Source organism: Emydura macquarii, unplaced genomic scaffold (assembly GCF_026122565.2).
Source record: "Emydura macquarii macquarii isolate MOO-44397 ecotype Brisbane River unplaced genomic scaffold, CSIRO-AGI_Emac_v2 contig_3517, whole genome shotgun sequence".
In the NCBI taxonomy this organism is placed as follows: Eukaryota; Metazoa; Chordata; order Testudines; family Chelidae; genus Emydura; species Emydura macquarii.
The window spans coordinates 8056388-8200566 of NW_027133654.1; the positions used below are offsets into that span (position 1 = coordinate 8056388).

The following is a 144179-nucleotide window of genomic DNA, read 5'->3' on the forward strand; positions in this document are numbered from 1 at the left end:
TATACTGTGCTTTATTATGAAGTTATATTGAATAAGTGCAAAACATAAATAGCCACAATAGCAAAAAGGTTTAAATTTGGCTGCCTAAATTTAAGTACATACATCCATATCTAGGCACCTAAGTTGAAAAGGCCTGATTTTTTGCCAAGTTGTTGAGAGTCTGCAGGTCCCACTGAAGCCAAAAGGAGTTGTGGATGGTAAGTATCTATGAAAAAATAGGGCATTTATATATATGTGCCTAAATATGGACTTTAGACACAGACATTTGCACACTTGGCCTGTTACCTGGAAAAAAGTTACATGAAATGGAAATTGTTTAGGACATTGACAACATGTTAGCAAAATAAATAAGTGGTTGTCTTTCCAGTCAATCAATATCTGGATGAACAATAATTTGCATTTACGGGGTGAAATTCTGCCCCTGTTGAAGTCATTGTGAGTTTTTCTGCTGGTTTCCATGAAGCCAGGATTTCACCCATTGCATATAGTGCCTTTCATATGTGGCTGTCAAAGCGCTTTTAAAGCAGTAATGAACTCTCAGTGCCCTTTAGATGGTGGGCAGCTGCATTCTGCACCAGCTGGCATCTCCAAAGACTTGGCTGCATTACAATATTCGATTGTGTTTTAATATGACTGTGAAGCGTCGCGTTGGCTAACACAATGCTAGCAATCAGTGTAGACTCTGGCTGAGGTTTAGCAGCTGACACAAAGCTGAACATAATTAGCTTTGGTTTGTGCTGAACATTAAGGTGCTGTGAACAGTGTGCCTATGAACCCCATTCTTTACAACCACATTTGATCAGGATAACATCGTGTAATATAGACAAGCCCCAAGTGGCCCTCACAGCCAGATACAGTGTGGTAATGTAGATGCGCTGAGTGAAAGTCACCCTGTACAGTTCTCCAGCACAAGACCTTTACCACCACCTAAGTCCCATTTAAGCCCTTTGTGAATTATAAATTAGGTTACAGCTGGGTAGGTAACTGAGGAGTCAAATGGTGCAGCCTAGTGGTGTTGGTCCCCAAACCAGACCACAGCATTCATTTTTGCATCAATTTTCACAAATTAAATGCAGTGTCCCAGTTTGCTACCTACCTTATGCCCCTGATCAACAAGATATTAGAAGGCCTGGGGAAGGCTGCGTACATCACCACTCTTAGACCTTATGAAAAGCTATTAGCATATCCTCTTGGCACCTGACTCATTTACAGACCTGTCCGTCTGGACTCCATGGCTCCATGCTCCTGTGGCATGTCAGAGACTCCTGGACTAAGTAGTTCTGCCCCACCAAGCGTACATCACTGTGTGCCGCAATAAGGAAGTGGCCCACTCTACCATCTGGGTGGAGCACCTCCAACATGTCAGAGTGGTACTCCAGTCCCTTAGGGCAGTGGGTCCCACAGCCAACCCAGCCAAGTGCCAGATTGATTGCACAGAGATGAAGTACCTAGGCTTTATGCCGGGGAATGGGAGGATCAGATCCTTGATAGATAAGGTAAAAGACCTGGTAGAATGCCCCATCACCGCCACAGAGCAGCAAATAAATTCTTTCCTCGGGCTGGCCAGTTGCTATCAGTGCTACATACCCCACTTTTGCATGATTATGGCCCCACTAACAGACCTGTTGTGCAGCCGGGCACCCCAAAAGGTGGGACGGACCTCCACACATGTAAATGCATTAGGTGTAATAAAACAAATCATCAGCCCTTTGCAGCCCAGACTTTAATAAAGAGTTCATCTTACAGACGGGGATGCATCGGAACAGAACCTGGGAGCTGTCTTTTTTAAATAACTTGACGCTGGAGAGCACCCCATTTTGTACTGCAGTAAGAAGCTGCTGTCTTGAGAACAGGAAGATGCAGCAGCTGAGAAGGAATGCCTGGTGATGTAGGCCACGTCACAAGTAGGCCAGGGAGGTGCCTAGACACTATTTACTTGGGGCACCTATTACTCTCATCACAGACCATGCCCCTGTAAAATGTATGCATGTTATGAGAGAAACAAACCCCCGGGCTCTGCACCCTTATGCATTTATGGTCCACCATTGAGCCAGTGCCACACATACCAAGTGTGGATGTTTTTCCAGGAAGGGGAGGTGGGGGGGGACTGGGAAGACAAAGTGCATCTGTGACTCCACTGGTTGGAGGGATGGGAGATCACGTAGCAGGTTGATCTGCCCCTTTAAGTGTCTGCAGAGCCAGGGAAAAGCAAGCCCTGGCCTAAGGAGAAGCCCAGCAGGCAGGTGTTGGGAACCAGCTGATCCAGCTAAGCAGCAGCTAATGATTGGTTCTGACTCCCAGCTGGGAGAGAGAAGTGAGGACCTAGTTTGAGGGAGGAGGTTAGCAAGGTAAAGAAACAAATGGTTCCCTGAGGAGCAGTAGCAGCAGCAGCAGACTATAACAAGACAGGTAGGTCCAGTGGTCTCCCTGAGGCTAAGGGAGGGCTGTGACCCTTTAGTGAGTGGGTGTGGGGATCCTGCAGTCTCAGTCCAAGTCAAATCTATCCTTGATGTTACTGTTCCATATTTCCTGTGTTTGTTTAGCAGACAGATAAAAGAGCCTGGGCTGAAGCAAAAAGGAAGTTGCACCTTGCTGACCATTTGTCCCCCCAGCTGCTGGACAGGCTCATTAGATTATGCAGGTCAGCTGGTATCTAGGCACAGCACCATCAACCCAGCCTAGGGGTGAATCTGCTAGCGGCAAAGAACCACCATAGCAGTTCCTATGCCACCCCTCCATCGGGGCAGTGTCAGGGTCATGGCTGTGGCAAGGGGGCAGAGCTGGGTCCTGGTGATCTCCAGCTGTGGTAACAGCCTTTTGAGGTCAGCGGCAGCAGGTGTAAATCCAAGCAGCACTCTGGCTCTCTAACTTCTGCCAAGGAGCACCACCACCCACAACCCGTGCAGGTTCAAGGGAGTGGTAAAGTGACTTCATGTCATCTCTGCACAGATATGACCTCCAGAGTGCACTGTAAGCTCCTCTTAGCCCCAACAGTGGATTGTAGCTAATGTTTTTTGGTCAATCAAGATGAACCAAATGATCTCTAATTCCCCCTTCTATCCCTCATGGAGAGGCTTAACTAGAGTTACACTGTGTTTATGTAACCTAATTTACTCAGCTAAAGTCTTTGGCGATTCTGGCCTGAGGATCGCTACACTGCAAATGCCAACAAATCTCAAGTGTCTATTAAACCCCAGTCCCATCTCCTGTGGAATCAGGTTGCCGTTGCTGGAGTTGGCAGTGTGTTTTTAGTGGAGCAGAAAGGTTTGGTTTCATGGATGAAAACCCTTGCAAAATCTACCCCTCTTGAATTACTTTCTGTCATCTCCCTACTTGTTTTAAAGTTAATGACGCGGAAGTCTGAGTTTACGGGAGTGGGGCTTGGCTGTAGAATGAGACCGCTGCCTAGACAATGAGGGCTTTGTCTTGGCTATTTGAATCAACTGAGTAGATTGCACGAACTTGGCCTGTGTCTTGCTTGAAGGGACATTTGTGGAGGTCACATCCAGTTTTAGAGGGGAGAGTTTATCTAGCTAGTCATGCTCGGCAGTAGCATTGTGCTCTTGGTGGAGCTGGAAAAAAGTGAGGAAAGGGCTCCTGGTGCAGCATTAGCTAGAAGTTCCTGAAAGTAGGGGAAGCTTAGCCTACTAGGTACTCAAGAGACCAATTCCCAGATCTCCCACCAACTTCACTTCTCTGTCTCAGTTTACACCATACACACCCTTTGATTTAAACTGTAAACTCTTTGGGGCTGGGACTTTTTTTTAAAAAGTACCTAGCCCACGGAGGTCCTAATCTTCGTTGTGGTCTCTAGGTGTAAACATAATAGAAATAACAATATGTACTATCTCTGATAATACACTGTGCTACATATGCCCAACTGCCAACATGCATCCACTGAAGTTCCTTACATGGCTGGGATATGAAGTCCCGCAATTATAAAACCTTATATGCATTTATTGTGTCCTACACAAATATTTTTTTTAAATGATTAGCCATATTTTGAGTGTTCCTGCCAGCCAACTATAATCATCTAAAATTAGCTTCCCTAGACAAATACTTGTCATGCTTATTACATTCCTGTTGAAATCAAAACCCTGACTAATCACATTCCAGGTCAACTGTTTGGAGTGGGTGGAAAGGCACATATATTTATAACTAATGTTCTGGCATTGTTAGTGTTGGGATTAGTTAATAGTTTTCCTGTTCAGCTTACTGTACATATCTTTTTTTTTTTTTCCATATTAGGATGAGTGCTAGAGGAAGCATTCCGAGGGTCATATAATTAAAAAATGAAACACTTTGCCAGTGACCTTAATCATAAATGCTAATGGAACTTCTAGGGAAACACAACAGACATCAGGATGAATAGAAAACTAACTAAACATCCAGCTGCTACTTTCATGAATAGTCAATGAACCTCTATAGTTCAGGGAGGGTCAATGATGATTAAAAACACCTTTCTGCCTCCAGCCATTAACCGTTTGGTAAAAGGAAAACATGTGAAGCCAGAATGTGAGGTTGCTTTTCAGCCAGTTGTTGGCCATGAAGTAATTTCTTTAATAGGACTGTATCCAAAAGTGGCCTCCTTTTTATCTCACTTTACACTGGCTTTACAATGATGTATGTCCGCTGACTTCAGTGGACTGGCTCGTGATCAGGGGTGTGCACAGGAATTTAAATTTGATTGCTTTTGGGAACACACGTTCTGTGCCCCTACTGTGGCCGGAGGAGCTCTGTGCCCCTGCCGGCTCCCCTTTGTGCATGTCCCCACTCCTGATTTATGCTGATGCAAGTGAGCAAAGAATCAGGCCCAAAGGTTATGCAAAAGCGTTATGTGCCTGATCCTATCAGCTACCTCTGTGCAGAGCTTCCATGAAAGCCAACAGGAGTTATGTATGGAGAGAGACTGCTGAATTGGGCCCTAGGTGAAGTGAGATTTGAGCAGAATCTGCCCTGCAAAAAGCCACAGCCGACAGCTATAAAAATAATGTATATTTAAAATAACTAATGCAATTTATTTGTAAAGAACCATCTTTATCAAGAGCATTCTTAAGTGTTAATTTTCAAGCATGCCTGAGAGGTTTTATGAAAACAGTAATCCAACCAAACCTATTGGTGACAGATTTAGAGGTGTTCTATAATAATTTATTAATACTGTATGTTGACCTGATTATTGGGGCTGCTTACTGTATGAATAGGTTGTTTTAGTTTTATGGGGGCTGTCAGGGAAAAGCGAGCAGGAAAGGAAGAATGGCTCAAGAGAAACATTTTTTTCTGCAAACACTTGAGGCTTGTTAAGAAACAATGCCTGGACAGGAGAAAGGCCCGCATGCACCAGAGAGCAAAAAAAGTAAAGCAAGGTTTAAAAAGGGACACCTTCTCAAGAAAAAGAAGAGTTGCTTCGGGGAAGCCAGACAGAGACATCCGGACCCGTTGAGGGTGTCTGACGAAGGTAGGCCTGCCTAGGTTGGTGTCAAGGGATGATCCTTTTAAGTAAGATAGACATGTGCACAAGTAACCCAGGCCTGCTTGGTGTGGCGCTCGGTCCCCCTCTAGTGTCACTTTGCCCAGCTAGAGATTGATGAGTTGGCTACAGCCTTAGCTAAGGGCCACGTGGTTTTTAGCTCCTGCAGTAGAGGTTCGTACATTTCAGAGGTCCCAGGTTTGATCCCATCCACCAATGTCCAGGGTCTGTCAGGGTTACACATAGACTGTTTTAAAATCCTTTTGATTCCTCTAAATGCTTTGTTCCTACTGCTAAGATAAATAATGCTTTGGTTTAAGAAGGCTGGCTGATCACTGCACACCACTGGTCAGACTCCTGAAGGGAAGAAATGATGGTGTCTATACTCCGCCTGGTCTTCCAGGTAAGCAGGGTTGATGCACAGGGTCCCAGGGCCTGCTCTAAGGGCTTGGCTACAATGGCAGTGGCGTGTCAGACTCATGTGGCGACAAGCCGGAGTGAAAAGTGGGCTGCACCCACATGGCAGTGTGTAGCTACACACAGCAGAGAAAGGCTCTGGTAGTGGGGGAAGCAACAGGGAAAGACTGCAGCGGGGGGAGTTGCCGGAGCCTTTCCCCATTGCTTCTGCCCTGCCAGAGCCTTTCCCTGCTGTAGGGAAAGATTCAGTAACAGGGAGGCAGCGGGATGCTACGCTGCTAAAAATAGCAGTGTAGATGGGGGAGGCACAGGTTGGGTATGTGAGAGCCATGGCTGGTGTATGCCCTGAAGTTCTGGCATGTCTTTACTCTCCTAAGCCATCCCTCACCGTCTATGCTGCTAGTTACACTGCAGGCATATGTTCTTTGCATGCTGCTGTAAATCTAGACACAGCCTGAGAGTAGAAGAACCGGAATACCACCCTGGGATAAATAAAGGCACAAGGCCTGAAACCTGTTGGGGGGAGGGGAGGCTCTCAGACAGACCAGAGAGCTGCAGCTAGCGCTGTAACAGTCACACCTCTCCTCCCACAGAACCCTTAATGCTGCGCGCCCCGTCTGAAAATGAGCCTCCCTGTAAAAATCAGAGTACCCTAGCAGTGTCCCAGACAGGGCTGGGTTACGTGCTGACGGAAAGCAATATGTTCCCTTTTAAACCTCCGGTGATATCCTGTTCATGGGCGCCTCTATGCTACACCTTTTGGTAGTAATCATAGCGCTGGTGGAAGGAGCAGGCTTGACAGCTCTTGGTACCGAAGCCTTCCCTTTACAGCATGGTCAGCCACAGGCCAATCTTCCCCACAATGCCCTGCCAAATATGCCTCCTGTCCGTTCCAAAGGGAAGGCCTCTAAGGCCATGTCCCTGCTACAGAGTTCAGTCGACACAAGTGACATCGGCATACAGTTGGTGACGTTTGTATATTGCTTGGGCACATGCACACCTGTGTGTTTGCGTCGGTGCTGTGCAGACTCACCAGGAGTGCTTGCGGCAACGTGGTGCTCCCTACGTAGGTAACCCAGTGTGCCCTGCACCGCTCTGTGGCTCCATGCTTTGTGGGATATTTTCGCATTGTTTTGCCACATGCTAGTGATTCACTTGAGGTTCTGAGAGCTAGGGTTCAAGTTCCTGCTATGTCATGTTCTCCAGCCCATAATGCTTTCCACATCCCATAGCCTTCATGCCGTTTTTTTTAAAACTCCCACCGCCCCTTGTGGTGTGTTTTCAGTCTCCGCCAGCTCTCTGACAAAAGCAAGGACCCTGCAGAACTCAGCACTACTCTCGTGAGTGGTGTTAATACAGGACATGCAGTTCTCCTGTATCCTAGCTCTCAGAAATCCCTGCTACAATCAGAACTGCAATGAGGAAGAGATGGAGACGTTGGAGCGCTGATGGACATAGCAGGGGTGGAAAAAAAACGCCAGGCTTCTGCTGGCATTGATGAAGCAGCTCCATACAGTGGATCATTACTTCTGGTTCCCAGAAATGAGCACTGACTTGTGGGATTCCCATAGCAAAGCGGGCTTGGGACAATCGGATTGGCTACAAGCCTTGTCTTTGGTGTGAGATCCAAAGTGCAATTGATCTATGGTGAGTAACTGGATGTTAATGCTGCTCTTGCTGCTGGCTGCTCGGACAGTTGTTTGTAAGAGAGAGAGAACCCCTGCCTCACCTGCCAGGGTGAAATGGGTTCTGTGACCAGATATTACCACTGCATAGTGTCTTTGGGGGACCATATTGTATGAAGTTTATGCATCACTGTATTCATGATTGTGATCTACTACAGGGGGGAAGGTCACCACAGCTGCTTCAGGAACGAAAGCTTTGGGGGCTGATTTAAAGTGAATCTCTCAGGTTATAAACACCTCCAGAGAAGGAGCACACCCTGCAGAGGTTCCCATATCGTGGTTCAGACTGAGTTGGCAGAAACTAGGAAAACAAAGAAAGGGCTTTGATCTTAAAACTGACTCAGAGTCTTTTTTATTCCCACCCCCTTCTGATCCAGTGAACAGACAGGACCGTCTGTCCAAAGGGGGCCCCCTCTCTTGCAGAAGCAATGGAAAAACTTTGGCTTACTAGGCCCACATAAGGCAGATGGGTGACTGCTGGCATATTTAGTGCTTTTAAATTGGTTAGTTGTTCTTTATATGGTTTTATTTTAAGGATAACTGTGCTTGCTTAGAAAAAACTGTGTGGTAACTTGTAACTGCAGGCAGTATGCTGTTCACAACCCTTTGAGAGAAAGCAAATCACAGATGCTGGCCATTAAAGAGATTGGCTCGCTGCGGATATCACAGTGTAAGGCAGGGGAAGGGAGTGAGATGTGAGTCTCCATCCCAGAGAGGAGATCTTAGTAAGTGCTCTTGAGGGACCACAGAAGGGGAATACACGTGCAGTCGCCCTGAAATAGGCAGAACCTTGAGATTTTGTAAAATCTGAACAGCTATACTTGGCTAAGGCAAAGAAGTCTGTGCCCATACATGGTTCTCTTGTCAATCAGTATAACCACAAAAGATCAAGGGTAAAATCCTGGCCCACTGATGGCAAATAAGTTTTGCCACTGACTTCAGTGGAGCTATGATTTCACCCCTTGTAATTTGGAATGTTCACTTAAGAGAAAAAACTATAGTACTTCATTAACTTTCCCCTAAATGTTTTTATTTCCCCATCTTCTGTTTCTTCTCTCATCTCCTTAAATATATTTATTCCGAAAGGAAGAACCTCTTGCTATATTCATAACATTTTGTATTTTATGGTAACACAAATATAACTTTACATGCATCTATACTTTTGGCAACCTTTCAAAGCCCAGTCTCCATTTTCATATATACAATTCTTTGCAGGCACATTTAAAATAATTTTCCCATCTAAGTACCTGACTTTAGGGCTTAATCAAGTACTGGGACATCCAAGTGACTTGTTACACTCACAATCATTTGCGCACACATCATTTAGGGCAAAAGAAAGGTGAATGGGCTGAGATGAAAGTCAGGCCATTTTGTATCACTTTACTCGCTGTTGTTTATTCTGGTGAGATTGTTTTTCAAAGAGGCCTTCAAAATTTATTAAATCTCCTTAAATCTCTCTCTCTCTCCTTTTTGTGTTTCTTTCATTCCTTTTCATCCAGTCTTCTTGGAGTTCAACGTTGTAGGGAAATCACTGTGCTACTTTCATGGCAGCCCCAAATCAATTACTGACTTACTGGCATTGCAAATACGAATTCAGCATGCTGATTTTATGTATTCATTTACCTTTGGCTTGGGTTACAGCTACTAAATTGTGGCACTGTTAAGTTTTAAATGTGTTCTGTAAATCCTTTCATTTGCTTTACAATACTGTTAAGTTTTCCTTAGTACCTTTTGCTCTGCAGGCATCTCAAAGGACTTTATACAAATCATTGTGTCAGACTGAACAGAGATGATGTTGTGCATTCAACATACCTTATGCTCAGTCACATGCTTGTAATACCTGTTCAGATTGGGAAGAGAAAAAGTTGTTCACGACATTGCACAGGAATGGTCTTATTTTGTACAGGTCCCAGGTGCTTTGGCCCCTCCTTTATAATGGTTAGGAGAGGGAAGTAAGGAGAAATGTGGGTCTGAGCTATTTCCTCTAATAAAGGGGTGTGCTGTAGTGTGACTAGGGCCAGGAAATAAAGTTTGACATGAAATGGGCCAAGGTTACAAGCAGCTAATTCCCCTGTCACACAGCAGAGGTCAGTAACCATTAATTCCTGCTACATCTCCCTTTTCCTGCTCTGAGGAGTGAGTGGGGTTAGGGCATCAGTAGGTAATTCTGTGCAAGGCTTATCCTGTATTCTTTTGAACTTGCAATTCTGGCATCTCTTTAAAAAAGGGGACAGGAAATATCTCACTAGTGCAGCCATGAGAAGAGGGAGGTGCACCCTCAGTTTCACACCTCTAACACTAAATGGAGTAAGGGCTCATTGACCTCTCTCCTTCTGCCAGGGCCCCTTTGTGGCTTAAGATCTACGGCTAGACAGGTAATGAACCCACACATCCTTCTCCCCTCCCCCAACCACTCCCCACACTAATACACACCATTCCAGCACTCACTTTTGTATGGTATCTGCTCCATGCTCTGGAACATGAAGGTGGCCTTTTGAGACAGCCTTAAGAGGCCCTAGTAATGTGAATTTTGTGCAAACTGCCCTGCTCCTAGGTACACTTCCCCACCCCCACCTCTGAGAGTATTGAGGTCTGAATCCCATATGTTCTGAAATAGGGGCTTTGTTTATCCCTGACAGAACAATACAGTGTCTCCTTTGGATTGGTACAGCCATCATCCCATCTGTAAAAGCTAAGTAGGGCTTGGAAGGACTATGACAAGAGTTACCAGCAAATGTATTTCCCGGGTTTTTTTTATTTTTTTTAAAGTGAAGCAGCCCTCACGTACTGCTGCACCAACATCCATCCTATAGAATATAAGCGATCAGGGGCCATGTTGGGTCAGATCCTGAACAGGTGTAAATTGTCATAGCCCCATTGACTGCAATGGGCCTTTGACAATTTATGCCATCTGAGGCTCTGCCTCATGTAACTGGGAAGATAACTTGCCACTTCCCTAGGATTCCTCACAGCTTGCCTAATACAGATGCAGTTTGTACAGCTCCTCGTTGCAATTAGAACTACATTTGATAGCTTCTTGTTCAGATTGTCTCTCCCTCATAGGTTTTTTTTTTAAACCTGCTGCTCACTTAAAATTCTGTTCCTTAAAATTATTTCTAGAAAGCTCTTGCTGTTGGTAAAAATTCACACTAATTTATTTGTTTTGTCATTAAGTAAGGCAGCTCAAAATAGGAGTATTGCTGGTAATGGAGTTGTGGATATGTAAAAGTGTCCAAGATGCTTTATAGCATTTTATTGCTACTGCTTATGAAAACAATTAAAGGGCATAACTGACATCTCCATTTATGGGACGTGGTTTAGATCTGTATTTAGCCATTCATGGTAACTTACTTTATGTAGTGGTATCTTGTACAAAAGATTGTCTATCCCTCTTTACCAAATATTTTCTGCTTTCCACATTGCAGCTACAATATTTTCATTCAGAATGCCAATTTAAATGGATAGAATATCTTAAAAAAAAAAAAAACCAAAAAAAAACCACACACACAAAACTTGCTTTGGAAGGCTGTAAGTACCAAATTCTAATATTTTCATTATTATTTCAGCCCACATTATAACTAAACTAGATGGTAGCCTGTACTAACCTCTGCATTTAATTCTCTTCCTTTCTCATCCTTCTAGATAACAGGGATAACATCATAGCTGTTCCAAAATAAAGTAACATACTATAAGTTTAATACAAATATTTAGAAAAAGCTGTACAAATACTTTATTGTATGTATTTCATACTATGAAAATAATCACAGAGATGGTAGGATAAAATACCTACATCGTTTTGAAAGTTGAGATTCTCACATCTATACCAATTCTAAGTCATCTTCCGCCTACAATTCAATATATAGTTACCAAATCTATTCCACAACTCTGCTGGAGGTTGAGGTGAGGAGCTAGCAAGGTATCATAAAACAGAAGCAATAAAAACATTGTTTAAAGTGGCTTTATTAAAGGTTTGTTAATATAAAATGTGACCAAGTACAATTTTTCTGTAAGAATTTTTAATAAAAAAAACAAAGGGAGGAACACAAGCTCTCGTCATCAGAACACAGCAAGGAATAAACCTATTGGGATGAGCAAATGTTTTGCAGCATGTTCTACCAGCTGGTCCCAAGGTGCATAGTATGCAGTGCAACAAGGGAGGAGGGGAATAAAGAGCACAGATCAAAGGTGATAAATTTTTTTCATCTTTTCAGCAGAGATGTAAAAGAATGCTCCTCCCAACATTTAAGAAATTCTCCACAAAGAGCTACAACTACTGAAGTAAAGTTAAAGCTTATGTCTCTTGCTGGGATTTAAAGCATTCCCGTGTAGCCAAATATTTCAATGAATAGAAAACACTGTTAGACTTTAAAGTTCTAAGAGCTGGAAAATGCATGTTCACTGTCATTCAGCCATTTAAAAAAAATTCCAAGGACTCTTAGTCCTCCACAAAAAAAAGTGCAAATCAGCACTGTTTTATTCATCTGTGGAATATGAGCTCAAGTTACAGTTTTAATGCCAGGTGACAGTATACCGGCTCCAACAAGAGTCATTTAGAAATATTAAACTGAACAGCAAAAGTTGTAAATATAATCCAGGCCCATAGAAAGCTGGCAAAAAACACAGGAGAACATTTCTGAAGCTTCCTCCTGAACTGCACAGTACTATTATAAGACCCATTTTGTAGCTTTTTTGATACATAGCAGGAAAGAATGAAAATAAAGAAATTTTCTGAAATACTATATAAACCTATGCTATTAAATACACTTAACCAAAGTATATGTGGCAATTTACCACTTAAAGTGAATTTAAGATGAAACCCCATTCAATTTTGTTTATTACTAGCCCTCTGAAGCTTTATTTTTATTACTAGACGTGAGTACTTGTTTAGAACAAGGCTAGATTTTGAAATTAGCCTTCCATTAGGCTGAACTGAATAACTTTTTACTGCTGTTGATCCCAACATATGATGTCTCTCTACAAAGTAAGTAATAGAGCAGTGCATCATTTTGTAGACTGGATACTGGAAGTTTGTTTGATTTTTAAAAAGAAAGGCTTTGATCACATAGGATAGCATTCTGCAGAAAGAACCTGCACATTTCACAGTCTAACTGCCACTGTTAAAAAGCACAAACTGTCAAATGTCAGCCCAAGGGAGGCCTAGGGGAGTTTGGTCTAGCTGGTGAAGACTACCCATCAGTTGGCCTTGATGTAGCTTTGGCATGGATTCATTAAATAAAATGAGTCCTAGGTTGTGCCTTCTACCCCAAACAAATATTCTGGGAACCAATTACTGAGGTAAAAGTGAAAGGTCATAAGCCTTCGGCATCAAAGCAGACCATTCACTGGTTGTGCATAAGGGGAATTAAGGCTTCAAGGCAAGGTAAACACAGAGTCAATGTGTAAATCATTCTGCATTTCAGAGATGGCAGTTCAAATGACAGCTATAAGGTTGTTCTCTGTACTTAACACCAGATGAGGCTCTTTCAAATCTTGCCCCCCCTCACAATTCTGTTTCTATCTCAGGAGCAAACATCATCGGGATGTTGGACAGCACAGAGAAGGTGTCCACAAGAGGAAAGAGCACCAGAAACCAGAGCGTGTCCTCAAGACAAATAGCTGTTTTTAAAAAGTACAAAAAGCCTTATTGCTATGCTTTGCCACAAATTATAGCCATTTACTGTAACAAAAACTTAAGTGGTGCTCTATACTCCTGGAGATATTGGTGTTTCATTCCAACATTCCTGCTAGCAGGAGATATACTGGACCAAGGGAAGCAGTGACCTCTGTAGGTTTGCATTTCCTTGAAGATTGATTTTTCAGTCTGTAACCCAAATGAATAATACTCCATGTTTTACAAATACTTCCCCAAACATGTTTTGTTTTTGTTTTCAAAAGCAGACTTTATTCCACCTCTTGGGTACAGCTGCAGTGCTACTTTGGACCAATTCTTCTGGCAAAACCCTGGCCCCTTCTTAAAAAAAATAGGGGTGGAGAAATTACTGTCAAACTAAATATGAAATATACAAAGTGAATACAATTCTTTTAATATGCTTTCATTATACAGTTACCTGAAGCAGGCATGACTTGTGTTTTGGTAGCTTATATAGTGCACTACCACATGTGCTTAGTTTGATTGTGGTAGTGACCTATGGTATTGTTGTGAGCCATGCTGGCTAAGTTGTTACTGAAAATAGAAACTGGTTCTTTAGAGGTTTTGATTAACTTTTTTGTCCTTAATACACACATTGTTAGAAAATTATTCCCCCAATACAATAACTGTTCAACTTGTAACAGCCATTAAAAAAATCCAAAATGAGACTACACTTCTATCACTGGATCATTTTAAAATACAAAAATGCATCTGGTCTTACAAAAATGTTTATACAAAGCCAACATGAAAAGTTAAACTTTTTTTTTTTAAAATACACAGATGCTAGTAACTTAACATAAAAGGAGAAAGATGCCCCTTTTTCTTCCCAAAAATTGATTTGAACTGTGAGTATCTTTACCAGTTGTCTAGAAAATCAAAGCCAGTCTTCAAGATAACGTTGCTTGTATTACTCTGTAAGAGAAACACAAAATTAGATGAGTATTTAAAGAAAATATAGAGCACTACAATCAACAGGATTAAATGACTGACACTTAGATCTAAAAGAGTGTAAATAAAAATTTTAAAGCCTAAATTTCAATTAAGGCAGAGAGTTTACCAACATTTCACATTCTTCTCCTGGATGCTTGAAAACATCCACACTAGAAAACACTAGACATATGTAAAAAACCCACATATGAGCGAGGAGCAAAAAATGTATTTCCAATTATCAGAGTAATCAATACTTTGTGTTCTGCTGATCAAAGGACTTCTTTATTCCCTCTTGCTAGCTCACGTTATGATTATTTTTCAGGAAGGAAGGGGAGGGGGAGGAGAAAACATACATAATCCATGAACTGTACATTCTAATTCAAACAGATTACTTATTATGTAAGTGATGACGACAATGTTCTCTACCCGCTTGCTTCCAAGAAGTTAAAGCCATCTTAATCTCTTTCAGTTCAGAAGGCCACTACCAAGAAATTTAATTGAAATCTTGCACACTTTCATACTACTGCAGTATTGCATTTTTGTACCCCTCTGATTTGCTGCCATCATAAAATGGATTTAGTGTTTATGAAAGATGCTTAGTCAATAAGCCTGGAGATGGTCATCTTTTCACAGAACTGTGCAACATCAGATTCCCCACACTGACTTCCCTGAAAGGCACTGAAATTCTGACCAAGAATCACCACTTCTGGGGCAAGACAATCATATATCAACTAATTAGAAAAAACTACATTAAAATCAAATTACTATGACAGCAAGATATGACAAGATATATTATAATTGACTATTATTTCCATCAGTATTTATTAGCAGGGAGAAGCCAAGAAACTGCCCCCCTCTTTCAAAAAACGTTTTTTAAAATCCATCTATCCCATGGCTTTAATGAAATAGCTTCCTAAACATTTTTCATTGATAAGTTTTGGCAGTTTGCTAAATTTGAGCAGGTTGTGTAGCTTTGTGACCTCACACAATCCCCCTACAAATAAAATGGCTGATCTCTAATTCTAAGGAATGAGGCAGTAAAAAGTGCCTTCACTACCTGAGGTGTATCGTAATGCACCACACATGCATACTGGAATGCATTAGTGCATAAGCCCTTGAGGCAAGCTGTAGAAAGCAATGACTATTTGTGAGCTGGGAAGTGGGCAGGGAGGAGTCACTGAACCCAGGACACAACTGATTGCATGGGACAAAGAATGAAAAAAGGAGTGGGTGTGGGGATCACAGGGTACGCTCCAGTTCTCCTTCTCAACCTCATGTAGATCTCCTCTGCCAATCACAGCACACACATGGAGAGCCATATGGAAGAGCAGGGAATGGGGGTAAGGTGGTAGACTGAGGCCCTGTGAAAGGCCTAGGAATCCAGTGCCTCTGCACCAAGGTAACAGTGCTATGAAGACCCCTTGATAAACTCTTGGCTTTCCCAGCCCTGCTGCCTTAGTGCACTCAGGCACATAGGCAGTGTCAGAGGAGCTCTTCAATACCTTGATGCAGACACAATGGGCTCCTCCCTCAACCAGAGTCTCAGCACAGCCCTGGTTCCCATCACCCCAGCATTTGCCCACGAGCTTCTTCCCCCCCAGCCCCTCTGCATACCCCACCCCATGACCTCTCAAACCCCCATCTCTTCCCCAGAGTATACCCCCATAACTCCAGTTTGTCCAGCCTGCCTCTCCAGGGTCACGTGCAGAGCACAGCTAGGGAGTCATGCTTGGCAAATACACCAAAAAAAAAAAATTTTTAATGAATTTCCTCCTCTCATTTTCAGACCTGCTCTGAGTCAATGAGCCAGGCTGGTAGCTTTAAAAAAAACTAAAGTAGCTGATAGACCTAAGCAGTTACCTAATTTTGCCTCTCCCAAATACAGGGAGAGAACTAGGTGTTTAAATGTAAAGCTTCAAAAGTGGCCTACGTCTGAGTTATCAGAATGTAAGGTTATAAAGTTTGGAGTTTGTGGGAACTGTGGTTGTTTAGCTAAAGGAATCTAAAGAAATGAGAGAAAACAGGATGAAGTTTCAAGAAGCGAGGGTTTCACACAGAAAATTCAATGGTCTTCTAAAGAGTTATTGTGCCAAATTTAGAGTCTACATTCAATAATTACAAATGCAAAATGGGGGCTTTAATCCTCTTTACCTGGAATCTCAATGAACCTTAATTACTGAATTGTTACCAACACCACCTCAGTGTGGGTTTTTTTTTTTAAAAAGACACTTTACAGTGCCAAAACAATTTAGTTTGTTTTATAAAATTTTATATATGTAATATTTATCTTACAGGACCTTCTGCCTTGAAGGACCCAAAGTTCATTATAATGATGGTTGAAGTGATTCATGTACAGCAGAACTTGTATATCTGTTTGTAAAGCAGCTAACTTCAGGAGACATCACCACACTGTAACATTACCCAAGAAAGGTGGAAACAGTGAGGGGAAGCCTCGTCCCTATTCAGTTTTCAAACTTCATATTTCTTTCTTTCCCCTCCCCATTGCTTAGGTTAGTTACCCACCAAAATCATATCCTGTTGTGCCTTTCCTTTTCTCACATGAGCATCTGCTTTTCAAATAGTTCCTAACAGGCAGATGAGTTGCTTTCAAGATGGTTTTTGAGTTGAAAAGGTGAAGTCACAAACTAGAACTTGTTCTAGTCCTGCCTTAGTCTTTTTAACAGAACACATTTGAAAGCAGACCCCCTAAGGAAACGACTGCTGGGCTGTACTGGAAACTAGGGGGGATGTTTTAAAAAAACAAAAATCTAGTGGTTTCCCAGCTGCTGCAATTCATCTCTCTGCCATGCTGCTTTTAAAGAACTTCCCTTGTGCACCCAACTACCTCTGTCTACTTTCACTTGGAAAAGCTTTAAACCATAGGAGTATTAAATGACTGCGACTTTTGCCATTCCAAGTGAAACATAAGCCTAAATGTTCCTTTGTTTCAACTGGGTATGATATTCTCTCATTTCCTGTCCTCTCTGTGCTGTAGTTTGCTGTTAATCAGCTGCAGTGTTCTACTCTGAAAGGGTTGCCATTTCAGAGGTGAATTGATTTTGGGTGTTTTCTGGATAAGAGGCATTATGTAATATAGTAATACCTAACATCTTATATTAAAAATACAGATTACAGAAACAGACAAATTAGTACATTGGTTGAATGGATTCCTTCAATCTGCAGCATAAAAAAAAAAAGACAAGCTTAGCTAGGTTTAATGCTTCCTAGAATCCCTAATCTTTTTGAGTGACCTCGTTAGACTTGTGTGTTACATACTCTCAAAAATTAAAGATGATGGATTAAATAGTGGTCCTTACCTGTCCAAAGGTTGGTGGGTCTGAAAGCATAGTGCCATCGACATCTTCATTTTTTGACCTGGCCGATGCCAGTTGTTCTGGTTGTTCAGGAAGAAAGAGGTCATCGAGATTGCTGGCGGAGGGCTGAGTGGGTCGAGATTTCTCCCATTCTAGGGATGTGGCAGGAAGGCTGGGGGTGACAAACTTTTCTTGTTTAGCTATGCTGGGCTTCTCAGCTTTAGTTGCCTCTTTTGGAACAGACTCTTGCCTGTAATATGTTGGAAGGGACTTCTCTCCTTTCTCCATGGATTTGATCTGGCTGGGGGTCAGGGACTGAAATTCAGACTGTTGGCCTTCAACCTTTGAGCGCTCTGCATTGATCTTCCAGAAAGATGACTCTTCTTCCTTCCTGGCTGGTATTAACCCATCAGAGCTAGGTGTCTTATTACCCTGAGAAGCTTTGGGGGCCTGGACGCCGGGAGCTGCTTTGACTAGTTGCCTCTGTTCATTTTGTGAACCTTGCTCTTGTAGAGACAGAGATGCAACACTGAATTCCATCTGACTCTGTAGGGATTAAAGGAAAAAATGTATTTCAAATCTCTTCACAAAGGCAAAAATAATTATATTATGAGTGAGATCAGGGGCGTGTAAATGGCATACTACAAGCATGGTATGTTTGGCATTGGTGCAAATGTTAAGGGCTTTTAGAACAGGACCAAACACCACAAAGGCAGCTTTCTCCCAAGCTTCTACCCCTGAACTACTAAACAAAGAATCTTCATTAAGCCAACAGTAGAATTAAGTCTTAACCCCTTTGCAGACCAGTCACTAGGGGGATGCAATCACATATATTTAAGCAATCTGATTCTGTCCCAGAATAGACAGTGGCATATGCAGAAAGTATAGTGCAATGAGAAAGTGTTATAAATCCAAATAAAACTATTTAAAGGATAATGGATATGTTTAGAGGGGCATTAAAGTACCTTTAATAGGACTTCTAAGTTGAGAAACTTTATAATATAGCATATCAGGCAAACAAGTTTCCATTAACTTCTTTGAAGGTCAAATAATGGGTTAGACATTACAGCTTCACCTAATTCTGAAACAGTGGAACATATTTAACTATACATACCAATTAAATAGTAATAGGCATTCCACTAACAGTTCATTGTCTGTTTTTAAAATTAAGAGCAACAGCATAAAAAGCAACAAATGTACACGTATTTCAGGGTTACAACATTATGTAATTTTGTGGTTATATATTGATTTATACTACCCTCAGTGTAATCAGTTGCCAAGAGATCTCAATTTATCAATGGATAAAGGAAACACAGCTATAGTTATAGTGACCAGTGATCTTTCAAAAGTAGTGTGAAGAGTTTTATTAGCAATTTCATTACAAAAAGCACCAATTGCATTAGTTACTTTACTTATGAGCAGTTCGTTATTCCTGTAATATGTTGCTGGTACCCTGACAGTACTCCAGAGGGCGCAGTCAAACAGTTTGAGACATACAATTTAGATTTTGTAAAAAATACTGGTTTTACAAAATTTACACATTAAAATGCTTTCATGTCGTGTCAGTGAACAAGTTTTTACTTAAACATTTCTTTGCAGTGCTATGATCCAGAACACAACAGTATGGTAACAAATGCCAGAAAGGGAAACAAGTCTAGTTTCATTTTCCAATGCACACAGTAAACAAACAGCAAAAATGGTGAAAAGTAAATTTAGATTTATAAAATTATTACAAACCTAACACTACATGGTCTTACTGGCAAAGAGTTTTGTCAAACGAGTTTTTAGAAGATCATGGACAATATCCTTTCCAATACTAACCTTCTGTAACAGATCTACTAAGCATGAGACTAAAAATGTCTACCAACCCCCACCCTACTGCACATTGCCTGCCTTTTGGCCAGGTAGGAAGAGGGGACAGATTCATAAACTTCATGAAAAGACCATGAACCAGGAAGTAAGTGGCAAGTTTGGAAAGAAGTAGCAGCACAGTTAATCAGGAGCTGCGGGGAACAAACATGCAGGGAGAAACCCAGAGCGAACTGCATCCAAAGTAAGGCCTGGTCTACATGACAAAGATTATCTGACGTAGTCACTTTGCAGCGACCTAGTTGTGCATTATGTATACACTCAAATTTGTCTCCTACCACCACTGTCAGGAGTCAGTTATGACCACACAGTAAAACCCACTCCCTGAACAATGTTGAGCCACAGTCAACACAGAGCAAGCAGAGACACCGCATAACCTATATTGACCCTAACAGTCTCCAACAACAACCAACTCTTAATTTTACATATCTCTGAAAAATAGAAATGTGAATCTTAATTCAGGCGCTAATTGTACATAACCCACCATTTGCTTTGCACTGGTCAGCAGTCTGCTACAGACAACTGATTCATGGATTAGCATTTGAACTCCCAAGAGAATTAGATCAATTCAGTGGCTTTACACATCCTATATAATTTATGTGCAGGACAGCAACACTTGACTAGTAGCCTCAGTCTTATAGTTCCATGATTGATAATACAGAGCACTCCATGAATTAAACCATGCGGAACACAACCAAGATGGGATTAATTATATAACAGTCACCATGGGTGTGAGAGACTGTAGGGACATAAACTGCTCTGATTGTGCTACTTGAACAAATATCTCCAATAAAAAAGCAAAAAAAATGTACAATCCTGCAATTTTTTTAAAGGCACATCAGTGTGTTGTTAGTAAAATATTTACCCCTATTTCCAGTAAAGGTAAAAGCTGCAGGAGGAGATTGTTGCTGCCACAGCATATCATCCTGTGTGCTACTACAAAGTGTATATTTCACAAACTCACTTAGGAGCATTCTCCCAGAGAGATTCTAAAATCCTCAGATTTGGGAATCAATTTCAAAATCCTAGAATCCGAATGAAATCTCAGCATAAACAACTAAAAATAAGGGTCATGCCCGCATCCCTTTTTTGATAGCCCAGGCAAGAATCCTTTCAGTGGCTTGTGTCGCACAATCCCACTTTTATGGATCCTGAGACTGCTCTTGATATCATGTGCAATTCAGTTGTAGTGATAACTATTTATTTGTTTTATGGATCAAAATTACTTTCCAAAAGCCATTTCCTCTGTTGATTTGTTTGACCTTCACGCACATGGATGAGTGGAACCTCCAAATTAAAAGGATCTCATTGGAAGTAATTTCTTTGTTATTTTCAAAGGTACAGAAAGAACAACAACCCAGAGCCACACAGCTGTAAGTAAAGAATGATACTGTTTGTCAAAAATGCCAATTTGTCCATTTTAACTTTACCGATCTGCCTTCCTGCTTTTGCACAGCATGTAGAAGAACTAGTCCTGCACTAGCGGTATCAAGATTTCATTTCCTTGCATGTGTCTGATTTGGTAAATCTGTCGTGTTAGGATTCTGGATGAGGTACTTATTCAATACAACAATCAAAACAGATTGTTCAGAACTAATCTTTACAAACTTGGAAGATGCCAAAACCAGAATGCCATTTGAACTTCTTAATTGGTTCAGATTAGAGTCCATTTATACAAACTGGACCCTAGATTTTTTTTTTTTTTTATTTTTGGTTCCAAGTCAGGTCTCAAACTGGAGATGCCCATTTTCCAGTTTGGATATGGCAAAAGCCTTGAAAATATTAATTCTGGCTATTTTCCAATTCCTAGTAGTGAAAAAAAAATCTCACCACTTGTTTTGGGAAATTTCTACCATTTGGGGATGAAGACACCTAGCAATATTTCAGTGCTGCCAAATCTGAACCAAATTCTATCCCTTATTCAGCCTCAAACACAAACTCTAGTCTAAAAGTAAGTTGGATGCAACCAGTCCTTCCTCAGAGATATCCTTCTCTCTACTTAGTTATTTCATTATATAGCTATGTATGTTTACATTGATTAGTTTTGCAAGATAGACCTGCTATTCATTTATGTATTTGTACCTTTAAATGCTTTGTAGGATGAACAATTCTCAACAAGATGCTTCTACAACAGAAGAGTCTGCATGAAAACATTTTTAATCATCATCATCATCTTATGCATGCACAGATGTGACAATGGAAAGCTTAATGTCAACAAGTGTAGGAAAAAAATAAAAAGGACTGAAGCAAATATGTTGCAATTAATTCATATTAAAAGGAAAATGTACAATATGACCACATATGGGGAAGCACTGGATTTACAGCAGGAGACTGGAAGTCAAGATTCCTTCACTTTATTCCTGTTTCCACCACCAAACCACCATGTGACTTTAGACCAGTCAACGTATCCAGGCCTCATTTTCTTGGTATAACTGGAATACCACCTTTTATTTCCCAAGAGTTTGGCAAAGATTAATACTTGTAAAACATTTTTTGATCCTTGCATGAAAGGTGGTAAAAGTGCTCAATGGATTTTAAGTTAGAGGTCTCCAAAAAAGTTGAAAGTGAAATTAAAATCCCCCAGAAAATTTAATTAATTAATTAAAAAGCAAAGAGAACATGAAAGGGAGGGGAGAAATAACAAACAATGCATCCATAAGCACAAGGTGATCAACACCAAACTTGGTGATGAGATTATCAGGAACATAGTGTGTATGTTAAGGGTGCACCACTCCTCAGAGAGCCTAAAGATTTAATCTCACTGTATAAAACTAGGTCTGGGTTCAGAAGGTCTGTACTAAAAACAGAAAGACTGAAAAAAATTTAAGAGCTATTTTTACATCTTATTCACTTACCAGGAATGTGTAGTATTCTACTGAACAGATGAGCACGCACAGCCAAAATAAACTGTTTGACTTGGCAGTCTCAAGACATTTAAATTGTTGAGACAAAGGCTGCAGATACACTGTCACAGAAAGCACCTAATGTATTAAGAAGCAAAATAATAAAGAGCAGGTCACTCAAAAGACAGAAACAAAATAAATAACAATAAAGACCTCAACTTGCTGAACAGACAAACAGAACAAACATGGAACCCAAAATAGCACAGCAGTGGGTTATTACTCAACAGCAATGATATGACAAGGAATAAAACCTCTACGCCAACAAAGAACCCTCAACAAGGTTTTAAAAAAAAAAAAAAACTCCACAGGAGAAAAGCCAACCAACCAGTCTTTAAGGACTAAAAGTACTATGAGTCCATGTCCAAAATAAAATACTACATAAGATGCACATTATATAATGTCAGAGATAATTGATTTTGCAAAATATGAAATAGCATTACAGTCATGGGCACAAATGTGTTTTTGACTTACTGTCAATTACAAGTACGCCCTAAATCCAAATATGCCCTATATCTATATTGCTCATATCTAGTACACAAAGTGCTAGCAATAAAGAATAGCTGGCCAACATCTAACTTGGACAATTATATTCTGGCTCTCAAAGGACTTATCCACACTGAGACTAAAACTGCCATTTACAACCAATGTCTGAATACAGCTATTACTACCAAGGTACTAAAATGAATTCCATCACCAGTACAGACAGGAATTTTTTGGTCCAAGAACTGTTAGCCTATAACATGGTTTTATAGAACTGTCGTTAAGTGGTCTTAAGGTAAGGTTTTATAGGAATAAAATTGCTACCCATGTTGATTTTGCAAACAGTGCTATTCATGCCAACTTACTAGCAACAACAACATTTATAACATTGCTTGTAGCTGGCATTGTTCTAATACCATCATGAAAAAGGACAAAAGCCAACCCTGATCTTGGGAATATATTTTTAAAAATTATTTCAGCCAGCCTGGCCTTAGCCCCAGTGTACAAGACTACAGTTTGTAGACAAATGCATAATAATTGTTTAGTTAAAACTGTTTTTAGAATTAGGTCATTGCCTACTTGTGCATTAACACACTTTGAGATCCTTATAATAATAACGTAATAAATAATGACTATTTCTTATATAGTGCTTCTTGTCAGAAGATTTCAAAGTGCTTCACCATGTATTTAATGTATGTTTTGCATTTTACAGATGGAGAACTGAGGCAGAGCGAGACTAAGTGACTTGCCCAAGGTCACACAGGACGTCTGTGGCAGAGCAGGGAATGGAACTCAGATCTCCCACTTCCTGGGTCAGTGCTCTAGCCACACTGTCTCCCCAGGATGAAATTGCTTGTATTATTACTACACACCTAAAACACTTTATTTTTAAATAAAGAGGAGGCCTGGAATGTGTGTAGAGGAATGGGAAGGCTGATGGAGGAAAGAAACTAAGGCTTAAACCTGGGTACAAAAAGTGACTCAAAATACTTAATTCCCTTTATTCTCCATCAGCAATGTCCATTCTGCATGCAAGATTTTCAAATTTGCATATCAGATCATATCACCAACAGCAAAGATTCTGGAACTGGACTAACATTTTTTAGATGGCAAATACATTCCACCTTGCTCTTTCCACTCCAATATAGTAGATCAACATTGCAGACAGAAATTAAAAAAAATTTTGACAGCAAGCTAATCAAAGAGGATTCAAAACACAAAATGAGTAGAAGTAAGTAGTTACCAAGTTGCCACTTTTCTACCCACAACTATATCGTTAAATCAGAAGGCCTTTGGGCTCAGAAACAAAACAATACACAATTTCACTTTACAGAGGCTCGCATGAACCTGTTCTATTTACATTCTCATGAGCTTGTGCTCCCTGAATTTCACTGAGAGTTAAGTTCAGACAAAGAAAAAAAACCCCAAAGCCAAACTCACTCAAAACTTCAAACTTTTGTCTGGATTCCTCCTGAAACATAAGAGTGGTTCAAATTTATAAACTTGGGTTGAGTTTCAGTTCTGTAACAAAACCAATATTTAAAGTTGCGTATTGAAGTTTCACACAGCTCCACCCATGGACCGTGACTCAATTCACCCCATATAAAGTAGGTAATTGTCACCTCTAAATGTCACTACATAGTTTGTAATGATATCGCAGGTAAATTACTATAGGAGAGCAAGTTTCTTCTTTAGCAGTGTTCTAGTTCTCTACTATGAGGATTATTATATTAGAACCTTCCAAGTATTGCTACAAACAATCTTCTTCACTAAATACATTGCAGTTTTGTTTGACAACTCAATAAAAGTTGTAAAAGGCTAGGCAAGAACTTAACTAGTTTTTGAGTAAACACACAATAAAAACATAACTAAAAATGGTCGAGGCATCTTTATAAGCTTTCAACAACTTCTGAAGCTACTTAATGCTTAAAACTCTAATCTGCCTTGACAAGAAGAAAGTTGTTTTAAACACACACACACACACACACACACACACACACACACACACCCCAATTTACTTTTGAAAATGGGTAGATATATCAAGTCTGTCACAAAATTCTCTCTAAAATGAAAGCAAAGAGTATATAATTTCATAACTGCTGTTGTGGTTGAATTTAGTAGTGATGGAATTATAGTATTAATAGTAATAGCAATTATGAGGTGTAATATTGACAAGTGTTATACAAGTCTCTCTTATTCAGCTCTTACAACACACTCTACGCTTTTCCAGTTGTGGACCTTAGGAGAAAGGACTACTCATACAGTGTATCATACAAAACACAAGTGGTTTTTGTGATGTGGGCAAACGTCTGTAACACAAATTTAGTAGGGAGTAGGTGGACACTGAACTCATTTTCACAATGGTTTAAATCTTTGATTTGCAGCACAAGTTTCCAAATCTGAAATACTGAGAACTTTTAATCCATTTTGCTACCCTCTATTGAAGTTTTGAAAGACAATTTTATAAAACCTGAAAAATCTTGTAAAGGCAAAATATAAGTGACAGAAAAGGATGATTATATGACTAAAAACTTCCTCACCATTTCTGATGCCTTGATAATAACAAACATTTGCTCTTAGAAGGGGTTTGCTTATTTTTAAAGTGCTTTACAAACGTTAATTAATCCTCACAAAGACCTTTGAGAAAACAGAAGAACAAGATTTTCAAAGGTTAATTCCTAAAGATAGGCACCTAACTCCATATTTGGGCACTTCGACTGGCTGTGCCATACGCCTCTGGGGGAAAAAAAATAAACCAAGCTACATATTTAAGTGCCTAAATGTGGATTCAGATGCCTGTTTTAGCGCCCATGTTTGAAAATATTGTCTTAGTGACTTGCCCAAAACCACAAAAGGAAGCCTATGTCAGAGCCTGGATTTAATCTCATGAATTTCTACCTCCCAAGCCTGTGTTCAGACCACATAACTGACCCAAAAAAAGCTTTCTGTCCTCACAAACAAGGGTGTAGCTAGCAATGAAATTTGCATGGCTATTGGCTAAACTTTCTTCCCCACCATATCACTATCTATGATATCCTCATAGCCTTCTGGAGTAAGCCTATAAATTAATTGCTAAATTACTAGGTGCAGTTAGGGAGAGAGAGATCTAGAAATAGAAAGTGTCTTAAAGTTTCCAAATCATTATATACACTGGCCTCAAAGTTAAATGATACTTTATGGAATCTGCTTGCCTACAACCATGTTTCCCTATTGGAAACATCATATTGTAACCAAGGGCCTGGGTGAAATAACCATTTACTCTATCTCCTTGTGAGATAAAGCACGCCTTTACTGCCTTCTCCCTACCCTCGCAGTGAATAAGCTTAAAAGAATTCATTTTTTAAGCATTATTTTAATGGATAATATTTAAGTTTATTTTTTAACTTTTTTATTTTTATTGACTTAAATTTTCACAGTTGCAGGAAATTATGAGGGAGTCAGATAATTATTTAATGATAGGAGAGACAGATTCAAAGAGTTAAAGCTTTATAACTTTACAAATTGTCTACATCACGTATCAAAATATACAAAATAAATATCCTCAACTCTATAATAAGTTCTCAGGCAGCATTTTTCTTACTTTACCAATCTGCAAATTTCTGTTATCAATGGAAGTATTTTTTCCATCTGTTTGTGTATGTACAAACTGGACATTTACCAACATTTACCGATAAAAATTGAATCCCTCCAAGCCTACCAATAAAGGTTATGGATGACTGTTGATAAGGCTACTTTACCATTTCTCTCACACAGTTTGTATACATTTTTATAGTGTATGCTTAAAACCCCCCCAGTATTTCCCTCCCCTTAATGTCTTAAACTTGAAGTTTACCACAGTATTCTCCTTAGGTAAATCAAGGCACACTTACATCAAGCAGAAAAGATTTAAGAATACCATTCACCACCAAGCTATAAAAATAACTGCTATAGGAATGAGCAGGCAGGGGAAGACTGAATAGAAATGAGGTATGCAAGATGAAATATGGAAACTTAAGCAGCTCAGAATGAGACAGAACTAACCATATAAAAGAAGCTGGTTTAAACTGTGATAAGCAAGCAGGACCGATTCACAAGAAGCTAGATTCAAATACATATGAAATGGAACTCACACTGTTACCTCTGCTTTCCAGGTATAAACCTTCAATTGTTGCACGGATAATCACTCCACTTACAGCCCAAGAGTATCTTACAATTACATTTTTACCCACCCAGTAAAATGGGGAAATTGCATTTCTGTAATATCTTATGAAGGGATTGCTTAGAGAGGTAATAAAATGATTCAGTACAATAGAAACTTGGGGAGTGGGGATTTAATGTCTAATATTCCCCCCAAAATTTGCTAATAATGGGGAATTTCACCCATCACACCTGGTAGGAGTGCTGGTTCCCCAACATGCCCAATAAAATTCAAAGGGGAAGAAATATACATCTTTCATATTATATTACAGGCTAAGAAGGAGCCAGATAGCCTTGTGAAGATTTAATTTCGCCCTCTGTTTTTCTTTTCTTTTTAAATGAACTCTCTTTAATAACGATTTAACCAAGTCTTGACCAGACTTAAGAAACAGACCAGCAAAAACAGCTGAAGAGCTGCTGTTACAAAGTGGGGAAAAGTTTTAATTCAGTTAAGGTAGATTTTTTCAAAGCAACCAGTAACCCAATAATTATGATTTTATTTGTATTATCATAATGCTTAGGACCCCTAGTTATGGACCAGGCCCCCACTATGCTAGGTGTTGTACAAACACAAACCAAAAAGATGGTCCCTGCCCCACAGAGCTTACAATCTACAGAGTATTCTTACATTTTAACCTGCTGCATATAAATACACAAGAAAGGAAACTCAATGTGCCATCTCTTAGCTGAATCAAACTAATATTCCTTAAAGTTTGGTAAGTGACAACCTCTCCTCCCTATCCAGCAGAAATAGGGATTTCCACTTCATTCTCATTCATTCTTCCTTTTGCCAGAGACAGAAGTTTCTTAAAGAAAAAGATGAAGGATACTCACAGGCAACACTGTAAACAGATATAGTAACTTAGGTAAACACTTTTAGTGTTTTAGTTGAATCAACATACCCATCCCACCTCACTAGTTTATTGTTGCCAACCTCCCAACATTTTAGTAGTCTCAGCAGTGGATAATCAATTGTATTAGAGTACATTTTAATCACTAAAGGTATAGGAACATTCAGAACAAAACTATCAATTACTTTTAAACTGAGATTCTCTTCCCAAGATGTACTGTGCAACCATCATAGATCGTTAATTATCTTGACTTTAAAAATAGATATCACAAGATGTAATACTGTCCAGAAGTTGATCAAAGGATATACTAAGAGATATTAAGATAGAGCCTACAAACATTATCTTATGAAACTGCAAATATAGCAGAACTCCATGAAAACCAAATTCATTCCTTATTTCTGCTGCCTGTGATTGTATCACCAAAGGTAAAGGGCAGATGGCAGTAAAATTTAGTACTGATTATCAGTGGGGAGAAGAGTTCAGCCTGCCCTATTTCACTGTTCCTCTTTTCTTAACAGCCACACCCCAATTTATGCATAATGATCACTAATTAGGCCCATCTAAACCTTTTCTGCATCAAGCAACAAGTTAATGGTCTCTTTCCAGAGTGGGTTGATGGGAGTAAATTAGTCTGAATCAACTGTCCCGGGCCAGCCTCAGACAATTCCTACAGTACTTGATCAATATTTCGTTGTAAGTGTATACATGATGTCTTCCATCTGGGTAGCTCAAGGGTCCCTGGCATTTGAGAAAAGTGGTCTCTCCCTTGCACTCTACCAGCAGCAAGAGGACAGAAGTCTGAATCTGTGACTAAATTTACTTTTTTTTTTTTTTTTTTTTTTAAAAACATGAAAGTGACACACCGTCCATGTGTTTGTACTTGTGTTTTCCATGATGGGGAATTAAAATGGCTAGCCGTTAGCATTCACCAGCAAAAACTACACCCAAAAAATCCTGACAAACATGGTATTTCTGAATTGTGTCCTCACGCTGCAGTCACACAGAGAAGATGGTCACTGGCTGTATTTTAGCATTGTGGGCATCTCAGTATAGCTAACACTTTTGCCACAATTTTGACATCTGCAATAAGCAGCACAAATCCAACAGAGTGTAAGATAAAATTGCCTTTATAAAATGTATTGGGGTTACCAACTACTTGTATGCTTCTCTCCTCATCCTGAAACACATCTGCCATAGGAACATATTTTAAATGGGACCCTCGTCTTTACTTATGAGGTAGGTAATTCATAATTATTTAATCCTACAGCTTTCTCTTCTTCATTAAACAGGGCAATTTGATTTTCTGTCCAGATTTGATTAGCAATATTCTAAACAATGAAAATCTGGTTGCATAACAAGTTTTACACTTACATTTGGAATCAAATACTAGCTCATGAAGCACCTGATTCTGCTTCTATGCAAATCAATGAAAACATACTGGGCCTAATTTTCATTTATGCTACAGCCACTTTACACTGCTCTCACAGTATAAAAAGGCCTTAATGTATCAATTCTCAAATGAGAGTAGGATCAATTCCAAAGGAAACTGACATAATAATAATAATAATAATAATAATAATAAGCAATCTTACCTTGGTTTCCCAGGAGAAAGGGGCGGAGTGTTCATCTTGCCAAGTTATGTCCTGAAATGAAATTCAAGAATAACTCTAAAAATCAAAAAAGCAGTCTTATTTAGTAAAAATATCAAAGAGGCAAGCTTATATTGCATCACTCAGAATGTAACGAGAATAAAATAGCAACAAAATTAAATTAGAACCAGCCAAAGAATGAGAAAGAGACAGACAGCAGAGGTCCCTGAGTGACTGAAAGCTCTCTTTTAGAATGTAAATTCTTTGGGGGCAACGAGTGTCATTTATTATATTTTTGTACACTGCCTATCAATATGAGACTTCACCTGCTCTATGCCTGTACATGCCAGTACATTTTTAATATTCTTATTTGTATGTCTGATCTTTACCAACTAGCTTCTTTGAGAGACAATAGCTATATAGATAGTATACTTTAATGGCTATCAAACTGAAATCAACATCCTATGCAGTGTACAGAACCACATAATGTCAAAAGTTAAATGGCAATTATACCAAAAACTGCATTGCGGGGTTCCACAGTTATTGCTACTTAGGAACTCCATTTTTAATTTGCTCAGTTCAGGAGGAAAGAAGTGTTTTTTCTGTCAGTCCTACAGGCTCAACCTGGGCTTTTACAATCAAATTAGGCTCTTTCTGGCTCACACTCCACCACCACAACCAAATATTTTCCATTTGGAAGTTAGTTTTCAATTCTGCTGTTGATGCAGCAGAATCTGTTTTCCTCGCTGCAGGAATAAATTTATTTATGTTTTATACATAAAGAAATCTAAGATCACTCAAAACACAAACACTCTCAAGAGTAACATGCCATTTTAAAATCATTACTTTTCTGAGTATACTCCACTTTAATAAACTTGCTACCTGCATCATTGACAATGTTTGTATGTGCAATTGCTAGCATACATAGCACAAACATGTACCACGCACACCAAGAAAGGAGGGGCAAAATGAGAAGCTGTGTTTTTCCTGTACCCTAAACAAAATATTTTCCAAATGTGTTCATTTATTTTGATGTTTTGGAAAATAAACAATGTTTACAAATGCAATGAATTAATGATGAACAAGTCTTATTTGTATGTTGGGCATATGTGGTGCCAGCAACTGGTCAGTCCACTTTTATATTAAATTCATTACAGTTAATGGCTTTTGTCCTAGACAAATAATGCTCTTCACATTTTTGTACTTTTTAAGTCTGGGAAACTGTCCTATAAACACATGGCATGGCTTTTTATGCTATAATCTCATCACACTATGTTCTCCTCATCATCCCCTTTACCCCACCCAAGGCCAATATAATTTTTGGCCAAAAGCCACAACAGAGGTTTAAAATGAAGAAAGCTTGGAAGCTTACTGCTAAGCTTCTGACAATCTCAGAACTGAAACATGCCCTCAGTCCCTAAACTATTTACTCTACTGGAAATACATCAGTTAAGTAACCTTCTTTCTTACACAATCACTATATTCTTTTATGTCTCTGAGGGAAAAGGGCAGAGAGGGGGAATAAAATTATGCTCATAATACTACTGTAAATAATACTAAAACAGCTTAGAACAAAAATTTTAAGGTTATTCATCATCAACATGAATTAGCATAGATCCACATTTGATCAGCTTCTGTCTTCAACATGCAACAAATGGAGCTTTCTCCCAAAAAGATGTAAATAGCCTTTTGTTCCTCCCGCTAGATAACTGATGTAAGAGACAGATACTCTGGCTTGCGGCAATTCTCAGCCCCAGACAAAAATTAAAAGCAAACGAACTCAGTGACACAGTTGACTTCAGCAGCCAGCTGCAGAATATCAAAGACAAAAGAGAAGCATGCAACTAAGTTGCTACATTCAGGCAGCTTGTTGCAAAATGGCATCAGAATTTCAAAATGGAAGGCATACTAGTATCTTTCTTCTGTGCCCCTCTCTCTTTGTACATGACATAAGCACTGTTCAAAGCATCTGACAGCAACTGTCCAGTCACAAACCCACAACAAAAGGGATCCTGTGCTGGTAACTGAATATTTCACTATAGCAAAAATGAACCAAGCACACTACATCTTTTATAAGTATTACTGAGGGAAAAGGGTTGGAATGGGGTGAGGAATGAACTCTAGTAGCACATTTTCAGTTCTCTTGTTAACAGAAATCTATAGCAGTCCAACTTAAAAAGGCTTTACAGCAGAACATTTTGCATATTCTGATTATTTTAATTGAAAGAGAAAAGGATCAGGTGATCCGTTGCTTCACATTACCAAGGCAAAGACTGACTGCTGATACAAAATAGAAAATATTGCAGGCATCTTTGGAAAATTCAGGCTTCTATGTTAAATGCTCATCATATCACCAAGCCAACTGGATATCTCAGCTGTTCCCCTTAATCCCAATTTAACATTTTCCAAGTTGCATGATGATATTATATTTGAAACATACATTGGTTATTATGAGTTCAATCCTGCAAGACGCTCAGCTCCCATAAGGTTCCCCATCCCTTTTAAAAACAGGCCTTAAATGAGTCAGATTTTTGCTTCCCCCGCCCCCCCCCCTTTTTTTTTAACGTTACATTGTCACTGAAAAAAATAATAACGAAGGCCTGAACCAACCACTGAAGTAAATGGAAAGATGCCACTAATGTCAACAGGAGTTGGAGCAGGCCCTAAACATTTGGCAGAGTGCAAGATGACCCTTGCCGAAACCAAAGTTTCCCCAAAAGATGGTAGTAGGACCACACATTCCCATTCCTGAAAACCAGCTCTCCTCCCTTAACTTGGTCTAAATTCATTCCAAAATAACCAATGCACGATGTATTATTTTTAATTCCAAATTACTCCCTCATTGGGGATACACTGTACATTGTGCTAGTTTAACATATGCTTCTACAGTGCTTTCCATTTGAGGAACACAGAAGTCTTATACATGTTAGGAATAGGATTCTGTGAAAATTCTAAGTGATTTGGAAATCTAACAACTTATAGGCTCTTTTGAAAATCTCAGACTCATGAATTAAGCTGCACAAAGCACCTGAGAGGTATTTATTATTCCCAATTTACAGATGGAGATACTGAACCACAAGTGACATTCTACATCAGGGGAAGTCAATTATTTTTTGTCAAGGTCCAAATTTCTTGGTCAAGTTATAGTCAAGGTCCAGACTCCAGGGAAAATAATAAACCAACAACAACACCGATAATAAGTAAATAAAAAGATTTCAGGGTCCTTTCAAAAGCATCTGAAGGTCCAGATTTGGCCCGCAGTCTGCCCATTGACTATCCCTATTCTGCATCATACAGCAGGTTTGTGGCAGAACAGGGAATAGAAATCAGAGATTCTAACTGCCAGTTTTGTGCTTCAGCAACAAGAACATTCTTTGTTTCTTTCACTTTTTGGCTTACCCACAACTTTTCCTAAAATCCTGGAGTAACCCTTTGAAATGTTTTATCCTTGTAATGTCAACTGCATCCCAAAATGCTAAAGAATCTGCAGTCCCAGATTCAAAAGCTCATTTTATTTGCATAAAGCAAATGGTTATGCAGAGCCACTGTCCATTTGTAAAGGAAAAATGTTTCACGTGTTTTTAAATGAGGCAGAAGTGAATGGTAAACAAAAGGAACTGGAATGAAGAAGACTAGATTCTTCATACAAAATGCCTCCTTCTAGGGACAATTTGTTTTTTTAAATAAAAACCTACTGCAATATATTGGCCCTGTTTAGATAGAAAGTTTCTATAACTGGAGAAACAATTTTGCAGTTCAACTGAGATTTAATGCTAAAGATTGAACTCTTGGGCAAGCTTCACAATGAATGTGAACAATTAAAACCTTTGAGACCACTATAAATCTCTAAAGAACTCCTCACCCTTATAATTGCACAATCTTTTTGCAGGACTGCTATGAAAACAGCTAAGGGTAATTCGTATTTCATTTAAAATTTAAACTTCAAATAAAGTGCTAGAGAGCAAAGTGTCACTACCCTATTATTTCCCTACAGACACAAGGGATAGTTTGGATAGATAGTTAGAGATGCAACACTGGCATTAGAGCTGAAAGGGAAACAGTGAATTTATAAATGATAAAAGGGATGAGATTTGTTTTTTTTCAAGTTACCTAGACAGCATAATTTTCACATAAGAACACCATTAAAATCTTCTGCATCAAGACAAACTAATTGCATTAAATCTTCATGGCTACTGTGGAAGAAACAGAACTGAATGATGCAAGTTTTAAAACAATAGCCGTGTTTCATTTTTCTTCTCTTTTTCAATAGTCTGACTAGAAAAATTCGGCTCTGCAAATTCAGACTCTTCATTCCCTCTGCGCACTCCAGGACAATTCTCAAGCATTCTCAGATGCATGCTACCTGGCAAATGGAAGGGGAAAAAATCCCTTCATTTCGTGTCCAGTTAGGGAGTGAGAGACAAAGGAAAGGAGAGGTGCCAGGTGTGGAGCATCTTAGGGATCCAGCATGCTGTCAAAGCAGAGCTGCAGTTGTACAGCTGAGCAAGTGTCAGGTCAGGAGATAACATGGAAGCCTAGTAGGTGAGGCTTTCATGGACCTGGAAAGTTGAACTGCAACAGCAAGTGACTGGCCCAAGCAGCACAGAGTGGCTCTGTGGCAAGTGGCAACAGAAGAAAGAGCAATTAGGGAGCCATGCAAGATGTCCAGGACTCCGGTCTGGCACCAAAAAAGGAGGCTGGGAGAGAAAGCCAAGGAATGATGAGCCAGGAAAGACCCTTAAGGCTTAGTAATGCAGCTGGAAGACTAAAATGGAACAGGAGAATGCCAGAAGAGAGCAGGCCCTGTTTTTCAGGAAGATGGTTTATATAAACCTTGACTGGACAGTGAAAAAGGAAGTCAGTTGATGCACCAAGCCATTTGATTAATCATGTTTATTCTCAGTTAAAGAATACACTAGGGATAAGAACAGTACTGTTCATATTTGTTGCTTTGTTTGTCAAATGAGGGAACGAATACTTGCCAAACCTCAGAGGCATTTTCCCTGTCACTTTGAGAAGCAGGAAAAGATGTTGTCCATATGTTTCAACAGAACAACCCCTGGCACTTTTCTTCTCGCCCCAAGACAATTCAGAACAGCAAGCCCTCACAATCTTAAAACACTGAGAGTAAAACATGTAGTCTAAGGAATGGAGAAGGCTAAAATCCACAAAATAAACAGTTTTCAATTTAGAGACCCTTTAAAATGGATGGGGTGTGTTCCCTTCCCAACCACATTCTCCAGCACTCTCCAAAAAGTGATGGCCTGTTTACTGATGAAGACTAAATATTCAGGATTTCCATTGGCACTGACTAAGAATCACGTTGCCCTATGTTTCTGGCTCAAGCTCCCAGTATGAAACTTTTTTCAGACATTTTCCTTACATGGGAGATGCAGAATGAGTGTCTTCTATAACAGAGTCAGCTCTGAAACACTATGGTGATTATTCTAAGTGCTTCAAGCGGTGCTTACAAATCCTATGCATGGATATCAGTAGGGAGTTAACACAAACTCTGGTCACTTCAAATTAAATTGGTGGTTACAAGTTCAGAAGGAGATTAATTTGTCATGTGACTAGAGAACCAGAAAAATAATTTGACAGTCGTTTGCCTTAAGAATTTAAACCAGGATAATAAAGGATATTGATGTTGTGCAATGCACGTGCTTTCAGAGCCTAAGACTTTTTTTTTTTAAATTGGATGGCTGTGGTTTTTGCGTTTATTTAAAAACTAAATAGAATAGAACCTTGTATATATACACATGCAAGGAGAGATAAAGAATCTATTCAAGTTAAGGGGGGGGGGGGCTTCAGAATTTACTCATTTGTTTACAGGACTTTAATTTGAAAAGTACCTACTCCATACTTCACTACCCAGGTACCTATGTTTCTCTTCAAACACAGCCACATCTTGCTAAAGGCAAGAACATCAAAAGCTTCTAAAACTATATTTTCAGCTGTCTTATTTTCCACATCCTTGTTTTCCCTGGCACTGTATTAGCAGTGGAAAAGACTGACCGAGAATTTTTAAAAAGGTATCTAAAAGAATACCAGAACTTGGGAATATTTTCAATACTGTACTTTTAACTTTCCTGGAACGAGCTGAAAAAGGAAAAGACTTGATTCAACGTAAACATTGCCTCAGTTTTACTTTTAGTGATTATTTCCCCACTACTACTCAATTATTTAAAAAAAATCAGTGTCTACAAAACCCTTTTTGTAATCACGTTACTTCCACAAATGAACTTTTCTGCTGATCTACTTATTTCCAGTTATCACTAACTGCAGTAACATCTTTTGTAAATCTAGTCACAAATTCTCTTTCATTCACACTATGACATTCTTCCATTCTGCTTCTACACTGGGAAAACTGGGATCCATAACTCACCACCAGTGCAACTCTGCTGGTGATAGCCATAGTGTAGACAAAGATCAGGCACTTGTCATGACTATGTTGGCTAACCCTTTTCAGTGCAGTGCTTCACAACACATTGGTAAGATGCCACAACTTCTACCATTGCTGCTATCAACGGAGAATAACAGATGTCCCCTCTCTTAGAGCAGACAATGCCATAGGTCCCATAAGTATGGGGAGAGGGCTCATAATCGCATTTGACACAGTTTTCATATTCGGCAACAGCATAAAGCGCTGAAAGACAGTATTACAACTGTGCTGAAAATTGACAAAAGCACAGCTTTGGCAACCACTCTTTCTGCTAACGCCATTTTATTAATAAACCCCCCCACCCACTTGGCTCCCTCCTCCTGGAGCCCCGTTGTCACGACCCCCATGACTCCCCTGTACCTCCAAATACCTCCACACCACTATTCTACTAGCAATGCCCCTACTCCTCACTCTTTGCCCCATGCCCCTAATGCCCCCCATAGTGCCCTTCTCCCCATCAGACCCCTGCCCCCCACTCTTCCCCTCATACCCCAATCAAGACCCCCACTCACTCTTCACCCCATACCTCTATCAAGACCCCCCATCCCTCACTCTTTCCCCCTCTCCCCCCAATGCCCCAATCAATGCCCCCATCTCCCCCAGTCGGCTGCCAGGCGGGCAAGTTCTCCCAGCCGGGCCGAAGCTGCCCCGCTTGGTGCGGGGGGTGCTCGGCGCAGGATGCCGGCTCGCCCGGTGGCGGGAGGGGGGGACATTGCGGGCACCCCAACAACAGCATGGTCCTGCCTGTCCGCCCCGCCGCGGCGCTCACCTCGTCCCCGAAGCGCACCACCTTCTGGCCGGTGTTGAGGCGCAGGCCGGGGTAGCAGGCGGGGGGCGCGGCGCGGGCGGCCCCGCGGTGCGCGGCGTAGCGGGCCTGGACGTGCGGCTCCACCAGGCACTTGTCGATGATCTCGTCCTGCTGGCGGGGCGGCAGCCGCTCCCAGTCCGGCCCGTAGCGCTCGCGGATCCGCTCCTTCTCCGCCATGATCTTCCGCGCCATCGGGCTGAGCGACGAGAAGTAGCGGAAGCGCTTGCGCTCCCACTCGTCCAGCGGCCGGTTCCCGTTCAGCACCGCCATGCGGGAGGCGGCGATCGCCGCGGCCATGGAGGCCATCGTGCCCCGGCCCCGGCTCCGGCCCCGCCGCTGAGCCCCGAGAGAGACGCCGGGAAGAGCCGCCTCCTCCTCCTCCTCCTCCTCCTCCTAGACAGCTCCCTCTGCTGCCGCCTGCACACGGATTCCCCTACGCCCCTTTCCTCCCCGTCCTCCTCCCCACAGTCCCTATTCCCTCACTCCGCCCTGCACACTCCCCCTTTTCCCTTCGCCAGTCCCTGCACACTCTCCCCTGCCCTCACTCCTCCTCTCCCTGACTCCTCTTCCTGCACACTCCGCCTTTTCCCTTCACCAGTCCCTGCACACTCCCCACTTCTTCTCTCACTCCTCCTCCCCCTTTCTCTCCCCTGCCCTCACTTCTCCTCCCCCTGCACACTCCGCCTTTTCCCTTCGCCAGTCCCTGAACCCTCTCCCCTGCCCTCAGTCCTCTCAGGACACTCCCCACTTCTTCTCTCACTCCTCCTCTCCCTGCACACTCCGCCTTTTCCTTCCTCCTCTCACCTATCGGCTGCTCCTAAGCCAAACTGTCGGCCTGACAAGCCGCATAAAAATAAAAAATGCAGAAATCTCTGGTCTCTGCCAGAGATGAGCATGATTAGTTACATCAAGGGTGTGCCCTACCACAGGGCTTCCCAGGCAGTTTGGGTATAGCCCTTATTTATCCTTGCATTCAGTGACTTTGTATTGGGTCAGTAGCAGGTCTTTCCTTTCCCTTGTGCCGTTTTCCACTGGTCTTTTTTTACTAGAAAGTTTGACCATTGCTGATAATCTGGGGAAATGTTTCTTTTACTTCCTTGGTATTTTGGAGTATACACTGTCTCTTTTTTTTACTTCTCTGTCACATGCTTAGGATTTACCCTATGCTTTCTCTCGCCTCATATTTATGGTCTCTGATTCTCTATATGGTAGGACTTTGTTAGTTTCCCTCCCACATTTCATTGTATAAGTGGATGCAGGGTTATGTGGCTAGCTAACTTTTTTTTTTTAAATCTTATCCACAGTGACTAGTATAGTGTGGTTCTAGTCAGGCACTTCTGAGCATCTCCCATAAGTACTGAGGGCTTGGTGATTTTCCTGATTCTCACTGTCAGTATTATTTTATTCAGTACAAGAAACATACTGGAGGAAAGCTGATGACTCATATAGGAGATGTTATCCTGAAATAGGTAGTCTGGCTGCTGACGCTTTTTCCATAGTAATTATTACTACTACCTAGTGCTTTCCAAATGAGGTAATTACTGATGGAGAAACTGAGGCATGGGGCAATGACTTGCCTGAGGTCACGCAGCAGATTAGTGGCAGAGCCAGGAACAGAATCCAGATCTCCTGACTCCTAATCTAATTTACCTTTCTCACTTTGTCCCCACAACAGTAGGGATGTCCTGCAAGAGTTTACTACTTGAGTTACGTTGTGTGGGATTGGTTACATCAGCATATTAAAACAGGTGCAGCAGTAACACTGAAAGTGTTAGGATATTTTTAAAGATAAGTTAAAGTTCAGTATCTTGACTGTACTTGGGCAGTCTATTACAGTAACTATATTTTATTGCATAAATATATAAGGATGGATTGAGTAATGTTTATATTATTGTGAAAGTACCCAGACCATTGAATGAACGATTTTTCTACAAATACACTGAATACAACTTTTGCCCTGAGTGGCATGGTATAAGAGGAAGAGGAATGTTTCCAATAGCACAAAGTCCTAAGGGTTAAAAGAAGTACAGAAGGAGAATTCTATTTCATTAAAAATAAAGAGGTGCTAGCTTCCAGGATAGCAGCTCACATCACCAGTGCACTGCTAGCTGGTTACAGAATACGGATGTCTCTACCTTGTAGGTATCCGCTGCAAGGTCAACACATGAATTCTAATCAGTATCCATGTGGGTTTATGCATATGGTTGAAGATTACATGTCGCTGCATTCTCTGATAGGGTCTTTGGTTCTGGATGCTGCAAGGCTTTGAGTTGCCATACCCAAGTGTTCCCATCTTTGAGCTCAAAATGGTATTCCTGGAAAGCCCAGCATGTCTGAGTTGATGTGGGAAAGGATAGAGAAGGATAACTACTTACCATATAATTAGGCTTCTCCAATTCATCTTCCTTTAGCCCACTCATCCCACTCTGTTTTGTTTGTTGAACTAGTTTGCAAGCATCTGACTGAAGCTCACTCTTCATTAGTCAGAGTGTGTATATCACACCTAAATAAGCAAGTCAACACACATCACACCCACGTCTATTAATTTTCAATTAATTTTTCTTCTAGATACCTTTATTTTGAAAGAAGGGGGTGGGTGGGCAAGCATAAAGTCAGTCAGAAGAGTGGAAGAAAGGACAGGTAAGTAAAAAATATCTACAGCAGGGATTTGTTTGTGTGGGAGGCCAGGGAAATGTTCCTGCCCTCTCCCACCACAAAAACTTTTTCCTTTGACTTTATTAGCAGCATAGCTGCTAGAAGTCCTAGTCAAGGACCAGGATCCCATTGTGGTAGGCACTGTACAAACACAGAATAAAAAGACAGTCCCTGTCCCAAAAAGCTTACAATCAAAGTATAGGACAGGAGGCAACCAACCGATGGACACAAACATAGCCATGCAAATATAAGAAAACGTTAAGACAGTATTTGTCAGCACACCAGCAACCAAGCTGTCAAGCTTTTTATAGGCATCAAAACAGAGAAGAGTTTTAAAGAGGGATTTGAAGGATATTGCGGTAGCTTTGCAGAGGTTTATCAAGCGTTCCTCCCAGGCATGAGGGACAGCAGAAGAGAAAGCACAAAGGTAAATTCCTAGCTAGCCAGCCCCAGCATATTTCCCCCTGCTGCCTAAATGATACAAACCACAGGAAAATTTATAATCTGGAAGTAAAGAGGTCTTGTGGCTATAATAAAACCAATCAGGAGATTTGGACTCTATTCCTAACAGCTGCAAAGCTGCTGTACCTCAGTTTTTCCAGCAGGCTAGAAATAATCACCTTTACCATAGGGGTGTTTGTTTATTATTGTTTGTAAAAAGTTTGAGATCCTTAGATAGAAGGTACATAAAAATGAGTAATATTTATAGGAAGGGGGGTAGAAAAGATGTCCAAGCAGGAGGAGGAGGAACAAGATAAGACTCCCAACACCACAATTTGACGGCAACTAAATCATCTTAACAGCTCACACTTATCGTTTCTCTTATGTGGAAAACCACACTTATTTTAGGCTTTTAAATGTACTCCATTTTGATCATAAAAGTTTGAAGTGAATGACCATTAGCACTAGTTAGAGCCAGACAGTGCAGGAAGGCTGTGTGCAAATTTTTCCTTTATACAAGCTTTGCCAGTGAACCTAAGGTCTGCACTTCAACTTCTGCTCTGTTCCAGTCTCAGGCTTCCTTCTCTTGAGCAAGTAATGCCAGTCATCCCAAAAGCTGTGGCAATTTTATGAGGTGGATGTAGACTATGAAATACAAGGTAGGCTGGACCTACTTATAAAATTAAGCTACCAAATATTTACTAATAAGAAACACATTGCAAAACTATGGTGGTGGCTGGAATCCCTTTTTGAAAAGAAGTGATTGCTTCTTATTGCATCACACGTACTGTTTTCTTTAAGCATGTCTGGTGTTTCATCAGTGTAGCTGCCTTTCCTATGATTAATGGCCCCTCTTGACTTACCAGCCTCCCTAATGAAATTATCTTCTGTTATTAACTCATCTCTAGCTCAGTGGCTCCATACTTTTCCAAGGATATTTTTTGATTCTACCTTCTGATGGGACCACTTCAAGTATTATTCAATTTTCATCTCAGTAAGCCCCAACCCCTTTTTGTTAGGAAAAGGTGGAACTTTGTGACAAAGAAGTGCTGGAGTGTTGACTAAACAAAATCTGCTCTTTGAATATCCAGCTCAGAAATGTTTTCCTGTTCTACATAGACAGGAGTGGATAAGAGAGCATGGGCTCTAGGGAAAACTTACTGTGCACAGACAGACATGGGCCCGGCTCATAACCGACTGCTCTTCTGACCCTTTGTGCAACGTCTGTCCATTTCTGTAGCATCCCAGGAAAAAAAAAAAAAAACTCTTTGGGGAAGGGAATGGAATAATCAGTATACTTCCTGCTGTAGCCATTGTTACTGGTATAACTCTTGGCTGGCTCTAGCACTTTCCAGTCAAACGTGACTGACTGTCCTTGCAGTCCTGGGTCTGCATGCAATTAGGGTGACCAGATATCCCAATTTTATAGGGACAGTCCTGATATTCGTGACTTTTTCTTATAGAGGTGCCTATTGTCCCCCAACCCTCGTCCTGATTTTTCACACTTGCTGTTTGATCACCCTACCTGCAACTGAGGTCTTCAAGCACTGTCTGGACCTAGTCACCCAACACACATTAAAACATGCAGTCTAGTGAGTGCATGTATACCAATAATATACTAAGATTCAAACATCTTTAAAATCTAATCCGAACTTCTATTATCTCGTCTCTCCAAAGGACCACTCTTGCTGCACTTGCAACTCCATTAGCGTTAAATGGGAGTTACAAATGCACAATGGAAAGAAAATATTCTAACAGCATTTGCATTACATAGGGGAGTAGCTAATGTGGAACAAAGTATGATTTGTTTCAGTAATGGATGGGAGGAGAAGAGATAAGTGGAAGGAAATGGATGTTTTTATTACCCTGCTAGTGTAGCTTTGGTGTGCGCTATGAACTGTAATGTTAACCTTAACTATGGAGTAGTAACAGTTACTCTAATAGTTTATTGGTGACAGCACAGTATTTTTTTTTTTTAATACTAACTCCTCTGCAGGCGTAGAATTTTTAAACTCCCCTCCCTTCCCTAAGTCCATCCAAATTCTATTCTCAGAGGTCCCTCCTTTCAGTCACCTAGACATGGGCATTCTCGGTTCTTTGCCACTTTCTTTTGGGGGACATTATTTATTCCTCATGTACTGCCTCTAAAATTCAAAAGCCACTTCTTGTGTCAGTAGGGCATTAGAGAGGGGAAGCTGAGTGCTAGAGTTCATCAGGGAGCTGCAGCACCCACTGCCTGGGGGAAGAAGGGTTAAATAAGTTGTGTAGCTATTTTCTTTTAGGCAGTGTCTGATAATCAGGGTGTTGGGGATTGCCCGCCCCCTGCTGCTAAATGATATCTCTGCACCTGTCACATTCAAGCTCCACATGGCTGCAGGTGTGTCCTTTTTCTACCCCTTGCAAAGAAACTGCTCTCAGATATTTCTCACACTTTCTCTGATTTGGGAACAGCCTTGCAGTTGCCCACATAACCTTCAGCGCTGGAAAATCCGGAGTGTGTAAAACGAGGAACATAGTTAATTGTGACTAGCAGAGGGAATACTGTGCCTACAAAGTGCTTGTGACAACAAAGAGTGAAGTTTGTAAAGGGATATTGTAAATAAAGGCTTCTGAAAGTGTTAAAAGTCATGATCCTAGAAACAGAAGGTTGAGGTGCAGGAGAACATTAAAGGCCTAAAAAACTTGTCCAGACAAGAGAGTCACACTGAGGAAACTAACCCACCCACCACAGTCTACTGGAGACTGCTTCACAAAAGCTGCCAAGATCACTCAGGAGACAGAACATGCATAGGCTACAGAGCTCCCCCTGCCTCTGAAGATAAGCCACAGTTTACTGGGACTCTGTACAAACAGTGATGGTCACTTTTGTTGTTGCCTGAAAGAAAACACCTCTTTCTATGAAATACAGTTTGTAGTGCTCCTACTGCCTGAGTTGAGCCAAGCCAGCCTGATGGGCTGCCCTACTAGCCCTCAGTTCCCCAGGATGCTGCCTCTCCCTACTACCATCTGACAAACCAGCTTAAGCTCCACCCCAGGTGGCTCTCCCGGTACATTCACACCTATTGGTGCCCTTCCTCATCAAGAAACCCAACAACAGCATGCCAGCCTCACTTGCAGGTGACCGAAAGCCTGTCAGTATAACTCTGTCATTTGCTCACCAGAAAAGGCTCATTTTAAGCATATCATTTGTTTATTTTTATTTCCAAAGTTTGTTTTTCTGAAACCAATTTCTTTACAAGCATTCCTGACATATTTGTCAAACAGGTCTTTGAAACACTTCTTTACAGGACTACATTATGTAAAGTGTGTATCTATGCATTACATGCTCAGGTATGGTTCATAACATTTTCAGTTAAATGTTTTTTGAGGAACCTGAAGACATCTGACTGAAAGACAGAGGAGATATGGGATTTTCAAAGTGCATTAAGGAAAACATTCTTTAAGAACAAAATCCATATCTGCAGCAGGTTCAAAATAGTTCCCATTTCAATTATATCATATCATCCTTAGGTTTGGTCTCTGAAATAAATTTGCTATCGGGAAAGCAGTGGCATTAACTTATGGAAACAAATGAGATCATCATCCCCCTCACATTCATCATATATTTTCAATCAAAGATTTTCCCTTTTCTATTGAGAGCCCCAAAGATAAAGAAAATGGTTCAAGTATTACATTTATCAAAAATTGTATCAAAAGTAACAAAGGACCCAGTTTCTTCATAATTTTTCCTTTTCAAAAATAATTTACAAAACAAGAGGTCTTGGCCCTTTATTTGTATAAATTACACAGCAACTATAGTTTTTTAAGACAACGAGAAGAGTCTGTATTTAGCACCTCAATCGTTGTTCTTAACGTTGGAAAAGTCTCTGATACTGATGGGAGACTCTTGTAAGAAGGAGAAATACTGAAAAAGAAAACAAAATTAACAAACTGCAATAGAGTTTAAAAATTTACTTCACAGAGAAAGTTTCAGTCTGTACTGATTTAGAGTTTACTCATGGTCAGGAGTTTATTGTCCAAATCTTTTGTTCATTATGACACACACCTCAGCAAGTAGCGTCAGCATGGAGGATTAGGCATCACCATATAAAGGAGCTTTCTGGGATGGCAATAATTAAGATGAACTAAGATTTACTTTTCTAACAATCATTATTCATTTTGTACAATAACCACTTCAAACTGCTATCCACAAATTGGGAGAGGTTGATTTCATTCAGAGTTTGCATTACTCTTCATAGTGAAGGTAGTGTCAACACTTGTTTTAATGCTTTAATAATAGATTCATGTAAAAGCATGAGAAAAATTGCAGAATTAACATTTATAGGTTGCACACCATGAGTATTAATTTTAATACCATAATGTATACAAAATGATAAAGTTGCATGGACTCTTAATTTAAAAAACAAACAAAAAATGGTCTGCTTCAATGTTGCATCAGTGCAGTATTTAACATATTCCTCCTTTCCTTTATATAAGGCAATTGAATTTGTTGCACTTACAATTAAATTTATTATTTAATAGTGCAATCAGTTTTAGATTCAAATTAATGCATCTGAGTGTTTACGCTTTCCTTCATTTATATAAAGTATAGTTCTAAAGAAAGTTAGCAGATCATTTAACTTAATCATCAATGGCTGTCAATCAACAGAAGAGGTACAGCTCAGAGCAACTGCCCAGGGTTTCCTTAAACTACCCCACAGAGTACCTTAATCCTGACCTAGAGGAATCCCTTTAGGAATGTTTAGGAACCTATTTCAGTCTCCAGCCCATTCAAACTTTTGCTTTTGTACTGAGAATGACCACAAAGGGACAATTAGTGCCAAGTTTGTGGCAGTTTTGTGATGAGAGTACATGTTACAAGGAATTAATGTGTTTACTCCATTGTAAATGTCTGAATATACATACTAGAATATATGTACGTTTCAAACATTGCAGTAAAAGGCCCTGTTAAATTAAGAAAATCCTGTGTTCAAGCTGCTATGTAACTCTGATGGCATTTGGTTTACAAATTAAAAGAACTACTTGTTTTCATTTGAGGAGTTGTCCATGACAACTTCTAACTTGAGACAGGTGAGTGCCAAAAGAAAACGGAAAAAAGAATTATCATTCTATTTTGTTTTTACACTTTGATCTCAGTCACTCAGATTTATTTATTTATTTTTTTAAATAAAACCTTTAAGGAAAGTTTTGCTACTTGAGTAAGGAAAATAAAAAGAAATTTCAGGGCAGAGGGAATTTTTCTAGAGAGAAACAGACATGAAAATAGACCACTTACAGAGTTAGGACAGCAATAAACGCCTATTTTCATGTGTTTGTAATCTCACCTCAACAATTTGCTCCAGCTTATGTATTGGTACTTAAGTTTTATATGGATACTTTCAGCTGAAGGATTTTTTTCAGCCTATAAAAAGTCTGTTTGGTCATCTTCTAAAGTTATGTAATAAACGGTGGTTTTAAAATACTAGATTTCATTCTGCACTAAAAACACTCTCATTTTTAACCTCTTTCAATTTCTCCACCACAAATGCCCTCAGAGGCCTGGTATTGCTGAGAATCTCCAGGAAGTGAGCTAGATGTGGATCCCTCCAACACTAGGTGAATTAGCCAAAAGTCCGATGGGTCAATAGTGACTCACTTTTCCCCTGAGGCTACCAAATCCAAATTCTTATCTCTTTGTGTGCTTCAACATCTTATACTGCTCTTAGACTGTTGGGCAGGCCCATGACTTCTTATTTTAAACTTAAAATTGAAAGTCACTAATCTTACTATGCACAATTGCTATAGAGTATTTAGCTGGTGGTAATTTAAAAAAAATCTGTATTAAGTTACAGTGTAAACAATTTAACACAGATTGAATTCTAGTATCTTGCTGGTGACCAATGTTGAAATTTACCCCAATATAGAGGGTCTATGCAAGGCCATATGTACCACATCAACCCTTCGCATAGGCACTAAGTGGATTTTTATGGTACACACGGCCTTGTGCATGACCTCTACACTCAGGTGAACTTTATCATGACAAGCTGTAGTACAATAAACCGGCTCATAGGAAGCGTGATCATCTTAAAATTAATAGTTTACTAAGGACGATCACAGGTCACATTTCCTTAAGGATTCATTAATGCCATATACATTTTTTTAAGTTTGCATATAATAATTTTGAATTTTTTTTCTTTGACAAAATATTTACCTTTGGAGATTCATCCAGCTTCTGGCTATTTTGCTAAAGGCCTCAGAACCAGGCGCTGTCATGGCTTCAAAATCAACCAACTGAAACAAAACACATCAACAAATTACAAAGGAGTAAGAAAATATGACATTTTGAAAAATGCTAACTTATTGTTGGTACATCCATGAGAATGCCCAATTCTTTTCCTAACCTATTAAGAAAAATTAAACCTGTGAAATTAGAGAAGTACCTGGGTTGTCAACAATGTTCTCATCTTTTTGCAGTGGAATCTAGCATATCTTCTGATGTCTTAATCAGAATTAATGGACACTAATGATTAAATGCCATAAAAATATGAAATCAAGGATGGTTTTAAAACAATATATTGCATTCCTCATTAATAAATAAAACTTGGAAGAGTGGATGTTTGTGCTGTAGCTTTAATTGATGGCCTACTGAAAAAAATTCAGCAATACCATAAATCTGGTTAATATTGGTCTGTATTAATCTAATTCTTCCCATTATGTATTTCGAGAGACAGATGTATGGTGGGGCCTCCTGACCTGACTCGGACACTGTTCCAAGTGAGTGCTCCATTATTAACAGTCTGAGCTTAATCTCCCTGTTCTTCCTTGCCCTCAATTTGAAGGCTAGCTTGAAATTGCATTTCTGGGAGGTGTGGGACTTCCCCAACAACAGACACATTCAGAGTGGTTGTCACTCACAAGTATAACTTTTTGTCAAGAGAGACAGGGTATGGAGCCTGGTGAGCCAGGCATGCCCTGGCCGGAAGAGAAGGATCCCCAAGGAAAAAGAGAGGAGGGGAAAAATGCTGCACTATCCTCTCGCTACTAACACTTACTTAGTAACTATAACCACAACTGACAACTATACTAACAAAACAAACTACAAGAAGAATATGAAATAGCTGAGGCATACACTCAAGATGGGCACACTAACTAGAGCCCTGTCTCAGACTGAGGAGTAGCTGAAGGTGGTTCACCTGTGCATCCCTCTATAGCCTCAGTGTCTGGCACAAGGAGGCATAGGACACATGCATTGCCCAAACAGGCACTGCTAGCAGAAAAATCTCTGATCCTTTGACTCGAGAGGTGCAGGTGCACCTGAAGTGTGGCCTCCTAGAGACACTATTCAAAGAAGCATCTTATTTTTGTCAGTAAAGTCAGCATATATGACTGATGATACAAGTGGAGCATATCTGATGAGTGAGGTGGTGCCATTTTTACATGGTCACTTTTCAGACCAAAACTTCACTTCAAACTCCAGAAGCAACAGCAATGGTAATTCAACAGATTATAACTCCTGTGGCAGAAGATGGGGTGAGATGCTCTTTCATGTAAATGGGTTCCAGATCATTTAGAACTCTGTAAATGGTAACCACATTGAACTTCATCTGAAAACAAAGAGGAAACAGTATTGTTTGTGTGCCCATAAGTGCCCACAGCACTCCAAAAATAAGATTTGCATTCTGCTCAAACTGCATCTTCAAAGACTTCTTCAAGGGCAACCACAAGCAGGAGGCCACCACTGTGATCTGGCCTCAAGATTAAAGGCATGGATTACTGTGGGAAGGTCCACATCAGGGGGGAACAGCTGCAGCCTCAGGGCTAACAAGAGATGCTGAAATATACTGTGTATCGCAGCTGTCATCTGAGAATCCACAAAACACAGTAAGCAATGAATTATAAAAACAACCACAAGTTTGCAAAACAATATGGTAAAGGATGGGCAAACACCTGATACACACTCAGTCCTTGCTTATTCCTTCAGTTGCTTCTCCATTCCTAGGAGTATCACTTCTGTTATCTAGGCTGAGCCAGTGTATTTTTATGTGGAACTTGCCTTTCCTTTTGGTATTTTTCCTGCTACTTCTTTCCCACTTGCCATCAGTGCTCCCATGATCACCGAATAAGCTATCACACTAAAAAATAAAGAGCAACAAGTCTCTCGCTGTAATATTTTTCAGTTGGAATTATTTTACATTATACAAAATCAACCTCTTATTCCGTAGTTAAAAATTAAAAGAGCACATAAAGATTATTTTTTTATTAGAGATAAAATAGACATCTGACACCTTAGTAAAAACCAGGGATTCAGGTACTAAGGAGCTATAGTCCTGTAGCCTTATTGGTGGAGTGGTGATTTATTGATTAATTAGTTAATAATGATTAATCTCTTAGACCATAGTGGTTAATAAAGGTTTGGTCTCCTGAGGGCTACAGCATCAGGAATATTATAATAAGAGACCCTAGATGCATGAAAAACAATTGCAATTTATCACAAGTCCCTTTATTAGCAAATCCACTAAGCAGATAAACAATCCCACAAACACTAAAATAGAATAGCAGATGAAGAAATAATGCACAAAATCAGTCACTAACCTGGATCCTCTTGAGAGTGGCATTAAGTTATAGAAGTAATAAACTAAAGACAGGATTAGATTGCACACAGCATCTGCCTCCTAGATAAAATAAATGCAAGCGGGGGCTCAAATAATAATCTCGTATTTTACACTAAAGTAAGTAACATACAAGAATGTTAATGTACTTTATTACACTTCCATTAAGTAATGATACAATATATTCAACAGCAAGGTGTGTAAAGAAAAACATATGAAAGTTTGAATAAAATTGAACCATCCCTACTGTGAACATTGGAAGATCAAGTTCCTCAAAAAGGAATTAGTTTGATTAACAAACTAGCATTGTATTTCACCCAGCATTAAGGTGAAATACAATTAGCCCATTATACTATGTTGAAGACCCTGGTAAATTTAAAGCACAGAATCTCAAGCACAGCCAGCTACTCAGGCAGAATGCAATCAAACTGAAAACAATTCTATTGTTTTGTCATGTATTTATGTCAATTCTCATTTTACAACTAGCTATCACGAACCAACCTATGAACAATATTAAATAGTGCTTGTCATGGTAAGATGCAGTGGTTGCAAACCAGGATAAAAAAATAATAGCATTTTATTATGGAACATTTTATGCTGTGTGTTTGGAGTCAAACTATTACTCAGCTAAGTGGAGCAACTTAATAGACTACCTGTAAACAATGGAAACCTTTCATTTAATTTCTTATTACTAGTGGCGTTTAAAGTAAGAAGTGAATTTTATTACTTATTTAGGAACTATGCCCAAAAATCTGAATATCAGAGCAATGTGCAGAATTATAAGGTGGAACATATTTTGACAAAAATAAAAAACGATAGCATAGATATTAAAAATTAATTATATACAGATTACAAGGCCAGCAGGGACCACTGTTATCATCTAGTCTGACCTCCTTCATAATACAGGCCACATAACTTTCCTGAATTAATTCCTGTTTAAACCAGATAATATCTTTTAGAAAAACATCCAGTCTTGATTTTAAAATTGCCAGCAATGGAAAATTCACCACAACCCTTGATAAGTTGTTCCAATGGTTAATTACCTTCTCTGTTAAAAATGTGCACCTTATTTCCAGACAAAATTCAAGGCTAGCTTCAACTTCAAATTAATTGTTTCCATAAAAACCTTACCCCAAATTCTGCAGATAGAATTAGTACTTTTCCTTTGGCTGTTAGATCCTTATACAGTGCATCTATTTCTGCATGATACAGTTGTGTTCTTTCTTCCGTTGTTTGAGTTTCCACTGAAAATAATATGTTCCCAACTCTAACATAAAGAAGATTAGAGTCTTGAAATTTATTTAAATAATTAAATATTCAAAAGAGGCACAAAAATGCGGTATTGTTAAGGCTAATATTCCCTCCCTCCTCCAAAACCTTCTACTATACACCCCTTTTTAAAGCATGAAAACAAATCTGCTGCCCACCCAAATGAGAAGCACTGAGGTTGAAATAGAAACACCAGAGAATATATTTAATATTCTTACTGACAACTGATAGATATTTTGTATTGCAAATAACTGCTAATATTTTGATGGAAGGAATTCTAGAGGTTTTTTTAGACAGAGCCTTAAAGTTCTATTTTTACATTTACATCCTTCCCATACCAGTTGGTTTTCACTTGACAACTTCATGGGGGAATCTGTGGGCTGGCACCAAGAGTACACGCGCTAAACATGAAATGAGCTGCTTGTTGGTGATTTCTCAGGTCTCTTCATTGGTGATTAAGTCTTTCCAACCAATGCCCAGACTCTTTTGTAGGCATTTATTTTCAAATGTGTCTAGTTTTGTTTCATGTTTTAGCAGATCTCCAGCTCTCGCAGCTGTATGTTAGCAGTGAGATTAAGTTTGAATTGAAAATTCTCAGTTTTGTTTTGGTGCCGTATATATTTGATTTCCATATGCTGTTGAGTTTAGTAAATGCAATGGATGCCTTTCCTATCTTTGATGTCACTTCCTTCTTGAGATCTGTTAGCTAGTATGGTGCTGCGCAGGTATATGAACTGTTCTACTCTCAGTATTTTTGCCTTCTAATGGGATGTTATTGCTTCATGTCTGAGTTTCAAGAATGTTTGTTTTCACAAACAAATATGAGCCTCACTTGGCCTGCTATTTTTGCTAAATTGTCTGTCTTTGTAACTTCTCAGGGGTGTCACTCAGAAAAAAAAAAATCTTCATCCACACAATATGAAAACAAGACATTTAAAAGTATGTTCTGTCATGGTAGTTTTCTATTTCAGTCTGTTTTATTTGTTTAGACTCTGTGGCATGTTTGTTCTGTTAACTTTAAAACTACAGAAATGGGATGGTTTCCTAATTAGTGCCAATTACTACAAAATTGTATTGTTTGGTCTGCATGTGGAACTATTCAGATTCTTACAAAATTTTACATTTGTAATTTAATTTTCATAGATTTGACCAGTTTCACAGAGAGAAATATTTCCCCAATATAATGAAACTATCTTGTGCATCACCCCATTATGAATGCGCAGAAGGTTTAGAGTTTAAAATTCAAAAGGGAAAAATCCACTAGGATTCATTAAAAAAGTCTACCTTCCACACTAAATAAGTCTGCAGTAGGCTGCAGAGCACTTTAAATGATGGTGTGGAATTTAATTCCCTAAACAATCTGAATGGAAAGAATGTCTAAGAAAATGATCAATTCCATACTGTTGTAGTGGGACCATAGAGATCTTTTGAACACGGGCCTAATAATCATTCTTTAGGGATGCTGGCTTCTTGCCTCTCAAAAGGAGCATTTATTACCTCCGCCAGTAATGGACCCAATGCCTCCTCACTACAATTTACCAACTAGGTATTACATGAGTCTAACTTGTAAGGTATTGCCTGAAGCGCCACAAACCCCTAAAAAATTTCAGTAAGCTGAGAAGGCCAAATCCCATTGTCTTGACCATCCGTACTTCTAAAATGGATCCACTATGATGGTGGTTTTCAATCCATTCTGATTCAGATCAGTTTTTCTGGTCTGTGAAGTAGACTGAAAAGTCCTCAGAGCAGGAAACATTTAACTATTTGGAGTGGAAACAGCTTTGATTCACCAGGCTGCCAGCCACGCAGTTCTGCTGATCAGAATTTTGTGGACACTATGATGGAGGATAAAACTTTTCAATGTGCATTCAACAGCATGCGATGAATGATAGGGTCCTTGTCGGCTGCGACACTGCACACTTGAGAATCACTTCCAGGCTCAGTGAGACTAAATCATCTACACCACCTGCAACTATTCCTTAAATGTAATCCATGTTCCTTCTTTGTTTCTCCTAACCAATATAACAGGAGTCAAGAGACCCCAAAATATCTATAAAATTATCTGCATAAAAGTCATGGCAAAGCTTTAGTTTTTGTTCAGTGGAAAAAAGAAAGAGCCCAATCACACAAAGTACAAAATGCCATCAGAACAAGAAATAAATTGCTACTGATAATTCATACTACTTCAACATTTCTTCATTGCCATTTCCTTAAATATTAGAATATTAAAAATATGAATTTTTAAAGCAAACATACTTGTCTCCTGTTATTGTAATTGTGAATCCATCATACTCTTTCCCTTGATCTTTGAGGCTGGGGACTTTTGTGTTTACAGTAAACCCATCTCTTGTTTTACTGTTAAACTGCTTTCAGAAAAAAAGGAAATATATTAGAATAAATATAGAAGGATACGTTTTCTAGCCACTGTTCTGTAACACTGATTTCTAGAGGACAGTTTTAACAAGGGATACCTAGTGCAGCTAAGGTCTCCTTAAAAAAAAAAAAAACTTGTACTATAAAGTAGAACTATACAGATGACAACAGTTTTCCCGAGCCCCAATATGATACTAACCATTTAGCATATTAATATGAAAGCAGTAAAATGAATTGTAGAGTCTGTATTTTATGTTTATACTTTGTAAGTAAATTAATTACTTTAAATTGCATTCCAGAACATTGGCTAACAGTTAACAAATTGTGAACTCTCTCATTCAACATCCTTTGCATATTTTTCTCCTCAGCAGGAGAAAAACACAAAACAAAAACCCATTTTCAAATTTTGCAAAACCAAAACATAGTGACTTAAATTTAAAATTTGAGCCAAAGGCCATAACTAATGTGTCAATTATACACCACAAGAACTTTATTCAAATAAATCCAAAAGTCAAGTTCCATTCAACATACTAAAAGTTACCTACCTACTTGAATAACAGGACCACTTCAATACTAACTGAACTAACTCTCAGTTGAACTAACTCTCAATTTACCCAGGCAGCATTGAAGACAATTGTTCCACTTCCATTGTTGAGTGAATGGCTTTTGCAACCAGATATTTTAAAATACAATGGTATGATCCATGGAATTATGTTTTGGCCAACGGCATTTCATTTTTTAAAAAAATTCCAAGCTTTTATTGAGAAACAGCATTCCAATGTGACATGTACAAATGAGAACGGTATACATGAGATCCAAACCAAATAAAAATAATCAGGTTTGTTTTTTGAAGACCAGGAATATTTGCTGCCAATTCTTAGGAAGATATCTTTATTTCTAGCTAAATAATTCATAGTCCCCTGAATATTTATATATTTTTGTCATCTCTCTGTTCTAATCTGTGTTTTCAAATCAGCTGATTGCATTTCCCCTTGTCAAGCACCTCTGCAAAAACTGGCAGCCATTTTACTTTAGAGGACCTTATTTATGGTTTCCCATATCATATAATGTGTTGGATAGGGCAATCAAATATCTTTCATTTTTTTCCCCAAGCTTTTGTTTAGTTTTACTAGTATCCTCTCCAAAAAGATAAGCATGGGGGTTGGAGACTGAAAGCAGACAGAGCTGTAAAGGTATGGCCCTAAATCACCCTAACCCCCCCACAATCCCTAAACTATGCGTTACAAAAGTAATTTGTATGTGACATTGTGGCACTTATCAGAGCACCCAGCAGAAAGTCTAGGCAGTGGTGTTTGAGCTTATGTGAAGACATCTGTAACTGATCAGTTTGAATTTCTGTGCTTTGATTGGAGTGAATGTTCTTTCCAAACTTTATTCAAGTCTGATTATTTCATTTAGATTCTGTTCATTTAAAAAAAAAATCTTTAAAATCAAGGTCTTCTTGCCATATTTCCAAAGACTTAAATAATCACTTGACTCATCCCACATTACATTTATTTGAAAAATCTTAGAACTGAATCCTGAACTGGAAGGACCTAATGGTTACTAGGGATGAGAGGGTAACTCAGTTTCCATGCCACACAATCCAAAGGCTTTTTACAGAGGCTGCCAACAAGGGTGCTAATAATTGTGGTAAGTTTTCAGTGATTCTGGTACTTTCCCACTGGATCAGAGTAGAAGCCACCAGTTCATTCCACATCAGCCATTAATGGGCAACTACTTTTGTTCATTGCTGCTGTAGGTCACATTCAAACCAGTGGCCCTGAACTGAAAAAATATTCCATTTTCCCAACTCCATAAACGCTTATCTTCAGTTTGTTCAATTATGTTTTACAAAGTTATGCAGAGCCAGCCATTCAGGTTCTAAATAAAAATCCTCTGTTAGGGCACGCAAGTCTTTGTAATGCAAAATCAGCTTAGCTTGACAAGAGCGAGGCCCTGAAGGTAATTACAAGCTTTGCTAGCAAGCATGGCAAGAGTTTAGGCCTCTCAGGAATCAGACCCAGAGACTGCCCTCTGGAAGGCCCTGAATGAAAAGAGGAACTGACTCGGGGCCTGAAAAGTCCCCGAGACGAAAATAAAGATCTGCTGACCGCCTGGTCAGCAGAATAATCGCTGTTTTAGCATTAAGATTAAGTAGTGTCAGCACTAAAACTAACCTTTTTGAAATAAACAACTAACGTCACCTTATTACAGAAAGTCCCTAACTAACCACCAATAGACTAATGGAACACAAGGATAAGGCCCAATCCCCATAGGGATTGAGATATACGTCACCTACCCCTAGTTGAGGTAAAAAGGTATAAGAAGACCTTGTAGTCCCTCCCTGCTTGAGACTCTCCATGGATCCGTGGAAGTGCTAGCGGATGCCTCGGGCAGGACGGTTCTCTGGTCGCCACTCGCTTAACAGAACGAAGAATGGGTCTCCTCGTTCTTGTATTGGTAAGCGTCTTCCTTCCCGTTTAGGTAGACCAGGATGTACGTGTAAGTCCTCTTGGCCTACCCTACTAGACTAATGGGCCCCCAAGTGTATATCGCAGTGGGCATCCTTTTGGTGGGTCTCTGTCTTGCCCTTTTAATTGCTAAGTGCTGTTGCTGTTCCGTTCACAATAACAACAACAACAACAACTGTGGGCATTTTCCCCTGGTGTGAGATGCATGTGTCTACCTGCCGAATGTTACTTTATTTCTTTTACGTGGATTGTAGCCTCATCATACTCTTCTTAATGTAGGCAATAGTGCTAGAATTCCTGTGGCATTGTTGCAGAGTGGATGAGGAACTTTTGGTGTAAAATGCCCACCCCTACGTGTCATATATTATTTTCCGCTTTCATTCTAGATTGTGTTCTTATTTTACTCTTTGTGTTGGGATTAACATTGGAATTTTTGTGGCATTATTGCAGAATGCTTCCTGTAACCTCTCTGTTTCACTATTTCCTCTAATAAAATAAGCTAAGTTTGAGCCATTTTGTCCTTTTGTTCCTTCCCGCCACCGAGATACTAGCAATGAGGATGTAATGTTCATAATGTAAGGCTAGATTAAAGGAACCAGTACACATTTTTTTTCTCCCTTTAGTAGGCATATTTTCTTTTACTAATTAAAAATAATTATTGGACTAAATCTTCTCAGATACACATCACATACATATGCATCTAAGGGAAAGATCGAGCCATAGATGAGCAGATTTGCAATCATTTTGATTAGTATATTAATTCTTTAGAACAGAACCACAGTGCCTCCACTTTAAATTCATTTTAAATTAGACATACAACTGTCCATTTAAGTTATTACCCACATCAGTTGGAGGTTGTTGCACAATTTACCTTCATTATGGGAAGAAGGTCTTCCACTTTATGTACCTTTTCCAGTGCTTCTCTAACTTCTAGCAGACCTTTAGGATTATTAGCACTAAAATAAAAAATAGGCAACAATTTTAACAGAGTGAAATACAACGCTCAAACAAATCTAGCATTTTTCAGAATATCCATCTAGTTTCAATGTAATCAACTATTTCTGATGGTCAGTGGAGTAAATTACTACATTATATCCTACTGCATTTTCTTTGGCAAATGCCCACCAATAGGTCAAAGGGTGAAAATTAAACAATACAATAGGAAATTTTTTATCTAATGATTTTCTTTCTAGGACTGAACTCACCACAAATTAGACATTCAGGTTTCACCTCTTCAGCAAATAATTCAGAGTGGCCCTCAGACTTGGCCACACCTCCTCTTACCTTTTCCCCCAATGAATACTTTCAAAGATGCAAGGAAATGCTGAATTCTCATTAGGAAATTAAACACATACTTGATGATAAAGCCTTTTTCAACAATATTAACGATTTACCTGGATCCCCAAAAGGTCCTCAGACACCCAAAATAGCTTGTTAGGTAGGACAAACTGGGGACAGAGGTCACTCTCAGAAAGGAAATCAGGTAATAAGGTAGCAAATCTTCAATTCTGGAGCCTGATCTCTCACCCACTCAGACATTTGGGACATACAAAGCAGACGAGAGGAGAACTACCTCCAGATGGTGTAACTAGATGTCATGACCAAGCTTCAAAATATAACCAATGCCTGTATCATGAATGATCCAACAATCCAGCCCCCTGGTTTTGACCTTCCACACCATCTCTGAGTAAAGCCCATTTGCTTCGGATGTGGAGTGACCAGATGTGCTGCTAATAACTGTAATTGTGGCCTTTGTGACAACCCATTTTGCCACTGTGACCAGTTAGAAGATGTGGGTCATACACTTGTAGGTTGCGCCCATTGGCAAGGACTGTCTGGTTCTCTCACAGACTTGCATAAGCTATTGAATGGTTAAAACACAGACTAAACACGTTTGATTTGACTGTTTATGTAGATGCAATCACAATGCGCGTGCGCACGTATCCCATATACTCTCAATAGCCAAGCTGTGAGGCTCAAGTATCCTAGACTGGGATAGAGGAGCATACCCTTTTGACAGTGGAGAAGAAGCCACCTTTTGAAGGGACTTTGAAGTTTCTTCAGTAGCTCATAAAGCCTTGCTTGCAAGTACATTCTTCACTAGAGTCACACTATTGCAGGGGGGGGGGGGAGAGGAGAGGGGGGAGGCAGAGGGTAGTTTAAAGGGGTAGTTTTAAATTGTTGGATCCCAAGTCATTCTTTTTTTTAAAAAAGTTACTGGAAATATTTAAAGAAACAAGAAGTGTTGGCCAGCTCTGACTAATTGTTTCTCACTCGTTTAGCAAGTTCTTTAGATTCCATGGTGAAACAAAGCATTTTACCATTTACACAGCAATACTAGGAGATATCTTAGTAGCTTTGCATTTAGCTATTATATTTGCAAGTACGCATAACACAAATGTGTTTATCATTCCAACATTTAAAAAACAAACAAAAGTTTAAAATATCTCCAACTACACGTGCTCCTGTAAAGTTTTAAGAACACAAGCAAATTTCCTTGCAAGAAAGTGGGGTTGGTAGAGCCCACTTTACCTAGATTTATTGCTCTGCTAACACAAACCTACTTTCCATTCACAATCAGGTTTCTTCCAAAAAGTGTTTACATGGCTTGTCTGCTTGAGGTTTGCTTGTCCTTGGGAGACAGAAGCAGAAACTTTCTGGAATGTCTGATTAATTTTGACATTTTGTAGCAATTAGCTAACCATGTGTATTGTTATGTTTTCAAGCTTCCTGGCTATAACCTTTTTGTAGCTACATCAATATTCAGTAAAGGTGCAAACAAGTTTTTAATGGCTTTAAAAATAACTTATAATACTTTTATTAATATAATTCTGTCTCAGTATTGAGGTCTCTTCCCCCACAGGTAAAATTCTCCAAAAGCCTTGACTCCCCTTTCTATAAGGTCTTTGGGAATGACATCGTCATAGATTATGTTGTGTTTTGCCAGGATGCCACAGCTCCAATCCAGTGGATTGTGAACAGAGGATCCTTTAGTTCTAGGACTTGAGACTTTAGTTGGCAGGCCCTGAAATTCTAATCTACACTAGCACTTATGCTGGCAAAACTCTTGTTGCTCAGGGGAGTGAATAAACACTCCCCCCTACGCAACATAAGTTTTGCCAGCACATGCACTTGTGTAGCCACATTATGTCGACAGGATAGAGCTCTTCTGCTGATATAAGAAAACCACCTAAACAGTGGTGGTATGTATGTCAGTGGGAGAGCGTCTCCCACCGACATAGCATGTAAGACAGAGCTAAGATCCAACCATGTCTGATACAGGTCAGAAGGGTGGGTACCAGTACTCTTAAAAATGAATTACTATCATCATTCATATGTAAAAGAGAAGACTACTTTGTTTTCTTTCATATAGCAATTAGTTGGCTTCTCCCATTGTTAAGAGGGCACAGTTATGGCTGATACTGGAACTTTAAGAAAATATTCCCCCAGACTTTCTGGAATGGTCTATGAATATAATAAAGCTTCAACTGATATTGAAAGGGAAGGGAGAAAATAAATAAACCATTTACCCATGATAAACAAGGATCCTGTCTTTGATAAAATGAAGTATTTTTTCAAAATATTCCAGGTACCTCATGTTAATGACCTGTCCCCTGTAGATAGAAGATAAATAAAAAAATACTTGTAAAACATCTAATAGGATAGTCCACGTTATAACTAACATATATGCTGTTCACAAAAGCAGGAGATGAGATTTCTCTACAGCAGTGAATTGAAGAGCAGTGGAAGCTTAATCAGGTTTGTCTGAATAAATAAGTTACTCATCCATTTTCAATAGGGGACTTGTAGAATCTTCAAGGTGTCACTGCTCTTGCTGCTTTTCAACAACTTACTTTGCTTGGGTGCTCCCTCACTACTACCAGTATTCTTGTGTACAGTGAAAAACCAGTACCACAATTACAAATTTGGAATTAGAAATAATTTTTGTATACAACTATTTAGCTTGGTAGAAAACTTTGTGTGTTTATCTGTGGAGGTAAATGCAAGGACAGATCATCCTAACTTTAACTAGTTTACTTTGAGCAGTGGTACTTGATTGTAATGTCTGTTCTAAAAAACTTAAGTATCCTCTTCTCATGGATTTGTTTGTACTAATTGTCACTAAATCCCACACATACGATTATAACTTTTTTTTTTTTTTTAAATCAAAGTTTTCTGTGATGATACATTGAATCCTGATTCAGATTAGAGGGAATATTTTAAGGACCCTGTAAAATATCAAGTATTCACGTTAAAAAAGTGGGGAAGAGGCATGAGTAGAGTGCAATAATTTTAAGATATATATCTCTGTATAGAAATTCACTAGATGTTTCAACCTCCAGGACATTTTCAAGAACATTTCCATTTCCAGTTGCTATTTAAATACTGAACTCTATTGCTCTTCCAGGAAATTAAACATCTAATCAGCAGTTTACAAGCTATGCTTGTAAATAAATAGCTGACTGAGTGCTTTCTTCCTTGAACATTAGGAATTGAGCCTGTAAACTCTCAAAACAAGCCTGTCAGGATTGTAGCCATACATAATGCCTTGAAAGGGAAAATTACATACCATTATTGCATTTGTAGGAATCCTTCATCTTCTCCAGTCTATAAAACAAGATTTTATATAGCAAATGTTATAGCTACATATACCAGGAGGCTAAAATCACTGTCAATCACAGGAGATATGTACATAGCCAGTCTCTATCTCCTTTTTATAATTTTTCAGGGCTTTATTTGGCACCTTAACTCACGTTGTGTAGCACCCTACTCCTCACGCAATTCCACTTATTTTAATTTACCTCAATGGAAATAAAACACTGAATAGAATTAGAATACACAAGCATGTATCTTAGAAAAGAAAGGGAAAGAGGAAGGATGATAAACAATAACTGTTACGATTTGCCTTTGTTGTATGTCCCATCTTATTCCATCCTACACAAAAGCTTTCTGTACAACAGGCAGAAGTATGAAGGAGTAAAAATAAGGAAGGAAACAGACTTTCCTTCAGCTTGGAGAATTTAGTCAGTTAGAAGTGGCAATGAATAAGGCAAAACATCAGGTAGGGTCTCAAAAGTTAATTGTTGCCTCAGCTCTCTCTACTTGATAGGCACTGCCATCTCTCAGAATGCTCAAGCAGTGGATGTTTCAACATATATTTGGAGGAATACTGACAGTTTACATCACTTTGAGCAGATCTCAAATACTTGTTTTGCCCAGAAAAAAAAAGTTTAGACTTTCAAAAAGACAAAGTAAGATTTGACAAATTACCACCTAAACCAGGAAGTGAGCCAAAGGCACTCTTATACTGACTCAAAAGAGCAGAAACAGCAACTTGAGAATACTAAGCCCTAGACCCTTAAAGAATCCCAAGAAAATCCCAAGTCAAAAGACTTTTTGTAAACACTTGTGAGGTGTTCCCAAAAGGACCACCCAACAGAAGTGTTCCAAATTAGAATGACTAGATGACAACAGTGAAAAGTTTCCTGCTACTCTCCAGATGTTAAGCCACTATAAGAAAAGAAATCTAATTCAGAAACCATCATTTATCACCCTCCAAGATGCCAGAACCAAGTGGTAAGAACTGTTGAATGGAATTGGAGCCTGCATAAAGGAGTCCCAGACAAAGAAGGTATTATTAGCAAAAAGACTATTGTGTAAAGAAACAACAGGTGACAATATGGGCCAAAGGGATCCTATGAGACTAGGCTGAACACAGACCTTTCATAAATATGCCAGGGAATCAGGTGAGTAGAGGTAACAAGTTTCCAAACCCTTTTTCCCACTCCCAGGAGAACATGCTGTACCTTTATCCTGCATGTTAAAATATGAAAAAAAGAGGTAATTCTGGCTCACCTTCAGCTTTCCAGCAGTCTACTGTGGGTTCTACAGCAAACAAACTTGAACACACCATCTGATCATTTTTATCCTAGAAGTATGTTACCCTGCCTGAAGGCCAAGAACTGGGGTTCCACCCTCAATCAATAAACTTACTGCTTTTGTACTCCTTGAAACAAGCTGCACCGTTTTTTGGTTCATCCAACTACCATGTGCATAAATCAAATTGGGTAGCTCATGGCAGCTCTGCAAATCAGTACTACTTTTTGGAGGCTGCCCTCTTGAGCTCAAGAATCCAAGCTTTATAAAGATTAAGCCTCTCAATCTTTATGGTTGTGAAAATAGCTTTCGAAACTGAACATAAACCAGTGCCTATGTCTGCCTGACACAACAGCCCAGAAGTATGAAATGATAGCATTCATCTCAACAGATTTTCACTCTGAAGCCTCGTTATGATATCTGAATTAGCAGTATTGCAAACTATTTCATGGCTGGTTAAAGCACACAAGAAGGGATTATCCTATTTGTGCAGACCAGCACAATTTTTTGCAAGTGGCATCTCATTCTAATGTCATGAGTGGATGGAAGGCAGAGCTTGGTAGAGTACCACTACCTACTACTCTCTCCATCTCTTGCCTCATTCCATCCCAGATCAAAAGGTTATTCTCAGGATGGAATCCAGTAGTGTGCAAAGGAGAAAGTGGCCTCTTGGACTCAGAAAGGACATAAAGGCAAACTGGTGATAGGGAAGCATGAAGGTTCTCTAGTCTGGGAAGATTTTGGCCCTCGCGTATAGCAATTCGGGTAGGGATATTAATCAATCTTTCTGTCAAAAAAGCACTTATCAGTATTATTCAAGCCATGGTACAGACCCAGGGAGCCCAGACCAGGCCAAAAGGAAACATAAAAAATTGATTCAGTCTAGTCCTACACCTTATGAAGATACAGTAGTAAACGATCTCAGTACTGAGTATAGCCTAACCATCTCATAGGGAATCACTAGACTTGTTGGAACATTAGGCTATAGAATTGCTGGTATTATCCAATGAGAGAAAGGCATAAAAATACTTAGACTACTGAGAGAGAAACAGGGTTTTTGAACTGGAGGACAGGGACAGAGAAATGCCTTTGCAAACTAGGCACTCTTTCCTCACTGTTAATAACCTTAGTAAGAGTAGGGCATTCCTTCGAGTTCTCTTTTTTCTGCTGATGACACAAGCCAAAGCTGGAGGTTCTCCCTCCAACTCCCATATTGGAGAAAAAACAGGTAATGAGTTATGGACTGAAGTAGGGGTTGCCCTTCACACTTTAAGAAGGGAGAGAGTTTTGATTCTGCTTCGTCTTTGATCGGAGAGAGAGAAGGGTAAAGCAAAAGTCAAGAGAAGGGTCCCAGGATGCAGAATTTAATCTGAGAGGAGGAAGACAGAAGTCTGAGCACAACGTTGTCCCTGAAGAGCTGGAAACAACTAATATATCTGGCCCTAAAAGGCAATTACTGAGCTGCATCAGAGCTTCAGCCAAACCTGTACTTATACATACCCCAGAGAAAACATCAGCCTGCTGGGCTCCATTCTGTGGAATGGGAAAATCGCAAGAGTTGCTGAGAGAAAGAACACACTATCATCCTATGTACTGGGAGCTTTAAACTTCAGTGTTTCTTTCTGTAAAATATTTTTAGAAAGACCTTTTTCTCCTCATTTTTTCCTTTTGGAGAAACAGTCTAGAAATAAAAGTAGCAGGACAAACAAGGGCTCTGCTTCCCATAAAGGAAGATGGAGCCTGGCTACATATTTGCATGCGTATTTGCACTCTCCACCCATGATTGACAGTGATTTTGCCACACACATCTCTCATTTCCCCATTGCTTCATGGTATGTGAGCTGTAATGCTTGCTATACAGAATCTTGTCTTATGGTATGAAGAAGAGGGGACGTACAACGATTTGAATCTTTGACATTTGAACCTTTTTCTGAAACTGCACTGTTACCTTTCAGCTTCTTAGGTATTTTGACATCTGTGCCTTTATCTTTCCTCTTTAAATACTACCAATGGATAATGGTTACAAAGTAGGAAATGCAAATTGCCTAGTACTCTGCCATTACAGCCGGAAGTATTGCCTTCCGAGAGAAATATCTGTGGAAAATACATCAACCAGAATGGATTTAATCTTAGGTATATGAAGCAGGTATTTTAATTTGGGAATAAAAACTAGAATGAAAAGTTATTTTGGGACCTATTTATCTCTCCCCAAAATAAAGAATATAAAACATTAAGAGTCAAGAAAAACAAAAGCTCTAATAAAAGGAAAAAACAGTCAAAATGTTAGACAATACATAGTATGTACACACTGAATGTGTGTTCATGAACAATGAACTATAATGGTTCGTGAACAGCCTACATATTTTGGCACAATTCCTACTGCAAAAAACATTAGGCAAAAACTTCATACCTGATTAGATTGATGTGATTATTAAAGCCTCTACTAAGACTTCGAGCTGGCATTTGGTCTAACCAAAGCACGGGCTGGTCTGGATCAGCTATCCTACAAAGAGAGACCCTGTTAAAATTGGTGCAGCTAAAGAAGTCTTATTCCAGGTCATACTTTAAATCGAGAAAATGTCAGTTGTGAAAATTTCTGAAGTTCCATCTTAAACATAACTATCAATCTGTGCTGCCATCTGATGCAACCTGTGGTTCTAAGAAGCTAGTTCATGCATCAATGCCTTTAGGCAAAGCTTGAATTCAGAGATCATAAAACAAGTTCCTGATTTTTTTTTTTTAAAACTGAAACATGTATAAGCTTCTGTAAGAGGAAAAAAAGCACTTCATAAAATTTTCACTGAAGTAGCTAGACAGTTTGAAATTGTTAACTCTTTGCTAGCTGAGTATATAGCTGCAATGTAACCTACAATCTTTCATATCTCTTTTTTAAATTACCTAATATCACTGATATAAAATGGAAAACAAGAATATTTCCTAGAAAAAATGAACCCACAGAAACTTTTAAACACATGTCCTATCCTAGCAACTTGTATCCATCTCTGGTATCTGAGAACACTTCCCATGAATAAAAGAGGGCAATAACTATTCACTTCCCTATCTTTTCTAATATAGGGCTGCTAAAAGGAGGACACTAGCTCAACAGCAAAGTCCTCCATTTATCCAAAGAACAGGTGCAGCACAGGTGGTGGGTGGCAGGGTAAGCTTCCCCAATATTGCCCCACAAGTATGCTTCAAATACTGTTTGGGGTAGATTTACATTTAAAAATAGTAAAAGATTGCTACTACTGATTAGCTTGTTACACCTAATAATTCTGCACACAGCCAGTCTAAGATAAAACTTTTCGTGTTATTGTTACTACATTCCCCTCGCCTACTTGTTTCATCCATGTTATATCTTGTCTTTAAGACTGTAACTTCTCTGAGGCAGATACTGACTTCATGTCTGTATGGAGTATAGCACAACACGTTAATAACTTGATTAAGGCCTCTAGGCAATACTATAGTATAAAGAAGAGTTACAAACATACAGTAACAGTGGTTATTCAAGATATGTTATCAACATGACTTCCAGCTTTTGGTGTGTGTGCACCTGAGATTGGATTCTTTTGGCCAGCAATATCCATTGGGGTCATGCCAGTGCTCTAGCTGTCCTCACCCTCCCCTTTCCACTGTCCCTCAGGTCCTTTGCCAAACTCTATAGTAGTAGGGGGAAGGACAGCAGGCTGTGGAATCCGTATGGACATCACATTTCAAAGAACCAGTTACTGCAGTGTAAAAGTAACCGTTCTCTCTTCTGCGAACAATAGTCAAAGTGCAGAATCCATCTTGACAAATAAACAATTGTGTATTTACTTGGAAGTGGGTAGCAGGAGTAATACTTCAACAATGATTGCATGACAGTCCTATCAAAACAGATATCCGATCTGGAAGCCTCTACCAAAGAATACTGTCTTGTGAAGATGTGGACCAAGCTCCATATTGCTGCCCTATCGATTTCAGAGGAAGGGACATCCTTCAAAAATGCAGCAGAGACTGCCTAAGATTTAGTGGAACGAGCTTTACTGTGGCTAGGTGGCTTTAACCTGGCTAACTCATTACATGTTCTTACACAGTTGGAGACCCACTTAGACTATCTAAGAGGATATTTCCTGACCCATAGCCCTGTCTGCCAGGCCACCACTAGTCTAGCTGTGTTCCTGTTAATGTGGAGGACATTGCTCTTACTACATCAAGTGTATGAAGTTTAGTTTTCCCCCAGACTAACTGACCCTGTGGGAAAGAACCAGGGTGGTGAATGGATTGGGTCGTTTGGAATTCCAAAACAACTTTGGCAGGAACTTGGGATGAGATCCGAGGGAGACCCTATCCTTATGAAACTATATAAGGATATATAAGGATGACCCACTATGAAGACTTGAATCTTTCCAATTCTTTGAACTGACATAACGGATACTAAAAAGGAAGTCTTCTTGATAGGTGGTTAGATCCAGGCTACCATTTAAAAACAATGCATGCCATCACAAATTACCAATTTATTCTTCCTTATAAAGTTCAGAAAAAAGCCCAGATATTTCTTTATAAAAAGGAACTTTAAAGTACACTCTGCATACCAATTCTTTTTGATTCCTATAGTTAACTCAGTAGTGTTTGTGCTATTTAATGAACTTCCCTCCATAAATGGAATAACTCATGGAAAAAAATACAATGCAAGAGTCCTCTGCATCTGAAGAAAATCTAAACTATTTTACAATAATCAACTTCTATTTTGCTAGCTGAATTTGTATTCCTCTACCCTCTGTCTCCTTTATTTATTTTAGCTCTTCAAATTCGTCTTGTGAAAAAGTGCAGTGCCTCTAATCCCTGCCAAGTGCAGACCAAGGAGACCTCAACCTATGAGAGTATTCCTCCTGTGGAGGAAGAGTTGTTAAACATCCCTTTATGAAAATCCCTGCAAACACTGCACAGTGGATCAGCCACAAGTGAGGAAGCAGTTAAAGCAGCAGGGGCTAAGATTCCCTAGAGATCATCCTCCACATCTAGTACAAAATGTGAAGTTGTTCAGTCTGTCTTAAATTCCAGTCTCTAACAGGAACTTGCATCAGTATCACAAGGGAGGGCTTAGTAGCTCTTTTCTCTTAAGCATTACCTTCGCCATTTCACAGCAATGTCAAACATATCTCTCCACTGCATCAGCCTGGTTTTCCCATTCATTCGAACTTTTGAGTTTGTCCATGTCCGCTGCACAGCTTGCATTACTTCTAATGCAGCCAGCCCCATTGCTGAACAACAGAGAATATACAGAACCAGTTAGCCCACTCAAAGACACTCCATTTTACAAAGGAGGAACTGAAGCAGCCAGGTTAAGTGACCTGTTCAAGGGAACAGAAGCAGTTAGTGTTAATGCTGGTAGTAAGACTAAGTAGTTCATGGTTTCCAGTCCAGTGTTAGACCATGATGCCTCAGAAAAGATGTACACATTAATATACAAAATGTGGTTATTTGTAAATTTTATACCTACACATCTTTGGGTAATAGATTTCAGATGAATGGAAATATAAAGAAAAAAGTTTTTCAACTGCACATCAGTTTAAAAGTATGTCTATACTTAAACCACTATAGCAGCATACCTGTTGGTAATCCACCTCCTCTATAGGCGGTAGCTAGGTTTACAGAAGAATTTTTAGTCAACTTAAGGCTGTCTACACCAGTTGGCATAACTATGTCCTTCAGCATTGTGGATTTTGCACACCCCTGAGAGACTTAACTATGCTGATGTAAGTACCAAATGTAGATCAGCCCTAAGTTTATTAGCTCAAAGTGCTATCAGAGCAAGCATCGACATTTTTCATTTCCATTCCCAGATGGAAAGTTCCCAACATACCTCTGTGTATTCTCTTATTTGGAAGAAATCCTGGTGTCTCATATTGCATCAGTGAACCCAGACGATCAGCCACACATACAAGTTCCTGCACTTCAGGCTTATAGCTTTCAAAATTCTGAAATAGCACATCCCTTGAAGAAAAAAATGTCACAAAGTAAATACCAAACTCACCTTATCACTCCTAAAAAAAAAAAACTTTAAAAAAATCTGTATTTGTGGTGGTCAATAACACAAGCCCAGAAAAGAATTAAAAGCAATATAAAAAAAACCACATGTTGTAGATACACTTACAAAACAATCAGGGTGAAATTCTGACCCCTAGGAAGTCAATAGCAAAACTCATGCATTTCAACAGGGACAGTATTTTACCCTCAGACTTAGTAAGTAAGTGATTTCCAACAGATATCTAATAAACATCCAGATTTTAAGTGAGTAATCTCTTCAGTGTATTATTAGCCCTGAATTTCATAGAGATCAGAGCTATGGCACTGAAGAAAATATGAGGAATAACACAGATTACTGGTTTGATTCGGTGATTCCATCTCTAAAACTGCCACTGAAGTCAGTAGATGTTTTACATGCAAAAGAAATGCAGGTTTAAACCCATTCATACAAAATGACAAGTTTCTAAGCCATGTTGTGTGAAATGAACATAAAACTGAAGGTTAGTTTTCAGAGAAAGAAAATCTCATTATGTGGGGAAAAGGTTTACTTTCCTGATAGTTAAAACTTTTAAATCCTAATCTTATTCTTTGTTTCAGTGACTGATTACCACCACTCTAGAGGTGGAGTGTTATATAAATTATGCCAAGAAACAATTTCATTAAGACAGAGTTACAATTAATATAACTAATGTCAGAGAAACTGAAGTTATACTCTTAAAAATCTTTAAATACTCAACAGTAAGGAAACTCCACGTTGAGGTTTCTACACTAAGGATGGATGTCCAGATGGAAATCTATCCTGAGTTTCTCTAGCACTAAAGTGATCTATAATCTAATTACTAATCCCAGTTCCAAGACAAAATAATGTAAATAATGAAAGCGTTAACATGGCTGTGTAACCTGAATTATCTTTGCTGAATTGCATGGAACACTTGGTGGGATTAGAGAAGGTCGTTTTGACCAAATTCTGATTCCACCTCTGTTTTACTGAGCTAAATCATGCATTTGCAGCCCCAAATAATTTAAAAAGTGTCCAACATTTTTTGTGGGCTTCGGGCAGTATTAAATATTTGTGATAAACGAACACCCTCAGATGCCACTTTTTGAAAAAAAAAAATCCTACCAGGAATGCTCTAAATGGTCTGTTTAAAAACCACTCACTTTATATGTGGCTGCAATCCTGGCTGTTCTTCATAGTCTTCTATTAGAAAGGGAAGATTTTTAGCCCAATGGTCCTTAAAGTTTCCAGGAAGATCTGTATCTACATTATACTCTGTAAGAGGGGTATCAAGATGAGCATGCAAATATCGAGAATATTCTGCAGAGGAAAAGAAAATCAATTTAAATAAGTGTTTTTTTTGTTCTCAGCCAACAGTTATTCAACCCAAAGAAGAATTTAAAATATGATACATTTCTGTTAGTTATTTAAGATCAGTACTTTACTAAATTAACCAATATTTACTTTGATGCTAGCTAAGTTGTTAAATGTATAGGCCACTTAAGTGGTACTATAGTTAGTTTTACTACTAAACCAAGACTCAAGTTTGATTTCTGGTTCTGGGTTTTAACTCTGAACAAACAAGTGCCAAGACACCTATGAAGACAGCTCATTCAACAAGGAGTCAGTGAAAAAATACAGCTTACTTAAAAATAGTTTTCCATAAATGACACTTACATTTGGATAATTTTAATGTATGTCAAAGGATTTTTTTTCCTCAATTGTAACTTACCTCGGAGGTATTTCACTTTTAGGTACTCTGGGCTAGCCTTCTGGCCTGGTAGTGGATCATTTAACATAACCTTAGTCTGAGCTTTTATGCCTTCATAAAACTGTCCCATTGCAACATGACTGAGACCTTTCATATACTGGCATACTTCATTATATGGCTCTAGCTGAAGACATCTCTAGAAGATTAAAGAAACAAGGCAATCATTAAAAAAATTAACATGGGTATCTTGGAAGAGCCTAATATACATTACTAGGCTCTTTATTCACATAGCTGACACCAGGGAATGATCTTTTACTTCCAAAGGTTGTCAGCAACTGTTTCCCAATGATTTCTCTTCAACTGATGTTAAAAACAGTGTAATTAATTGCTAGCTAAGATGGGAAAAATATTTTCAGCACCACTACACGAAACGTGACAGCACTGGTGAAACTTGTTCTTGATCACACTTTTGGTATCCAAATGATTTTGTTGAAGCTAAACTAGCAGCTAAACAGTTTTCAACACCAGATAAGTGAGGCTAGAAGAAACCCACTGTTAACATCAGTAACAGGTCATTTCCTAGTGCAACAGACTCTAAAAGTAAGAGACATTTTAAATTAATTCTTAAGATGCAACTTTACACAATCATCAGTTCTTCTGTTCTACCAAGCATCAGAGCTCTGAAATTCATGAACTACACTCCTATTACCTTACAGTCAATTCTGTACTACATCATGATAGTTTTAGCATAATCCTAGGCAACTGGATACTTTAAAACTTGGTACCCCAAACCAAAAATTATATGGATATATTAAACACTTATGAGTTATCTGCATCTCTTCACACAGCACCTGCTATTCTTTAAACTTAACCTGTTTTTTTATCTACAACAGGATCTACAAATTGAGTCATAAAACAGTGACACATGGTAATTTACATTAAGATATACAATTTTCTAAATAGGCAAAAAGGAAAGTGTGTGTTTTAAGATAGGGAAGTAGGGATTCTTAGTCTTGGCTCTGTCCCTTGCTCTGCCAATGACTCTCTGTGTGATTCTGGGCAAGTCACTTAATATCTGTGCCTTGGTTTCTGGATCTGCAAAATTAGAATATAATCTACCTACCTCACAGGCAGGCAAGTATTTTTACAATTTCAGATAGATCATTCTACACAAGCATTAGCTGTTATTGTTTAATGATGGAGAAAGCTCAAAAGATTCAGATAAGCATCCAAAAGTTCAGATTCTTATCTGAGCTTTGAGATTACATAATTGACTACTTGTTTTATGAGAATAGGCCTCCAATCCCTTATGAAATTTCAGAACTTTGGGTTCCACTTCTGACCAAAATATTAGTGAATAAGACCAATCTGAGCATTTCAAAACCTTATAAAATACAAATTAGAGTCTGGTATTAAAAATTGGAAATTCTGGGGCAAAATGTCTCAGTTCCCTCCCATGCCTGAACTGAATCATCATTCACTAATTATATAGACAGAATTGTAATTTAGTTACAATTAAAATCATGCTTACAAAACATATATGTATACAGAATTGTAATTTAGTTGCAATGCAAATATTCATTCACACTCAGAATGTGAAACCTTTTATTTAATTTTAATTTGATGAGTATTACATCTAATTAAAAATTATCAATCTTTAATTTAGTATGCATCTTTAAGGTCCACTTGTGCTTACCTTAAAATTTTTCAGTGCCTCATCTAGGCTACCATGATGGTAAAGCATCATTCCCCTGAGCTGTAATGTCTGGACATGATTTTGATTTAGCAACAAAGCCTTCTGGAAGCTTTCTGTAGCAGCAGCAAAGTTACCGAGTTCCCTGGGTAATTCCATAAAGACATAAGTGAGGAACATAAAAAGCAATGGTGAACATACAAACCTACCTTTTTACCAAATAATTTTAATGCAGTCCAAATGAAAATATTAAGAAAAGATATGCTAGCTAGGGCTCTTGGTTTTTTTGTTTGTTTTTGTTTTTTAAATTACAATCAGGGATAATTTCTTTCATTAAAGTAGGAGTTCTGCAATTTCTTCAGCAATGGCAACCAAACTATTGTTCATAATTCTTCACTTAAAGGATTTCCTCTTGGATACAGAATCCCACAAGACACTGGATTCACACAATTCTCTGTGGGCATGAACCACTGAATATGAAACTCTTATGTTTTTCCTCTACAGTACTTCCTCAGAATCAACAAGAATGAAATTCTCCTATCCTTGAATAAGATGCAATTGAAGAAGTCCAGCGGATATCTAAAGAAAATTATTTATATATAGAGATGGATTCAGAAATGTAACTACATTTTCTGTCTTTCAGAAACTGCCACTTTAAAAATACCAAGTTGTGCCAGTGCATGCAAGGGGAGCAATTTTCTGTTAGCAGCCACATTAAATCTAAACATAATGATAATTTAATTTCTGGAGTAGATACAGCCAATAAAATATGATAAAGTTTTAAAAATAACATTAATTTAATATCCTTTTGATTAAACTGGCAAGTAAAATAAAAATACTCTCAATTCCCTTTACAGTATCTAATTTTAATATATTAAATGAGGTCCAATTAACCATACACATATAAGGTAGCAGCACTAAAAATAAAGAATCACAGCATATGCAAAGTTACTAAGCAGAAGAACTAGCTTAATCAATTAATGAACCAGCTTTTAAAATATAACATTCATATTCAAAAGCCTTTTCAAAAGCAAATCTTTCCAGATAATCTGAAAAAAAGATACATTCTATTTCAACCACAAGTTATTGAATTTGATGCAGGAATTACTGGGTGATATTCTAAACCTTGTGTTATGTAGGCAGTCAGATTAGATTATCACAATGAACCCCTCCTGGCCCTAAAAATGCTATGAATATGATCTGATCTTTAGCTTAAAAGGTGATCTACAAATAATGTTTGAGAAACGTTGGCAAATAAAGCTTTGTTTTCCAAATGACTCAAGAGAGGCTTTTTGGCATGTTTCTAGTATTTCCTAAACTTTAAATTAGCAGACCTGAGTAAGAAATGAAACAACACTCCCCCATACGCACAACTGCCAGTTCAGTTAGATATCCCAATGTCCAGTCTGTTAACCATTCCAAAAAAACCCATTGATGGAGCCTGCCTATATTAGAAAAGAAAGTAAAATTGGTGCTGAAATACCTCCTAAAGAATGAACAGGTTACTTTTCAAGAAGTTAATATCTAGTATCTTAATGGATGATAGATTTACACATGTACTACTGGGGAAAATAAAACAGGACTTGCCTTACAGGCAGGCTTCAGCACTCAGCCCTGGTGGGTATGATGTTACCAGGAAAGTGCATGATTAGATGTGCACCAAGGCACTGGTGACTGCATTGGGTCTATGCTTGGCAAGAAAGACAAAAGGAGGTAGGTTTGAACTTAATGTGCTAAAATACCATCCTAACTTGTCTAATTTGAGACATTCGCTACATAACCTTAATGGGCAATTTTTTTTTCAAATATCCTTTTATAAGGTTGCTTGTGCAATTCTTAATTCTGCCCCCTTGTGCATGCAGTCCTTAATTGCATGATAAACCTATTTTTTTCCCTGCAGGACCCCTTCCTTTTTTATTCAATGCACAGGATGGAGGGTGCGCATAGGAATGAAGCAAGAGTACACAGTAAAATACGTTATTTTCTGTAAGACCCTTGCCACATTTGTTGCAGAAGTTGGAAAATGTGTAATGAATGAGGCAATGGACTGTAGGAAGAGAAAAACATCTCACGGTGAAGTAAGATGAAGGCCACCCTGGAAAACTGCATTCTATCCCTACTCTGCCACATATCTTCAGCGTCACATTGGAACTATCATTTAAACCAAGCTTTTCACATGTCACTAATTGTGTGTTCCTCATTTTCCGGGTGCCCAACTTGAGGCCCTGGGGTCTGATTTGTAGCAGTGCTGGGCATTAACAAATGTAAATAAAGTCAATGGGACCTGTGTTATGAACATTTAAAGGGTTATAAAATGTTAAATACTCCAGTGTCATCAACTCTTGCAATTTCCTGACATGATTTTCACAAGTAGTGGAACCAGCCACACAATGATGCAGGAAACTCCATCCCTCTCCTGAATTTCAACCCTGCCGGGTGCAAAGACCTCCCTTCCCCCTTATTGGCTGCCTATCTCCTGGGAAACAGCTATAGGGAGCAGGCAGATCTCTCTCTGATCCATTGAGAAGCAGAGAAAAGGGAGAGGGAGCAGTTGACCCCTTTCTCACAGGAGAAAACACAGAGCCCAGCAGCACAAGGATGCTCTGCTTCCTCCTCCCCACTGTGAACGATGGATCAATCTGCCCTCTGCTCCTCCCCCTTTCCCTCTCTATCTCTGCAACACAAGGACTGGGAAGGGAAAGAGAGGGGGGTGAAGAGTCCCTGGAACTGCCCCCACTCCAGGGAGTGAAGAAGTCATGAAACTGCAGAAGCAGCAGATGTGGGAGGTGAGAGAGGGCAGAACTGATGTAAGGGCTGATGGGGTTGCATAATTAATTGTCGGGGGGGATAGATGTGGAGGTGGGGGGCGGGGGGGGACAATTAATTAGAATGTTAAGGTTAGGGAGATGCTGAAGCTCTTCACCACCAGGCAGCCAGTAACAGCTCCTGCAGTGATGGCCAAAATCACCTTAAACAGACCAAGGAGAACTGGCAATGCTCAGTATCACACCCACAAACTGGGCAGGGTGAGTCCAAAAATGACAGATCAAAATCATATCATAATCTTTTAAAAATAATCGCATGATTTTGGGAGGTTTGACTCGTGATTTTTGAATCTTTGGGGTTGGCAATACTGAGTTCTGTGAAAAAAGTCAGGCCCTAGGATCCTTAAGCTTGGCACCCAAAAATAAAGTAACATTTGACAATCTTTGCTTCCATTCTCTTTGAATAGAACAGGAATAAAAATCCCTGCTTCTTCCCTCACAGGGGCATTGTGAAGATCAATGAATTAATGCTTGTGAAGCGTCCACACTACAGTGATGAGTGCCACAGAAAACCCATGAGGAATTAATAATTCCATACTTAACCCAAGGTTTAGATGCTGTGGTAAATAAAGGATAGGGACACTCACTGAATGATAAGGATAAAGTCTTGTGAATAGGTACACATTCAACAAGCACAGTCCATCCTGTGCACAAAATGAGGCAGGAGTCCTGTAGAAAAAATAATATATGATCATGTAATTCAAGACTATATTATAATGTACATGCCCACAAAGCCAAATTAAGATTACATAGGCAACAATTTATATTGCAGTAGCACAAATGATATAATATAGATGCTTTCCAAATATAATCGTTTAAAATATGAAAGAAAAAACTGATGAAGGACAGAGGGTTGTGGGAAAAGAAGGAAGACAACAGGCATAGTAGTCAGGGTGATGACTGGTTTATGTATTATTAATTTTTAAAAATATATAACCTATCCATAACTGCTTTCCTACCTAGTTATTATCTGCAGATCACCTTTAAAGATATATCAATCTATTCAAAGACTTAATAAACAAAGTCAAGTTCTCTTCTTGCCATTTCAGTACAATTATTAAAAGCAAAACTAAAAAGTGACCCATTACCTAACTTCTGAATAAGAGTGATTTAAATACATTTGGTTTTTTAAAAATAATTTGCTTGATACTTAAAGTAAAAAACAACAGGTTGGTTATTAAAAATAACTACTTCCCAGTTTTTGTGTAAATATTTAGATTGCAAGCACTTAAGGGCAGAGACTCTGTCTTTATATTAATTTAAACAGCATCTATCACACTTGTGGTGCTATATAATTAAGTCAAAACTTAAATGTGCAAAAACTACTCATTGTTGTCTAAGTATTATGGTGCTTCCAGAAGCCACCTTGAAAGTTCTTATTAAGAGACTAAAATATTCAACTGTGGTTCATAATTTTTACCACCATTTTCATACAATATCATTTGAGGATATGTTTTAGCTATGGTACTGGTAGAAACCAAAGATCAGCCAAAGATTAAAGCTGCAAGGGTATGCCTTCCCAAGCTGCAATCACACCTCTGACTGCAGTGTAGATATACCTTAAAAGACCTGCTAACTTCAGATTTATACTAAAACCTCTTCGCCTTTTATTTATACTGAGCTCAATCCTGAAGTTCATACTAGCAATAACTATCAACAATAACACATCAAAATATAGAAAAACAAGTCTACAATTAAAGACTAGTCACTATTCTGTTATTTTTTTAATTGATACTCAGTGCTGAAAGTGTGATAAAGGTTTTAAGCCAGTGGTATTAAAAAAACTATTTATAAATGTGCTTACCTATAGGCCTGCCCCAAACTCTTATATGCATCTATGAAGTCAGCTTTCTGCTTCAGGGCTTCTTTGAATGAATCAATAGCTTCCTATATAAAACACGAGTAGGCATCATAATTAGCTGTCATTAATTACACCTATTTAAATTAAAGTTAGATTCAATACCTTTGAATTTAAAGTAATTCAATAATTACTAAGCATTTTTGTACTGTTATGTAAGATGTTTAAACCTTCCAAAGAAGGCATTATACATTACAAAACCTGAAAGTGTACAAGTAAAATATTAGAGAAGCTGTTTGTGCTACAAATCACATAACTAAAAATGTTATAATCCTTTTTATGGCTCTAACAAACTATGAAGTAAGCTACTCTCCTAATAATATGTGGAGTGAGGGACAGAACTCTTCTCCTGAGATTCAGTCCAGTGCCTTAACTACAAGGCCATCCTTTCTTTCTACAGACCCCATTTCATTCACAACACCCCTTTCAACTTCTATAGGCAGACTCACTTTACAGCCCTTCCCCTTGTATTGTTCTAATATATTCTGCACTAGCTTCAAGAGACTACAAATTCCAGCTGAAAGCCCTATATAGAGAATTAATGTCTTGTCTACACTTAAAGTGGTCTGCCAGTATAGATGCAGCAGTAAACTGCCCCTATGGAGATGCAGCTTATACTGGCAAACTAGTTCTTCTGATGGTATAGTTTAAACTAATTACCCAAATGGAATATGCTATATTGGCAAAATAACTTTTTTGCTTGTATAACTGCAGCTACATTAGGGCTTTTGTTGGCAGAGCTATGTCAGTTGGGGTACAAATTACTTTATATGGTCCAGACTTCATTAACCTAAGCCTCAGACTCATAGCTCATTAACTAGGACTCAAATTAATTCTCTTGATATTTCTTAGTTTAATGCTTTATTAAGTGACAAACAACACAGGCAAAACTTCAGTCCACAGAAGAATTTAAGGCCAACTAAGGCTTTAGGCAGGCGTGGGATTTAAATTAATGAATACAGGTGTTCTGAATCAGGGAACATGTAAATGACAGAACTGGCAAATTACAGTACTCCAGTTCTAGTTTGAGTGTGTTAAGAATTCAGTTACTGAACTAATTACAAGCATGCATCCACTCCAGAATCTAATCATATCAAGTCTCAAATTAATCAGGATGGGTTTAGATCAGAATTAGGATAGAAGTGCACCAATGATAAACCAGGGTGTCATAGAAAATGGGGGGCGGTGATTCAGTAGATAGAACACTTCTCTCAAGTCAGCACTACACTGGGGATCTGGTTCATTACCAAGGGCTACTGTGCTACTTTCAGATCAGATTTACAATAGATACCCTGACCACTTAAGGTCCTTAACCTTCTCTTTCCTGATTTTTGACTGACAGTTCAGGAAGGGAAAAAAAGCATACGGGAAAACAAGTAGCAGCTGGGAGATGGATTGGGAAGGGCGCAACCCGGAGAAGCCAGCACCAGCAGCATTCCCCCCTCCAGCAAGTGAGGAACATATCCCGTATTGCCAACCTCACACATTCAAAAATCATGAGACAGACTCCAAAAATCACGTGATTTTTAGAAAATCCATTTTGTGGGGAGTTGTTTGTTTTCTGTTTTGAGTCTTTGGGGGCACATTGCTTTTCCCTTCCATAATGTGTACATGGGAGTTTCAGGTTTGACATGCAAAAAATTCAGATATGAAGATCCTCCACTGGCTATCTGGAGGGGGTTCCACTTACCCTCTCCTAACCTATGGGGTAAGGAAGTTACCACTGCTTTCCTCTCCAGCCCCCTTCCTTGTCAATATTCCTAGGCATTCTTTTGCACTTGACAGAAATTTTCAACTGGACAGATTTTCAGCATCAGCTGCCAGGTGTCAAGCACTTTTGAAAAATCTGTCCCTGTTGTGACATGTGGAATCTGTGATGTCAAAGTTTTAGTGAGAATATCTGATATTTACACATCAGTATGATACATCAGATATATTTTTAAGTGAACCAAGAAGTGCCACTGGATTTAACACACCCTAAAAATTGGTTTTGCTGTACAGTTCACCTTTAAGGATTTCTCTGAGGCACGAGAAAAATCTGTACAAGGACTCCTACAGAATTTCTACAACTAACAAAGTTATTTCTACAAAAATATTTTAAAGGCATTGTTCTGTAAGTAGATATTTAAAAACAAATTTACCTTCAGAAGTCCTCTATGGAAAAAGGTTAAGCCTTTGTACAGCATTGCTATAGGCTGGTTTTTGTTCAGTTCCAAGGAGCGCTGAAAGTCTTCATGGGCTGTTGCATAATCCTGTTGGACAAAAATAACTTCCAGATGAAACAGAAATTGCTAGATCTAACTGATAAAGAGGAATATATTCCTTCTTATGGTTATATACATGCATTTTGCTCCAGGGGAGTGATCTGGAGTTCTAGGTTTAATAATATACTGACTCAATCTCAACAGTGATAATTAAAATGCCTCTTCTTTAGAAGGAAGGAGGAAAGCAGACATCCTTAAGAAGGAAAACAGAAGGCATTCAGTTTCAACACCATTTAAAGAGCAGAGATAGCCAAATATCACTCAGAATGGCAAACTAAAAGGAATGTAAAGCACAATTTATATCCATCTTTCCTTTCCATAGCAACTGCTGCAAGGAAAAAATGGGATGAAGTGAATGGAGAAATAGGTTGAAAATGGGCTGAGTGAAATCAATTGAATAAATTGATTTCACATTATCCCCTTGGGATATCAGCTATTCAATGTGCATATCATTTCTGAGGCAACACTATCTAAACTAACCTGAACTTGTCCTTAAAATGTCAAAATAATAACAACACTTATTTTCATAGCAAGAAGGTAGAATTATAGCATTTTGCAAGGATAACAGATGGTTTTATATTGCTGGTCTGGGGTTCTCCCTCACACACATGTAGAGAGCTGTAGTTCTGTATATTTTTCTTTTTTTAATATGATTATCCAGCAATAATCCCCATAGGCAATTATGATCTTCACTACCAAAGCAAGTTTCTCTATGTACCCCCACAACCTCCAGAAGGCACAAAAGCAGTTGAGATTATAGATTGTCTGCATTTTTTATACAATGTATCTCCACTTTGCTCCTCTCCATTGAATAATTCATGAAAACAAATACTTTAAGACCTCCTCTGATCATAATACTCTAAAACCACAATTAAACTGCTGGTCAATCACAACTATTTGAAAATCTGTTTTCAATGAGAAGGGGAGGAATCCTTTTCTTTCATGAAAGTAGCATCTTATGGCAAAAAACTAACCTCAGATATGAAGTAAAGAGTACCTCTGTGCCTGTAAAGTCGTGCCGATGGCTGCAGCTGAATAGCTTTGGTGAGATCAGCCAGTGCCTCACTAATTCGGCCCAGGGGGGACAGTATCTATAAATCCAAAGTGATTATATATAAATAAGCAATTAACCTAGAAAGAATACGCTGAACTGTCAGAATATGTTGAGCAATCTTAGAACTGTTTTATCTTTCAATATGTTTTTACTTTCATACCTGTAAAATTTATCTTGTTCTCCAGTAAACATGCAGTTTAATTTGTGTATTTACTAGAAAACCAGTTCTAGTAAATACATTTTGACATTAATTTTTCTCTTGATTCAGGACAAAGTCAAAATCTCAAAATATCTCACAGAACAAAATAATTGGAAACAGACTTTCATTTTGATAATATCAATACAATATTGATACAATACAATATATTACAAAAAACTATGAGAACAAAAAGAGTTGAAATAGTCCTTTTTGATTTTAAGTCACTTTGAAACTTCTGTTGAAATAGTCTAAGTTAACACATTCAACGTTTTGATTTTGAACAAAATAGCATTTTCCAACAGAACTCCTTGGAACTTTTGTCCAGCTCTAGTATCTACATCACTAGATACAAATTAAGAGAGTACTGTAAAACCACCATGCCTAAAGTAACATGTAAACTGAATCAGAACTTATTAGAAAAAATTGTATGCACATTACATCAGGCTTTGAGGCATGACAGTTGTTGATTTTCTTGATATTTGGATTGCAAAAGGAATGGAAAGTTTCTTACTAATGATTTCCTTTCTGTTAGCAGCATTTCCCACAGTTCTAGATGTCTGGGCAGCTCTCCTCTTTTCTCTAGATCACTGATGCAAATCAAAGTCTTGGTGCTATATGCTCTGGCCATGCCCCCTCTACTCCCGCTTGCTGCCAGATGAGTATTCCAAAGCCATAAAAATTTGTATAAACTATATTAGTAAAAAAACACTCCAGAGGTAACTAGACCAACTATGTACAGTGAACCAAAAAATGGTCACATGGTAAAAATCCCATTCAGCATCTGACCTTTTCACTTATAAGCCGCTTGGAATGGGTAGAATTGTGGGAGCCTCTCCTAGCAGAAATGAAACTGTGGTAAGAATTTTTCCATTCCGCAGCCCAGTGTCTCCCACTAATCTGGACGTCTGGGAAGTAGCAAGAGGTGAACAGATGTAGGGAGGGTTGTAGAAAAAGTCAGAAAGAAGGGGAGGGGGGAAGGTATCCTATTTTCAGCTCTATCACATCTTGAAAGCATGGCCTCCTCAGCCAGTGTGGGGTTATCAGTATTACTGACACCTGCTCTCGCTTTATATCTGGACAACTTCCCCAGTAATGGGAAAGGTAGAAAAGCCATCTGGTAGGGTCTGTTCCCATGGACCTCCCTGGTGAAGTATTTTAGTTTCTTCACAATGATATAATTCTCTAATGAGATTAGTTCAAGGAAGGCCGAACATTTGGACAATTAACTCAAAGATCTCGTGATTCAGCTGAGCCAATCACCTTTGGTTCAGGTCTCCTTTTACATTAATTGCTCTGAGAGACAGGACAAAGTGCTCTGCCCACTGCATGATTTCCATTCTTCCACATGTTGCACTATGTTCCTTGCTCCCCCTTTGTTGTTCACATACGCAGTCATGAATTAGGACATGTTTTCCCCACTAGAATGAATTGGAACCATCACAATGCCAGTTAGACTGCTATTAGCACTAGGTGGTTTATGCTGTGAGTCTTTTCCTCCTGGCTCTGAATACCTTGAACTGTGTGCAACTCCACATGTGCTCCCCAGCCCTCCAGCCCTGGCATCGGGTTGTGAGAACCAGATGATCTGGAAGACATATGGGTATATCTTTGTGGACATTGTCCTGGGCTGACCACCATTTTAAGAAGATGAGCACCTGCATCAGGACCTTTGCTTGAGTCTTCATGTGTTCTGGGGAGTGATCCCACACATTTAAGATGAAGCCTTGGAGGCATCAGATGTGTGATAGCACCCATAGAGTGATTCCTATGCATAACACTAGAAGGCCTATAAGTAGAAGGCCCAGTGCTATGGTAGTCCTCTGGAATAATGGGAGAAGGTCCTGAATCTCTGGAACCTTTCTAGAGATGGGCAGATCTTTGCTATCAAGGTATCTACGTCCACTCCTAAGTAATGTGTTTTTGGCGGATGGAGTCAAGAGACTTTTCTTGACATTGGTAACAAATCCTTCCACCTGTAGGACATTAATTGTCAAGGACATGGCTCTGTGTGTTGATGAGGGAGATGGAGCTCTGATCAAGATGTCACCCAGGATTCCAGGAAAGGATACCAGTGGATACCCTGTGATCCGAGTCTGGCTGATTGCCACCAACTTCTTTGTATAGACCTTGGGGGCTGAGGACAGGCCAAATGGGAGTATCCAGTATTGATAATGCTTCTGGCCATAAGCAAACCTTAGAAATCTGCAGTACCATAATCTGACAGAAATATGGAAGTACGTATCCACCAGGTCCACTAAAATCAGAAAATTTCCCAGGACAGGGATGACACTACAGACACCAGGGGCTCCATCCAAAACTTTGTTTTCTTCATCCACTTGTTGAGCTTTTTGAGGTCAAGAATGGTTCAAATTCCCCCATGTGCTTCTGCGGGAATATGCTCTATCGCTCCCATATTTGAAAGATGAGACACCTCGTTCTGAATCAGATCACACTTTACAGGGTTGTGGGAAATGGGGGAATGGATGAATAATGGATGGGAGAAGCCTGATGCTTGAAGGAATATCCCTAACTCACCATCTCCCTGACCCACTTGTCTGTGGCCAACGTAATGGGCAGAGGCCTATGTGGTCCTTGTCATGAAGAGGCCTTGGAAAGGGTGGGGTTCCCTCTGGGCTTTCCCCTGAAGCTCGGTTCCACAGCACTCCTTTGAAGAACCTGGTCTGCCTTTGCTGGTGTAACTATGAGGATGAAGGCCAAAAGGAGCCTCTTGGTCTGAAGGCCGATCTGTACTTTCTCCTGAAGGCAGTAAGTAGCATCAGGAAAGACTGATTTGATTTTGCCACATGGTCCGCCACTATCTTGTCTAGCTCTTCCGCGAAAAGAACAGAGTGGGTGGCAAGTGGGAGAATGGGGGGAGTGGCCAGAGCATAAGGCGCCAGGACTTTGATCCACCTCCAACAGCTGCAGAGAGGAGGGGAACAGCCCACATATCCAGAATTGTAGGAGATGCTGGGCTGCAGAAATTAAACACATCTTTGTAATTGATCAAATAGAACACTATTTTCAGTTAAAAGGTACAGAATTCTTGATTAATCTCTGTTTATGTTTCTGAACACAAAAACACTACATTAACACACACTTTTAATGCTAGACGTTTTAACTGGCAGCCATAACCTTAAGTTCAATCATATTGCATTATCTGTATTACAAAATATTTTTAACTGAACAGGGTTTTTATGTACAATTTTGATTCATTAAAACATTTTACAAAGAAAAGTATGATTCTGCCTTATTCAATATATCCAGAGCTAAATACTTGCTTATGTCAATTACCTGCTAATCTATATGGCTTAGTCACTACACATTCTGTACAAGTTTTCACAAATACCATGAAATACATACTTTTCTTGTAGCAAATATGTATACTTTAAGAGCAATTAAATAGGGAGATTTGGTTAGTAGAGGAAGCAAAAGTTTTAACCATTAAAAAGGAGAATGAAGCCAAAAGAAATACTTTTAAATATTTGAAAGAGTTGCAATTGAAAAGTCTAAGAAAGAAAAATCTCACCTCTGCTCGCTGTTCAAATACTTCAGGGCGATTTGGTTCCAGACTAATTACTCGGTTCAGCTCAAACAGAGCAAGCTCTGCATTGTTTATGTCCTTAAAAAAGCAAAATTAAACTATATAAACAAGCAGTGTATGCTTCATTATTATATTAAGTGATCTTAGAGTTACACCAATAATTTTTAAGGACAAAGGTCGAAAGTGAATCAATACACAATAACCTCAAGCCATCAAAGTACTTCAATGCCATTTCTAATAGGGATAAGATGCTTTATATTGCAAGTATTAGCTGAACAAGTTGTTGTATACTAGAACTTACTAAAAGGGACTCCTTCTATCCCTGTGCATCATCTGCAATATTTTGCAAACACGGACCCCTCAGTGTTTCATCTTCACTTACTGCACTTGCACTGCAAATACTCCTTATGCAGATGTTTTAGTGCTCAAATCTCTCCACCAAGAACAGTGGTACTATGGGATGCATTTTGTCTGCTAATAGAAAGCCATCATCACACTCCTTTATAACCAAAAAAATCTACAACATGTACCATAAAAGAGTTTTGTCTGATTCAGTGTACACTAATATTTTTCTTGCTGAGTAAAGCAGTCCAGCAAAGCCACCTACAGCCAGATAAATGTGACTGGAGCTCCTTCCCTTCTGTGATGTCACAGGCTCCTCCTCATATTACTTCCCAAGACTGGAGGAGGGCTTTATCCGAAAGAACAAATTAGCAATTCATTAGTTGCATCAGCCAGAAAAGTCAATGTTGTGTTTCATAGTTTCTAGGACTTTCTGAAAGTTAACTGAAAGACGTGTATCTCTAATAACCTCACTGCTGAATCTACACAGATAATATTATATCTGGATCATGAGGCCCACTCTTTTTATCCTACAACTTCTCTGGAGAAAATATTTCCTTAGGCCTTGTCTATACTAGACTTTTCCGTAAAGTTTACCACCATTTTTACCGCTGATTCACCTGCAACAATAGTGGGAACTTTGGTGCAAACAAGAGGATGGGAGCCACTAATACTTTAACCAGACGTTTTGATGATGAGGGTTAGAAAATATGGTGGTATTCTCAGTACTTCCTCTACCAATCTAAAGGTTTTACAATACTGCTACACATTATCAGAGTACCCAAATACCTTACATATAAAATAGATTGGCAAGGTCCACATTAGACTTCATAGATTCTTTGGCTCTTCTGTCGTTTTGGGCTAGTGAAACTCTACTTGAGGTAAGGGGGTTTTTTTGTTGGTTGGTTGGTTCGTTTGTTTGGGTTTTTCGGGAAAGAAGGAGTTTTGAGTGACATGGAACTTTTGCCTAAACCTTTCACCCATCTTTGGCATCAAGTCAAGAAAAAACTTCAAAATATTTCTCATAGAAGCCATCTTTTGTAGAATGGACCTTTTTTAATCAGTTGCCAAAAACAGTGAACTCTTTGCTGGGGTAGAAATGCACATGAAGATCACAGAAAGAGAGTATGTCAACATTCTCTAGCAGATGGTGATTCTGCACAATGGGATGTTCCCCTGAGTCATCCAATTAATCTGGATTGGAGGCAGTCAGAATTCTAGGAGCCAATTTCAACTTCCTGACAGGGTCTGGATGCTTACCCATACTACATAAAACAAAGGGACATTTTTTTTAAACCTATCTTTCCTTACGATCTTTTTTTAAATCATTAATAGCCAACTCTTCAAATTCTGGATCATTGTGTTGGGTCTTTACCTATTGATATTTATGTTACAGTCTGCTTTGAAAAAGGTTCAGTTAGATGCAACTACATTAAACAAGAAAAGTGTCTGAACTGTACAGAGCCTATTTAACAAAAAAAATCAGAATACCAAATTATTCATGTTCGTGCCACTGAGGACTTTGAGTCAAGCAAACTAAGTTCAAATATTTTAATATAAATCCAGAAAGGGGTATGTATTTTGGGATGAACTTCAGGAGGAAGGGGAGTAACACACACTATAGAATATAAATAAGACAATTCAAAGAATACAAAATAGAAGCTGCTTGAAACAACCCAAAGAGTAATGCCATCATGAGCATCTCACTGTATGTTTGCTAAACAAAATGGCTGGTCCCCCTCTACCACATCAAATTTTTGAGGCCTGACAAGCATGGACCACTGTGTTCCCCAGTCAGATAGCATCTTCAGTTAAGAGGAAGAGTTGGTTTCAGAGAAAACATTAATAGCATGACAATATATAATGAAAGCCTTTGGGGCTGTATATATGTTTAATAAATTCTGGTTGATCTAGTTCCTGTAATCTCTTACAGCGTGTAGGCAAATACTTCTGACAATCATTTAAATTATTGAATACTCACATGTAGTCCTTTTTTCCCATACGCTATCCCTCGTCCATAAATTGCACTAACCAGCTCTGGATCCTCCTATTCAGAGCAAAACACAAGTAAAACAATCTTTTTTTAAAAAAAAAAAACAAAAAAACAACTAGAGTAAGTGAATTGAAGGTGTCTTTATTCAACTGCCTACTTTTACTTAATGCTGAGTGTTTACCATTAGCAAGCCTTAGTTATGGTCTCCAGTTAAAGATACAAAAGAGATTGTTATAACCCATCATCAAAAGCTCATAACTTGCAGTTTATGGGTTGAAAATATCCATGTTTCATCCCTGCCTTCTGGGGAATTACCTGAAAAATGAGCAAAATCTCTTCACCAAATCTGAGTGGAGCAAGTGAGGAGAAACCTCTTTTCCCACAGTAAAAATAATTCTAACCACATGGTTTTTAAATTAGAACTATAGGAAAAATACCCGATGATAAAATATGGCATGGGCAGTCGTCAGCAAATCTGCACATAGTTAACTTTTGTATTCCTTTTTTATACTTCATAGGTTCCTAAACCATAGGATGTGCAGTGCTGTGGTCAGCCAAGTGTCCAGGCCAAGGCAGGGCAATAGAGGGGAGAGTGTGCAGGGAATCCCCAATGGCTGCAGGGGAGGGGAAGAAGTGCAACCCCACCCTGGCAACAGCGTGGTGCTCTTCCCCTCCTCTGCTCCCTGATCACTGGGGACTCCCTGCATGCTCTCCCCACTACTTCCCTGGCCAGCTGCAGCAGTCCATGTTTTAAACCTTGTAGAGCCTGCAGTAGCAAGAGGCTCTGGGTGGAGGGAGGGAGGCAAGGAGCCTTGGGCTGGTCCGTGCCAGAGGCTCCTCCAGGGATGGAGGTAGCCAGATCCTGCTGCTGCCCTTGGTGGGAGCGGTCCCCTCCCTTTGGTGGCCAGGTCCACATTTAAAACTTAGGTTGACCTAACTATGGTTCTCAGGGCTGTGAAAAATTTTGCACCTTGAGCACCACAGCTAGGTTGACCTAACCCCTGGTCGACAAAAGGACTTTAACTACCATTTCTTGGAGAGGTGGATTACCTACGTTGATAGAAAAACCTCTTTCTGTCGATGTGGAAACAGTGTACACTACAGTGGTATAGCTGCAGTGCCACAGCTGTGTCACTGTAGCAGCTATAGTGTAGACATACCCTCAGTGTTCATATAAACACACATCCCATTTGAAAGAGTTAAAAAGCATATAGCAGGATGCTATTACATCACAATGCAGAACTTTTTAATGGCATTTTATAGTATGCCATTGAAGTATATTATATCCATATTGGCTTAAAAAGCAGACCTATGCTTCAGTCAATTAGAGCATCTTATCCATAAGGATACATATTTATAAATCAAGTTTGACTAAGCTATGGTACCCTTTTTAAAAAATTGTCAGCCTGCCATTAAACAATCTGAATCATAAAATAATATGAATTCCATGCCACCCAATCATAAAAATAATTTATATTAGAGAATAAATATAATGTTGCTTAAATATTACAGTGGCCAAGTTCTTCTTAACTGAGAATCCAGTATTAACCTGGGATGGGGTCTGGTTTCTAACCAACATGGAGCTCCCATAATGCCAGTCTCACATATGAGGTTATTCTGCCAGTAAGTTGATGGCAATATGTTATATATAACCAAGAACGTAGTGAAAAACATCTGAATCTAACGAACTAAGAAGCCCTAATCAAGTGAACTTTCAGGAAACTGACCAGTGCAAAATAAAGTACGGCTTTTGTTCTTTTGTAGCTATTCCTTCTAATACAGCCAAATAAACTAGTAAAATATAAGCCAACTTATTAAGAGACTGGGGTCATGAGATTTTTTTAAAACCACATTTATCCATTGTACTGTATTCATTTTCATATCTGATAGCAGAATCTCTCCAATTTAAGTCCTGGGAATTATTAGGAGTTAAATATTTTATCTGCTTAGTCAGCCTCAAAAGGTATAGTGGTTCTAAGACAGAATTTTATAACAATCTGTATTTTATACAAATCAATTTCCTCAGTGATTAGTTTTAAGTTTTATCATCTTTAAGTTTAAAATTACAAAACTAGAACAAGCAAAGGGTTACCTGTAGCATTGTTGAAAAATGTCTTATTGCTTCATCATACAGGCCGCTGCCAATCAACACATAGGCAATTGCTGGCAAAGCAAGATTACAAACATTAAAATAAAAACAACATAGATAACACATCTGTTTTGCAAATAGTTTATATTTTATTAAGCGTGACCCAATTTTAGGCTAAGTTTCCTACTGTAAAGCACCTAGCACAAGGAGACCCTGATCCCAAATATGGCCTCTAGATGCTATCATAGTTATAGGCAGGGCTAATAGCACTGCCTATTATTAAAGTTGCCTGGCACTTTTTTGCTATAAAGTCCTGCTTTCAGTTCTTTTTTAAGCTTTGCCATATTCTATCTATTGGGACTGAAGTTTTCCATGCCAGGTGTCTCCCACAGGCGGAATTTTATTTTTTTAAAAATTTCCCCCCAAAACCATGCAGTCATTTCTGAGAATGAGGCTGGGCAAAATATTTCCAATTATTTTGGAGCAGAGATTTGAAGCTTGGCAGGGGTGGCCTTTTTGGCAGGGATATATGCCTTTTGTCTTCCCTGTGAAAATCCATCCAAATTTGTCCAAGTTCGTAAAATTTGAAAAATTTTGTAGTTGTAGATGCTCAATAATGTCTCCAGTGCTCTTAATGACCTCATCCCCCACACTCTTGCTGGCACTCAGGCAACATACAAGAAGTAGTTGGATTCAAATGAAGAGGAAACAAGAGCCAGACAAGGGGAGAGGAAAAGAGTGGATTGGAACGCAGAATCTGATGCAAGGTGGAGGGCAGAGAAGAGCAGCGAGGACTGGCTGAGCAAGGACATCTGGAGTGTAAGCCAGGGGGAAGGGGGAGGGCACTGGCATTGACTTGGCAAGGAGGCTGGGAACCAGAGAGGGAAAAGGAGGGGAAATACAGATCAGATGAGGAGCTGGAGGAGACTAGGACTGGCTGGACGAAGACTGGAACTAAGAATCAGTGTCAGAGGGAACGGGAGATGAGCTGACAATGAACTGGGGTGCAGAAGGTGAACTAGGACTGGTTAGGGCAGGGGTAGTCAATAGGCGGACCGGGGCCCAAATCCTGACTGCCAGATGCTTTTGCATGCACTGCAAAATCTTATTTACTTATCATCATTATTATTTTTGTATTATTTTCTCTGGAGTCTGAACCTTGACTATACCATGACCAAGGAATCCTGACCTTGACAAAAACTAAATGATTACCCCTGGGTTAGGGAAAGAGTCTGGGACAAGAAGCCAGGAGACTAGGACTGATGTAACCTTAATTCTGTCATTTCCCATCTTTAGGGTGCTTGGCTTGGAAACCTTAATAATCCAGCGAGCAAGTGAGTGAGTAATATAAATAATAGGATGGTATTGTGGTTAAAGCACAGTATAAGGAGTCAGCAAGCCTGGGTTTTATTCCCCTCTCTGACACAGGTTTACTATGTATAACAGGGAAGTCACTTAGGGATTATTTTTCAAAGGTTCTGAGTGCCTACAGCTCCCACTGATGCAAAATGGAGACATGGGTGCTCAGAATATCTGAAAATCAGGCACCTAGCTTTCCTATTTCAGTTTCCTTAACTGTAAAATTTTCTACATATCATAAAAGGCATTGTGAGGCCAAATTCATTAATGAACATAGGACAGTTTGAGATCCTCAGATGGTAGATGTTATTACACACGGATTATTTGAATTTTTACTCATGGTTAAATGCTGATGCAGTCAGTGCTGAATAAGACACAAAGACAGTCTCTGTGCCAAGGAGCTTGGAATCTAGAAGATATATAAGATAGTTTCACACCGGTAGAGATAAATGACAATGACAGTTAGAATGCAGAGGGCTTTTGTTGTGGCTTTTCCTAATCCTGTCTTCTGCACTTATATAATGTTGGGGCGGAGAGGACATTTGGCCAATGTTATTTTTCTTTTAGAGGAGCAATGTCCACCTTCCACGGCTTACTACTGTCTGCTATAAAGAGTAGTCCATAGTATTTCAACTTCTAATGCTTGACTAAAAAAAAAAAAAAAAAAAAAAAAAACTTCGAGAGGATACTGTGCTTTTCAACTTGTTCACCCAGCAGTAGTATTTGTCATGTCTCTTGTAAAAGCTTGCAAAACTTTTTAGAATGGTTTAGATAACTTACCTTTTACTGTTCTATCACTGAAAAATTTCAAACTATGGCAGTGTTTATGCTGTAAGTGTCAGGGATGAAAGTTTAGTAGGTTTTCTGAATAGGTTTGGCAGTAAGCTTTTCAATAAAGTTTAAGAGCCAACTCTTCAATGCACAGTTGCAACTTCTACTGAAGATAATGGGACCTACATGATGACCCATTTATCCACAGAAGAGGTAGAGACTGAGTACAGATTTTTCCATGCCAATAGTTCCCAACCCTGACTTAGAAGGATCACTAGGGACAAGAGAGTCATTCTCTAGCCTATTCAACCATTAATATCTCAGCTGAGATTGCCAACAAGTGTGCTAATTAATAGCAATTGCTGTTAATTTCTGTGATATAGAACCTGCCATTTGGAAAGCAAGCGAACACATTCTGGGTGGCACTGTTACCAACCATCGCTGATGAAAGAAAAAATACACATACAGGTAGACAGTGCTATCATTGTGGGGAGACATTTCTTAATTTTGTCCCGGACACTGGTTTAGGAGGGGGTCTAGCCCAGCCTGCACACTATTAGCATGTCTGTGCTGGGCAGAGTGAAGTGTTTGTTTATATTATGTTGGAATCTGCCTTTGTATACATACAAAACACTTCACTATGTGTAAGCCACATGAGAAATCAGCCAGGAGGTGAGGTTGCACACACTATTGCTGAAGTATGAGGAGTGAAAGGGAGCCAATGGCAGCTAGAGAGGTTCCTTGCATTTTCCTCATTTCTTTCTCTTCTCTGCCCAATTCTTAAATTTACTTTATTAGCCATCAGTCGTATGGTATCACAATCATTCCCAAATAATAAATTGTTGTCACATAAGGGCAGACTGATAACTGAATGCACTAGTTTTGTGGAAAAGGGAAAGATTGGGGAAAGGAGCAAAATAGTGAAAAGACATTATGGCCCTGTCTAGAATTTTATAAGTAATATGAGCAGGCCATGCTTTGAGAAGTCCTCACATTTCTTCCCCTGAGGTTTACTAGAGCAGGAGAAGCACAAATAGAAGGACCTAGGCTCAGAAAAATGCCAGACATCTAGGAAACTCCTGATGCTCCCGAAACTATGTCTCTGAAGGAGAAGTGGGGCAGGTAGGATGATAGCCCATGAAGCCAAACATGGGAATGTGGTCCCTTTGACTACTCAGGCCCCCATATGGCAAATGCTGAATCACTGAAGGGGCTGAAGATTCACTGCTAGACTAAAGGAGTCTTCAACATTCCTCAAAATTCTCCCCAGAGAACTTTCCCCTACCAGGCAGAGACCGAGCCGAAGTGAGAGAAAGAAAACTGTAAATTATTAAAAAAAATAGAAATAAACAAAACATCACACAGCAGCACAGGGCTCCCTCAAACAACTGTTTAGAAAACATCTGCCTCTCAGCACAGAAGCAAAAGACTGCAGAGCAACATCACTGCAGTTCATCAGGCACATTTCTCAAGGGTACCAACAAGCAGACTGCATAGAGAAAGAAATCCACGAGGAACCGCCCATCCATCAGACTTGGGAAATGTAGGAAAACAGCAATTCCAAACCTGATAGAGCAGCAAGTTCACCTGAGAGAAAGCTTCTCTCAACCTCCGGAAAATCTTCTGTCATCAGCAATGACAGGAAAGAGAGGGTAAGAATAGTTTGAGAGTGTTTAACAGGGTTTGGGTAAAATATTTTCTTTGCATTTGCTTGACCAAATGAATGGTGACATGTCCCCCTGTGCAGAGTAGAAAGAAATGCTATGGGGGGATAAAAGGGTACATGACGTTCTCACCATATAATTAAAAACAAAAGGCTGAAATTTTATAGTGCAGGGAGTGATCCTAAAGTATCCATCAGAATTACTAACTATAATTTTACAGTTTCAAAACATTTTGTGGTGCTAAATAAAACGTGCAAGTGGCATCTAGAACCACCCCCATCGACCTTATATAAGTTATCTTACCCAAATCTTCATTTGTGTTGTCATTATCAGTGGCAAATGGGAATCGCTTTTGTTCTGCAAGTGACTTTGCTTGGCTCTGTAAAACATTATGGTTTTAATATTTAGCTGACAAAAGCAAAAAAATCCTACACAATCAGAATTTAGCACTGGACAACCCAAGGCTTAAATCCTTAAAAGAACATCTGACAACAAAGTAACTACTACTATTAAAGCAAAATGCATGATAACACAAAACTAAAGAAAAGCACTAAAACTTATTCCTAACCTTTTGTGAGGGGATAAATTTATTTTCAGATGTCACTGCTATTCTTTGATACTACAGCCTAATTTAACACACCAGATGAAAGTATATACACCTAGGAGAAACAAAAAATATAAAACAATGTCTTTACTATATAGTATACATCCCATTTTATCTTGAATTATGGAAATGTCCCTAAGCAATGGGAGGGAAGTTTTACCCTTTGTCCAGTGAGAAGAAAGAGTGAAACAAATACCTAAGGAAATAGACCCAATAATAAAAGACAGAAGTTTCATTAATTTTTTTTTTTTTTTTTAAATCTAGCATTGTTAATCTCTTCACTACTACATGCCCTTACAATTAAAACACATATTCTGGAATTACAGTGATGGTAGTGGACAACAAAAGCAGAATAATAAATTGGTTAAATATAGCCTGGAAAAATCTCTTTCCAGAAGATGTATCTGCAGAAGATGATAGTATAAAAATGAAGTTGCATATGGAGATAGCCAAACTACTATAAACAACTCTGATTCATACAGAGAACTCCCACTGATTGTAATGGGAGCTCTAGGCAAGACTCAAGGACACTTTAGGGCCAAAGATGCTTTTCTCAAACCGCAATTCAAATGTACTTCTTATGGATCAAGTTTAAAGGACAGATGGTGGTGTTTGGGCTAATCATCTTTACAAACTTAATTAAGTACATTTTAAGTGGTTCAGTTTGGTTTTGTTAAAGCTGTAGAGAAAAAAAAGGGCTCCAAATGATCTAAAGATGTTGTACCAGATGGAGTAAACCGGCATAGTTGCATGTCAACAGGAGCTAAGCCAATTTACACCAGCTGAGAATCTGACCCCATGTTCTTTTCCCCAAATGTAGATCATAGAAGTTACCATTAGATAGCTTCATTAATATGGCAGCTACTTCATTGTTTAGGAATTGTACACGTTATATCCCTTGCTCACCATTTAGAGCAACTCACATCTAGTCAACAGGTCACCTCTGGCCACTTGAAAACAGAAATGGTAAATGACAGAACTCTGCAGACTGAACTGTTGCAACATGGACCCAGGGTTGGATCTTGCTGTAGCTCTATCAGAATCCTTTATTTTGAGATGGATTATTTCCAATGTCATATAATAACTGGTTACATTTACAAAGAGAACTAGACATTTTGTTACCAAATAAACAAAAAGATGCATCTCCAAAATTACCAACTCTTTACTGGCTATCTTTAAATGTCTATTATAAAAGCCTTTCCTATTCTGCCCACAAAAACTACATACACCAAGGAGTCCCAACTCTTGCCAGCATCAAGATATGCCCATGTTATGCCAGTTGCCAGAACTTCATGGATAAAATGCCCATGTTTTGCCACAACGTATGTATACAGTGCATCAAACACCACACAAAGCAACTGAAATGGATTATAGGGGCAAAACTGTAGCCAGGAGTAGCTGTAGCTGAATAACCAATCCAAAAGACTTTATACTACTGTCTCCAATTTTTCTTGTTGAAGTCAATGCAGCTAAACCTTTGACTGAGAGAAATTTAAGGCATATTAATTCTAAAAGAATGAAAGAAATGTGGGTAACATTTTCTGTACTACAAGCAAATCCCACTGTACAGAGAGAACACAATCGTAAAGCTCTTGATCAGTCTGACTGACTTTTTTGGTATGTCCTGCGTGCTTGTGTAGCACCTAGCACAATGGGGCTGATCCTGACTGGGGCCTTTGGACATTACCACAAGATAAATGTATTACTTATTTGTAACCATGTTCATGGTGATAAATTTTAAAACTTACAATTAAAAGAAAATTTGGTTAATTTAACCAAAATTGGGTGAAAGATTTTTGCTACTGAAGTCAATGCTACCCAAATTTAAATTACTGCGCATCTAAATTATTCTAGGAGAGGCATCACAAACTGCATGCACTCAAGAATTTAAATAGAACAAAAGGGAGTCATTTCAAGAAGCAAGAAAAAGACAGGTCTGATCTGCCTTATTCCTCTCTCACTTCAGTTTTCTTCTTCTGCCTTAAATGTGCCTGCCACACCCAGGTGTTCATCTTCATTCCTATTCTTTCCTCCCCGCCAAAAAGCTTCAACCTTGTTCTTGTCTCCTTCAAGACAAGCATAGAATTGTTACATTAAAAAGTTTCATTTCATAGGGCATCTGAGTAATGGGCACTAAAGGAATGATCTACACCCTAGAACAAACATTGCCTTAGCTGCATAACAGAGCCACTGCCTAATGCATGCTAGAAACATAGTAATGACTGGAAAAGAAAGCTTTTCCAGAAACTGTTGGCATTTGAATAATGCTAATACATATCTGTGATCTTTGGTTAAAAAAATTGGGGGTGGGTGAAGCAGATCAATACTTAATTGGAGTTTTATTGACAGGAGTATCAGTTTCTTTATTACTGTGCAATAAATCCTAATTATGATTTCCCTATCCACTGAAACTGACATCTCTTATTGAAAAGGCTATAATTCTCATATAGTTTCCTTTTTATGGTTTTAGTTTCTGGAAGTTAGTTTATCTAATGCCTCAAATATGGTGAGATAGGCATGATTTTTTTGTTATACAAGATTGAAATGAACAACAGGATAAAATGTAGTAACAGTGTTTCAACTAGGAAATTAGAGCTACACTAAACACATTAATACAATTAGAAATCCAAACAGCTGGGAATCATTTTTGGATTTCACTATAATGTTTAATGTACGTTTACAGAAAGAATACTTTGCAGGGCTAAGTGTCAACCATAGTTACTAAACTGTTTTGCTCATTGAAAGTCCATCACCATATAAGATTTTGTAGTTCACATCTGTAGATTAATTTTATAAAATCTGATGTTACTAAAATTAAGATATGAATAATCATGACCTGTTTCCTCATTACTGCACTTATTTCTAATGCATCTTTCACCATATACCTATGTACCAGATATACATTTGACATGAAATATTTTTGGAACTAGCATTTTGCTCAAGATTTTAGATGGAAAATAAGTTTCAATCAAAAGGTCTTTGCATTATTTTTGATATAGGGGCAAATCACAGGAGTTGGTGATGATGACACCAACGAGCTACAATATAGAGTTTGTATCAATTAAGTCGGGAAAAACATTCCCAGCTGTGATACAAGAATGGTGTTTCCACTTCAATTTTCCTGGGCAATTTAAATTAGCAGAGTCCAGGATTAGAGAGATTAGCTGTAGAATAAATATGAGAATTATAGTTATCTTAAATTTAGTTTTCCCTAGGTCTGGCCTGTTTGTACATATACTAATCACTTGCTTATGAAGATTCTGTTACTGTATTAGGTGTTACAGTAACTGCTTATTTTTTAGGCTGTAAGACATAATTAGAGAAATTGTATAAAATACCATTTGGGTTTTGGATTTAAAGGAATTTATGGTTAAATTAGTGTTTAGTGATCTCCCATATTAATAATTTCAAATATTATTAACAAATTCAAACATTAGCTTGTTTTTATTTGCGTGGGATATGGGAAAATAAGGTGCTTTATCCAATACTTCTAGGGAACTGGATGAATGACATTGGTATAGCAGAACGGATTTCTTTAATATTTTTTGTTCTGTATTTCAGAAAGACTACTGTCTTTAACTACAGGGAAATTTGTAGACATGCATAAGTATATTTCATTGGTACAGAATGAATGTCCTGTCATTTCTAGGTCAATCAGAAAATTTGGTAGACAAAGGCAAATAAATAACTGCTGTTGTGAAAGAGCAAAGAATTAAATCAGAGAAAAATGATGGCCAATTTGCACTACATAGGAGAGTTAGGATTTTTTTTTGTTTTTAAGTTACCCAAGAGTGATTGTGTCTGGGATAGTCTTACTATGTGCATGTTTACACAGGCTATGACAAATTATTCTTTAAAACAGTTTCCCCTAAAAACACACACACCAGGCTTGACTCTCTCACTCACTCTCACTCTCTGTCTCTGACATACTACAGGAGTAAGGAGATTGCACAAAGTCAGTAGCCATTATACAGCACTGAGATCATATATCCTCTAAAACTACTTTGATCTTTAATAAAATAAGTTAGGTAGTCAGCATTATTGTTATAAAATACTACAATTTTTTTTAATCTTGAAGCTTTCCCTTCAGAATTCTCTATGCAATGATAATCCGCCTTTGTTAGTGTACACATCTATAGTAGATGATAACACTTGCAATGTAACAAAATGTGTTGTAGAGTGACCGGATGGATTAGGAGACAGGTAATGGGATATAAAACCTCTTCCTTTTACAACACCAATTCATACTAGCCATTCTGTAGTAACCTAAATTAGTTACTGATAGGGTCGTTCATTAAATGCTCTGGTGGTGTCAAACCATTTTTTGGCACCTTTGGCAGTCTCAGAAGTAGCAGATTCACTATGAAAAGCGTGCACTAATGTATCACTTCCAGAGCATTTCTTGAAAGGAGTTGAGGCACACTAACAGACTGCAAATAAGCAGCTTGCAAGGTCCAGGCAGTGGTATTTGTTCCATTGGTAGAAGTCCTAAGTATCCAAAGTTGTCAGTCTTTCATGAGCACTTTTAGTTAAAGAGCAGATGGCCATAGAAGCAAACAATTTGTATAAACTCCATCTATCTAGCCAACTGGAGCTAATCTCTAGCGTAGGATAAATATTAAAGAATTTAAAGTTATCTTAAATTTGGTTAAAGAAATATGTATGTTGTAAAGAAAGGCCCTGACTAGCCAGAAGAAGGAAGACCTTAAAAATAATGAGTTTTAAGGCCAGAAGGAATGAAGTAGGGAGGATGTCTGGATCAAAGAATACCTAATAAGATAAGGGGATGTTTCTAAAAAAAAGGTCTCTGACCAATAGGGGTGACTGCAGATGGTTTTAAGACAGACAACATTAAAAATAATCTGTCTTAAAAGGAGCCAACATAAACCTTCCCACCTTACATACCAGTGTTATCTTAAAAATAAAGCCTATGTGAATCCAGATGGAATGGAAAAACTGTTGGTCAGCAAAGGGGAGGAGAGGAAATGCCTTGGGAAGAAAGGAGGTTGTAAATCTTATTTGGATTAAGACTGAAACTAAAGTGAATTGTCTCAAACTGTTTTTTAGATAAAGTCAATAACTGGCAATGACGTAATTTGTTTGTTAAAAGATATAAAAAGAGTTATGAATCTGAGGTTTCTTTGTCAGACCCTAGCTGATCATGCTGGAGCATGCCACAATGAGATGGTTTTCCCTAGGTCAGATCTATTTGTAAGTATACTGATCATATGCTTATGAATACTTTGTTTTTAGGCTGTTAGGCATGTTTAGAGCAATGGCAGAAAATATAATTTGACCTTTGGACTTAAAAAAGGAATTTATGGTTAATTAGTGTCTTGTGGTCTCCTACAACACTACTACTAATTTCTAATATTATTAATAATTCCAACTTCTAGCAAACCCATTTATTTCACATCTACAATCCATTGGCATTCTTTTTTGTACACAATAAAATAGTATAGAGCATACCAGAATTTTTTCAGTATTGAGGGAAAGCAGAGATTCACAGGATGAAGACCCTCTTAGTTCACAGTCTGACTCATGGAAGTGCAAAAGTGGTGAGTCTACAAAAAACAAATATTTGAATTATCTCTGGATAGTCTACTTGAACTTTTATACTTAAGCAGGGTATAAATGTGGTACGACATCATGCAAATGCTATGTTTCCTCATGCCAACCCCACCTGTTAGAACAGGTCCCATAGATTTGGACTGTCCCATAGAGTTGGACTGTTCATATGCTCCATACATCATGTTTGTTCCATGGAAAGAAGTGCAATAGCTGACATGAACCTTAGTTTCACTACTATTCCTGCCTATGTCGGTGACCATCATCTGTATGCAAGAGTGGTAGCACAAACAAACTAGATAGCGAGAAAACCAGGAGGAAATGAGGGAGAGGAAAAAAAACGTAAGGGGGAGGAACTGTGAAACTGATGCAGGTCAGTTTGAGATTATTTGATCCCTCATTCCTTGAGCCAGCAGGAATAGGAACACAGACTGCACACTCAGGGTATGTATACACTTAGGATGGCAAATTCACCACTGTCAGATCTATCTATCCGGATCAATTGAGCAGCAGTGAAGACCTGTTCAATCACTCCGGAAGTCGATTCAAGTAAACCACCTCCTCAAAAGGCATAGCGCTGTGTTGATGGGAACACATTTCCCATCGGCACAGCACAGTGGAGACGGCACACTATAGGGAAGTTAGGAAGTCAACGGGAGTTACACAAGCTGCCGCTGAATTTCCCAGTGTGTACTAAGCCTTAGGTCCTAGGGAAAACAACTGGATGAGTCCACACCCAGCCTTCAGATACAGGAAAGATGGCTAGTATGCTGGCCAGCAAAAAGCAGGGTTAAGACTGGAAAGGGACAGAGGAAAAGATTAAAGAGACAAGTGTAGAAAGAATAAGAAAAATAAGGGATGGGATACAAACACATGAAAAAGTAGTAGTTAAGATACTACAGTGAAAGGCATTATAGAAAGTCTAACATGAAGAGAAATCCAAAAATGGGATACACCCAGAAACAGTATGTAAATGTGGCAGGGCGTGGGGCAGTGGGAAGAGTGAAGGGAAGAGAAAATAATGAATTGCTAAATTGTAGAAATCAAAACAAAATCTGAGGCACTACAGAGTTTAATGATTACAGTTAACTGGACTGACAGATACAAGAGATTCTGAAATAAAAATCTTCAGCAGTTTAAAATATTGGAGGATGCAAAAAGACTTCTACCACAAGTGCAAAAAGGAAAATTAACCCCTTGCTTATCTACTGCAAATAGCAATGTTTTACTAAACATTTATCAGTGGAAATGCAAAGAGTCTTCTTGTCTCAGTTTTGTTAAACTGTAGCTCCTCCTCTTTACTATTGTAGGAAACATCTTATTTGTGTTTCCTGATTATAAAACACAAACAAAACAAAAATGGTATAGCCAGGTAATTCTCTGCTCTTCACATTTACTGAAACTGAATTAAAATGAAAGATCAACAGAACAAAAAGCAACACAATCTATTTATAAAATACAAGTTGGAACAGCATCTAAAAATTAGTCACTGCAAGTAGAAAATCAAGTTACGATTCTAAATCAACCATAAATGAAACTTGGTGGGAGGATTCTCATAATAGGAATGACACTATTTGAGAAGCTCAAGAGTCACGGATTTTAAGACCAGAAGAGACTACAACTATCATCTAGTGTGACCTTCTGCCTATAAAATTTAATCCAGTAATTCCTGCAACATGCCCAATATGCATAAAGAATAAAGGTAGGGGGGATGGGGAGGGAGAGAGTGCCATTACATCAGAAGTATTGACTATGCCAGTGACCTACAATTCAACTAGGCGTTTAATTTTATGATTAAGTTCTTTGGGCAAGGATACAAGGAAAGAACAAAGGAAAAATTAGAATGGCCAATCTTCTACAAATCACAGGATAGAGAGGACATTTAAAAATAAAATCCTGGACCAATTTACGAAATTCTCAAAACTCCAAGACTACTATATTCATGGAGGGACAACTTTATGAACCACAAAATAGAGAAGTCATCCTGGACCTACAATACAGAAAGGAACTGACGGAAAACATGACAGCAATAGGGAACTAGATCCACTTTAGCCAAAAGGACGGTTTTTCCAATCATTGATTCATTTAACCACAACTGAAAGATTTGGTTTGCCACTGGTTTTAAAACTAGCACAGATATTGTTCTGCAGTTAAATCAATAAGGAATCACCATGATCAATACAGTCGTAAGGAAGAAGAGCTTTCAACTTTAAAGTTAGTTGGCAAACTAACTTTATTAGGATGCAACCTGTAAACATACAAAAGTATCAGACCTGTCTGCAGGCTACATGGAACAGACAGTGCTAAGAATTTTGAGACAGGAACCAATTTTGTGTTCTGTGTTTCTACAGCACCTAGTGGGACAGGGAAGGTCCCTGCCTAGGGCTCCTAGGTGCTACACTAATAGCAAATGGACATTAGAAGTTATTTGTATAAGGTGGATGCTTTACATAAACAATTTAAAGGGCAGCAGTCTTAAGAGCAGAGCCAAATATATATCCATAACCAAACATATATATTTACACATACAGACAAAAAACTTCTCTCACAACTCTTTGCTAAACTAGTTTTAAATTGCTCCAAACAACTTTAGCAGAATATACCAGTATACACATCACAAAATAAAAACAGTGGAAACAATGGAAGTCACAAGCTACAGTTATATAAATAAATCTGGCAGTCTCTCTGTTATATTGAATTTTGGTGGGGTTTTTTCGTATTTACATATTCATTTGTTTTTGTTCATATCTATTGCTTATAGGTGATGTGCATGAAATGTTAATCTAAGTCACAAAGGATGAACAAATACATGCTTATGATCAAATATACTGAATGTGACAATCTACCATTCAGAATCTAGGGTCCTAATACTACAAAGACTTAGGTGTATGCAGACCTTTAGTCCCACTGATGGCTTCTCATGTGAGTAAAGTTATGCATATGCTTAAACCTTTGCAAGACTGGGTTCTAAGTTAAGCAGATTTTTTATTAACAAACAAAACAAATAGACCCAGTGAAACATTTACTTATTTTACCAGCAAGACTTTTTTTTAACTGAATCCAATTCAACACACTAACAAATAAGGAGCGGGCAAGTTTCCATACCACCAGATACACAACTCAGGCTTGAACAGAGCTCTGTATGTGCACTTTGCAAACCTGCCAGTTCTCTTTTCATTCATTTTGGATTGGAACCAATGACATCAGTCAAGAGGACTCATGCTTTCTGTTGGCCTTTTGAAAACTTTTTTCTTTATGTTTGCTTACCGCAACAGCCAAAGCCATGATCCTGTACCATCATTTAGTATTTTTAATTTACTATACAACTCTAAAGTGTTTGTTGAGAATACAGTTTATACAAAAGATGCTGTAACAAAGTTAAGTTGAATATTTAAATCTCGATGATCTGAAGCTGAGTTATCAAAAATAGGGCTGTAACACCAGCATCTCTTGCAGTTAAAGATCCTGATACTACAAACTCCTTCATGTTCATGGATTCATGCCCAAGCTGAGCCCCAGGGCATTTGCCTGTGCAAAGCAGCTGGGAGGATGGGAGCCAAAGTTCTCTCTGCTACCTGAACTTGTTCAGTGTCCCTGTGACAAGAGATCACTCTGTGCTTTGTTTTTCCTACTCTATTTTCAGTCACCTCCAGGGTCATCCCAGGCTCGCAAAGCACAGAACTGAAGTGAAGTTCACTAGCAGTGCCTCGTCACCCGCACCCCTTCCTTCCCCAAGACACGCTCAAAGAAGGGGAGAAGTCCACTTCAGACCATGGCCTTGAGTTGGCAAATACCTAACGAGGGTTTTTAACAGTCGCCTCACCCACTTCAGGGGCTTGACACAGGCTCAGGGCACAGGAGGGCGAGAGCCAGGCCAATGCTGGCCAAGCCGGCTGCTCTTAGGGGAAGCACAGTAGCGAGGGGACCCATGAGCGGGCTGGGAGAAAGGACGCCGGGGCGCAGGGCAAAGAGTGACCGCAACCACCTCACGAGAGCCACGGAGACCGGGGGGTTGGGGGGGAGACACGTCGCCGCGCGCGCACTGCCTCCGCCAGGTGACACGCCGCGCGCCTCCGCCCCCAGTCGCCAGGTGACGCGCCGCGCGCGCGCGCACACAATCACACACACAGGCCCGGTGACGCGCCGCTCCCACCTGGAGGCTCTCTGGGCCGGGGGGGGGACACACACAAAGGAGCCCCGCGACAAGGGGGAGCCTCTCCCACGCACCGCTCCTTGCCGCCTGCCTAGGGCCTCCCCTCCGCTGTCCCTGGCCCGGCGGCGGCGGCGGCTTCCCCGGCAGGCAGCGGGGCAGGACGTGGCCCGGCCCGACTCACCGCACTCGGCCGAGTACTGTTCTCCCCAGTCCGGCGCCTGGGGGCAGCCCCCAGCCTGGCCCTGCCGCTGCTGCCGGTGCAACTCCTGCTTGAGCAGCGACAGGGCCGGGTACTGCTCGGTCAGGGCCAGCGCTGCCCGGGCCGCCGCCAGCAGCAGCACCACGAGCAGCCCCGGCGCAACGGCGCCCCAGCAACAGCTCCAGAACCCATTCCCGGTGGCAGATGCCATCTTCTCAGCGCGCATGCGTGCGCCCCCCCTTTTCCTGTCCGATGGGTGGTTCCTCGCCGCCAGAGAGCGGCGGGTGGGGGAGGCTGCGGCCTCGCTCCCTCATGGGACTTGTAGTTTCAGGCCGTTGGCGTCCCCGGAGTGAGCGCAGTCTGGAAACTACAACTCCCAGGTTGCAGCGCGCGGGGCTTCTTCCCCGGAACCGCGAGGCGAGTTGAAGCGTGCGGGAGGCGCAGGCGCACCAGGCAGGCAACGGCCGCTCTCCAGGGATGGGGGCAGCCGGCGGCGGCTACAGGTGCGTCGAGTGCAACCGGGAGGCTCCAGAGCTTTACAGGGACTATCAGCGCGGGGTGCTGCGCATCGCCATCTGCGTGAGTCGGCCGGGCCGGGCCGGGTCGGGTCGGGTCGGAGGGGGTCTGAGGCGGGTGATATATTGGGGGAGGGGGTCCCCCGGGCCCAGGCTGTGTCTCCCGGTTCGGGGGGATCGGTGCCCCGGCCCCCTGAGCTCGCCCCGGGGTGGGTGTTTCAGTGAGCGCCCCCCCCCCCTCCCTTTGGCTTCCTGCGTTGTAAATACAAACGCGCTTCTGCTCCGCCCGCCCTGGCAACACTTCCCGCCATCCCCAGGTGCAGCTCCTCGGGGGCAGCCCCTGTGCGCGCGGCGCTCTGGAAGGGATTACCCCGGCTGTCTGACCCGACCCCGCGAATCAAAAACCTGGGATCTCTCCCCCACTCGGTTACTAACGGCTCAATCCTGCCCTGGCTGCAGCGGGGAGGATGCCCGGGCTCAGGCAAAGCCCCCGCGCGGGGCCTTGGACGTTCGCACTCGGCTTCTCAGGCTGCCAGGTGGATATAATAATAGACAGCTCCCAGTTGCAAAGCAATTTGAGGCTTTCAGATGAATGAATCTATGTGTCTCTGACTGTTTTAAACATCTGTACTAGCTTTCAGGGCAGCTCTCTGATGTTGGTGGTGGTTTCCTGTCTCCGATCTAGCAACTGCCTTAGTTACTGCCAACCTACAAATCACATTCCAGTCTGAATTTTTTTTTTACCTAAGATTATAAGTAACTAAAAGTGATTCTCTGTTTTGTTGCATTTGTTTCATTTGAGCATTTTTCAGCCCTTTTTTTATAATCAGTTCTCCTTTTGGGAACTTTTACCTAGCAACAGAAGAAATAGGAATCTGCAGCAAGACTCAGCAGCAGGTGCATTTCTTGAAACTCATTTTAATTCTTTTCTTTTTTCTTTTTTAAACTGAACAGACATTAAAAAAGGTAAAGCAACAATGTCAACCATTCAGCCCTTTTGATGGTCTGTATAGGTCTGGCGTGTTGATAAATAAGGCAGACCTACCAAAAATAGGGCATCTTATCATCCTAGCCAGGATTTGTCTTCTGGGAGTGTAAAGGGAGAGTGAGGGTGTATATTTAGGATTATTAGCTTGTGCAGTGTGATTATTCTTGGTCCCTCATCTCTTTAATCTTTCATTCTACCAAATCCCCAGTCTAAATATTTTGTTTGTTTTCTGTCTACTTACCCTTCCTCTTGCTATCACTCCCAGTAGTCAGGATATGTGTTTGGAATGGATCTTTCCTCTTCCCCTCAACTTGGTGGCCAGTGGCAGTCTTAGTAATAGTCAGGTGTTTTCCAGGAGCAAATTCCAGTGGACTGTACCCAATTGCTAGCTAGCTGTGCCTAGTTCAGGGTACTCTCATGCCACCAGACCTCACAAGTTTCATACTAAAGTCAGGACTATTTTGCAAAGTGGACCCATCCCTCACCTCTGGGTTTCATGTGTTTCAAAACCCAGACCTGAAGATTACTCTGCAGTAGTGCCTTGAATGAATTTGGGACGCAGCCTGCCTCAATACCAGGATTAGAGTGGTGGTCACTTTTATGTGCATCTGAGAACTATTATAATTACTCCTTCATATCGCAGTCTTTAATGTCCTCATTAGAGTCGGTACTGGTACTTACCAAGCAGTACCTACTTTAGGAGCATTTCTTTTTTTATTATTATGGATATTTAACCTTTTTTCTTGACAGTTATCTGCCTCCAACATACCTCACTTTATCCAGGGCATTTCATTGGCATTTAAAGGCTTACTCCTGTTTTCCTCTCAGTTAAGTTTGAAATATCCTTTTTATTTAAGCACTATTTTGACCTTTCCTTATTTATGGTTTTCAATTTTTGGTAGTACTTGCATGTATTCTTGATGCCCATGGTTTGTTTGTGAATATTTCTAGTAGTGGGTGAGAAATCAGGTCACATACAACCGTGGTTCCCAACATTTTTGAGGGATAGCCCCATTAGTTAACACTATGTAAAATACGGGCCCTCCACCCCTCTCAGCTTGGCCATAAACACACACAACCCCTGTAAACACACATAATGATAACACTAAATTACATAAATAATAATAAATTACTCTTACCCGAGTAAGAAGCTAAGCCTTCCCTGGTGCAACCGCCACCACATTCCCCTTGTGGCCCCGCCTCTTCCTATCCCTCATGGACTGAGGTTAATGGAGGGTTCCCAGCTTTTAGTGATACAATGGGGAAACTTTGTGGAAAGCTCAGGCTATTTACAAAGTCATTGGAAAAGTAGACTTAAAATCTTGACTCCTGCCAAACTATAGAGAATGGAATGCAGGTCACATGGCAAGTTGAAGCAATCCCTGAAGTACAAGAGAGAATGCAGCTTTGCAAATGGTAGCTGAAACAAGTCTAGGATGCTAAGGTGAGGTGAGTTGCCTCAGAGAAATCTGCATGACTCTTGAGCAGCCCTGTCTGGAGTTTGACCCCTATGTAGTGCCAGATTTTCTTTCATGTTGTGGGGGAAAGGGCTACCTAAAACTTGGTTCAAAATGAGGTCACTGGACATTGTTCAGAGGGGGATGCTCTGTGGAAGAATCACAGGAACAGTTTTGGCCCATTAGTGATGCCCATGCATCTCCAGCAGTCCACGGAGATGCCAGTATATTAATTAAGCCATACATCATCAACTTCAGATCAAAATTATATAACCTATAGCCCATCTAGAGCTGTTCCCATACTATTTCTAGCTTCAGGAAACAAAGAACAATTAGAGCAAGGCTCCATACGAAATATCCAAAGAAATTCCTTAATGAAGCTTATCTTCATATTCCAATTTTATCATCCAACAGACAATTCTCCACTTTGCATATGAATGGTATTTTTTCCCTTCAGTTCCGATCATTGTGATGTGATGAGTGATTCCAGGGTCTCTTTCAAGGTCATGGTAGTATTAATGTTGGTTAAGGAAGAAGGAAATTCATTCCCATCTCTTCCTGGAAAATTCTGATCAGGGCTCTGTACAGAGAGAAAGCTGAAACAAAAACAGGGGATATGGTTTTTGAAGTATTTTGGATTCCCGATAAACACAGACACATGGAGGAAGGGAAATCATCATAAACCAGATTTGAGGATGAATCTTATTAGGTGCAATATCTTATCTCAGAAGAATGTTGACAGAAGGTGAAAATGACTATAATCAAAAACAAGTGGAATCACAGAAATAAAACTCCAGTTCTTATTGAGGCTTATTGGAAATGCTGATCATGTACACAGACATGTCTCAAGAGCCAGGATTCACATGATCCCTATGCAGTAGCTCCAGATCTCACCCTGTCACATCCATTAGCCTAAGTCAAGGTCCCATCATCTGTTCTCCACTCCCTCGAGTAGTAAATAGATGTTTTTTCAAAGGTAGGCCACCCATTAGCAAACCAGGCAGAGCAATCCATATATCAAATGGTAGCTGAGAATGATAGAAAGGGCCCAGTTCAGTCCAAAGAATGGGTATCACAAAGAAAGATCACAGCATCCAGTGGCTGGAACACAGTAACTTATTGAGGACAGTCTTCCTTCCATAGGATTCTTGTCATGACGGTCAACGTGTTTGATGTTTTTCCACAAATAAATTAGGAAGAACAGGATTAGGCTAGCCCAAGAGAGAAAAACAACTTCTGTCCTGGGCAGAGTAAAAAGTTTATTATCTCAGTGTTGCAAAAGCAGAGCAAGGTCTCTGCTATATACATTTTTACCTTTTCCCTGGATCCCCAGGATCATGCAAAAGATAGCATGGAGAAAGCAGCAGTGATTCAGTTATGCCGGAAAAGTCTAAATTTCTGTGGCCCAATTAACTTAGAGTTGGACCAACCAATGTATCTACCTCACAGATGAGGTCTGCTGTTAAAAACCAAATCCTCCGTCCCACACCAAATACGTTCAAAATGGATACTTGGATGAGGTTAGAATATCACATTCAAGACCCTGAAAAGTAGTCAACAAATAGAACTTGTCCTACTGGCTGAAGCAAAATCAATGGTTTAGCCATCACATTAACCAAATGAAACATTGCCTCGAATTCCTCCAGGAAGGGTCTAATGTGGGTGAATGATATTGTCCAAGCAAAAGATTATGTATCTGTACTATAATGGTCTGTGTGTTCAAAAAGAGGAAGTTTTATCAAACCCTGACATACTTCTTTAAGTCAATTACCCTATTTCTAGCCCCACAAGGCTATAGAGCACAACCTTGGAACCTCAATCTGGTCCTTAAAAGAATTGAGTTGAATCCCTGTGGCAGGTGTTGTCATACTTTCTATCCATTAAAGCAGACTTTCCTATAATTACTATCTCTAATCAGATGAGCTTTTGAAGGTGGGAGCCTTCTTTGATGAGACCCAGTATTGCACTGTCTGTTCAGACTGGTCATCCTGATAACTGTCATAGCATTCAGTCATAAAGTAAATTCAAGAAATATTCTTCCTTCCATCAAGCATCAAAGTTCATACTGTAAGAGCACAAACAATCTGAAGATGAAGAAGTCATGTCTCCATTAGTGAGATCTACTAGATGGCCATGTGACCATCCATACATAAATTCACCAAATTCTACATGTTGGCTATCAATTGCCATTTTTCAGCAGAAGTTTTCTCCATGTCTCCGTGCTCTGGGGAATATAGAGGATATATGATTTACTTTATCTTGGGTGTCCATATTTAAAGGATGATCCTGCCTCCCATTTTGGAGTCACGCTGCAAAGAGAGTAAAGGGACATTATCAAGGTATGTAATGCACAAAAATTGAGAGAGAAAAAATTTCAATTTTTGTAAACAAACCTAATTGATAAAAGGTAGGGAAACACCTAGCCACATTTAAAAGGGCTTCAGTGGGGTTAAAAATCCCAAATCCAAATAATCAGTTCAAAGCAGTTCTATGTAATTCAACCAGAGTCTCCCTCACACTTTGCAATAAAACAGATGGATTAATATAGCAATACACACATCTGCATTTAGCTTTTCTGAAGTTAAAATTTAATTTAAAAGTCCCTCCTCCCCCCTTTTATTATTTATTTATTCATTATTTATTTATTTTGCAATCAAGGAGAGAGAAAAAACAAGGATGAGAACTAAGTATTCAGGTGGTGGAGCCGGGGTAAAGAAGCTGTCAGGCATCTAAAAGCAATGCTGGAAAATAAAATAGGTTATTTTCTCATTCTTGTTTACATAATTCAGAAGAATTATGTAGTAGTAGAAGTGTTTCCCTACTATTAGTCTGAGGGAGTTTATGCAAATCCGGCCACTAGTGGCAGGATAAAGGCAGAGGATTTAACCTCAATTCAATCTAAGACTCAAATGGTCTAATTTAAAAATAAGTAATTCCCTTATTTCAATACATTTTATCTCTGCAAGATGACTGAGGAAAGGTGATCAATTTACATGCTCCAGCAGTTATTGCAGACTATTTAATTTGTCAAAACGCTCAGGCATGGTTTTGTGATGTAATAGGCTTTTGTTCCTGCTAATCCCCTTTCTGTTGTGTTACATGCATAGTATGTGTTGGTGATGACTGGCTAGAACACCTCCTCATGATGCCATCTTGGCTGTTTCATGCTTTTTGTGTGTTTATGGCTTCCAGCAGTTGCAAAGCAGAAAATCCATAGTTGTAATCAAAATTGTACCCAGCAGCCTCCTCACAGGATTACCTTTTGGAATATCTGTGTCCCCAGTCTGGGTAGTGTCGGATGGTCTGGTATTTTTAAACTGTATTTTTAAATCATTTAAGCTCTGTGTGCAAATCATTCACTAGCTGCACGGTGCCAGTATCCTTGACACAGGCATTTGCTTAGTTGACCTCCTTTAGCCTAGAGTCTTTCTGCATGTCCCCTTACTTTAGCTCTGTCATCCTTCTTTTCTTTGTTGTCTCCAAATAGAGAAGTCACCCCTAGATTTCCACTTACACATCCATGCTCTAAAGCATTGCGCTTTTAATGCGAACATGGGAGCACCTTGCATGTCCCTCCATCACATACCTACACTATTCCCTTGTGTTCAAACGTGAGTTCTTTTTGCCTCGACCTATCCAGAGCGTCTATGAATATACTTATATAGAACCATTTGTTTTAAGTGTTTTCTTGTGCTACACCAGCCTGAAGCCTGTGTAAATTACTGCCTTTCAGAATGTTCTTTTATGATTCTCCTTTAGGAAAAAAATGAAGTGAGACATTGCCTTTAATTAGAACTGTAATCTGTTCCATGGTAGATTTCACACACTCTTAAATGGTCAAGTTACATTCTTCAGTTAATTGTATCGTTTCTTCCATCTCTCTGGCTTTAATTACCAGCCTATCAAACTGCTAGTTAATTGAGTCGTTACCTCTGACTCTGTCCTGCTATATAATCCCATGTAACATTCTCTCCTCTGGTCCAAAATGTGGTTCCTTTAGATAGAACCTGGCCAAAAGATACCATCTTGCATGGGCACCATACCGCTATCACGAAGCCTCTTGATTCAGTGCTCCTGATGATGGCTTCAATACTGATGGAGTCAGGTTTCTGGTGAATTTAATTAACTGTTTTTGGATTCTTAAACTCTTCAACAATAACGGGATTAAAATGGGGATAAATGAACTCGGAACACCCAGAATCCCTATGATTCCAGAGAGATATCCTGTTTAATTATGAGAGTTTGGCTGTTTGTGGAATTACACAAATTACAACTTCTGGCAAACAGACTGGGCATTTCTGAAGGCATGACCCTCATGTACCAGTTCCAGTGGTGCACAGCTGGGACTTCACTGCAGAAATATTTTAAAATAAGTCCGATACCCTGGAACTGTGACACTAGGTAAACTGCACCTCTGACCCCTTCATGGTCTCCTTGAGGACACCCCCCACTCAGGTCTCAGACCTCTACACATCACCTTTTTCAGGGCAGGAATTCATGCTCCTCTCCCGCTGGACTGAGGATTTAGCCTGGAATTTCCTCCTGCATCTCACTATGACCACTTTAACAAGTCTGAATTTAATTCTGCAGTTGCTGTTCTCCTGTCTCCTAGTGACAATGACAAGGTTTACCAATGACCAGTCAGCCTTCATAAAGCAAAGTATTTATTTAGAACAAAAACATAACAGAGAAGACATAATATAAAACAATAAACAGTCTACACACATGCTCAGTTTACCAGGTATTAACCATCCACATGGGATCCTGGTAGGTCCCTACACAGATTTGTCAATTCTTTGTTCCAGAGTGAGTTTCACCCTAAATCAGCTCAGGTTGACTGTTCATACTGTTTTGTAGCATTTATTTCCCAAGCATCCTGAAATAGGAAAGAAACAGTTCATCTTACTTCCTCCAGGGGGCAAAGCTTGAAAGAGTTAGGTGTCTGTCTAATCAACAGTGATTCCAGATTCCACAGGAAACCAGCCAGCCAGGAACACAAAGGAAGTATGTTAAAGATTGTGAAGTGCTCTGAGAGCTACTGATAAAAAGTACTATATAAGAATTAGGTTGTGGTGTTATTGTTATTATTATACACTGCTTATTGGTGCAGTAGGCTGAATGTCCATAGTGTCTGATACACATCTCAATATAATACTTTGAAGTTTCCACACTTCCAGGGTGTCTCAGCGATCATGTAGTGCATTTAAAAATGTGAGTGGAAGTTAATATTAAGATGGGGGAGGGAGGGAGAAAAGAAATATCCGCTGTGAAAAGAGGGAGAAGCTAAAGGAAATGGTGTCAGATCCTCTAATGCCATGCTCTCCTTCAACAGCAGTTTGTGGCCCGCCAGCCATTTAAACACTTCCTAGTGTGAAAACTAAATTGGGAGACTCTTCAGTAATGCAAATGCATGCTTTTTATAATAAAGTGAGTTGAAATGTCTGGCCACTTACTTCTGTGAAAGGGCTGCACAGTAGGGAAAGAGTTCTTTTCTGCAACATTGTCTCTTAGCCTAATACTCTAAGCTTCTATATTACAGAAATTCTTGAAAGAAAAGGTTAGGTTTTTAAAAAAAATGAAAATATGAATCAGCCATACGCACATAACAAGCCTTAGCAGGCTGCTGGTGCATTCCTTAGATGTTTGAAGGCATCCATCTGTCTCTTTGCCTGATATGACACAAAATACCATGTAACACACGTAGGTGTAATTTATTGTTATATATAAATCAGAGCTTTATTTTAGAACATATAAAAATAGCTGATATAACTTTTATTTGGTTGGGTGCAGGGAAATCAACTGAAAGCTTGAATGCCACAATAAAAAAATTGGAGCTAACTGTTTTTGTTTGAATTAAAATCCATTGAAAATAGGAGCTTCATCATAGAAATCCTGACATAACTTTATGAAATACTTTGATGCTGCTAAATTGGTGCTGTGCTAAACAAATCAGAACAGCAGATTTTAAATAAATGTATGCTTGTTTGCTTATTCTTACATCTTGTTACTTTGTTAATTTCAGAAATCCTGTCAGAAACCTGTGGACAAGTACATTGAGTATGATCCTGTTATCATCTTGATTAATGCCATCTTATGCAAAACGCAGGTTTATAGGCATATTCTTTTCAATACGAAGATAAATGTAAGTTGCTGGGTTTCCCCCTGCCCCTTCAGCTTTGTATAAGATATGAGCGTCTGATGACAAATACTTAAGAATCACAATGAAAACAAGATTTAGTAGCTGCCCTAGGAATTTATTTTCCTTCTACTGCCCCTCCACAAGTCCTAGAAAGTTTAACTACAATTTTATTCTCAGCCCAGATTAAGGTTCTTGGGCTATAAACTGGGGGTGGCCAAACTTACTGACTCTGAGCCGCATACAACAATCTTCAGAAGTTTGAGAGCTGGGGCGCACCTGCCAGGCCTTAAGGTTTCAGTCCTGTGGCAGGACTCGGGGCTTCTGCCCCACGGGGCATACCTGCTGAAGCCCTGAGCCCTGGCAGGCACCTCCCACGGGGCAGAAGCCCCAAGAGTCCCCTCCCTCGCTCCCTGCAGTGCTGAAACCCCATCAGGTGCGCCTCGTGGGGCAGAAACCCTGAGCCCTGGCAGGTGCCTCCCGTGGGACTGAAGCCCCTAGCCCCACCATAGGCTGGTAGGCAGAGAATGGGAGGTGTAGAGGGCTGCACAAGCCACACTTTAACTGTAAAAGAGCCACTGTGGCTCTCGAGCCACAGGTTGGCCACCCCTGCTATAAACAAAGCATGTGGAATACCAAACTCTGTAGCTGCTGCTAGGAGAGCTAATGTCCAAGTAGAGTTCGCAAACACAGCTGTCATATTAAAGATAATGCTTTCAAGAGTAAAAACTTATTTTTGTCAGAAGAGTGAGCACACATGATTTGGAATACACAAAAGGGGCAGAGCTGTTGAACAAGAAGGGGCCATGTTTCTGACCATTGGAAGAGGTCTACTTCTGTTGCAAATTGCTAACTACAATCAATACTAAAAATGCTTCTCTTTAAATTCAGCAATAGTATAATGTGCAACGCTAACATGTTACTATACTAGTAAAGACAAGTACTACCCTCTCACAGGCTTCCTCTACTGTAGTAAAACAATTATTATGACAAAAGGTGATAATGGCTTTCCTATTTGGAAACACTGATGCATAAGCACCCAGGGTTAAACGCCATAGAAAGAATTAAAACTGCAATGCAAAGAGTGGACCCAGAGCTGTTGAGAGTACAGTATCATGTGAGTTAAACTCTTTCCTGTGTCTGGCAGTTGGAACTCTGAAGTTCCTATGCGTATGTCTACACAATGTGACAATGCATACAGGAGGGGTGTGAATTCTAAAGTGCACCAAAGTGTTGCACGCTAACTGGCCAGTGTAAGCCCTGCTGGTTCCTGCTAAAACTTTTAGTGCATGCCAGCAGGGTCTATGTAGGCCAGTTAGTGCACAGCACTTTACATAAGAACAGTCATAGTGGGACAGACCAGTGATCCATCTAGCCCAGTATCCTGTCTTCTGACAGTGCCCATTGCCAGGTACTGAAGAGGGAATGAACAGAACAGGCAATCATCAAGTGATCATTGTCTAGTGCGCAGTGTCACACCATTTAGACAAGCCCTTTGTGTTGCAGAGCAGCTGCACAAAAGGAAAGTTAGTCACCCCGGCTCATCTTTCTAGGCCATGTGGTCTTAGTGAGCAGTTGTGGACTAGTGGTTTCCCAGGTGAGAAGTGCAGGAGCTGAAGGGTGAAAAGGAGCATAGAGTTTAGGCCATAAGACTTGTGAGAGGAGCAAAACACCTGCATCTGGGGACAGGATAGAGACATCTCACTTGAGGCTTCAGGAAGGGCTTGTCTATACACAGAAATTGCACCAGTGTAACTTAAACTGGTGCAACTCTTGTGTGGACTCTTAAATGGCTTAAACCTGGCTTGTAGCAGTTTTGCTTGCACCTGAAAAATTATAGCCCCTGTTTAACTAAATCATTATAATATCATATCTTTAGTTATGCTGGCACAACTTTGTGTGCAGACCAGGCTTAAGAGGATTTGTCTTTAACACCTCTGCCCAAGAAAGCAGGACTTGCATACACCTCGTAAATAAACTAACCACACTAAGAAAATATCTGACTCTATCTCACTGATTTTTGGCTCTGAATGGGAAAGAGACTTGCAGGGTCCTAAATTCTGCTACTGATCAGCAAAGGGTGACTTTATTTGGAGTCCTATTGCATTAGATGTACAAACAAATAAGAAAATGTGATCCCTGCCCCAAAGATCTCATTTCTGTTTTCCTAGAATTTTCTGTTTCAGCTGGAACAGTAACTTTAGAGCTCTTTAGGGCTCTTCAGGCTATGATGTACTTCATCAAAACCCCCATCAGTTCCATGATCTGTCTTTGCTTTTATACATAACAAGATTAGAAATGCTCTGAATTGCATTTCGTTGTGATAGTGCATTAAGTAAAGGCTGCTGAGTGGCATCTTAAAGTGTGGCTCTGGTCAGAAAACTGACCATAGAAATATGGCTTATTGTTCAACAGCTCTGCTCCTTGTGTGTATTCCAAATCATGTGTGCTCACTATTCTGACAATATTTTTTTATTCATGTAAACAAATAAAATTATGGAAGAGGAAAATGCATCTAATTCTAGCTTTTGTGTCAAAACAGTTAAGCATAGTAAATTCCAGTTCCAGAAACTTCTATTGGGGATGGTACACACGCTGCAAAAACTAGGCTGATAGTCAGATACCTGATTGAGTTTTCTTACTGCCAGTGGTGGAAACTCACTTTATTTATAAACCAGGCACATTAGATATGGAAACACATTGTGGACACCACACTCTCCCTGGTGGCATTCTTTTTACAGTCACATTTTTCAGGTGATACTTTAAGCTCTGTTTGAGACACTGAATTATGCTTGTATTGAGCCCCTTCCCCTCCGCATCCAAACACATTCATATACCACAACTTTATGCTTTCTTCTGCCCAGAGCTGCTCATGTGACTTGACAAGCCCAAACTCTCCAGTTGGGCTAATATGTTAAAGCAGCTAATTGTTATTAAAAAGTGTGCTAACCTAGACGAACTAAACAGAAGTAATTTATTTACATTCCTGAGCAAAAGTAATAAAGCTACATCACTTGTATGTCTAGAGATGCTAAGAGATTACCTTGAATTAAAAATATGTAATACTGATGCTGTCAACATTCTTTCATATCAGATTCATGGGAAGCTTTGCATATTTTGTTTGCTTTGTGAAGCTTATCTCAGGTGGCTGCAACTACAGGATTCAAGTCAAAACACAGACCCTGATGACTTAATCAGATATGCCAAAGAATGGGATTTTTATAGAATGTTTGGAATTGCTTCTTTAGGTGAGAACTATGATTACTTCATATCACTATCAAATGATTTCTTATATTAAATCTTATCAAGATGAATACATTGAAGAATTTGTGCATGTCATAGTCCATCCCAGAATGGGTGTGTGGCGGTAGGGGTGAAGGCGTGTGTATAGGCAGTCTAAAACATTTCTGTGGTCCTTCAGAGAAAAATAGCACTACATAAATTACTTCATTTATTCTTATTCTTTTTCCTGCCTTCCTTTAATGCCACTGCACATGGCAATCACCTGATTGTAATGCAGCCTGTGGTGATCGGCATTAAATATCAAAGCACCAGAAGATGACAGTATTTCAGAATATTAGGTCTGAATATACATTCATTTACATAGTGTTGTTTATAAGGAGTATTGGGCAGCTATGCCTTATTCCAAAGACTGAAATTCTAAGATATTAGCAGCATGCTGCATTTTTATGTAAGATTGGATTGATTCAAATATCAGTTAACAAACATGTTCTGCCATTTGCTTTGTATCTTATTTAAGATTGCCAACCATAACATTTTAATGCCAGTTGCCTTTCCACGTGCTGAAGCCAGATCAGTCCAAAATATACTACTACTAACTATAACCTGTGTAATGCACCCTATTAGTAGTTTAGGTTTCTCATTTGTCCTATTCTAAAAACATTAAGAAACTTTGGGAAATGTTGTATGGATTCTCTATAGCTAGTTTGTTTTATGTGCCCTTGAGAAGGGAAAGAAAACTAAAACCACTTCTTGTGGCTGGCCAAATGCTATTTTTATTCTTTTGTTGTAGAGGCTACTAGAAATGTAAGTTCCTTACATATTGATTCACTGCAAAGTTTATTTTTAGAGTTGAGATGACATTGAGGATGATGCTTATGAAAATAAACAGTAACCAGAAAAAAACATGTAGACTTTTGAACCTTAAACAAATAATTTTTTTAAAACATTTGCCAAATTGAACAATGACAAACCTGGTAGTAGGGAAAAATGTTGTTTTCCAAGCTTCTAAAAGTGCAGAAACAACAGAAGGGGAAAAAATAAAAATTAAACTGTTTAATAAACCAAAAAAAAAAAAAAGGATATTCAAATCCTTGTGATATTGCTGGCTAACTCAGACACATCTAATAGAACCATGAGGATTCTCTCAGCTATGATATTTAAGACCTTCGGTCTCGGGGTGTAACTTCACTACCAAAAACTAACTGTAATTCATCACCTGTGCACAACCTTAGCAAAAGTGCTACTCTAGATGAGGATTGGTGTTTATATTGCTGTATCATCTAACCTTGCTCTGAGCAGGTTTTTATTAAAAGGTGGTAAAAGTGCCTCTGAGCTCAGTCTCCGCTAGCACTTTCTCCATTGCTACCATGGATGGAGCAGCACTGATGGTGAATTAATCCAAATGTTACTAATGTAGGGAAGACCTAGTAGTTCAATAATACCGTAAGCCTTTGTGTTCTTCCCTGAGCCAAAAGATTCCTTGTTGCTAACATTTCATGGAATATAAGTAATGATGACATTGGCTCACAGGGTAAAGGCTAGCTAAAAAGACAGGCTGTATTTAGGAAGGAAAAGTAGAAATAGAGGAAAATTTGCACATTAATTTTCCTGTGATACATGCAGTCATGTAGTCATAGATAGAAGTGACTTAATCCTTTTGAATGAGATTGTACTGGTTTGGGTTACTGGTAGAACTAGTCATGCTTGGCTAGGCTAATAAAGATATGGGGTAAGTGTGGGGGTAGTCAGGATGTTTTGTTCATGACTGATTATAAAAATTTCTTCAAATAGTCAGTAGCTCAATTGTATCTGGCACTTGTCATTTCACTAAGATTAATCAAGAAAGGTTTTGATTTGGTGCATCATGCTGTTTTTCCTCCCATTTCCCACTCAGAACAAACTGCATATTTGACTGGCATCTTTACTGCTCTATGGCTAGCAAGACCTGAGAGCCTGAAAACAAAGTCAGACTTCATCTTACTTCTGAAAGCCCTGCTGTTGTCTAGCTATGGAAAACTTCTACTGATTCCAGCTGTTATTTGGGAACATGACTATACGCCTTTGTGCCTCAAACTCATAAAACTGTTTGTCCTGACGTCAAACTCTCAAGCAATTAGAGGTACTTTTCTACTTCTGTTTTATTAGTGTAATGTCAAATGTAAGAGAGACTGTTGCTGTTACATTGTTCCACTTACATTTTCAGTGATTTAAAAGCTCAATCTGTTTCATTTCTGAAGTGTTGAAATAGTTTTTTGTCTAAAATTTTGACACTTATCAAAAGTGAATGAAGCAGAAAATGTGTATGTGGAAAATTTAAACTTATCTCACGATAATTATCTCTGTAGGTGCAAATCAGTTGAGGCAACTTAATATGGGTGACTCGGACATAGAAGGAAAATAGAATTCATGCTTTGTGTAACTTTGTAACACACAAATAAATATATGTTTGATTTTCATCATTTTTACTGAACTTGAAAAGTGTGTTAGCTTTTCAAGAGGCATTTTCTTCCCAGCTGTGCATAGAATCTTAAAGCAGATCTTTTCTGTGTGACCTGCTTAAATATACCCATTGATCTAAAGCCTCACACAAACTTTTCATTGACTTCAGAGAGGTTTTGACCCAAACTGTTTAAACTACACTAATACAATTATTGGACATACTGAGCATTTTGTTCTGTTTTTCTTTTGCAGTTACCTTGAATTTAAGCCAAAAGCTCACTTTGTTGGCCATCTTGAGTGGATTAATTTTGGAAAATGGTGTAGTCTACTTGTTTCAGAGAATGGGATGGAATGTTTGAAAAGGCAGCCCGGTGTCCATTTGTTAAATCTTGGATTACTTTGAAAATCTAAAGAAAAACCAACATGGAACATGGTAATCATTCTCAAAGAATTACCCTTCTATAGCAAGACTCAAATCACTGTTTCCCAAAGGGTGAAAAAGAAAATAATTATATGAACAAAAACTTTCCATGCTTATGATTGGCTGGAAACAGTTCTGTGATTTAAAATGAGAAACTTCAGTATTCTGGCTACTGTATGTTATACCAGAAAACTTCAGTCTGACCTTATTTATTTTCCCACCAAAAATATGAGTGTGCCACTACCCTAATATCTTTCATAGATTCAGCTGTAACAAAAAATGGATGCTAAAAAATTTCAGTATTACCACCAATCACTACTTCACTTTTTTGCAGAAAGAGCTGGATGAATTGTTTTCTTAGGAGAGAAAAGGAGTAGGTGGAAAAAATTGAAAGGGGAAGACAAAATAGGTACTTTGTAAAAGAGAAATGAACAGATAAAGAACGAAGTACAGCCAGAGTTGACTCTTCAGTAGTACAGTATAATTACAATGGACAAACTAAGCTTCATTCTTGGATGTTTACGGAACAAGCCAAAACAATAAAGGAGCTATTTGTATTTTAATCTACAAAGTTTAATATTTGTGGCAGTTTTTGAAAGGATGGGTTTGACAAGCCTAAATGTGCATTGTTTTTTTTAAAAATATTTACATGATTATTATGATGATGATGATGATTTCATTTCAAATCAGTTTAGGTTTAATTTAAAATTTCCAATTTCAGTGTTTGAGGCTATTCAAAGGGACAGCAACAATCAAACAAACTGTGTGGCGTGGTGTAAATCTGCCAGTTTTATACCATCTGAAATCGGGCCTATACCTTTAAGAAAAGATACTTTAAAATGTTGAAAAAACATCAGAGACAAGGCAGGCTAGATTAAGGGGGATTCCTGTTTGAATAGTCGGTTTCTCCAACCTCTTTACTCTTTGTAATGAAAATCCTTGTGATGAATAGCCTGAGTTATATATTGGACTTTCTTATTTGGTGAAGAAACTGTCACAATCTACCTGTCATTCTTCATACCTAGGGATTAATCCAGGGGGAGAGTGTTCTATGAAGGGACCTAGAAAGGTTAAAAACATTTGGGCCATAAAATGCACCCCCTTAAAGCTCTTGGAGTTTTGCTAAAAAAACAGATGGCGCAGTGTAGCCCATGGGCAGGAAATACATAAAATAGAGCAATTACATTTGAGACACAGCTATTTGGTAGGAGAAAATATGTAGAAAGCAATGATGTTGTTAAAATTTCTCTTAAACAGTAGATTAGATAAATTTGCAATGTGAGATGGTAGAAGAAGAACCCAATGTGAGCTTTAGCTATCTCAACAGACATGTCATGTAACAAGGAGTTAAATTTCTCAGTACAACACTGGTGAGATTACACCTTACATTTTAGGCACAGTTCCAAGCACTCTGTGCTAGGAAGACATCTGTAAGCTTCGTGGAACAGAGAGAGGAGCAATAAAAATAAAGGAGATGAGGGAGTCTGAAGGGGTTACCTTATGTGGAATGATTAAATTCTGAATGTGGGTGTTGCTTGATTATATGGTTGAATATGGATATCCTACATCTCTAAATATTAAAAAGACAATTATTAAAGAAAAAGGTATTATTTGGGTGGGCCAAAATGGTATAAAGAGATGCCAAGAAACATTTCATAACATTGAGGGCTAGGTCTCCTAAACTGTTGGAAGCCTCCCTAGAGAATATGATACTGATTGCCCCATCTCTTGAGAATATATTGTAATGAAGATGTCCTGCATTAGCAGATTTACACAAGGAGGTCAGCTAGCCTTACTTTCTGTTCTCATTGACTAGTATTCTGCTAGCTCACTTGCCAAACCAGAGACATACACTATAATTTGTTAGCATAATCTTAATAGACTGTGGATGGAACAGGTAATAAAATAACTAATCTTAATTGAAAAGTTATTTCCCTGCTTCTTTCTATAAAAGAAAGCAATTGTCTGTCAAAGCTATATATTTTTGGAGTACTTCATTTCTGCTATCCCAACTAAGTCAACGCAGTGCCACCTGGAGTCCAAACTGAAAGGGACTTAATTCTGCTTTTAAAACTGTCCAATAGGAAAGTGCAATCAGATGTTGATGTATGCTTCTTTTCTTTTAAATTTCATTACTGTTATGTAGAAACTAAATGTTTTAGCCTAACACTTCACATTTTTATGTAAACCTTTACAAATTCAATTTTTTTTAAATTAAACTTCAAGTGCTTGCTCACGTCCATTCCACTATAGGTGTGTGCACGCCTCTGTGCACAGTTACCCAGAACTTTTTCCCCTTAGCAGACCCCATAGGGCCAGCTCTGGCACCCCCTGGAGCCCCGCACCCATGCTGTGGTATATGAGGAGCTGCCGGCCCTACACCCCCTCAGTTCCTTCTTTCCGCCCGTGACGGTTACTGGAACTGACTGTGCTTGCACTTCAAGCGCATAATTCCCCACGTTTTGAACTTTAAGCAAGGATTTTTTGTTTGTTAGCATAATAATTGTTGTTAGTGGTAGTTAGCGATTTTGAGATAGTCTAGCTGAGATTTTACCAGGAGCTGGTATGCTCCGGTCTCATGGCTTCAAGCCGTGTGCTTTCGGCGAGAAGGCTTTCCTGTTAAGTGACCCCCACTGCCTGAAGCATGGGGGGGAAGCCTTCATAAGGAGAAGAACGGATCTGCAAGGCTTTCAGACCAAAATCCGCCTGAAAGCCTCGCTCACAGAGCCCCCGACCGGCTCCGAACCAACCTGCTCTGCTGTGGTACCCAGCGTGCCGTCGGTGCAGAGGGCACCATCAGCACCGACCCGACTTGGCACCACGAAGAGAGGGGATCAGCGCTCGGAGCATGAATATTCCCCCGCACCAGCTAAGCAGGCAGGGTGGAGCACCGATCCGTACTGAGGTTGGATCATGGAGGCTCGCTGCCTGAGCCAGTGTCTCCAGCCAGGGAACATCCCCCGACTCTTGGGAGTGGGGGAGCCCTAGGCACCTTCCGGCACCATTGGCTTCGGAGGTCATCAGGCGGCAAGGGCCTTGTTGGCCTTGCATATGCCACCACTGCCCATACCTCCATGAGAGAGAAGGGACTGGCGTTACGGGGGGAAGCCCGCGTTGGGACCCTCTGAATGGCTCAGGAGTTCCCCAGCACGGGGAGCAAGATCTGCAGACCGGTTTCCTAGGGTAGAGCAGGAACGCTCCCCGAGAAGTTATTCCAGGTAGCGGTTGCCAGAGCAACCTGCATCGAGGCGGAGAGCAAAGTTGCCCGCCCAACACTAGTCTCGACCCCCTCACCCACCCAGCAACGGGTGAGGTCCATCTCACCATTCCCGCTCTCCGGCAGCGAAGAGTTCGCCCGCAATGACGTGGTGCTGATCCCGGTCACTGCAGACAGTCTTGGTACTGAGGAATTCACCAGGCAGTGCCAAACCCAGTTGCCGGAGACAGACTTGGCATTGAGGAGTTCGCCTACCACACCGAGGCCGCGCTGAACCCGGATGCTGGAGACAGACTCGGCACCGAGGCGTTCACCCCTCCCCCGCACCGAGGCAGCACTGAACCCGGATGCCCCCCCCCCCCCCCCCCGGCACCGAGGCCGTGCAGAACCTGGCACCGGAGTTTGACTTGGCGGCGAGATGCATGCAGAGCGCAAAGTCCTCGGTACCGGGATGACGATCTGGTCAGCCCAGCTTGCTGATCGGGGCACCACCCATCCACCCCTGCGTCCCCCTGGCTCAGTACTGCAGAGTGAGAGCCTTTGGGGCAGCACCACTGTGGTTTTTTGATGGTGCCTCATTGTCTCTTGGAGAGGTAATTGCTGGGGGAGCCACCACCAACGAAAGGAGCCAGAGGGACAGGTAGCCCCGGATGGCCTCAGAGGCAATGGTCACGGAGGCCTATGGGGTTTCTTGGGGGGCGGACCATGGTCCATCAACCCCTCGGGGATGCAGTCAGTGCCTTGGGTACAGGAAAAAGGGCCACCATTCGCCCTCGGGCGACAACTCGGCCGCACGGGCAGGGACCTCCTATGGGGACCGCCTGTCGATGGGAAGAGGTGCTGCAGCCCTCCAATTCCCCCCACTCTCCTCCCCGCTGGATGAAGTACACTTCCAGGTGTTTGATTCTAGGGCACACTGGGGACAGCCTTGGAGCTGGAGGTGAAGGAGCTAAAGGGGCATCAGACAGTCCCTTTCATGTGCTAGCAGTGGGCCCCCACAGTGGGGGGTAGCCCTCCTAGGCTACAAAGGAGAGCTCAAGATAGTGAGGGCCTCGTGGCAACCCCCTTCTGCGTAGCCAATACCTAAATGAGCCGAGAAAGGCATTATGCCCCAGCCAAGGGGTTTGAATACTTGTTCACTACCCGCCCCGGGTCCCTGGTGGTGGTTGCCTCCAACCACAGGGATAGGCAGGGCAGCTGGGCTCTACTCCAGAGAACAAGGGCGACTGTGAGCCAGACGTGTTTGGAGAAAAATTTTATTCAACAGCACTACCAGCAAGTAGAAGGTGAGCCCTTGGGGGGACTCAGTGAGCTGCTTTGCTTAGGCTCTGCCTGGCAACAGGCACTGAACTTGTATACCATTGCAGAAGAGGGTACCACGGGAGCTAGAGCAGCGCTCCAAGCATCCTCAGTTGCTGCTGATTCGGTGGGCAGAGCCATACCCCCCGCCATCGGCATGCTCAGATGTTAGTGGCGGTAATCCCGGGCTGTCCCAAAAGGTACCAGCACCCCTTCCGGGGCCTTCCCTTGGACGAGTCAGCTTTGTCTTCAGTTCAGATGGATGTGAAGCTGCGTGCTCTGAAGGACTCCAAGACCACGCTCTGTTCCCTGGGCCATTACATGCCACAGACCTTTAGGTGTCAGGCAGGTCCCGGTCCTCAGGGACAGCAGCAGCAGAAGTGTCAGCCATGGCCGTCTCGCGACCTATGAGCAATGGGACAGAGTCGGGGGTCTAGGAGACACCATCTGCCCTGAGTGGCTCCTTAAGCCCTCAGTAAGGGTCATCTCAGCAATAGGGCAGTTGGAAAAGGCCCTTTCTGATGATGCACACAAGGGCAGCGCCCTAGCATCTACCCTTCTTCCGGTTCGCGTGGGCCAGAACGCCTTTGAACCACTGGGTCCTTGATATGGTTCAGTGGGATAGGCCCCCCGGTTGTCTCTGCTTCCGCCCCCTCCCAGCCCCCACGACACCTCCCCTTCCTCCCTCTCAGTGGCAATTCCACATCCAAGAGATTGAGGCCGCCTCAGATTGGAGCAGTGGGAAAGGTCCCTCAGGGCACGGGGGAAGAGGTCTTACTCGAGGTACTTCCTCATCCCCTAGGAAAAAGGGGATTTAAGGACAGTGTCAGACCTACGTCATCTCACAAATACCGCAAGGGACGCAAGTCTCGCATGGTCTCCCCAGCTCCAGTTTTGGATACAGGAGCCTGGTATGCTGCCCTGGATGTCAGGGATGCATATCTTCAACGCTTCCTTCACCTTGTAGTGGTTGGCTCCTTCTAACGTTGACGTCTTTACCTTGTGGCCTGTTCTCGGCCCCAAGGGTGTTTATTGAAGGCCTGGCAGTGGTAGCTGCACGCTCGAGGCAAAAGGGAGTGCAGGACTTGCACAAGACAGGTCCAGGTCCCAAGTCCAGAGCAGTGTGAGCCAGTCAGGCGCTACTTGCGGCTGGTGGGTCCTGCTGGTAAACAAAGTTCACGTTAACTCAGGTACAGCCTATGGAACGCATCGGCATGACCGGTTGCTTCCTGGGCCAGGTCTTCATGCTGTGAGACAGCATCCCTCAGGATGGCCCACCTGCACAAATGCCGACGACAACAGCCAAACGTGGCCAACAGCTGGTAGGTCACAGGGTGGCCTGCACCTATGTGGTAAGACTAGCGAGCCTGACGCTAAGGCCGCTTTAGTCATGGCTAGCCTCGGTGTACAATCCGAGCAGGTAACTTCTACACCGGGAGGCTACGGTTCCCTCTCTCCCCTCCTCTCCCCCACCAAAAAAACAAAAAAACCAACAGCAGCAAGCCCTAGCCTCCCTAGACTGGTGGACGACTCCTCAGGAGGTGTGAAGGGGCGCTCTGTTTGTGGAGCTGGCTCCCTCAGTTACCCTGATGTCGGATGCTTCGGGCAGAGGGTGAAGTGCCGTATCGGCACTGACCTTGGCTCACAAGACGTCTGGACAAGGAAGGAGAGACGTCGGCACACCAATGTAAAGATCCGCAAAATGCCCGCAGGGCTTGCAGAATGTTCCTCCGCTTATCAAGGGCAGGGTAGTACAGGTGCTGACAGACAGTACAGCATCCATGGACTACATCGACAGGCAGAGAAAGCCCATTCATCAGCCTCATGAAGGGAAGCTATTGGTCCTTAGAACCTGGCAGTGATCACCTCCCTGGGGTGATGAACCATGAGGCAGACTACGTCAAGGGGTCACCCTCCCTCACCACGCTGGGTTGCTGTGCCCACAAAGGGCATCTACGACCGTCTGGAGGGGGGGTTTCCCCAAGGGGAATCTGTCTGTATCAGTCCAGAGCACGAGGTGTCCACGGTGCTGCTCTCTCCGAGGTCAAGGGACGGGCGATCGTCAGTGCCATCCGTCTGTGGTGGTCAAAGAGCTTCATATTTACTTTCCTGCCTTTCACCTCCTGCATACAGTCCTGCTAAAGATGAGGAGGGATTAAACAGATGCCATCTCATTTGCTCCGGCCTGGCCACACCAGCATCGTTCAGAATACTACTGGACTTCTTGATTGCCCGCCTCGGGAGCCTCCGAGACAGCACGATCCCAGGATCACGGTCACCTGCGGTGCCCAGACCTGGACCCTCAATGCCTCAGAAAGTGGTGGATCGGTGGCCGAGAGACGACGAGCGAGCTGCTCAGAGCAAGTCCAGTGAGTCCTGCTGGGTAGCAGGAAGCCCTCCACGCAGGTCATGTACCGGGTTAAATGGAAGCATCTGTTGCCTGCTGGGGGAGCCCTGGAATTTCTGCCCAGTCTCTTGCCAGTGCAGGCAATCCGGGAAATACTTGCCACACTTAAAGCTCCAGGGACTGACTGCGGCCTCCCTGAAGGCTCACCAAGCAGCCATATGAGCCTTCCATCAGCCGCTGGAAGGGGGATTGCAATTCTCCCATCTGGGGTCGGTTAGGTTCCTGAGGGGGGCGGGAGGCTCTATCCTCAGGTCCGCAACCCGGTGCCTCCCTGGGATCTCGACCTTGTCCTTTCATGGCACATGGGGCCCCCCCCCCTTGGAACTGGCGGCATCATGCCCTCTACTCCTGTCCTCCGGGAAGGTGGCCTTCCTGGGGGTATTTACCCCAGCAAGGAAGGTCTCCAGGATCAGGGCTCTGACCTCGGAGCCCCCGCCCCCCATACTGCATTCTATAAAGATAAGGTTCAGTTGAGGCCACACCGGGCCTTCCTGCCTAAGACAATTTCATTGTGACCAACATATATTCTCCCTATGTTTTCCCCGAACCACACAGTTCAGAGGAGGAGAGAAGGCGGCACTCGTTAAATGTAAGAGGGGCCCTGGCTTCTACATCAGGTGTACAAGGCCATTCCAGAGAGCGATGCAGCTCTTCGTCGCAGCGGCCCACCGGATGAAAGGTTCACTGGTCTCCGCCCGGTGCACTTTCCTTGTGAATAACTTCCTGCATCAAGTTCAGCTACGAGCAGGTGAAGGTGCCACTTCTGGGTGCCACCACAGCTCACTCAACAGAGCTCAAGCTCCATCTACAGCCTTCCTAGCGGAAGTGCCAGGGCAGGGCAGCTGCCAGGCTGGCAGTACATACCTTCACGTCCCACCACGCTTCTGTCCAACGGGCGTGGGAAGATGTGGGCTTCAGCAGAGTTGTGCTGCAGGCAGCTCACTGCTAACTCCGGCCCACCTCCAAGGTACTGCTTGTTAGTCACCTATAGTGGAATGGACATGAGCAAGCACTCGAAGAAGAAAACAAAGTTACTTATCGGTAATTGATGTTCTTCGAGATGTGTTGCTGATGTCCATTCCACAACCCACCCCCGGTCCTGCTGCCAGAGTTGGCGGAAAGAAGGGACTGAGGGGGTGTAGGGCCGGCAGCGCCTCATATACCACGGCATGTGCACGGGATGTCAGGGGGCGCCAGAGCTGGCCCTATGGGATCTGCTAAGGGGAAAAACGTTCTGGTAGTTGTGCATGGAGGCATAGACATACCTATAGTGGAATGGACATGAGCAACACATCTCAAAGAACAGTTACTGGTAAGTAATCTTGGGGGGGGAGGCTTTTTCTACTTTGTAGAAGTGTTAAAAATAAGTGGTGATAATGCTGATGGTAGAATACATAAAATAACTGCTTTTGTGATTAATTGAATAGTAAAGGCACATGATACTATATAGTCATCAATGAAAACTATTTAATTCAAGTTATTTTGCCATGGATATCTGTTTTTAATTATAAGATTACAAGATGATGCAAATTTGTGGTAATCAAAGTAGTCTCATTATGTTCAATGAGACTACACATGATAGCTGTATGAGGCTGCTTTTTGCCATGGAGATCAACAGGAGTTTTGTCATTGAGTTAATTGGGAATAGGATCATGCCCCAGATATGGTAATGAGGATTTTGCATAAAGGTCGCTAACATGACTTGTGTTTTTCTCTTATGCTTGGAAAGTGCTGTGCTGACCTTTTCATCCTTTCCAGTGATATTGCATTAATAGAGGTGGCTAGAAGGAGGAACAGAGCAGGATAGCATTTAAAAAAAAAAAAAAAATTAAACATAACCTGTCAAATTACATTTCTAAAGCCCTAGTACACTTTTGGGTGCTATATAAAACAAGTGGCAAGTGTGGGAAAAGAGTGCTCTGACCGGTTTCAAAAGAAAAATCCTACCCTAAGCAGAGCTTTCTATGTTCTTAAAAAGGGGAAAGATCCAGAGACTCCATGAAGCCACCTATGGCCTTTGCTAATTTTTTTAATCAGGAATGTGCTCAAATAATACAGATAGCAGGATAAAACCTTAAGATAAATAAAATCACAACTAACTCGACTGGAAATTTATACTGTTGAATGAGGTACAAAAGGGATTGAAAAATAACATTGACCCAATACCAACATTGTACCTATACTAGGAAAAATGTCTGGGGATACGCAGGATAGAGAGTGTGAGAAGTGAATATAACACTTTCTAGGACTATAGTCCTCAACATTTTCCTCAGCAGAACCTCTTTTTCCCTGCTGCGATCTCCCTTCCACTTACCAACATGGGAAGGGCAGGTGAGTTGCAACCCTCAGGCTGAAAGTCCCTGTCACATTCTGCCCCTAGAGAGAAGCATTCAATGTAAGCCACTGCTGATCAGAGAAGTATTCAGCAAGGCAGCGCCACATTCAGCAAGGAAAACCCTTGCTCTTTCTCTTCTCTCAAGCAAGTGCTTCAAATTTTCACCACATGAAAACCAACAAATTTCATTGTGGCAGAGGAGCTACCAATGTTGGGTGCCCTGTTCTTCGCATAAAATAGTGAAGTGGCTTGGATCTATTAAAGTTCACATCTTTAACAGCCTTGTCACGTATCTCTCATTTCCACTGGCATCCTCTTTTCTGCTAAAGCTTCCTGGTAAATTGAACAATGTGCCTTGGGATAGAATCCTAGTAGAACAGCCCCTGTTTTTTCAGGCTTATTTACAGACAAAAATTGTATAACCCCTTCCTGCAGTGTGGATGCAATTACATCAGTACAAAGAGGCTCATTCTGGTATCATTAGTCCTGTACAGGAAAAGAAATAAGCTACACTGGTATAAGGCATCTTTAGACTGATATAACTGCATCCACATTACAGGTTGTACAAATATAAACTGTACAAAAATGGCTGTAGACTAGGCTTTCCTCTTGTTGCTTGGTCACAGTCATTGCAAATTCTAAGGCAGTGATACCAATCCAACTCAGCTGCAAGAGCTGATTGGTAGAAAACTTCAAAGATTTTTTCCTCTAGTACATCCTGTCAGTGCACAGCAAAACAGGAAGTCCTTATGTGTAGGGAGCCTTCCCACACAGCATGGACAAATAATAAAAGATGGGCAGATGATGACACATCTGTAATTTCATTCAGCTGTATTAAGAAATACTGGCTCTTCTGAACTCTTCTAAACAGCTGTTCCTGAACACCTGGACCTATGTTATGAATTTTTCAGCTGCCAGATCTGTTGGAAAGGGGAATTGTTTTGTTTTGACTTAGGTGGTGGCAATAGATCACAGCACCGCTCCCAGTCAGAATTTCCCCAGTTATGAGGCAGGGCAGCTTTGGTTGGCTATGTGTAGTGACACTTAACGTGACGCTCAGGGCTCTCATGTACAGTATTGCTTTTTAATTAAATGATCTTCTGAATTTGTAAATGCATAAACTTTAATGTGAAGTGTTTGGTGTAAAGATGGAGGTGTGGTCTACAAATTGGTCAGTGCTACCTCCTTTCAGTGAACATATGCATGCCCCATAATCTTTTCCCAGCTACTGCTGTGAACTAGCAAAATGCTACAATCTGTGGCATAATTCCATGCCTCCAGAATTGCAGAGTCCATAGGGCCTTGACTAGAGCAGCACACAGCTCTTAGAGCTATTAATTATATCTGGCTGGCTGCAGATTGAGGCAGACAGCTCTGCATTGTGATACACATGATAAACCTAAAAAAAAGTGGTCTCTGCAACCATAAGAACTAGTGACATTTTTTGTAAATGATTTTAAAATGGAAGAAAAGGTAAATAGGCATGACCCATGAGTTGAAATCCCTGTTCTAAAGTAATAAACACAACTGTGCCTATTTATTTTTGCTTATAACAGAAATATTTTGTGGCCTATATTGTTGCATTTAGTCTACGTTGAGTAAAGCAGTAATAAATTAGTGTGTCTATATAGGGATGGTGATACACCCTTGGTCTCTGTGGGACTGGCTGATGGGCTAGTTTTGTACATATAGACAAGAATTTAATAGTACAGAGAAGGGTTGTTTAGCCATAAAAATATATAATATTTAAAGTTGTGGAAAACATATACATGTAAATCATAAATAAAAAGGGCTTTTTGCATGAATAGTTATGACAAAGCATGAGAGAAAAGGCCAGTTGCAGAATCATATAAAATGACATTTGTGCCAGGGCAAGCAATAAGAGCAAAAATTTGTTAGATCTATATGTGATAAGTCTAGATCTAAAGAAAACCCCTCACAAGTGGACATGACATAGGGCATGAGAGAAGAAATATAGAAAATAAACAGGGAAGCTCACCTTTCATCTCAGCTGTGTTCTATCCTATTCTCCCCCAAATTGTTAATCATTAAAATTTAATCCTCTGTTAATACAATTACAGCTCCCAAAATACATTAGACTGTTGCCCATAAATGTCTCTTCTCCTTTAGAAATGTATAGAGATGGTAATAGTAATATGCTGAATGGATATTTTTTCTGCTTCTCTCTGCAAGTAAATTATATGGTATAGTTGCCTTGCAAGAGGAAGAAAGAAACTTTTCCAAGCTGAAAGATGAGATTAAATGTATAGAAAGAACAAAGACAAGCTGGAGATGTTAGTAAAGATCCCTTCTGATATGAAGAGCTCTGAGACTCCATAGTGAACATCACACTGAGGAAAGGAAGCACCCCAGGACTTTTAGGGAATACAGAAGGGCTGTGGCCAAAAGACAAAACGGGCTGTAGCTGATGGACAAAAGAGCTTTTTGAAATTCAAACTATGTATGAGAAAATAGTTAAGTAACTTTTTCATCATAAGCTGACTCTGATAAGACAGTAGTACTTCATCTTATTTCAAACGAGTATGTTATCACTATGATTCACAGAAGTGGTTTATTTTCTATGTAATGTATATAAAATGGGGTTCATTCCATCGCATGGACAACATACAATGGTGGTGTTAATGGCTGAACAACTTATAATTGGCATCTTTTACTAAAATGGGTCTTAGTTGAGCTTTTTCTTCTCATTCAAATCTTTGGATCATTTCTTATTTTTACCTCTTGAGCTGGTACCTGAACATTCTAATACCCAAACTGCTCATAATTTAAATCTGAATGTGTTATTTTTTAATCTAAATTATTAGTGATAGAGGCTTTGGTAAAATGACATAGTGATTCATTTAAGTTGAAGGCACTTTAAAGAGTCAAGAATAGATGAAAATTAATAAAAAGCTAACATACACCCCAGCAGCTTGTAAAAAGAACCATGTATTGTACTGGTACTTTTACAGTAGAAATAATGACCGTAACACTGTCTTTTTTAAAATGATCCAAGAGGCTTTATTGTTTGACTAGTCAGAACAGTTTAAGCAATAACTGAGAGGACTCAGACAGGCATAACTATTGTTTGTGACAGGGCTGTGGTCCAAGAAGCAAAATGAGCTCTAGAGAATTATTACTCATTTGTCTACCCCAATAATGACAAATAATGTGAGAAATGTTCCTGGTTTCTGAAAGAGGAGTACATGCAGTACTGCACGAATGACGAAAACCCTTTCCCACTATGAATTTAAGATAACTTGACATACCTGCCCACACTCCATGCCAAGTGACAATTAAACATCACCACAATATGCCACAATACAATAATGAACAGTAGACTACTCCACAGCTGCCATGTTCCCAGACTGTGTATAATCCAGGATTTGGGGAAATTTCCTGGGCTGATTTTAAATTGGAGTCCAGGAAAAGGTTTTTTAAAAAATCTAAACACAATAGGGATTAATTTTCAACAATAGTACTAATGAAGTTCAGTTGACAAAGTTAAATTAAGTTCAATTGACTACTGAAATAGTGCTGTTTCAAAAACAAATGGATTAATTTCTTTAAATTACATACCAACTTTATAAAATATAAGTTCTGTTGCTAAAAGCACATTCCTCTGAAATTAGATCAGTTTCAACTTGCACAATATTTGCTGTTTCCACATTCTCTAGTGCAGTTTCCTGATTAGCAGGGACAACAGGAAGCCAAGGAAGCAGGGGAAATGGGCTCCTGCTGTGGATGTTACAGGGTCATCCAAAAATATGTAATTTTGTCATTTAAAAACAAATGGCCAAATTCTCTGCTGGTCAACTAAAGTCAGTGGAGTTACACCAGCAGAGAATTTGACCCAGTTTATTCACAAAGACTAGTCTCTGTAACCCAGTCCCATGTGCTTTTACTAAATCTATTCCTTTATAAGGTGAACCAATAAGATCACAGAACACTTAGTGCTCCCAGATCAATTCTATTTGCCTGCAAGCTATGGACCCCAACAGAGCATAAATCAAGCCTAGCTAAGCAGGTTAATCTACTATGTCTATACTTGACCACCTCTGCAAACTGTAGCCCATGGCTGTTTTTCCAGGCAATCTGGTCCCAGAATAGATTGTCCTTGTGAGCCCACCGTACATGGAGTTTCTGGGTTTTAAGCTCATCAGAAAACCAAATATCTGGTGAGTAGGGCAATGGTTTGTCTCTTAAATTACTTCTATGTAGGCTATTGCAAGAGCCAGATGGCAAATGAAATCCTTCTAAATGATTATCTTTAGGTGTTGCATTATCTAGCATTAAAATTAAATTAATTGTCCTTTAAGAAAATGGATATAGGGTATGACAAGAAATATGAACCTTAAACAGGTTTTTCAATGTGACCTCAAATGGCAAGTATCAAGAAACTATATGTAAACGGTCTGGTAATAGCTTGTGGACAATGCTCAGTGTCAAATATGAAAACAGACATGTTTTGGCAAATAGTTGTGGCTATCACACAACCTGAAATAGGTGGACTAACCAGCATAAGTCTTTCAGTTAGCTGAATGCTGGGGGGAAGTTAGTTTGCTGAAGGTGCTACATTAATCTTAGTACTACCTAATTTTTTAAATAAAATTGTATTGGTTTTGCTATGTAGCAAGATAATTACAGCATGCATGTTCCAATTAAGCAAAAGTACATCCTTGCAACAACTGGATTTAACTCACCTTTTCATTAATATAACAACCAGTAAAGTATAGTTATCTAGCCTTTAAACCACAGTGAAAAAGAACATAGAAAAAGGGGTGGGGTTCCACATTAGGAAGGGGGCAGTGGGCGGCACAGCTATTGCTATATAAGGATTTTGGAACTTTTACTCCCCTTCTCCATTTTGTTTATAATTTTGCAGACTTGATTAATTGTAGGATATCTTAATAAAAATACAAACATGATACTTTATTTTTCAGGGTTTTTTTGTAACAAATCTTGAAAAACAACTTGAGCAATTCAAACAAACATCCATTCCCCAAAACCCTGAGCCAGTAATAAAGCAAAAAGTAATAAAAAATAGCTGCTTATAGATACATTTTGTTGCTTATAAAAAGGAATGCTACACAACATATTAAAAAACTATTCAGGAACCAATAGTTTTACACATCTAGTCCTCAATCCTGCAACTTTTTTCACATGGACAGACTCCTGCCAATATAGATTTGTGCAGGTTCAAGGGGCACCCACATGAAACAAGTTGCAGGATCAGGGCCATGATCAACATTATCCAATTCTTCTGCCCTCAAACATTCCTATCACCTAATTAAGCTGTTTGAAAAGACTTGGAAACATCAAAAACACAGTATGAATTTCTTTTCATCAATAAATATCTGGCTGGGGGGAAAAAAACACTGAAGCTTTAATCTCAGCAGCTTTAAATTCAGGTATCAGCATTAATCTTTTTTCTATGGCCTCAAAATTCACATTATATCTAAGTAATTCTATATTACAATTCAGAATTGTATTATCTTTTATTTATCATCATACTGACAAAAGCCCAATCTAACTCCCACTACAGTTCCTGAAGAGACTCCCCTGGAGTTCACTGACAGCAGGACAGGGCTGTAAATGAGTTGTTAAGTATACAGTGACAAATATATTAGCTATAGTGAACTGAAAAAAGATGGCTCTCCATTTCATAGGAGGAAGACTGTTTTACTCAACAGACAAAAACATGCACTGCTGTTAAGCATGACATGCTTTTGCCCCTCCAACGTGTAGAAGAATTTGAGTGTTCATTATTTTGAATTTTGAATAGTAATTTGTAATTAAACCTGGGGTAGGATTATAATCTATACAAAGCGTGGTTCAAAGTAATCTGCAGCTATAAGGCATGGCTAGACTCTTGGCAAGAGCATGCCCATCACTGTTGCTCAACTATTGACCCTTGTACATCTCTTTCCTAGTAGATATCCAAGGTCACTGTCCCAGGACATCTGGTCTTTCCACTTTACAATGTCTGTAGTGAAACTTGTAAGAGACACCACCCTTATTAGGCAACCTCTTGTCTTAAAAGACTGACCCAAATTATCCCAAACATATAGAGCACAATTCTGCTCGACCTTTGTTAGAAAACTACTTCTGTTAAGCAACCACATTTCATAAGTAGTATGCACTGATGATTTGAAGGGTTTAATTAAGCACCTCCTATGTGGTAGTGCTAAACTGTCATTTCATGCTAATCATTCATAGTTCTGGAAATAATCTAACTCGATTTAGCTTTAGTTTTGATCTCCTTTATTGAAGGTTTGATCCAGCTCCCATTAAAATCCATGGCAAAACATCCCTTGAATTCAATAGAATCTGGATCTGGTCCTAAAACTCATTCACCACAGCTGTAAGATCTGCAGCGAGCCAGCCATCTCTTTATAGGGACTATCCTACATGGCATTGGGATAGCTGGATGGTTAGGTGCTTGATCACAATCCTGAAAGTTGGGGGTTTGAGTCTTGCTTGATCTCATGCTGAAATGCCTCCTCTAGTTACAAACAGGGTACCTGCTTGAGCAGGTTAAGGTAGTTGGATGTGACATTGGCTACATCATTCCCTTGCTGTACCATTAAGCATGAAACTGTTGTGCCTTAACCACCTCAGCCTGAAGAGCCATTGGCTCCCAGGAAATTTGACTTTGATTCATGAGGGAGGGGAGATAGCAGTAGATTGCCCATAGGAGAGATTTTTTTCTCCTTTTGGAGACTAAGAACATTTCAAAGCAACTAAACACTAATTTTAACTATAACACATTTCTGGCTTCTGGTGTTATTTTTGTACACTTCATAAAATCAAAAGGTAACAGCAGTCTTGCTTACTCTCTTTTCATTTGTATTCAGTGTAAACACATAGCTGATCAGTCTGTCCTACTGCTAAGTGGAGGTGATCTTTTTTCTGTTAAAGGTGGAGATTTGGCAGTGGATTATCCTCAAGCTATTTTACCACTGCAGGAAAAACTGTCCACCTCTGGGTAGTAAGAAGTTAAACATTTATACTTTTCCCTTTCTTGACGTCTTGGAAATATAAATTGCTTTTGACACACAAGCCTATTCAGTTAGTAAAACAAGCTGCTAATATACTGGGGTAACATCTTAATGTTAAGAGGCAGGAAAAGCAGCACAGATGTTGAAAGTCTGGACTTCTTGCACTCAAGCTGTAGGGTCTGGGGCCTTCTTCATCGTCTTCAAGTAGAGGAGACCCCTAAATGCCATATACGTGTCTCAGCAAATACTGCAGCAGCCTACCCCATGGCACACAGCCAACCAGTAATTACAAACAGAAATCGTGATCGGAAGGTATTATCTGCTCTCAGAAAGAATCAGTCAACCCCTTCAGCCGACTCCAGCTTATCCCAGCCATTCACTAGGTAGGAACTGTAGTGATTTCTTTCTTACAACCTCACAAGGTTCCTGGACTTGACAACATTCATGGGGATTTCCTGCATCACATGAGCTCATCCTATTGCGACTTTCTGCTGAGACTCTATAACGTAAAGAATGCTGGACAAGTCCAAAGAACTATCTTCCAATTGCTCTGATCAATGTCACTTTTAGGATGCTTGAGAGACTGGTACTTAAACAACTGTTGCCTTTAATCAACCCACAGTTACCTCCTTACCAGGCAGAGTTCTGACTGGGCTATAGCCAGAGGATCAAGTGATTAGACTGACATCATTTACTGAGGATGCCTTTGAGACAGGTCAGAAGGTCAGCACAATTTTTATGGACCTTTCATCAGCATACAACACAATTTGGCACCATGGACTAGTCCTAAATTATACTTTATGGTCCTGGACAAGAAACTTGTAGGTTTTGTTATGCGGATGTTTTCTAACAGAACAGCAGTTGTCAAGTGTGGAGACGGTTCAAGTCACACACATTGTATGAACAACAGACTTCCCCAGGTATCTGTTCTAGTGCCAATGATCTTTTATATATATACAGCTGACAGGCTGTCCACCTCGGCAACTAAGTTCATGTGCACTAATGGCATCCACCTGGCAATAGCTAGAAAGAGCTTGCGGAGCTGGAGTCCTGTCTGTTACCCAACCTTGACATCTTGGCTAAGTTCTTTTCAAAGTGGCAACTCGAACTAAGCACCCTAAAGACTGTATCATCATCCTATTTCCATCTCGCCAACCTGTTAGCTCATCCACAATTGCAGATCCTTCTGAATAGTCAGCCAATCATTTTTAAACATGACTTACTTATTTGGAGATAAAGCTTAACCACTCCCTGTCCTTTCAATAACACATCAAGAAGTTACTCACTAAAATCCAGTCAAGAGTCGCACTCCTTTGCAGACTTGCTGGTAATTCATGGGGTGGAAGTGCTGTAACCGGATAGACATCTACCAATGCCCTATTTATTGCACCTGCCCAATACTCTGCAGCAGCATGGGGCTCCAGACATCTGTCACGCTGGCTGGATTGGTGAGGGGGGCATTTAGTATATTGTTTGACATCAGTATGTCAAAATCATAATTCATGTGAGATATGCCATGTCAGGTACTGTTAGAAAGGCTATAATGTGCTAAGTAAGATGATGATGATTATGTTCATGTGTTATATGTGAGATGGAAGTTATGGATATGTTTGATATATCAGTATTTCAAATTGTGCTATCTGGGTAATGACTCAGACAGGAGGGCTGCAGCACAATAGCCCATTGAGACACTCATAAGTGCAAGGGGAGAAGCCAGGGATATACCTGATGAGTCACCAGGACTGGCCCATGTGACTCTGGACTCCATTTTAGTGCCTGTAAAATTCCACAAGACAGCATGGCTGGGGCCAGGGGGTATATAAGGCGGTGGCCTGAGAAACCATTTTGTCTTTTGTTCCTGTTCAGCTACAAACACATACCTCCCTCTGGATCAATTCACTTGCAACTGAAGCGAAGGACTAAGACCCATCCAGATACTGGATGTATGCCAGAGGAACTGTACAAGCCTGCAACTCCACAATTCTCCCAGAAACTTGATGTATATGGACTTTCAGTCACTTGTATGCATCTGATTGCTCTAATCCTTTAACATGTCTCTTATGGTTTGTTTCTTTCTTTTTATAATAAACCGTTAGTTTTAGTTACTAAAGGATTGGCTGGCAGCGTGGTATTTTGGGTGGATCCAAACTCATATTGATCTGGTACTGTGGTTGACCCTTTGGGGTCAGAGGGAACCTTTTCAGTAAAGAGCATAGAGTTTAAATAACTGGTCTCTTTACTGGACCTAGTGGCTGATTGAGAGCCAGAGACTGGAATGCAGTAAAGGGGGCTGTGTGTATTAGTGTACTGGCTTCCTGATAACCGGTTTGGGGGAATCAGAAGCAGAGTTTGTGGCTGGTTGGGAAGTCTGGCTTCAATGCCACCCACCAGTGCTGGGAGGAGAATCTGCTCTCCTTTTGCAGCCTGCCCTGACCTTGGCATTTTCAGGTGGCTACCCTAGGCACGGAAGGGTCACAATATCATTGTGGAAAGTTGGACTCAATAATCAACTCTGCCCTTTGTATTATTACTGGTGCAACCCGGACAACTCCTGTTCCCAACCTTCCGGTCCCGGCTGCCATGCTTTCCTGGCAGTTTGATGTGAAGACAGGGCCATGGCCGCATTAATACACGCAGCCAACTATCAAGATGTCTTTCTTCATAATTTCATCTCAAAGCCATATCCAAACACCAGTTACAATCACGAGATGCTCCTTTTCTGAAAACGTTGAGCCTCTGTAACAGTACATCAGACATAACCTTGCTAAGGAACAGTAGCAACAGCTGGTGCAGGATTATATTTTGGATCAGTGGTCCATTTCTTGGCAGATAGACAACTCAGATCTGAGTCCCCTTGTCTCTGGCTCAGCTCTCGTATGCCCCCCCAAAACAACCGTATGAACCAAAAGATCCTTCTTTGTTACAACAAGCTATGTTGTGGTCACTAACACTTCAACCTTCCTCTTTACTATTGGGGCTCTTGAGCTCTCCATTCTGCCCCTGTGGAGCTCAAGTTACACTTATGGACTGCCCTTTTTTATCCTCTTGATGGTGGGTGGATGTGCTTGACATCTCCAAATGATGCTGCCATGACAATGGCTACCTCATTTTCTCAACATCCAATTCACTGCTTGTACCCTCAGGAGGCATATGCCAGAATAAGTTAGTGAAAAGAACTTTGGGCCTGTTGACGTTACCCGGTTACTAGCTAACACCACTACCGTACTTGGAGAGGAGGAATAGTTATAATTTTAGTGTTCACTCAGTAGCAAATGCTGTAAGTAAGGTTGTAAAGTGTTTCAACTCTATCCCTTCCTCTCAGTCATTCATGAGTTTCTGAAAAATTCTCCTTTGTGGCTTCAGTATTCCAAATACCATATTCTCATCTTACATTTGCTCCATAGGGATGCTGACCTTCTACCACTCTGTTTTTTTGCCTAGGAGAGATTTACAGTATTTATGGAGGGAAAGAGTATGTAGTAGGTGTCTTAACTTTTAATTTCCTTACTTTAGAGTCAAGTATGTTGTGTGTAGTAACCTCTACTATTTCACAAAGATACTGCAAAAGTTACTCATTTGTATACTGACCTAGTAAATACTTGTTTAGCTGCAACTAGTCATGGCTGGGTTTTTTAAACCATTAGCTTGAGTTTTGCTGACCCTACAAATCAGGGGCTCAATCCTAATCCTATTAACCTTAAAATATTTTGCCATAAGAAGATATTCTACAAGTAGCTGAAAGTCAGCTATATTCATTTAAGCTTTTTTTTTTTTTTTTTTTTTTTGTATGTATGGAGAAAAAAAATGGAGGACTGCAACAAATCCATCTGCTAAAAGCCTGACAGAAATATGTGAGGGTATTACAGACAGACAATTTACGAGTTTCTTCAAGAATGTCCTTAAAAGGGTAATGTATAATTAAAGTTGGAATTAGGGAGATGAATGGATAAAGCTTTGTTGTGTAGTTTGAGCCGGCACTATCTCTTACACAAAGTTACTGCACCAATTCAGTTTATCTAGTCAGATAACCAGGGGAGAGGTATAGCTAAGTGATCTAAATATATCAGGTGTGGAAATCCCTCAAACAGTGGATGCTCACTATATAAATAAAACCAAATAAAAATTGTAACCATCAACCTGTGTCTCCCTACCCTCTTTTGTCTAATTTACGGTTCTGCATTTGATATGAATTAGAAAGCCTTAGAAGCAGGGACCACAACTGTTCTGAAATCTCTGTAAAGGACCGTTTTCTCTAAGCAAGTTCAAAAGCCCATCATCCTTCCAATGCAGATAAAACATCAGTGATGCCATTCCAGTAGAACCTTAAAAACAAGGTCCAAGCCACTCTGTATAGGCATCAGAGATTGCATGGCACTTTTCAAAGTGTATGGCCAAATTCCTCTCTTACAGTTATTGTGCAGTGGGCTAGCTGACTTCCGCTCCAGCTGTGAGTACATTTCAGTTGTGTTTAGCTATACTACTCCAATTTGTAAAATGTTTTTGGATCCTTCAGAATTAAAAAGATGTTATAAGACTTACCTAATCGTTTCAAAGTTTTTCTGAACTGAACTTTGTGAGAAGGAGAATAACAGCCCAAAAATTCATTTGTAGTGAAAACTAGAGCCCCGTGTGGGACTATTTTTTAAATCCTGTTCCCCTCCATTCCTGCAATACCGCTGCCCACCTGCACCATTTCTTGAATTTTTATCCCACTGCTGCTATTACAGCAGCAGGTCCTGCAGGACCCATGGGATTCCAATCCTCCTGCAGGGCTCTACTGAAAACTTGTTGTGCTTTGATAGGTGGGGAGCCCCTCAGCCCTTTAAAAAGCAACATCAAGCCATCACTGGCTCATAAGCCAAATTGCTTCTGTAGAGGAAGTTGCTCTACTTATTAGGGCAAGTCGTGCAAAAACATGCATGAGTGATCTTGCTCACATGCACAGTCCTATTGAAGTCAACAGGACTTCATGCATGAGTAAACTGATTTACATGTGTTTGCAGGATTGGGCCCTTAAATCATTACAGGTAAAAAAAAAAAAAATCAGTATTTGTTTTAAATTTGAAAACCAGCTGAACCAGAATACGGGGGCACTCACATTCCAAATAAATACAGATAATCTATTTTCATTTAATGTGCTTTTCTTTATAACCAAAACATGGCTTAAGCTTCAATATATAGGAGGAAAACACTGTTCCTAAAACTGAGTATTTTTTAATTTCAGTACAATGAACTAAAATTCATGCCACTTTACATTTTATACCATGCACATTTTTATTTTGAGGATGGGCAGGAGATGAGGGGGATGTGAATAGAACAGGACAAGCCTTTTTAATGCCAAGAGTACAGCAAGTTGTATCCAAATTACTACATTTAATGCATTTGGAAGACTAACCATGACAATAGTACAATTACTGAATATACACACAAACATGAGAATTATCTAAATACAGAAGTTGTATTTTTGATTACCTGTTTACTATATGAAACATACAGAACTCCATTATTTCATTTTCACTTATGCCTGACTGAGTGAATTAGGTCAGAATTTTTTTTTATTTATTTTTTTTAAAACGTAAGCACGCTGTAGCACACATTTAAAGAGGTAAAAAACACAAATTACTGCACATGAAATAGCTTTTTCCTATACAGAATCTTTACTTGTGTTGAGTTTAGATTCCATTGTTGTCATAGTTCAAAGGAGAATACACACAATCTTCACTTATGTCAATGCAACATATTATATTATACTAGCTTTTGTTGAAACTACCCCCAGAATTGAATCTACGATCCTTGCTGTAAACTGAATGTGTGCCATACACATGAACTATGCAAACATCCTTTGAAGGATAAGCCCTTAAGATCACTCAGTTTTTAAAACAGGAAACTGGCTGCAGTTTAAGGCATCTTTATACTGACCCAACACAAGACTTAGTTCATAGGTGAAAAATGTAGTTACGATGTGGGTATGTGTCTTATGAAACAGTTGCTACATCTACAATAATTGCTTTAAGGCACTGTATACTGCCTAAGTGTACAATGCCATTTTCCTTTACAACCAGCCTTCAGCACAACTAATGAAGCGTGGTATTCCAAGGTAAGCATTTCACAAATCCTAAATTCAGAATAGCTTCACTAAAAGTGTAATTTGAGATGGCCAAGTGGACACCTTAAAACCACTAATTCCTGCATGTTAGTCCTTTCACTGATGCACTCTAGAAAGTGTATAATATATAAATTACTTAAATTGTCCAAGATGTATTAGTAGTTCTCTCCCTTTTGCCTCAAGGCAGTCAAAATTATTAATGATTGTTGTACCAAAATGTGATGTCAGAATCTTACAGCAGGTTTAAAAGTTCTAAATTTAAAGGGAATTAGCCATGTTGAACACTGCAGTTTCACTTAAAAACAGAGCAATAAGGTGGCTACTTCCAGATATATTTTAAACAAATTCAATATTTCATATGCACGTGCACACACACACACACACACACACACACACACACACACACTATTAAATCATAATAAACTTTGTTTAATGCTTTAAGAGGCTCTGAAAATAAACAAAAAATTATACCTCAAGCTTAGTTCTAAAAAATATGGTAGTATCAAAAGCATTAACATATGCAAATTATACTCCCATTATACTTATTTTGTAGGGTTTTTTTTAAAAGGTGTAGGTTACCATCCAGAAACAAAATTCACCCAGTACAAAATATTGCAGTTTGTCCCAGTATCTTGTATTAAAGGTTTCCAGATACTTCATCTTCATGCAATTGAAAACACTTGCATAAGAGTTTGGCTTATTACAAGCCACACAGTGGCTGACAGACTGACTGAATCTATGCTTTTACTATTTAATACAGTAAAAGCTGAGCAAATTGTTTTGGAACAGATGTTAGCAGGTCACAGAACTATGTTTATACAAGACATCTCTAGAAGTTAATATAAAAGTTATAGCCCCTTGGTTGCACTAAGAAAGTGAATTAGATCAGCAGGAAAAGATGCTGATAACATTCACTAACATACATATAATTTTTGAGCTAGGAGGAAAAGAATGTAGCAAAATATGGTTTTATATAGAGAAGGAAAAAGATAAATATCTGAGAAATTGTGTAAACAATCCACGCAGTGCAGAACTGGAGTTAAGTGATGTGGCTGATAAGAGCAGACCTATCTTAGTACAGCTTGGAATGTGTGCATCAAATCACTTGTTCTAAGAGTATTATCTGTACTGTTGACAAATGCATACCATCCATAGTTATTCACACCACAATTAAGAGTTATTAGAACACTCCGGATGTTATCGCCCTCTTGTTTGATCAAAATTACAGCTATAAAATTACTTGCCAAAAAATACTACGTTGGAAACTCCCAGCCTGAAAATTGAACTGATACCACTTGTCAAACATGCTGGAGGACTTTTCACAACTTGTAGTACATCACTTTTCTGAAGTAGCTTATGCATGCGTAACTTGTACTGACAGTCTGCCAGAAATAATGAGTTTAACAACAGGTAAGGTAGCTCGGGTATTCCTCCACCCAGGAAGAGATGTCTACATGGATTCCAGGCTCCGATCTTTCTTGGAAATGGGAGTTACACAGAGTGAAAGACTGATCCACATGCTTTTGTCTCTGCCAATAAGCACCATGTTGTTCCTAGAAATATTCCTCCTCCTCATCAAAAAAGCCATTTTCCAAAGCATACGTGCAGTCTGCATTAGATACAGCTTGGCATGCCCCTTTGTATTCTTGAATTGATTCATAAAGAGAATATAGCTGACATAGTAATGACATATCCAGCTGCCGAAGGCCAACCTAATGGGGAAGGGGAGAGAGGAAAGAAAAAGACATGTTGATATTTCAAATGATTTGTATATTTTTTCCACAGCTACTAAGGTTCATAGGATGAGTTGTGCCACATCTTGAACAATTATGCAATATGGCAGTTTAATGAATTTACTAAGGAAGGCCATATCCACCCCACTGAGTAAGCCAGATGAAAGAGCTATGGAGAAAGCTGTGTTCCTTGGTATAAAATGTGGCAGAGCCTTCCTCATGATTCAGACATGTTACTGTTTACTGGGCAAAAAGCTGTGCAATCCTAGTCCAGTGTGCTGCAATGTAAGAGAATTTAAACACTTTGTAAACCCTGTGATGCCCAAGATAGATTTACAGGTGCCACCACATCTGTCCCATTTACTCATCTTCCTTATACAGACTGTGCAAGAAACTTTTCTGCTGCAGAAATTCAGGATCAATGAGGTTACAGTGTAACTAAAAAGTTATCAAATTTGTATAACCCAGGGAGAGATCAAGCTACTGAGGGCCCACATCAAAGCATTCTAGATATTTGCACAGGGGAGGCTCAGGAGATTGTCGCTATTGTTGCCTTCAGATAGCCTGCTGGATTGTATTACATTGATTCGTTTGCCCCAACAGAGGTCTATAGCATAAGGCAGCTGCCCCACATGCCAACTTCTTAGAAAGAGTACAGGACTAAGAGTAAAATTTTGAAAAGCGTATAAAGTGGTTTGGGAGTTGAAGACCCATTTCAAACAAGTGATTTATATACTTTTGAAAGTTTTACCCTAGACAACCTGGACAGATTACACTTGAGCAGTGAGGAGCTGATCTTTCCAGATATAGCGAGGGCACCAGAATTACATGAACAGAAGTTACCACGTTTCTGTATGAGGGCGAGCATACACACGCCCCTATGTCAGGTACAAAGCGGGCAGAGGACAGAGGGGAGAAAAACAGAGCTAGCCATTTAATATGAAAGAATTTCCTCATTGGGGCACTGAAGTGCCAATATATCTTTAAGTGTATTCAGCTGATCAAAAGATGCTAAAACCAAACCAAATATTTCCTTCTTTGCTATGTGCTAAAAATGTAAGTGAACTGCCATACTTCCTAATTTCTGAGAACAAAAATTAGATTGATGCATAGTGCCTAATGAGGGTTAGCTCCAGGGAAGAAATGTTACCATAATAACAATTAAAGAAGAGAGCTGAAGTCTCTCCAAAGCTTATGCCTGCAAATATTAAATTTGTTCGTCTTTAAAGTGCCACAGAACTCTCGTTGTTTTTGCTGTATACAGACTAACATGGCTACCCCTCTGGAACAATTCAAGAAAGGGAAAAGATTATATTTATTATTTGTACCGTGGTAATACCTAGAGGCCCAAATCAGAAATCAAGTCCCCACTGTGCTAAGTACTGTATGCTGAACAAAAAAAAACAAACAGTGCCTGCCCCAGAGATTTTAGGATTTAAGTACCTGAAGAAGGGAACAGATAAATACAACACATGGTAAACACGATAAAAGCAAGACGCAGTTAGCTCTTTATTTGGGGTCCTGCATTTCTGAGGTGCAGGGAGGGATAAATGAATGTTCCACAAGCAGCCTCCCTCTAGTTAAAGAAAGCTGGACACCATTCCCTTCAAAACCAGGAATCATTGCTCAGTTAGCCCAAGATGGTGGAAGTTTTACTAGTGCACAGTAGGAGATGCTATCACTCCTAGGCAATAACACAGCAGCACTCCCATCATGTGTTGGCCTATATAGGCAGATACTGAAGTTGTCAAGCTAGATGTCACTAGGCCACTGCCGCAGCTCTCTCAAACCTCAGCTCTGTTGTTTTTCTTCCCCATCTTTATGATTTCCTCCAGCTGCCTCTGCCGCCGCCTCCTTCTTCCATGTGCTGCTGCTTCAGCATCAAACTTTTCTCCCATCAATAAGTGAAGCAGGATCAGGAACATATAATTTTCCCTCCTTTGCTTCTCTCAGCAAAGAAGCCTGATGTGCAAAAGCAGCAGCACTTGTGCAATTCACCTCCAAGGAATGAGCATGACATATAAAAGAAGAGGGGGATACCTGTGGCTGAATTTAACCCCCCTACTCTCCTCAAATTACAGTATAATATCTTGTTCAGACTTGCAAGGCTAATGAATATTTAGCAGCCCAGACAAAGTCTACATCCTTAAGATGGCAACTAGCGATCAAAACAAATTACTCACCTCAAGCAAGCATGTAAGCAGAATTTTATAAGGCTAAATAAACAGAGGAAAGGTTAGGCAATCTTACATCAGAGGTGAATAGTATCTACAAATATTTGAATGGCATCAACACTGAGGTTAAGAAGTGTTCAGAGAAGAATAATTGGAGGCAGTGACTTGAAGTTGAGCAAGGAACTATTTAGGTTGGAGAACAAGAAAAGATTCTATACCATCAGATCTATGTCTTATTGGAAGTAATGAAGTTCTAAGCTTGAGAACATTCTGTGAAGACCAATGCTGTGCTAGCTGAAAAATGAACTGGAACAGACTTTCTAGTAGTTATTGTTTTTCACTGTTGTTTGTTTTGTTCAACAAGGTAAAGGCAGATTGCTTATAAATGTTTTGTTACTGTTTGGATGTAGTAAATTGCTTATTAGTTAGGCATGTTTAGAGCAATTGTATAAATACATCTGACCTCTGGATTTAATAAAGAAATGTATGGTTTGGTGGGGCCGTGTTTGGTGGTTTCCCACATCAATATTAATAATTTCAAATCTTATAAATAATTCCAACACTAATGTAACGCTGTTTAAACCAATGACCAGTCATGAACTTTGTTTTATCTACAGCCTTTTGCAAAGCAGCAGGAGCCCATAACATCCACTTCTCAGAGAAGAAAGTCATACTAAGGACATGTCTACACAGCGTTTGGGAGCAGGCTGCTCAGCTCAAGCAGACAGATGTGGGTGCTAACTCACTAAAAATAGGAGCACAGCCAGGGTAGCATGGATGGGTTTGGGCTAGCTACCTACATACTCAGGCAGGTAGCTCAAGCCACCACCCACCCCAGCAATGCTGCTAATTTTAGCATGGAGTTAGCACACCTCTGCTATATAAACAGACTTCCTCCTCTTCCGGAAACAGCACAAGATATTTTACTATTCAAATAGTAACACTTTTTCTGCAGCCTTGATCATTTATATCAAAACTATATCACTATAGTTTGATCACTATATCAAATATTTAATAAATAAATAAATAAATAAATATATTAAAAATAAATCTTATTTAAGTGGAGGAGAAAAGAATTCCAGCAAGAAAGTTTCCTAAATAAATTTTAAGCACAGAAAAAAAAAGTGTTTTCAATGGAGCAGAAGGAAGGAGAGGGGCACGGAAAAGGGCCTAAACTGGAAAAAAGGCTGAATTAAAGGTGCATTTTGAAAGTATATTTTAGCTGTGGCTAAAGGAAGCCTGGTAATTTCTTTGGCTTGGTGGGCTATTTTCATTCAGACAAAAGCAAATTAACCCTTTAATTGTGATACACCACAAAAAGCAGACTTTCCTCACAATCCCTTGGTTTGTCCTAAAGGTGCAGATGTTAAATATTTACAGCTTTAATTTATCCCCACAAAGTAACCAATATGGGTGTTCAGAACTTTTTTTTTTAAATCATCATTGTGCCTATGTAAACAGTGCTTAAGTTGCCTGATTTACGCTGTAATGACCCCACTTGGAGAGCACGAGGGGTAAAGAGGACTCGTCTCATTTTCCAAACCAATCTGGGTACTTTAGACCCCACAAGCCGCCTCGGCCCTGTTGAGCAGAGTCTCTTGGTCATCCCTGGTTTTCCTGCAGCGGCTTCTAAAAGCAAAACGGAGGGAAGGGAAACGACTCTGGAAGCGGCGGGCACCCAGCGGGGGAAGGGGCTGAGCCAACTAAAAGTCGGTGCCGGTGTCGTGCCAAAAACTCTGTCCGTCAGTACAGCCCGAATCACAAAATCTGTCTGGTCTCAGTTTTTGGCACAACACAGACTCCAAGATCGGACGCCTAAACTTTTTCCCGGGGGGATCCTCAACCAGGCGTTCCCCCGCCCCCCTCTTCGCCGGCGGGGCCCGATCCGGGTGGCACTCGCTCCAGAGCAAGCCTTTAAATATCCACAGCCTCCACAGACCTGCCGCGGGGCCGCAGGGCGCCTCATCCCCGGCTTCTCCAGCGGGCCACCCCTCGGCGCCGGGCTGCCAGCGCCCCGCCTCCCCAGCCAAGAGGAATCCGGGTTTGCTACAGGCTCTGCGGCCGGGGACCCGGGACAAAGCCAGTCCCTTTTTCGCCAGGCACTCACCATCTCCTTGCGGAGCAGGGCCAGCGCCGCGTCCAGGTTGGGCGGCCTGGGGGAGCCTCGGCCGCCGCCGCTCGCCCGCCCCCGGCTCAGCTCGTCCTGGATGCGGGATTTCTGCGCGTAGAGCCGCTCCAGCTCCCGCCAGCGCCCGCCGCCGCCCGACGAGGAGTTCAGCAGCCCGCTCAGGCTCTTGGGCAGGGGCGGCAGCCCCCCGCCGCTCTCTGCCGGCCCCGGCCCCGGCCCCGGCCCCGGCCCGCTCCTCCTCCTCCTGCTGCTGCTGCTGCTGCTGCTGCTGCTGCTGCCGCCGCCGAGAGCGAGCGCGCCACAAACCCCAGCGCCTGCCCCACGCTGCGCCGCCAGCCAGGCGCGGGCCGCAGGCTGGAAGTTGCTGCAGCCGCCGCCCCCCTAGGCTGGATTCCGGCGCGGCTGCAGTCCAGCCCCAACCCCAG

The 144179-nt window shown here is 40.2% G+C and overlaps 4 protein-coding genes and 1 long non-coding RNA gene across 9 annotated transcripts in view; 2 read left to right on the forward strand and 3 right to left on the reverse strand.

The window, feature by feature from the left end:
- The first annotated feature begins 2332 nt into the window (after window positions 1-2332).
- Window positions 2333-13386, forward strand: LOC137145158 (uncharacterized). 3 transcript variants are annotated; one of them, XR_010917582.1, is made up of 4 exons: window positions 2333-2409; window positions 5293-5455; window positions 5791-5870; window positions 13093-13386. It is a non-coding gene; the product is annotated as an uncharacterized lncRNA (long non-coding RNA). The 3 variants fall into 3 exon arrangements; XR_010917583.1 differs by lacking the exon at window positions 2333-2409 and adding an exon at window positions 2542-2641; XR_010917585.1 differs by lacking the exon at window positions 5293-5455 and having other exon boundaries at window positions 2334-2409; window positions 5788-5870.
- CUNH1orf198 (chromosome unknown C1orf198 homolog) lies at window positions 11512-36970 on the reverse strand. Its single transcript, XM_067535810.1, has 4 exons — window positions 36543-36970; window positions 29335-29385; window positions 17467-18009; window positions 11512-14131 (listed from the first exon to the last, which is right to left on the reverse strand). The coding sequence occupies exons 1-4, from the start codon at window positions 36885-36887 to the stop codon at window positions 14075-14077; spliced, it is 996 nt and encodes a 331-aa protein (XP_067391911.1). The 5' UTR covers window positions 36888-36970; the 3' UTR covers window positions 11512-14074.
- Window positions 36971-43432: 6462 nt separating this feature from the next.
- On the reverse strand, window positions 43433-100469 carry TTC13 (tetratricopeptide repeat domain 13). 3 transcript variants are annotated; one of them, XM_067536004.1, is made up of 23 exons: window positions 100138-100396; window positions 95705-95799; window positions 89935-90010; window positions 85841-85911; window positions 83737-83802; window positions 81399-81491; window positions 77591-77707; window positions 76494-76604; window positions 74299-74381; window positions 69673-69814; window positions 67998-68172; window positions 67429-67585; window positions 66104-66234; window positions 65369-65501; window positions 62669-62761; window positions 57912-57995; window positions 55253-55337; window positions 51791-51897; window positions 49397-49532; window positions 48249-48328; window positions 47710-47788; window positions 45868-45947; window positions 43433-43581 (listed from the first exon to the last, which is right to left on the reverse strand). In XM_067536004.1, exons 1-23 carry the CDS (start codon window positions 100379-100381, stop codon window positions 43470-43472), a joined length of 2550 nt encoding a protein of 849 aa, XP_067392105.1. In that variant the 5' UTR covers window positions 100382-100396; the 3' UTR covers window positions 43433-43469. The 3 variants fall into 3 exon arrangements, 2 of the variants coding, with proteins under 2 accessions (XP_067392105.1, XP_067392104.1); XM_067536003.1 differs by having other exon boundaries at window positions 51791-51900; XR_010917623.1 differs by having other exon boundaries at window positions 43556-43581; window positions 47604-47788; window positions 51791-51900; window positions 100138-100469.
- ARV1 (ARV1 homolog, fatty acid homeostasis modulator) lies at window positions 100462-115917 on the forward strand. The gene is made up of 5 exons (XM_067536005.1): window positions 100462-100734; window positions 109138-109257; window positions 112346-112499; window positions 114389-114613; window positions 115186-115917. The coding sequence occupies exons 1-5, from the start codon at window positions 100633-100635 to the stop codon at window positions 115290-115292; spliced, it is 708 nt and encodes a 235-aa protein (XP_067392106.1). The 5' UTR covers window positions 100462-100632; the 3' UTR covers window positions 115293-115917.
- A 20890-nt stretch (window positions 115918-136807) lies between these two features.
- Window positions 136808-144179, reverse strand: part of FAM89A (family with sequence similarity 89 member A) — a 10761-nt gene continuing 3389 nt past the window's right edge. Inside the window, exons 2-3 of the mRNA XM_067535897.1 lie at window positions 143734-144135; window positions 136808-139431 (exon numbers count right to left, since the gene is read on the reverse strand). Of these exons, the coding sequence (XP_067391998.1) occupies window positions 139273-139431; window positions 143734-144135 (561 nt within the window). The 3' untranslated portion in view covers window positions 136808-139272. The remainder of the gene's footprint in view (window positions 139432-143733; window positions 144136-144179) is intronic.

Excerpts from the sequence above, each read along its gene's own strand:
- ARV1 (XM_067536005.1), top strand. The coding sequence starts at position 100,633 with ATGGGGGCAGCCGGCGGCGGCTACAGGTGCGTCGAGTGCAACCGGGAG. Across the intron at positions 109,258-112,345 it reads TTTTCAATACGAAGATAAAT|ATTCATGGGAAGCTTTGCAT; the intron begins GTAAGTTGCTGG and ends CTTTCATATCAG. Across the intron at positions 112,500-114,388 it reads GTTTGGAATTGCTTCTTTAG|AACAAACTGCATATTTGACT; the intron begins GTGAGAACTATG and ends TTTCCCACTCAG.
- TTC13 (XM_067536003.1), bottom strand. The coding sequence starts at position 100,381 with ATGCGCGCTGAGAAGATGGCATCTGCCACCGGGAATGGGTTCTGGAGC. Across the intron at positions 95,800-100,137 it reads ACAGTACTCGGCCGAGTGCG|ACTCACCACTTTTGCACTTC; the intron begins GTGAGTCGGGCC and ends TGTTTTTTGTAG. Across the intron at positions 48,329-49,396 it reads TTCTATCTGCAGAATTTGGG|GAGGCAGATGCTGTGTGCAA; the intron begins GTAAGGTTTTTA and ends TATTTTATCTAG.
- CUNH1orf198 (XM_067535810.1), bottom strand. The coding sequence starts at position 36,887 with ATGGCCTCCATGGCCGCGGCGATCGCCGCCTCCCGCATGGCGGTGCTG. Across the intron at positions 29,386-36,542 it reads TGGTGCGCTTCGGGGACGAG|GACATAACTTGGCAAGATGA; the intron begins GTGAGCGCCGCG and ends ATTTCATTTCAG. Across the intron at positions 14,132-17,466 it reads ACCCACCAACCTTTGGACAG|AGTAATACAAGCAACGTTAT; the intron begins GTAAGGACCACT and ends TTTCTCTTACAG.